Below are 144179 nucleotides of genomic sequence, written 5' to 3' on the forward strand. Positions count from 1 at the left end.
GATTGCACCACATGCAGGTGAACGACTGCGTCATCAGGACAACAAAGTAGAAATTATTAAAAGAGTAACTTTTATATATGTGCGTTTAAAGCAGGGTGTCAGTTTTTTTTGTTTTTTTCCACATATGTTGGATTATGTTTCTATATATATACTTTGTAAAGGGTATTTTAAATTAATGAAAATGAATAAATATGATTGTTTCTTTTACCTGTTTCGATGTCTGCCATATCATTAGTATGTTTCGTGGGAATTAAATGTTTATTTAACATGTACGCTATTACATTTACTCTACAAATAAAACCAAATTTAAAGGCTGTTGCATTTTATTGCCTTTTTTCTTTCCTTTTCTTAAAGTTATGAAGGCATCTTGGATGCCATTTCAGTGAGTGGGGGTTAATGCCCCACACTCTTTTCTGTCACTGCTTTGAATGCACAGACTGGTCTTAATGTTGATCTTTGTAATCTTCAGTGTTACGACCCGGCTCAAAAGCCGCAACATAAAAACAGAGATGAATAGCAGAGTGTGGGTGAGAAGAGGTTTCATCCTAAAATGGAAAACCAGGTTGGCTAAAATGGCTGGTGCCACCAAGGCAAAGACTAGTGCACTGCCGGGAAGCTTGCCTCAGGTATGCTTTTATCCACACCTGACTAGGTGTGGCCAATTAGCACCAGCTGAAAACACTGAGACGATTAGAAGCTGCAGAGGGACGTAACACCTCCTCCCTTAAAAGGGTTCCTCTAGGACCCCTAAACAAATTAAAAGTCCCTCTGAAGCAAGTTGGCATCTTTAAGCATGGATGCCCCTACATGAGGATCTGAAGTTGCCACACTGAACACACAAAAAGTAACATGTGACCAACACAAAAGAGCACAACAGTCAAACCCAAAATGATTACCTGACCTGCTACAACACAAAACCAAAAGTACACTAAAAACAACAAATCCCTTACTTTCCCTACCCTAGTCTTCAGTGGTGTACCAGGCTCGAGGCAACTTTAAACGCGAACTCGAGAGCAGGCAGCAGACCAGAGATATAGTCTCCTACCAAACTCTGAAGCGTACCCCCACCCAGGATAGCCACCAAACACAAACTAAAACAATAAAGCAAAACAACAAACAAGTGCTTCGATGGAAGGGCAGCACAGTCACCCAGCTGAAACACACTAAAGGGAGTTTGCTCAATTACACTGAACACCATCACTCACCCACTTAAAAGCAAAACAAACTGACATTCAGTCTCCACTAAAATGTCCAAAGATCCCGGACGAGCCACCACTTATGTTATGTATAGTGTGATTTGGCCATCTGAACATGCTACCTATATAAATCCCAGCAGGAAGCATGTTTTAATAGTGTGATTGGGTCATCTGAACATGCTACCTATATAAATCCCAGCAGGAAGCATGTTTTAATAGTGTGATTGGGTCATCTGAACACCCTACCTATATAAATCCCAGCAGGAAGCATGTTTTAATAGTGTGATTGGGTCATCTGAACACCCTACCTATATAAATCCCAGCAGGAAGCATGTTTTAATAGTGTGATTGGGTCATCTGAACACGCTACCTATATAAATCCCAGCAGGAAGCATGTTTTAATAGTGTGATTGGGTCATCCGAACACCCTACCTATATAAATCCCAGCAGGAAGCATGTTTTAATAGTGTGATTGGGTCATCTGAACATGCTACCTATATAAATCCCAGCAGGAAGCATGTTTTAATAGTGTGATTGGGTCATCTGAACACCCTACCTATATAAATCCCAGCAGGAAGCATGTTTTAATAGTGTGATTGGGTCATCTGAACATGCTACCTATATAAATCCCAGCAGGAAGCATGTTTTAATAGTGTGATTGGGTCATCTGAACACGCTACCTATACAACGGAGCCATTAACCACGTAAGGTAGCATATTCTGATAAGTTAGCACGGATTGATAGACAAGACTATAAATTTACGCTACGGTAGGATGTTTTGACAGAACACCTTTTCTCGTCGCCAACATTTTTCTTTTGTTAAGCTTACTGTTATCAAGGCATGGTAAATGAACAGTAAACCTTGCCTGATGACTAATCTTCCCGTTTCCCTCTCATTGATTTATTTGGGTTGTCATGGCAGAAGTATTAAACAATGCCTTTTATTAGAACATAAGCATTTAAATGGAGTAATTGTATTTGAATTAGTTAAATATGAGTGGGCAACTCTGACCATGACAAGACTGCATTTGCTCTAAAAACTTAATAAAAAATTTAGACATATTGTTGTCATTATTTTTACTCTTCAATTTTATGTGTTTTTTCTTTAAGATGGTATCAGAAGTTGCTCCTCCACCATGAAAAAAACCATCTGCATGTATTCTTTCACTACATCCACGATTCTCCTCTGTGGTCTTCCTCATTCATCCTGTTTGGAGCTTAATGTTCAACATCCTTTATCTGTTAAAATTACAGAAGGAGAAGAAAGTAATCATCAGAGCAGGAATCATGATAAATGATAAATAGATTACCAGTACATACAAACATAACACTTGCATAATTTCTCTGATAACGCTGCATTGGATGGGTTTATTAACTGTGGGCTGAAATTGTACTACAGTCTGCTGGTGAGGAACTTTTTTGAGTGTTGAATAAAATGTCCTCCACAATCTGTATATGAATTGTCATTAAAACCACAGAGATTCTTACTTATAAAGGAAAGAAAAGTGGGACAAAGCCCATCAACATATAGTGTATATTTTCTGAAACATTACAAAGATGCAGGTAATTCTGGGTTCACCTGAATTACAGATTAGACTGGTGGACAAACAGAGATGTTGTGTACAACTGGTGACAGCATCAGTGACAACAAATTAATCAGCGAGGCTGGAAGCAGAATTAGGAGGCGTCAGAGTCAGCGAGGGTCAGAGATCGACGAACAAATTGCCCACCTTCATGGATAATGCATCCCCCTCAGAAGGATTCAAAATTAGGCCACGAAGAACAGTTCAGGAAACCTATTTTGTTTCGTCTGTGAAACTGTATAAATGAAATGTAAATTATGTTAAAGGCAAACACATTTGTAAGCCATAAGAAACAAACATGCTTTGCAATATACCTTCAAACATCTGTATAGATTTGATATATTATTTATTAACTGAATTTGCTAACATGTCTTACATAGTGAGTGTGTCACGGCTGCCGAGGCGAGCCGTGCGGAATAAATGAGGATCCAATCACAGGCAGTCGTGGAGAAGTGAAGGTGATTTATTGAACACAAAAAGAATGTGGACAAACAGCAAACGGGGCTCGAACTAAACTAAACTGGGAAACAACTAAACTACAGAGCACAATCCTGATTGAAAACGAGCAGAGGAGAATGACGATGAAAAGCAAGGAGAAGGCACGGTGGATACACTGCGTAATACAGACGAACCGGCAACATGCAGGAGAACACACAGGGCTTAAATACACACACACCAGTAATCAGGGGATGAGAGACAGGAGGGCAACACAGCTGGGAGAAATCAGAGCTGATGGGACAGGGGAAATGTAAACTGAACATACTCACATCAGACAGAGACCTTCACAATAAAACAGGAAACTCAGACACGGGGAACCAAACAAGACACAGATCTAAACAGACAGCTTCACAAACAGATGGGGTGACACCATAGACAGACAGAGACACAGACTCAAAGGCAGACCGAATATCACACATAGAACTCAAACAATAATAATAATCATCATCATCATCATAAACTAGAAAATGATAACTAAAAGCACTGGGTCACTGACCCAGGACCATGACAGAGTGTTTCTTTTACTGATGATATTTCAGTGATATGTATTTTTTATGACTAAATAATGCTCTATCGAACACCTGGCAATAACAGCAGGTGTGGCAATTTTGTAATTTGTTGTTTAAATTTGATATTATTGTAGGCAGTATATTTTCTTAGCCTTTGTCATACTCATGCTTAACCCTCTCAGGCTCAAATTAAGTTTTTGTTGCTAATGCACAAAAGAATACCTGCAGTGGTACTTCTGAGTAAAAAACTCATGAAATATGTATGTGGGGTGATCAGGTTGTTAGCTTTTAACTGTTGCATATCTGCAATGCCTGCCTTGAGAGGGTTAACAAAGCAATCTCAGAAACCGTACAGTAATCTTGGGTGTGTGGGGGTCACCCAGAGTCAGAATCTAGTGAGATATCAGTGTCACCTCTTACAGTTTTCCTGTAATCTGAGCTCAAATATGAGAAAATATAGAGTACAGTACAGTAAATTGGGTAAATTTTACTGTTAATTTTCTCTGAATCGTACAGTAATTTGGGCTGTGGATCACAGGGTGGAGTGGAAAAAGTGGAAAAGTGGAGATGAACCAAAACTGGGAGTGGATTGTGAAGTACAATAGTGTCAGGACCAGAGTTGGTCAAGTTACTTGAAAAAAGTAATCAGTAACTAATTACTGATTACTTCCCCCAAAAAGTAATCCTGTTACTTTACTGATTACTTATTTTCAAAAGTAATTAATTACTTAGTTACTTTTTAAAAACACGATTTACAACCTGAATAGGTGATAAAGCGATAGATCTTTCAGCCCAATTCTACTTTTTCTGCATAATTCATCATATAAAATGTAATCAAATGGAAAAGTCTCTCTTTTTAAAACTTGTTTAATTAGTTTTAATCTTTTAACTTTATGCATCAAGCAAAAATTTAATTATATGTAACATTCTCTGACTGGAAGAAATTTGTTTAATATTTAAACTTATTTTCTGCCCATTCCAGCACATAAAATAAAATATTTTTTGTGTTTACACTCACTCTTTCAAATAGATGCAAGTAAAACACAGCAGAAAATAAATAAAATCAAAGACTAGCGGTCCTTTGGCTCTATTTTCACCTGTAAAGCAGGAGTAGGGTAGGCGGAGGTTTACCCTGGTGCAGGTGTGCCGCGGTCAGTTGAAGAATCCGCGAGTTTCTCTGTGACTTTCCCATTACGTCGTAGCGCACTCGGTGCTTGCTTGGAAGTTTAGGGGTTTTTTCGCCGTAAAAAGAAGTTTTCTTCCCACGCACAACGGACACTAATGTTTTTGTCACTTTTTATGGAATCAAACTCAAAGTAAGGTCAGTACTTCCACGCTTTAAACGCTGCACGCTCATACTCTCTCCCGCACTCGATATATTATCCATTGTTGATCTGCACACAGCTGTTGTCACGGACGTTGCACTTGCTTACGTCACTGTCATGAGACATTCTCGCAAAAAAATCACTGTTTTAGTAACGCAGCGTTCCTACGGGAAAGTAACGGTAATCTAATTATCGTTTTTGCAATAGTAATCCCTTACTTTACTTGTTACTTGAAAAAAGTAATCGGATTACAAGTAACGCGTTACTGCCCATCTCTGGTCAGGACACAAAAGACTGCATTTCTAAGCCAGTCGGCACCCGTACCGTAATATGCATAAGAATAGTGCAACAACATTTTAGGTGCGGCTGGCTTGACTGTGTCGTCGTAAGTGAGGGCTCACTTGACCACGGTCAAATATGGTGCTGGAGAAACAAACTACAGAGAACTTCGTAAAGAGAGTATTGAGTGCTTTGGCGATGTAAATGGACTGGTTCTTATATAGTACTCAAAGCACTTTAAAGAACTTGCCTCATTCAGGTGTACGCAAGCACTTTTCTCTGTAAGCACTTTCTGTGTAATGTTCACACACATTCGGAGAGCAACTCTGGGTTGGTATCTTGCCCAGGGATATTTGGCATGCAGACGGGGATTGAAGCACCTTCCTCTACTACCTGAGCAAAGCCACCCCATGTTCGTCTGTGCACAGATTTCTTTCAATACAGTATTATCACAATTGTGCAAAAGTACAGGCATGAAAGCTTAAAGTGCGCGATCACAATAAAGGTGACGCTCAGAGACTGACTGAGTGATCTGAGAACTCATCAGCCCTCATCACTGCCTTCACTTACTTGCTGCTATGGGTGCAGGAATAACACAGTTATGCAGTTATCTGGGACTCTCCACCATTTGACCTTAGAACTGAAGAAGCTTCTCGGATGAGAGGTGAAACGTCTTCAAGTAACTTAAAGAAGTCCAGACGCTTTTCTTTACAAGCTCCTTTGACCAGTTATGCAGTTACTTTCTCAGTCTGCTAGAGCCTCCACTTGAACGCAAGAACCTTCATTTATCTTCTCAAACGGAATTCAAAATGTTTTTTACAAATTGAAGGATTAAGATATAAATCGCAGAAGCATCGATCCACACATTCAAAGAAGAACAACCCAACAAACTCTTCATAAAACTCCAAGAGTATGAAAATCTTTATTTCTGTCTATTCTGTGTTGTTAATAACATCACATCTTCACATAGTAGCAAAAACATATTAAACAAACATTAATCTCAACATGCATACTGTACTTCAAGTTTCTCTCATGGAAAGGCCAGTGTTACTTTTATAGTATCCTTTCCATAAATATCATAAATATCTTTACCCATGTAGTGGAATTATTTTATTTTTTCATTTTAGTTAACAAGTATAATGTGACCACATTCACTTTTTATCAGGACAAGCTACACCACCACGGTGGTTAGCATACAATAACACTGCCTTGTTCTCAAAGCTTCTTGCTAACTGTACTTTTTTCTGAGATGTTCTCTTTAAGTAAGGATACTGAAAGTGTAAGCAGTGTATACGGTCACATCACGTGCTTAAGGTTGTGTTAGCACTGATAATTCCTTCACAGTTCTTTAAAGATGCTGAAGTCATCATATCAGCTGTAAATGCAGTGCTGCTGCTGTCCTTACGCTATACTTTCAAGCATCACACTTTCTTACTGACCAGTTTATTTCCACTTTTTATGCTCTAGTATGGTGTGACTGAATGAAGTCAGCAAACCAAATTCTGTCCATCTGAGGATGAGAAGAAACTTGCATGAAATGGGAAGAATGAGATGAAGATGGCTCCTATGCTTTAGACGTGGCACTGTTTCTGCCATTGTAAGTACGCTAATGCTTGAAAGATCCATTAAAAGTCTGACACTTCACTCTTCAGCTGGAGCGTCCATCAAGTTTTACATTCCAGGTTTCCTCGTTGGGATTACGACTCAGACGATGATGTGAAAAATTAGTTATTACATTAAACCCATAAGATCAACACTGGCAAAAAAGCCGTGCACTTCACAGAGCAGCTTTCTATGGCCGAGCAGCTCCTGCAGGTGTAAGGTGTAGGTGTCACAGCACTCTGGTCCAAAGAGGTTATGTGCAGCATGCAGACAGAAAATGGCTTTACAGAATATGACTGAATGTTGAGGCACCAAAACACACTCAGTCTGCCCCTCAGTCTGATCAAGAAGAAAACCTGACTGAGCGCTTCATAACATCAGTACGATGATGTCCCAGAGGCCATGTTCAGGTTATTCTCCCGTCCACACTGAGCGGGCGGATCAGTGGAGTCTGCATTAGCTTTAACAGAAAGGTCTGATTTAAGCAGGTAAGCTGAATAGACAAGAAAAGCTAGAAAGCTTTATCAACTATAACCCCAGCGAGGACCTTGACAGGTGTCTTGTGTACAGGTGAAGGCTGGACAGTCAGCAGGATACCTTCCTAACATTTGTCATTCCCAGCATTGAACCGTTTCCTGGCACAGCCTCAGTGAAACAGAGCATCGTTTCCACCCCACAGTTACAGACAGGCTGTGCTTTTCTTTGGTAACACCGTCGAATGAGCCCCGTGTCCTCTCTCAGTAGCTGCTTTCGTGTCCTGTCAGGATGTACAGGCTGCTCAGTGCTGACGGGTCATCAGTCGGTGTGCTCTGAAGGATGATGGCTCTGCACATTGTCAGCAAATGAGAAGGAGATGAGTTGTAAAGGAGAACCAGAGAAAGGCAGTACTAACCTAAAGCCAGTGCCTCCACCTGCTTCTACTCCTCCCACCTCTAGTACTAACACTACTCTACTGATACTACAACCACTGTAGTTTGACTTTAATGCTACACACTGGTACAGTACTGGTACACTTACTGGAGTTTTACTCCTGTTCCTGCTCATCACCACGCCTACTACTTTTTTAAACTTTATGATAAGTGTGAACATTTACACACCAGCATACAAACAAGTTTAAAGTAAAGGAAGCAAAGAGCTGAGAAATACATAAAACATAACACAGAAGAAAAAGAAACCTTTGCAGGGATTCCTTCTACACCCAGTTTGAGTAAAAACTAACTGAAACACAAGGAAAGAAGATAAGATCAACTAAAATAAGGGTTGTATAATAATACTTAGTACTGGCAGCCAGCAGCGCTAAGCCTCAGCCTCCCAGTAGACACACCTATGGTACTGTTAGATTATAATATTATTTTATGCCATGTTATACCCCTAATTAAAGATTGTGAATTATTATGTAGTTTTAGTTTGCATTATTCTCCTGAATTAGAAGAAGCTGACAACTATTGCATTAGTTAAACTGATTTGCATTAAAGTAGACTGCTGATTTATTGTGGATGAATGATATTGTTTTATGATGCATAATACTGCTGCAGAAAGTCATCGCCTTATTTGTCTGATTAGAAGAGAACAGAGCATGCTGGAGTTTTCTGCCCCAACTCAGCAGGAGCAGATAAACGGGGAGCCAAGGTCGTAGCTTAGGCGCCGTGTGAGAGAAAGGATGTGAATGTTTAGGCTTTTATGATAAGGTGGAGGCACCAGAGGCTATAAGAGTTTGAGCAATGTGTAAAGGATACTGGCAAGTGGCTTTGGCACCAGAAGCGAGAGAGCTGACAGCCTTCAAAACTCCTTTTGGTATGTACCAATTTAAAGTCATGCCATTTGGGCTTCAAGGTGCACCAGCGACATTCCAACGATTAATGGACCATGTACTGAGAGATGTGTCAGCATTTTCTGCAGCATATCTGGATGACGTGGTGGTGAACAGCCAGTCCTGGGAAGAGCATGTCATTCACCTACAGAAGGTGCTACACTCCATCAGAATGGCTGGACTGACTATCAATCCCAAGAAGTGCTCCATAGCCAAGAGAGAAGTGGAGTACTTGGGCTTTGTAGTTGGCTCTGGGAAGATAAAGCCGCAGGTTGGAAAGATTGAAGCAATTCAGTTCTTCCCAGTTCCGACAACAAAAAGGAAGGTGAGAGGTTTTCTGGGTCTAGTAGGCTGGTACCGGAAATTCATACCTTCTTTTGCAGAGTGATCCACTGTACTGAATGACCTCACAAAAGGCTCAGCCCCCAACAAAGTGCGTTGGACAGAAGACTGTGAGCAAGCATTCAGAGACCTCAAGGAAGCAGTTTGCACACATCCAGTTCTACACAGTCCAGACTTCAACAAGCCATTCATCTTGCAAACTGATGCTTCAGGAGTTGGCCTTGGTGCTGTCCTTCAGCAAGAGGTGGATGGTGAAAGAAGGCCTGTGGTGTTTCTGAGTCGGAAACTACTCGACAGGAAGACGAGGTATTCGACGGTGGAGAAAGAGTGCTTGGCCATGAAATGGGCTATTGAGGCCTTGAGGTATTATCTTCTGGGACGTCACTTCACTCTGGAGACTGATCATCGTCCCCTCTAGTGGTTGAACCGCATGAGGGATGCAAATGCCCGCATTGCAGGATGGTACTTGTCTTTGCAGCTTTATGACTTTACGGTCCAGTATAGGCCAGGGAAGTCAAATGTGGTTGCTGATTGTTTATCTAGGATGACAGAGGACTGAAGCACTTCGCGCTCAAGAGAGGGAGGAGGAAATGTAAGGAAGAGGACTCCCTTACTGTATTTTTTTTTTTTTTTTTTGTGCCTGTCCCGTTTGGCTCTTTTGCCATCAGAATTATTGTCTAAAGGCAAAGAAAGATGCCCAACGGATTTACTTTACCAAATTGACCATCCCAGCCTTGCCGTAATGGTCCATTTGATTCACCTTTTATTGTTCATTTCATTTTCACTTACTGAATACGGGACAGACTTGACTGTATTTATTTATATTATATGTATAGCACTTTAGAGCACACCTTTCACTTTATTAAAAGCACCTTATCAAGCAATTTATGAGCATTGCACTTTAAGCATGGATTTGCACACAAGAAGTTTAAATATTTATTGACTATTTATTGGGAATTTTAAAATCAGTTGGTAGCCTTATTTCAGATCCTGCACAGCTGCTCCTCATCAAGGAATGTGGTGGTTGTCTGTCAGGAGAGAAGAATGGTGATTGAGATTGTGATTAAGGTTTACCAGTAAGGAAAACTAATGCAAACGTGTGTGTGAAATCTAGGGATAAAAGTGGTGCAAATAAGTGTTTGTAAGTTAATGATTACTCACCTTTCTTGCCTGTGTCCTCTTCAAGGTGTTTGGGCAAATGTTTCCCCTGGGGTCCAGACACCATTTAAAGGTTCCGGGAGAGACCATTGGTAAAGAGAGTGTGGTGAATCTTTTTGTGCTTGGGTTTCTGGGTTTTTATAATATTGGGTTTGGTGTAACATTAAGTGTGAAATATTTGTTAATATGTAAATGTGGAAATGTATTTATGTATTTATTTATTCTAATTAATATATTGTATACTGTGGTGGAAGGTTGGGATTTAAGAATTTACCTGAGAGTGGAATAATGGTTAAGTCTGTGACAGCTGAACATATTTAAGGCTGCCAGTTGTCATTAGAGGTGGATTTTTTGTGCTGTGAAGAAGCTCGACAAGTTAATTGTTGTAAGGAGAGCCATATAGCAAATAAATACTTTGTTCCACTACACTTGCCTTGGTCTGTCTCACTGTGTTTCCAGCCGCTAAGGGCCGCCCTGTTACAAGGACAAACAGCAGCACATGTTCTCTAAATGTTTGCAGTCATTTTTAAATGACGCTGATACTACATGAGACATTTTCCACATTTATTGTCTTTGAACAGAGAATAATAAAGCCATCAAACATACACAGGCTTCTGCAAATACAAACTTCTGTGGTGCATTTGATGACCTGCAGAGGAGAACAAGTTGGGCTTTTCAGCCCTAACACAACAAGAACAGCTGTGGAACCATTGGCCATTTGCCATAGTGTAGCTGAGTCAAAACAGCCCAAGTGCTGAGAGGGAAAACATGATGATTTATGTAAAGTCATAACTGGCTGCAGCAGCTGAGCTTTGACCTGTGAGCTGCAGCTTAAGCTTCTTTTATGGTTCAGTGTTTAATGTTTAAACTGTTTATGGCTTCACACACACCTACAGTCAGGTTGTATACATATTGAAATATTATATACAGTGTGGCAGCTGACCTTTGACCTTTGACCTGCGAGCTTCAGACTCATTGCTGGTGTGAGGTGTTTACTATTGAAGCTTGCAGACACACCCACATCCTCTAATTTGTTCTCAGGGTTGTTCAGTGTGTTGGAGTTGGAGCAGAAACCTGCTGCAGGTTAATTATTGATCAAACAATATCACACAAGGTGCAGCAGCTGACCTTTGACCTTTGAGCTTCAGACTCATTGCTGGTGTGAGGTGTTTAATACTATTGAAGCTTGCAGACACACCCACATCCTCTGATTTGTTCTCAGGGTTGTTCAGTGTGTCGGAGTTGGAGCAGAAACCTGCTGCAGGTTAATTATTGATCAAACAATATCACACAAGGTGCAGCAGCTGACCTTTGACCTTTGAGCTTCAGACTCTTTGCTGGTGTGAAGTGTTTAATGTGACTTCAGCCTGCAGAAACAGAGGACTGATGAAGCAGAAGATTGTCTCTGTTTCTACACAGACCTGGTCCAGACAGCAGAGCTGCAGAGGGAAGACGTTCATGGGAAGAAGCTGAGTAAGTGCAACGTCCTCTTTGAATCCTGGATCAGGAAGTGAAGCCGGGGAATATTTGGTGTTTCAATAAGGTTTCTGTCTTTGACTCAGTCTGCTGTCACTTTGTTTCAGAGAGAAAAAGAGATTTCAGATTAACTGCATTATATGCTGAGTAACTAAATGCTGCTAGTCTGTGGTGTCACTCCCAGCAGCATCACGTCATTTCTTTACTCTGACCTTTAACATCAGTTAACTTAGCTAGCAGAGCAGCTAGAGTTAGAGTATGAACTCTGTGTCAGCAGTCAGCTTGGTCCTGGTGGTCACCTGGTTTCATGTTTGCTGATGATCCAGATGTGTCCACATAATTATTTATTTCTGAAATTGTAAAGACTTTACAGATAAACAACAGCAGCCCTCTGGCTGGACTCTAACCTGTGAGTTGCCTGTGACTGAAACCACAAGCTGACATTTTCCTTCTGAAGCAGCTGAATGGATGTTTAAGTTTACCTGCATACATGGTGCAAATAAACCCGCTTTGGATGGTTTGGAGGCGGAGCCCAAAGCAGGACAGGATTCTAATGTGATTGGTCACTTTGATGAGGTGGCTGGAACTCAGGTGGTCGAGCAGGTCACCTGCTAACCAGAAGGTTGGTGGTTTAATGCCAGTCTGCATGGTGTCCTGGTGAATGTTCGACAGGAAACACTTAGACACATGGAAAAAGTGCTTGTGTGAACGTACAAGTTGTGTAAAGCTTGGTTTGAAAAATAAAGTTTATTTCTTATTATTTATTTTATAATAAAGTTTTTTCCTGTGCAGCAGTGGAAATACTGACAACTATAGCTGGATTATTTATTTGAACTCTTTTAAACCAGAGGCTTCAGACGCAGGCTCTGCAGCCTTTAATGGTAATAGTCAAAGTGTGATCGGTGAATTGTGAGCAGCAGAAAGGAGGAAAGCACTAATGCTGGCACAAGGGGCCACAAGCCAGTGTACTCCAAGTGCCAGCCTGGGTAAATGGGGAGTGTTGCATTAGTAAGGGCCTTCTGAACTAAAGCTTTACCAAATAAAATGCGTGGATCATAATGAATAAGACTGTCATGCTACTGATGGCTGAAAGAAAAGGAAGAGGAGGAAGGAGGCATGTTAGGAGTAGGGATGGGTATCGTTTAGGTTTTATCCGATACCGGTGCCAAACCGGTACTTTTGAAACAGTGCCTGTGCTTAATCGGTGCTCGAATCAGTGATTAAAGAATGGAGAACACAAACTTTGTCCAAAAACCTCTCGTGTTTTTATTTTTAGCAGTCTCTTTTTTTCTGCAAAATGATAACCAAGTTAGCCTTTTCTGTTGATACAAGATACCTCCTTTGGTTGGAACCGGTGCTTAAAGAATGGAGAACACAAACTTTGTCCTGAAACCGCTCATGTTTTGTTGTTTTTTTTGTAAAAAGATAACAATGTTAGCCTTTTGTGCAGCTATAGGGCATATATGGTATCACTCTATCAAACAAGAAGACAGCAGCATGTAACTACAACGGTGTTTGCTTGTTCACCTTACATTAATGTAATAACGTGGTTAGCCTACTCAACGTAAATTACACACAAACAACATTAAGCTACACACGCAGAGAAGAACGGCTGCTGCTGCCGTCATCATCCTCATCATTTCTGCTCCTCTGGCAGGGCTAGGGGCCAGGACTCTCCTCTTCAGGTTCTTGGGGGATGTTGCTAACTCCGTGTCCGATAACAGGCACCACACCCGCAGTAGTTGTGCTCGGTGTGAGGTCTTGCAGGAAGCTATCAAATACGGTGCATTTCTCGGCTTTAAAAAAAAAACACTATGCGTCGCCGGGTGTTTCATGGTAAACAGACTGATTCTTATATAGCGCTTTTCTACTCTCCCAGAGTACTCAACATGCCACATTCACCCAGTCACACCAGCACTTTATCTGTACTCAGTGCTTTCTAAGTACATTCACACTCCGAATGTGGAGAGCAAGTTGGGGTTAGTATCTTGCCCAAGGATACTTGGCACGAGGAGCCTGGGATCGAACCATCAGCCTTCCGACCAGTAGGTGACCAGCTCTACCTCCTGAGCTACAGCCTCCCTGTTTCACCAGATTCAAGGTGTTACCTCCTTTGCACAGTATCAGCTTAAAGCACTTGTTGCAGGCTGCTGAGTTTGCATCTTTTGCTGTGAAGTACAGCCAGACTTTGACCGCTTAGCCTTGGGCATTTTTAATCTGTCGCTCTGCTCTAAAAGAACATACGTACCGGGGCCCGCCTACTATCCTTGGAAAGGTAAAATGATTGGCTAGAATCCAAAGTGTATGACATCTCAGGAAAAAAAGCACCAAAATGTGCACTGCTTTTCAGTCTGGTTACTACCGTTTATGTCAGACCCGGTGCCATAATGACATCAGATACCGGTGCCCATCCGCAGTTAGGAGGCAATGGTAGAGAAGGAAAGACAGGAGATGGTAAATGGCCTGCATTTGTATAGCGCTTTTCTAGTCCATAGGACCCCAAAGCGCTTTACACTACATTCAGTCATCCACCCATTCACACACACATTCACACACTGGCGATAGCAAGCTACATTGTAGCCACAGCTGCCCTGGGGCGCACTGACAGAGGCGAGGCTGCCGGACACAGGCGCCACCGGGCCCTCTGACCACCACCAGTAGGCAAACACGGGGTTAGTATCTTGCCCAAGGATATTTGGCATGCAGCCAGGGTGCAGCCTGGGATCGAACCACCGACCTTCTGATTAGTGGCTGACCTGCTCTGCCACCTGAGCTACAGCCACCCAGAGTGGAGGTGATGTATCTAAATGCATCTGAACAAAGCAGAAGTGCACACCAAACTCAACGGATAGTCAAATGTAGAATCACAGAACAGAACTGCAGGCTGAGTTTGGATGTTTGTCTTTCACACCTCTCTGTGTCTCACACACACAGTGACGTCAGACACAGTCACACTCACTGTTCCATCTGCTTTGTGCACAAATTCATTACTTTCTTCCTTCAATGATCTACATACTACGTGCTGCCCAGTGAATACTTTGCAATGTATTCCATCCCCTTTCAAGGCAGAATTACCCAGTTTATTCCCCATTACAAGACAACAATCAGTCACACTCACACAGACCACGTCTGGCCCGCACTCGCTCACACGTGCGTTTACCCACCAATGAGAGCTCTATCCTCCTTACATATTGGTGGATAAACCAAACACTCAACGCCCTCAGCGGCAGAGGAAAAACCTCCTTTCGGTGGAGCAACCATCCTTAACCCTCCTTAAAAACTGGCGAAGAAACCAGACCTCCTTAGAATAATTAAAAAACTGGTGGGGAAACCAGACCTCCTTAAAAAAAATAAAGAAAAACCGGTGGAGAAACCAGGTAGCTTCTAAAACACCATCTGTTTTAGAAAACAAAACAGATGGTGAATTCTTTAGAGAATTTTCTAGAAATCTTTTTCTTTCAAAACAGAATTCAGAATATTGATCTTTGACATGGAAGCTGTTTCTACAGGATCCTGATGGACACTCAAAGCTTTCATAAAATGTTCTCATTAGTTGTTTGCAGCAGAATATCACCTGATGTGAACCAAAACAACAAAAGTGCTCTGCACATGTGTGTGAGACTACAAATTCTAGAATCAGAACTGCTGATTTCATTACTCTGAACTTTTAAAGGCAGGTTTTGTATCTGAGAGCAGGGACACTTGCTGTGTTCAGTGTGACTCGTCTCTGCAGAAGGTCAGGGCTCTGATAGTTGCAGTTAGCGGGTGACTTACTGGGCAGGTGGATCCTGAGTGTCTGTTGGAGTCAGGGTTCATTATGGTCCTGGTTGCTACTGGAAATAAAGAAACAAAAGGAGGGTGTGATGTTCAGGAAGTACAGACTGTAGCTCAGCAGGTAGAATTACTAACTGGAAGGTTGGAGGTTTGATCCCTGGCTGCTCCAGTCTGCACGCCACGGTATCCTTGGGCAAGATGTGGAACCCCGACTTGCTCTCCGATGCATCCATCATAGTGTCATTGTTAGAAAAAGAAGTGCTTGTGTGAATGAAGCACGTTGTATAAAATGCTTTGACTGCTCATATTGAAAAGCAGCTCATAAGAACTGGTTCATTTTCCAGATAATTCCACTATTAAGACAACAGACATTTGGGAGGCTTTCTCTGAGAGTAACACTGAAAGTCTTGCTGCTCCTCCACAAAATGAACTTCAGATTAAAGACACAGCTCAGCTAAACACAACTCAAACTAATCTACACTATTTTTCTTTATTACGCAGCGTTTTTATAACTATTTCCAGATGTTTCTAAAGATGAAAACAGAATTAAACTCCAGCCTGATGCGTTTCTGAGGTTCCTGACTCTGACCGTCCCTCAAACGCCTCTCTGGGCGTTTCCTTCCGTCGCTTTTACTTTCGCTTTCGTGAATGTTGTGGCGCAGTTGATCGTCTTATTAAATTCAGTTCTTTGCATTCTTTTGGCGGCGAAGAAAAACTGGGCTCAAAGTGGTCAAACTCAAAAAATGATCTTTATTTTACATTCCCGGGAACGGAGAACTGTTAGGCGCTATCATGCACCCACAGCTCTGAAAAAAAAATCACAAGCTGCATGTGTATATATATTTCTGCTACGTCACATATAGTTTCGATCAAAACAACTCCTTACATAGTAGCAGTTGATGACAATGACAGCTGCAGAGTTTGTGTCTGATGTATTAAGTATGAAACACTGTTGGGCTAAAATCTGGTCAGAATGAATCCAGGTGCAGGTGTGTCAGTTTAGGACCACTGGACTAACATCCAAGTGCTCACAATATAAAGTGTATTCTGTAGTAACATCCTGGTGTTGCAGCAACAGTCCCACATGGAAACGTCAACACTCAAACTCAAAATCTCTTTTTGTCAACAATAAAATGACAGCAGACCAATTTGATCAAAGTTGGTAAAAAGCTTCAGAAATTAGTAAAATATTAAAAAGTGTCTTGATGCTCAATCATCCAGTAAATCCCCAAAGAGTTGATTCTGTTCATCTGGACGTTTTCAGCAGCATGGATCAGTGTGAGGACAGAGAGGAGGGAGTCCCTCCCTCTAAAAGCACTCTGTGTGGGGAACATGAGAGCCAGACCAAAGCTCAGAGGTGAGATGACCATCTCTAACTGTCCATGACTCTTCTCCATGTCACAGCTCAGCACTCACATCACTGCTCCATCATTATTCACACTCATACCTCTGTGTGTGTTGTTTTAAAGCCCAGAGCTGTGGGGCGTACCAGGCTCAGCTGGACATAACCCTAAAACTAATCCAGAACCTGGACCTGAACCCAGCTGTGTTTCCTTAAAGAGCAACAGGTCGAAGGATGTTGTTGTAAAATTTAACAAAAGACTGTTATGTGACAAAGAGTAAGTACATTATTTTTATGAGATTGTTCATCATGTCTTTAATTTAATATTTCCAGTTTTTCCTTCCTGTCTCATGAAGCTGTGACATTTATTGTTTTTCTTTTAGGATCAATAAGAGGCCAGAATCTCCTGGACCTGAACCCAGCTGTGTTTCCTTAAAGAGCAACGTGTCGATGGGTGCTGGTATAAACTTTAAAGGCTGTTCTTCTGCTGCTGAGAGGTAATGTGTGTCTAGATGTTGTTCCTGACTCTGTATTTTTGAATAAATCCTCATGTTTAATATCAGCTCAGCTCTTTTTCACACACATTTCTATGTTGGTATGTGAAGCGGTGTGTGTTGGAGTGTTTCCACAAACACAGCAGTCAGAGTGGAAAGAGTGGATGTTGTAGGAGGTGTTTGTGTAGTGAAGAGGCTGAGTGTCTGTAGGACTCCAGCTGCTCCAGCAGGTGTCTCCTTTGTGCTTTGCTTCAAACACAGTGTAGGGAGGAGCTTCCACTCAGGTCTTTCAGGTGTTGCTGGATGGAGGAGGACAAATAGTTTTTCCCTTCAGTGACACTTCAGCAGCTCAATGTTCTGGGAGATGTTTGTCTTTATGAAGGTTTATGGATTCTTGTTCTTACTTTGGTTAAACTGAGCAATACATTTTCCATCTAACATTTAAAGTAAATTTCCAGGTGAATAAAAGATCTGCAGCTGCAGCCTCTGTGATGTTTCACAGTCTGAAAGTAACAAATTCAACCAGAGTTCAAACAAAGGCTTAATATACGTGTGTGTTTGATATAATGCCAACAAGTACAAATAGGTGTTCTTACAGGTCTTAATCACAGAGGTCTGATAAGTCTGGTGACTTTCACACTCAGCAGTTTTGCTGCCTTTTATTTTATATTGGCCTTTTTAAAGCCCTTCAAAGTCTCCCACATTCATACAGAGCTTTTAACACCAAACTCCTTTACAGTCCTTCTCCTCTCACACACGATCACATGACTGATTTGTCTGCAGCAGCTGTGTTACTGCTAGTATTTTATTATGTGTGTAATCTCCTCATATTGTTCCTGTGGTTTAGTTTGACTTCCTTCTGCAAACTCAGCTGCTCTGTTGCTGATACACGTCTCCATGAATATGATTGATCAGATGCTGCCAACACCATGTGTTTCATGTGAGCGCTCAGCTGAAACCCTGGGTTGACTTATCGAGTTAATAACAAGCTTCACGTGACTGTGAATGCTAAAGTGAATCCAGATAAAGGAAAGAGACCCTGCTAATGTTGGACTCACTTCTTAGTGTAGATCCCAGGAGGAAGTTCAACATAGCCATTCTTTGTGCTAGCTCGACCAAACCTGAGACCACAGTGCAGGATAATGATCATCATCTGTCTCTGTCAAGGACATTTAAACTCCACAAATAACAAACATAATTATATTTGATCATTAAAAATATGTTTTCACTTAAAAAAGCATGAGCACACTGGTGGATTACAGAAACATGAAAACTGGTTAACAGTAAAGTTAATTTAGGTGTAAACAAAGTGTCAAACATACTGAAGTAGAAGGACTGATGTTTGTGTTAAAATACCCTCTTAAAGCTGAAATACTGATTCAACTTCTTTCTCCAAAAGTTGATTCAGTTCATCTGGACGTAGCGTTTTGTGGGAGAAACATTTCGTCTCTCATCCAGGTGACTCCTTCAGTCTCAGCTGACTGCAGGATTCAATCTTATAAACAGGACATTTGCATGATGACTGAAACCTGCCCACTGAAGGAACAATGGGCTGTGAGGTCAGTTCCTTAATCTTAATTATGCAATTCTCATGACCACTGATCAACAACCACTGATCAATGGTCATGAGTACCATTCACAGAGAGTTGGGGAACGGCTGCAATCACAGCATGTAAGATGGTGACAGATGTACCCTTAGGCCCCCTCCTCAATTCAGAGATGGTCTTTCCCTTTTCACGTAAATGGCCTCCTTGACTCCGCCTTCAAACCAGCGTTCCTCCCTGTCCGGGATGTTACATCCTCATCATTGAAAGAGTGTCCACTGGCCTGTAGGTGTAAATAGACTGCAGAGTCCTGGCCTGACGAGGTGGCTCTTCTGTGTTGTAGCCAGAGGTTGTTTGGTTTCCCCGATGTATAAATCCTGCCAATCGTCCTGCACTTAACAGCGTACACTATGTTACTCTGTTTGTGTCGGGGGACCCGATCCTTGGGGTGGACCAGTTTTTGGCGCAGCGTGTTTTGGGGTTTAAAAGCCACAGAGACCCAGTGTTTAGAAAAAATGCGACTCAGCTGCTCCGACACTCCTGACACATATGGGATAGCTACAGGTTTTCTCTTAGGCAGCGGTTGTCCTTCTCTCCTGGATCGACTGGAACTTTCTTTAGGAGCCTTTCCAGCTTTGACAAAAGTCCAGCTGGGACACATTTACGCTACGTCCAGATGAAGAGAATCAACTTTTGGAGATTTACTTTCCTGGATGATTGAGAATGCATCAAGACGTTCCTCCTAAAGTGTTATTCAGAAAAATGACAAAAAAAGTTTTAAAAATAAGGATTAAAATATTAAAAACTATGTTTTTGAGTTTCCTGATGTAGCACAAAAATATATGAACATAACTGTATATAGGACAGATATTTTACGGTTCTTTTAGGCAGCACCAAAAAACAAAAAGACTATTTTTAAGCTGTCTGAGGTAGTGAGTCAACATGTCACACTGGGTCAAAGGTCAGGGAGTAAAAGTGTGTTTTAAAGGAGGTTTAAAAGCAGCGAGTGAAGGAGCCTGTCGAGGTAAATCGTTCCATAACTGATCAAATTCAGTTGGTGGACCTCTGTGTGAAATCAAGCATCTGGTTCGCAGAGAGGATAACCCTCACATGGGCTGTACAACATTATATAGGGAGACATTGTATTTTTATTTTATTTTTTATTCCTATTTATTCTATTTATCCCCTTTGTATATTTTATTTATATTTGTCTCTGTATTTATATATGTGTGTGTGTGTGTGTATATATATATATATATATATATATATATATATATATATATATATATATATATATATGTATATATATATATAACAATTCTGTAACTGTAACTTCGGTCGTTGCTGTGCTTTTTGGAAGTCGAATTTCCCAGAGGAACCCACCCGAGGGATTAATAAAGTTCTATCTTATCTTATCTCTTATCTTATCTTAAAAACAGAGATTATCGTAGCCATCGCTCTCTCGCATGGACGTGGCAGTCTTGCTGTCTGCTGCGAATCCTCCCCGTACCTCCGTGACCTCGTCTGGTATCTGCTCCCTCCTCTGCAAGAGACAGTAAAGGAAAACACGTCTCTGCCTAGTCTTGAAAATCTAATCTTATCATCCATTGTTCTTCTAGGGCCTCTTCTTCTTGTGGCCTCAGCTAACTGCTAATATTTACATGGCTAACATTAACATGTGTGCCAGCCAGGTTAACATTTATGATGAACTATGATTAATTAACTGATGTTGAAACTGGAGCTTTACTGACCTCTGAAATTCCTCCTAAAGTGTTATTCAGTGTTGTGACAGTCAGCTGCTTCAGCTGCTGCTGGGATGGGCTGTGGCAAAGAGAACAGAGAAAATCCAAATCAGAGTTTTTCTCTGAATTAAAAGGAAACAACAATATATTCTACATGGTGAAACTGATGGTTTCTGGTGTTTGGCTCTGTTTTTCTGTATTTATGCAGATAAAGTGTAAACTCAGATGAATTATACCATCAAATGTTAAAGGAAAATATCAGGATGAGTGTCTGTGAGCTGAGAAGGACGTGAAGCGAGCAGTTTATCCCAGAGCTGAAGCTGCTCTGTGTGCAGAGATGAGCTCAGATTCCTGCTGTGATTGATCAACAGTCACAGAAATGTAGACTTGTAGTTATTACTGCAGTATGGTCACAGCAGATACTGATAAACATGTATTATGAGGATGGATGATCAAGTTTCTCACTCTCTCCTTTAAATCTCAGTTTTTTCTTCTTCACAGTTTATCTGTTCATTTATTAATGAATAACACTGAAAGAGTTTCTGTTATATTTCCCCTTGAACATCAGCTTATTAGGGCGGCATTAGGAAATAGCCCCCCTCCAAAGAATGAATAAATGAATGATGATAATAATAAAATGATTCAAAAGCAGAGCTCAGAGTGGTAGAATGGTCAAACATGGATCCACGGGTGGTTCAACTGCATTTGGTGACGTGACTAAAGCAAATCTTTCAAATAATCCCACCATCAACGGGATGTTGTCTCCTTTACTACGGTTACTTTACTTGGTCACCGTGTGAATTTCTTTGAAATGAACCAAATTCTTTTATTTGTTGGTTGTTGCATATTTAACCTCTACAGTCAGGAAAGGAGGAGATGAGGCCTCAACAATGTTGGGTTGTAGCTGTGCTTCAGGTTAGAGTGAGTGTCCATGGAATAAATGTAAGTCAGTGAACAGGAAACATGACTGTGTTCAAACTTTGTTTCCTTTTTATAATGAGTCTAATCAAAGGTGGACAGAAGTATCTCCACTTTGACATTTCTGTGTCACCATCAGAGCTTCTGCACAGTGTGGAGAAAGATCCAGAAGCAGAGCTGGACTGCAGACAGCCAGTCAGAGCAGCTGTGTACAAAGTAAGACTGAACATCTGTCTGCTGATGGACTCATTTCTGAAAACTGGACTTCTTGTGTTGTTCAGACATTGAAGAGTTTTCTTTCTCTTTAGTCTCGTTGTTTTTCTTTCTTTCAGCAGATGTTGGTCTGCAGGAGGTTTTAGATGAACATAAGATCAGTCTGAGGAGGAGATGTGAACGTGTGACTGAAGGAAGTGATGAAACAGGAAGTAGAACCCTCCTCAACAGGATCTACACTGAGCTCTACATCACAGAGGGACAGAGTGAAGAGGTTCATACCCAACATGAGGTGAGGCAGCTGGAGACAGCTTCCAAGATGGACGCCCTCCATGACGCTCCAATCAGGTGCCAGGACATCTTTAAAGCCTTACCTGACCAACAGAGACCCGTCAGAGTGGTTCTGACCAACGGCGTGGCTGGTGTTGGAAAAACCTTCTCAGTGCAGAAGTTCACTCTGGACTGGGCAGAGGGCTTGGAGAACCAACATGTCAGTGTGGTGGTTCTGCTTTCATTCAGGGAGCTGAACCTGATCAGAGATGAGCAGTACAGTCTTCTGGAGCTGCTCCATGTTTTCCATCCAACATTACAGAAGGTCACAGCAGAGAAGCTGGCTGTCTCTCAGCTTTTGTTCATCTTTGACGGCCTGGATGAAAGCAGACTTTCATTGGATTTCACCAACAGGAAGCTGCTGTCTGATGTCACACAAAAGTCATCAGTCAGCCAGCTGCTGACAAACCTCATCCAGGGGAATCTGCTTCCCTCGGCTCTCGTCTGGATAACTTCCCGACCCGCAGCAGCCAATCAGATCCCTCCTACATGTGTTGACAGGCTAACAGAAGTACGAGGCTTCACTGACGCCCAGAAGGAGGAGTACTTCAGGAGGAGATTCAGTGATGAAGAGCTGTCCAGCAGAATCATCTCCCACATGAAGACATCCAGGAGCCTCCACATCATGTGTAGTATCCCAGTCTTCTGCTGGATCACTGCTACAGTTCTGGAGCACATGTTGACTACAGAGCAGAGAGGAGAGCTGCCCAAGACCCTGACTGACATGTACTCACACTTCCTGCTGGTTCAGACAAAGAGGAAGAAGAACAAGTACCATGAGGGACGTGAGACGAGTCCACAGGAGCTGACGGAGGCTGACAGGGAAGTTCTTCTGAAGCTGGGGAGGCTGGCGTTTGAACACCTGGAGAAAGGAAACATCATGTTCTACCAAGAAGACCTGGAGCAGTGTGGTCTGGATGTGACAGAGGCCTCGGTGTACTCAGGAGTTTGTACAGAGATCTTCAAAAGAGAGTGTGTGATCTTCCAGAAACCAGTCTACTGCTTTGTTCATCTGAGCATTCAGGAGTTTCTGGCTGCTGTCTACAAGTTCCACTGTCACACCAACAGGAAGACAGAGGTGCTGAAGAACTTTTTGGGAAAAAAATACAACGAGTCCTCTCTGGATGATTTCCTGAGCAGAGCCATGTATAAATCCCTCCAGAGTAAAAATGGCCACCTGGACCTGTTTGTTCGCTTCCTTCATGGCCTCTGTCTGGAGTCCAACCAGAGACTCTTAGTAGGTCTGCTGGGTCAGACAGAGATCAGTCCAGGAACCATCCAGAGAGTCATCAACAACCTGAAGGAGATGAACAGTGATAAAATCTCTCCTGACAGAAGCATCAACATCTTCCACTGTCTGATGGAGATGAACCACCTCTCATTATTTCAGGAGATCCAAGAGTTCCTGAAGTCAGAGAACAGATCAGAGAAGAAACTCTCTGAGATCCAGTGCTCAGCTCTGGCCTTCATGCTGCAGATGTCAGAGGAGGTTCTGGATCAGTTTGACCTGCAGAAGTACAACACATCAGAGCGGGGACGACTGAGACTGATTCCAGCTGTGAGGAACTGCAGAAAGGCTGGGTGAGTCCAGATGTGATCATTAACATCATTGATCAGTGTAGGTTAGTAGTTTAATTTTGAAAATAAAATCAGATTGTAAGCACAAAGTGTTTGTGTCCGTACGCTGCAACCTTCCACACCATTCCTTTATTGTACAGACTCAGCAGCAGCTCCATGGATCCCAAATCCAAGAGTGGAGAACAGATTTGAAGTGTGTCACATCCATGCAGTCACAGCTGTTTCCACCATGTTTCCACTGATATTAATCCTGTTCAATGACACGTTTCATATCAGTGAATATGTTCTTTAGGACGTCCACTGACATGTTTAAGTGTCCTGCTGGAAATCACTCAAATCATCCATGAAATCCATGAAAAATCCTTTTAGTGTTTCTAACTTCTCCCTCTGTCCTCTCTCTCTCTCCATCCTCCTCACTGCTTCTTTCACTGATAATCACACAAACATCGTATTCAGCTACAAAATAACACAATAATATCATCTGATGATCATTATTATAAGAGCAGGATCCATATTTGATATCAGAGTAACACACTGCTTGGTTATGTGCAGTCATCATCAGTGACTGTGGGTCAAACAGAAGCTCTCTGATTGGTTGCTGACCTTGGTCACCTGTCCACTCTCACCTGTTTGTGTTTGCTCTCTCTTTGCTGTCTCCATCCTCTCTCTCCTTTCTCTCCCTCTCTGTCTTTGTACGTCACTCAGGTCCAATGGAAACAGTGACATTTACAAACCAATCAAAGACAAACTGATCCATGTCAGGTTATAACAATATTCAAAGTGAATACAGGCTGCTGCTGGACACAGACAGGTAACATCATTTTGACTTGCTGTCACCTGGATCTGGACTCATAAACACTGAAGTCCTGAACAGGAATACAAATCATTTTCTGCCAACTAGCGACACACCAGCAGATAATGGCTCAGAAAGCTCAAATGAGCCAATCATTTCTGTGTTTAGTTCCCCTGAAATCAGATCTGATGTCAGCAGCTCTGAGTTCATTCATCATTATTGTCCAGTGATGAGATTTCTGCTCCGTTTGGTAACAGTCAGCAGGTTTTTCCTGCGTGTGGACGTGAACAGTCGTACCTGACAGCAGGTAGCAAACAGAGATCATCTTTCCAGCTGGAACTCTTCACTGAGCTGAACTCATTCAAAATGTTCTGGAGTCAAAACAGGAAACAGTCCAAATGTGTGTCTTCACTCTGACTCTGGATCAGATCTCAGTGACAGACTGTGGACATTATGGAAGCCTAAATGTGACACCATCTTCCTCCTTCATCTGCAGATTAAAGCCAAACAAAGATTCTCATTAAAAGTCTGCAGGTCTGAGAGAGACTCAATCGTTGTGTCATGTCAAACACAGTAAGAGGAGCTGAAGCACAGATGTGAAGAGCAGATTCATCAGATTATGACCTCACTCTGTTTTGTCTTCATATACATTCAGTCTGTGTTTATAATGCAGATTTTCTGCTTTTATAATAACACATTTTATATTTTCTATCATCACAGACTGACTCACTGTCTACTCTCAGAGTCTCACTGTGAAGTTGTGGCCTCAGCTCTGAAGTCCAACCCCTCCCATCTGACAGAGCTGGACATGAGTAGAAACTACAACCTGCAGGATTCAGGTGTGAAGCTTCTGTGTGCTGGACTGGAGAGTCCAAACTGTCGACTGGAGACTCTGAGGTGAGTTCACTGACTGCGGCTGTTGTAGTTGTTTTTCTATATTTCAGGTCTTTGATTGATGTTTGAAACTTTCTTCAGTTCCTAAATGTTCAGGATGTGTCTGAAGACAAATGTGAAGAAGTTTGAGTGCTTTCAGAAATGTTGTCTTTCCAAACGACTGAACAACAGTTTTTCCTTTTGGCTCCAAACAGAAGTGACAGACTTGAGCAGGGTTCATTTAAAGGCTGACAGAAGTGGAGTGGTGACGGGGAGATGTTTGACAGGACAGTGTTTCAGCCTCCACAGGTTCATGTTGTGCTCCATCAGTCAGTGAAGATGAAGTCAGTGCTGATGAGGCTGTAGAGTGTGTGAGGGATGTGAATGAGGATGATGAAGATCTGATGATAGCAGATAAAAACAGGCTGCAGAGACTTTGAGCCATACAGGGCACACAGTGTGTGTACAGAACAGCTGAAATCATTATGGAGGCCTCACTGGAATATGGAAGCATCACAGTACAGCTTCAGTGAAGCTTTAAAGTCTCTGATATGAGATGAGAAATGAAGCAGCCAGAGCTTTTTCATGAGTGGAAACCCACTGTGACTGTGAGCTGCTGCTACAGCCTCCAGATTAGCCAGCAGCTCATCCTGCTCAACATTTCCTCACCAACTTTAATGGAAGTGTGATGTTTTCAGCTGGAGTGATGGTCAGGGTGGCCTCCCTCTCCTCTTCTTCTCCTCTTCCTCTTTCATTTGTAAAGCCACTTCTGCTGCTTTCATTCATTTGGAAGTCCTGTAGCTGAGTTTGGGAGAGACTAACAGCCTCGGCAGCAGAGGGGAGAAAGGCTGTAACACCACCACTTTACTCTGTTCTACCTGTCACATCATTTTATCAGGAAACAAATATGCTCATGTTTTTACTATGTTTGTCTTGAAGATGTAAGAAGATCACATGGTGCTTTTTATTATTGTGTTGGTTTGTTTCCTGTCTCTTGGATGGAGCCCAGCTGTGCGTGGCCCCTGGGCCTGTGGTCAGAGTGTGTGCTGGATAATCCGGCCCAGGATGAGGCCAAACTGACATGGGATGAAATGTCTGTCACATAATTGAGCTTAGTGTAGTTTCATTTCTGCACAATTTAAAACAACCAAAACTTTGTTCTGTCTTTTCTATGTTATACTGTAGACTTTCTTTGATACTGTGTCCAAAAGGAGCAGCTTTTACTTTGAAGGGGAGGCGTCTCTGTTTCCTCTTCAGGTTGGATGATGGAAGCAAATGAGTGTGTGATGTTCTTTCAGTGTTGCACTTTGTAGACGCTCCCTGAGCACTGGTCTCACAGCCAGCTGCACATAGAGACCAGTGTTGTTAGTCCAGGTCAGAAGATGACTTGTTGGAATGAAAATGAGCTTGTAGTTTGTCTGCTTTAATAATGTGACTGGAAAAAGGTGTTGGACTTCAAATATGTCCATTTCTTTCACACTTCACCTTTAAAAGTGAAGCCTTGTGGTTCCTGGAAGGAAAAACACGACTTTTTCAAGTCTTTGTCCTGTTTTTATGATAAATGTACGACTTTAATGTGAAACATTCAGAGTTTTTTCTCTTGTTGTGTTTGTTTGAAGCTGCTTCCTGTTGGCTTCAGCTGTTTGGAGTTTCCATTTTCTAAACTTCTACATTCTGAACCTTCTTCAGCTCTGAACAGATGATGAAACACTGAATGATTTCAAGCTCACACTTTGTCTAATAAACTTACATCTTTCATTCTTTATACAGATTGGGGGACTGTGGTTTGTCAGAGATCAGCTGTGATTATCTGGCAGCAGCACTGAAGTCCAACCCCTCCCATCTGAGAGAGCTGCACCTGAGTAATGACTCCTGGTCTTCGACCAACAACAAGCTGCAGGATTCAGGAGTGAAGCATCTGTGTGGTTTCCTGGAGAGTCCAGGATGTGGACTTGAAACTCTGGGGTCAGTCAGCATGTTTTAGTTGTGCTGAGATGAATATGATGTGAAAGTTGTGCTGACACTAAACTGCAGACATCAGGCTGATATTATAATGATCCACACTGAGGATCTTCATGGTAAAGTCTGTTTTCTTCTTCTCTGGTTTAGTCCATTGACTGCAGCAGAACAATGTTCACATTTCAAACAGTGAGACTCAACGTATGGCCCGCGGCCCACACGCGGCCTGCCCACCTTTCCTGATTCAGAGAGAGGGGACCCTGATTAACTGTGTAGTGTTCTTCCTCACAGTTCTAAGTATCAGACACAACAATGAATAATCCACAGCTGACTGTCTTTAGCAGGTCAAAGGTCACGGCACACAGCAGACAGTGGGAAATATTATAACTCTGATCATTTATCAGCACATATCCATATGTATAAAAACAAAGCTGACACTGTGAGACTTGATCAGAGGTGTGATCATCACAGCAGAGGCCTTTGTGTCAAAGTCACTGAGGATCAAACAGAAACACATGAAGCAGATTTTCCTGTTCTGGCTTTTTATAGCAGATAACCTTCAAAATATTCTGCAGTCCATCAAAAACTGAAGCAAACCATGAATCAACATGTGAACATGAGCTGATGCTGCTGAAGTGAAGCAAAGTTACAGAGGTTTGATTACAGACACAGCTGAGAGTTTGTAATCTGTCATCATTTTAAAAGGTTTACATTTCTTCAGTATATCCACATTTGCAGCTGGTACCTCAACCTCCACTTGTCCAACACAACTGCTGTCCACTGCCTCCATGACATTGTGATTTTGCTGTTGGTCTTCTGTCAGATCTTCATCAATCACTTCTGCACGGGGCACACCTTCAGACTCTGCAGCTGCATAACGAAAGCCTGTAAGATAAAATTAGACATAAGGTAAATGTACACCAATATTCCAATGACAGGTGTGTGATTCATCTGGAAGTTATGTGCGGATTAGTGTACAGTGATAGCAATTTAGTATGTTTTTAGAGGGGGGGGGGTTGTTTACCTCCGATGGGTGCTCTTTTTCGCTTCCGTTGCGTACGCCTTGAGTGCCGGTCCGAGTCTGATACAGGTATGTCGTCATGCCCCATGTGCAGTGTTGGTTCCCAGTCTGGATTTGTTACATCCATTTCATATGCTGGTTTGCCTGCAATAATGCCAAATCATAAGCTACTCAGTCGACATGATGTGGTTCTGCAGCATCACACATTAGCATGTTTTATCTCATTATCTATGACCGCAGCACGTTGAAAATAACACTAAAAGCCTTTCAAGAGTGATATGAATTAATTTAGAACTCACCGGAAAGAAAATGCCGTGAGCAAACCAACAAAAAGCTGGGGATTGCAGAGAACTCGATATCCGCTCGTCTCACCGCTGCAATCCAAGCCTGACGTCTTTGTTTAGTAATATCGGATACATGGGATCCCTCACGTTGCCTCCAGGATGGAAAACGATGAAAAGAGAGCCCGTTATCCAGCTTCTTGCCTTCACGATCGTGTGATCTAACGTTGCAACCGACAACACAACACGTACGATCCATAGCTGAAATGGTATCCTTTGGCTGGCCTACTGTCATGGCGGAAGGGGGCGTGGCCCATCTCCCGTGACATCACGCTCCAAAGCCCTATAGGTGGGAAAATGTACCATGTCGACCAATCAAAAATGATATGGAAACATGACATTTGGTTGTTTAGCAAAAGGGGGAAGTTTTAGGAGTGACCGGCAAGAGAGAGCGAGTGAGCGAAAGAGAGAGAGAGTTTTGATACGTGAGAGATTTGTGACGTTTACCGTGTTTGGTCTCAAGTTAGTTTGTTGTCTTGTGTATTTAGTGTGTAGCTGTTGTTTTGTTTTGTGTGTCAGTTCTACTAGTGATCGTCACAGTTGCTGCCTTAAAGCCAACAAAGGCAGATTGCAGTGTAAACGCTGAGTGACACACCTGCTGTCAGACCTGCAGGTTTATCCCTGTGCTGTTCTCATATGTGTTAGAGTGACACAAACTATTGTTTGACACCTGATTGTTCTGTAAATAGTTTGAAATGATTATATGAAAAACGTCTGAGCCTTGGCTGCATTTTTTGGTAAATAGTACCATATAACTTTGTTGTTTGCAAAACGTGTGCGTATTTTTAAAAATGTACAATCTCTATTTGCATTTCAAGTTATGAAGATGATTCGTTAAACATGTGTGTGGTTTTTACAGTCAAAATATCACTTTCTACGTGTATTTTAAATTTTGTCTGAATTTAGATAAATTGTGCTGATACAGTTGGTCAAAATGAGAAAATAACAGATTGGCAAGATGAACTGTTTTTAAAGGTAAAATATAGAGGCCACATCAAAAGTAGTCAAGAAGGGTTAAAGGCTAAAAGCAAAGTTGTCACCAAGTACTGTTTATATTTGTGTGTATTGCTGCAGCTTTTTTGAGTATTAATTTGGTGCCTTTGTGTGAAATAATGGTATTGTGAGTGATCCATATAGTCACAAAGAATAGCCACTTGTTTCTGTGCTACCAAAGTTCCCCGGCTTTCATTCAAAATGTGTTTATCGTCAGCACCTGCACATTAAACTACTTAAACATTATAAATGTCTTCAAGCTCACACTGAGGCCTGTGGGGTACTATCAGCCACTGAGACAGTACACACATTTATATGTGTTTGTATATGAATATTTCATACTTTAAGACTGCCTGTTTATTTAAGGGAGATGAACAAAATACATTGGAATTGTACAAAATAATATCATGGATGATAAATTAAATAGATTTTAAGTAGATGCTTGTGCATTCTTAAAGTCTTATATGTTGAACTGAACTATGTGATCTGTTCAAAGCCTTAATCTTAATTTGAAGTGAAATGTGCATTTTGAGTTTATACACTATGTATATAAGGCGACCGTTTCCTTTTGCAGTATTTTTGTGTGGTGTACTTTTCTATGTCTTAACAAAAGGGGAACAAAGGTGTTTAAGTTCACCTAGGATGATGTGTTTTAATTTTCACATGGTCTTGCTTGAATTTGACCCTGACAAAGGCGTATGAACTCTGTCAGCTGTTTGGAGTTTCCATTTTCTAAACTTCTACATTCTGAACCTTCTTCAGCTCTGAACAGATGATGAAACACTGAATGATTTCAAGCTCACACTTTGTCTAATAAACTTACATCTTTCATTCTTCATACAGATTGATCAACTGTGGTTTGTCAGAGATCAGCTGTGATTATCTGGCAGCAGCACTGAAGTCCAACCCCTCCCATCTGAGACAGCTGGACCTGACCAGGAACTACAAGCTGCAGGATTCAGGAGTGAAGCATCTGTGTGGTTTCCTGGAGAGTCCAGGATGTGGACTTGAAACTCTGAGGTCAGTCAGCATGTTTTAGTTGTGCTGAGATGAATATGATGTGAAAGTTGTGCTGACACTAAACTGCAGACATCAGGCTGATATTATACTGATCCACACTGAGGATCTTCATGGTAAAGTCTGTTTTCTTCTTCTCTGGTTTAGTCCATTGACTGCAGCAGAACAATGTTCACATTTCAAACCTTCAAAGAAGAAGAAAAATCCTCCACTGGATAATTCACTGTGAAACTCTCCAACTCTTCATTCCACCTTAAAGTCTGTCTGACACTGAAATCCAAAGCAAAATGTGCGTTTGCTTTACAGACAGCAGTCCAACACAAACATACACACATCATCCAAAACACAGTCCAACATCCAAATCTCCTCCACTGCCAGCATGAATGATGGGAAAGAGAAGGAGGAACACTCTGACATTCAGGGTTAGAATGAGTTTCATGAAGCAGACTGTGAAGATCAAAGCTGCATTAGAAAGCTTACATGAATGAATGAGTGGACAGAAGTGGACAGAGATCATCTGAAGCACTTCAAAGGCTTTAAATCAGCACATTTCTCTTCTTACTTGGCTCTCGGCGAAGGCGGTCGCACTTTTCTCCTCTCCTCCTTCCCCTTATCTTCCCTGCTTAGCCTCTTGTGTCCTGTCTTGTCTCGTGTGCACTACTTTTCCCTGGAACAGTCTCTCACTGTCGTTCTCTAAAACCTAATAGAGAATTATGGATTTGATCAACTGGTCTCTGAACGCTATTGACACCCTCTTCTCAACGAGAAGTCTGGGCTCGGGAGAGCCCGAGTGCCCTGGAGGGACTTTCCCTGCCGGATACACGATGGATGGGTGGCAAACCTGGAGGATCTTGTGCCTGGCGGGACTGTCTATCGAGGACGCTGAGGATATTTACCTATTCGGAACCATGATAACGGGGTTCTTGCTGATCGGAGCTGGCTTGGCCCTGACTTATCGGAGAAATAAGAGAGCGGAACCGGCTGTTCAAACTCCCCCTAAGCTGACCGCTGGAATTGAAGCGATGGGGCGAGGCGCGGCCTCCCACACCGAACGCAGCATGGTTAACACCTTGGAGACGCTTACAGCTGCCGTGAAGACTCAAACTAACACCATTGAGCGTATGATGGGATACATCAGAGAGGGGCCTGCTCACAATAACACCCTTGAGCGAAAGTTGGATAACATCGCAGAACGGCTCACTGCAGCTGTGGGGTCTCAGAACCAAAAGAATGACAACACCACGGAACAGAAGCTTGATACCATCATGGGGAGGCTCGCAGCGCTCCAACGGGAAATCGAGGCCCCAGTGTCAGAGTGCTAAATTCGCTGCTCGCATAAAGGAGAAATCAACAATATTCTACATTTGGACACCACGGCGCCAGCTGCTAGGCCCAAGGCTGGAGCCCACCAAAACAACTCCCTGATAACGACTGTGTGATGACTATTCTTCCCATCCCATGAAGGACACCTGGATCGGCTGGAGGACTGTTTACTTAGCCTGATACGGCGAAGGACACTGTCTCAGCTGAACTATGGACACGCACACACATACACTTACACTGATAAGCACGCACTCATCCCCCTCCCTTCCAAACGCCTTCGATGCTTGTTCCTGCGGGGGAAGGCAGCGGGTCTGCGTGCCGCGCTGAAATGATAGCATGGTGCAGGACGACTGCTGTGTTCCTTCGAATCACCCCCCACCCCCTATCCATCCCCTGTGGCTTGTCATGTGCTCTGATGTTGTGATGTGGACATTAATGTGCTCTCTGTGCAGAGGAGTTTTTTTGTTTCCTGTTCTCATGCTGTCCTCCCATAGGTTGCCCAGCGTGTGAAGAGGTCTCTTTTTTTCCTCTTGTACTTTTCCCAATGTTGTGTAATTTTTTCAGTGTTATTCTCTCAACGCTGCCGGTCTCTGACTGTATTCCCATGTGATGTCTTGTTGTTGTGTGTGTAAGTCGGGGGGGGTCCTATTCCTCTGTGGGGCAACCTGCATATGGCCAATAAAGCATTCATTCATTCATTCATTCATTCATTCATTCATTATTCTTTATCAACTCTGTTAGTTTCTCTCAGTTTTCTGTGGAATGAAGCTAACAGCAGGCTAATAAGATGCTGACCAATAGGTTTCTATTAAAGGTTGTAATTTGTATATGAAAAAGTGCTTTGGCTCAGCAGGGATCAGCTTACAGGTAGAATACAGCTGCTGGATGGGATTAGCATGTCATAGCTATCTACCAAACTGCTAACTGGGGGATTTCAGGCCATCTATGGATCATTTTTGCTAACTGTTTATTCAGCTTAGGCTCACAGGGCTGCAGCCTGTGCCCTAGCTGTCATAGGGCAAGAGGCGTGGTCCACCTGCACAGGTGAGCAGTCCATCACAGGGCCAACAGAGAGAGACAGAGAAGCACTCTCTCACATCCACACCTACAGCCAATTTAGAAGCACCAATGAACCTAAGCAGCATTTCATTGGACTGTGGGAGAACATCCAACCTCCACAGAAAGGCCAACAAGCTTCAACCTACAACCTTCTTGCTTTAAGGCACTAGTGCGAACCACTTTTCCCCATTTCAGCCCAAATCCTGCATCTTCCTGTTTCTGACTCCAGGCCAGCTCCACTAACACTTTCTCATCAGACACTGCCACCTAGTGGAGGAAGTCTTAGTCCCATTTGAAGCTTCAGATGACAGTTAGTTCCTTTACAAAGAGGTGGAGGTGGTGGGGCCACAGCACCATCATCACTGAGTGCCATAGGACACTTAACCTTTGTTTCCATATGCTGGGAACTTCCTGTTGTTCCAAGGAGGACTGGAAAATGTGTGAAAATCTCTCAGTCAGTTCCTCACAGCACACTTCAATCATTTCCCTCCCACAGCATCAGGACCAGGGCTTTTTCTCTCTTTGCTCCCACTAAGAGATTTCCACACAAACACCTCATCAGTGGGACTCTCAGAGCTACCAGCCCTTTGCTACAATCACAAAGCTCTTCATTGAAATCAATGATATCAAAGCTGGAATCAAATGAGTCCAAGTCTTCTGCTGATTCAGCATCACATTCATCTTTGCTCCTTGTTCTGCATCCCCACCATGGACTTCATTCCTTTCCAAGCCAGCCTTGAGTGTCCTTTATTCAGCTCATCCTCTGCTTTACTTTTACACCTGATTTTAGCTGCTTTATCTCTCTTTCAACAAGTTTCTGTGCCTCAATCTTTTTCTTCTCTCCCTCATAACAAGACAGCTTCTTCTGCCTGAGAACATGTTGGAGTGATTTACTAATCCAGGGCTGCTTATTGGGGAAAATACTTCCTGTTTCCAAAGTAATCCCCATTTTTCCCAGAAAGAGATGTAAGTAGAAATCGATGATCTAAGTGAGAACATGAGCCGTTAAAACGTCCCAGTGGGTGCAGTCAAAGCAGTCCCTCAGTCCCAGTATAGAGTCTTTGGTCCAGACTGGAACAAGTGTGTGCCCAGTTTGAGCTCTCTCCAGTGCTGTGACCTGACAGACCCAGAGGGGCCATCACATCACATTTAGAAGCTCCCCTAATGGAGCCACAACACATGTCCAATACTTAGTCTGTCTTGTTGGACCAACTGGAAGAAATGATTCAAGGACTTAGTCACAGAACAGAGATTCAAATCTCCAAAATCCAACTGGCTGCATCAGGACATATAGTCTGAAACTCTGCACAGTTTCCTGTTTGAAGCTGCTTCCTGTTGGCTTCAGCTGTTTGGAGTTTCCATTTTCTAAACTTCTACATTCTGAACCTTCTTCAGCTCTGAACAGATGATGAAACACTGAATGATTTCAAGCTCACACTTTGTCTAATAAACTTACATCTTTCATTCTTTATACAGATTGAGGAGCTGTGGTTTGTCAAAGATCAGCTGTGATTATCTGGCAGCAGCTCTGAAGTCCAACCCCTCCCATCTGAGAGAGCTGGACCTGTGGGGAAACAACCTGAAGGATCCAGATGTGAAGCAGCTGTCTGATCTTCAGCAGAGTCCAGACTACAGACTGGAGACTCTGGGGTCAGTAGAGTGATGGAGTGAGTGGGTGGTGCTGTCAGCAGTATTGTACTAAACACAGTCAGTATGAAACAAAGATCCAGTGTTTCCTGTAAAGCTGCAGCTTCTCAGTGAAGCTGTGAGAGGAGAATGGTGACAGGCTTCAGGATTGGACACAAACACTTCCTGTTTCTGACCTTTATGGTCACCATGGTAACGGCTGACACGCTCTGATCAAACGCTGTCAACAGCCAATCAGCTCTCTGAACAAAGCAGCACGCAGACCAATGACTGCATTCGTTTCCAAGTTTAAAGCAGTGAAGAACACAGTCTGTAGGTGAGGAAGAATTTAGTGAGAGCAGATGTTTGGATGGAATTCCTCCAGTTAACAGCTGGAACCGTCCATCTGGATTGTTGGGCTTGTTGTTGGGGTTCCTACAGAGCTCAGAGTGGACACACTAAGGTTCTTCTAATGAATGAAAGTCCAAACTCAAACTAGGAGGGAAAAACATTTTCATCAACTTCAATAAAAATCCAAAGATTAGAAAAAGTGAAGCAACAATGAGTCCTAGTACAGTCCCAGCACTGAAGTCCCTGCTGCTCTTTATACTGGATGTGCTGCATCACTGACTGACAGCTGATGAAGAGTCTCTGGAAACACTCGTTTATCTCCTCTGCTCTTCCTTCTTCTCTCTGCAGGTGGAGCTGATGATGGTAAACAGGACGGTGTGTGTGCTGAGAGAGGAGGAGCTGTGTCCTGATGATCCAGAGAGGTTGAAGCAGCAGCAGCTTGTGTGTAGAGACGCTCTGACTGGGCCATGTTACTGGGAGGTGGAGAGGAGAGCTTCATCCAGCAGTGACTGACAGAGGAATGAGAAGAAGTGCAGATGACTGTCAGTGCTGCAGAGTGAACTGCTCTGAGAACAGCTCCACTGTCAGACACAATGTAGAGTCCAGCATCATCCCTGTGTGTCCCTCTGGATCTGACAGAGGATCATCAGTGTATCTGGACTGCTCTGCTGCTGCTCTGTCCTTCTACAGTCTCTGCACAGTCTCTGTCTGACTCTGGCTACATTTTTGGCATTTATATTCTTGGTTGCTCTCTTTATATTTTTCACATGCAAAATGTGCCCATCTTTGGCAAGATTCATACTGCACCTGGAAAGGAAAAATAAATGGCTCATATTCTGTTTGGTGAATACTATTACTCAACATTTTAATTATGATTGGCAAGTAATGATACTAAGACTTATGTGTTTCTTTTGTTTTGTTTTGTTTTACCATTTCAATCATGCTGCGGTCAGCGTTAGCATCTAACATGGAGCAAACAATGCAGTAGTCCTCAGCGTTCCCTGAAACACAATCATAGTTAGGTTTTAATCAAACATTATTTATTGAATAATTAAAAAATAATAGTACATTTTTTCCAAATATACTTCCTGGAAAATTAGTCTAAATTAGACTTTGAGAAGGGTCTTATCTGAAAGTGTTTGAAGAGCACTATTTGTACTGTGCTGTTTGAAAAGCACTATTTAAATTGGAAGTACGCACTAACGTGATAAGGACTTTACTGGACTTACCTCGATTTTCAAGTAGGGTGCAAGCTATCTGCATTCGCTCCAGCACAACTGGCTCTGTAGTGGTTGACACCTCACTGACCTCTCCAAAATCAAGGTAGTGTTCTGCAAACTGTGAGATTGATCATAATTAGAATGTAAAGTCTTAATTAGGTAAAGGATAGGATAATTATAAGCCACAAGGCTTCAGCCTATTCCTTTTTCAGTTACTGTATGATTAAGTACTTCTATGTAAAATGATCATCTTTGTTGTTGTTGACCGAAATAACTTTCACTTCACTTAAATTCACTTAAAGTCTTAATTCTAGCTAACAAGAAACTGAATCATTTGAATAAGGGTTACCTTTAACAGTAAAACTCCACAACTGCTGGAATCCTGTTGCTTGTTGTGTTGCATAGTCTGTAACTGCCACTCCATGGTGTCTTCATGCCCTCTCATCCTCAGAAAATTCCTAGTTGAACAAAAGTGTTTGTAATGAAACAAGATTTTTTTTTTTTAATCTAAGAATAACACCTCAGTATCATACATACCTCCAGTTGCGCAGAATTTTCCTGTCATAAACACCTTCATTCCCATGGGGTCTATGAGCAGTATTTTCTGTGCAGAAATGTTGACAATCTAAAGAAAAAGTTAAATTAAAAATTACAATTGTTTGTGCCACTGAAAACTTATTTAAAAATAACACTTTGTGCAAGAAACTGCTTCACAACAAATTATGCAAATTAATAACAAAATGAACACATACCACAAGAATCCAGTGTGTACCAAAGTTCACAGGGCACAGCCACGTCTTCAACTGGGAACTTCATCTGTGGGATTGGAAGTGCAGAGTAATTTGGATTTACTTAGGTACCATGCGTCTCAGGGTGTTTTCAAATATAGTCTTCTTTAAAGGAACCAAACTCTTTCCTCAGCAACAGAAAGGAGTCAACTGTTTGGACCACTTCTGAGCTTTCAACATACCAGTTGAGGCATCTGAACTGCCCAGAAAACAACGAGCTTGCAACTACTGAACAGAGCAGGTGTGCAGCATTCTGCACAAGTATACAAAAATGTTATAGAACAGTAAATAGGGGTTTTTTTTAATTTCAAAATTAGTAGGTAAATGACATTTCTTACTTACCTTTCGTCTGTCAATAACACGGTGCAGATATGCATCAATGACCTGTTTTGAAAAATCTGAGTTTATACAACAACAGCAACAATTTTTGAAGTAACTGCTTGAGTGCTGTACACAAAAACATCTAAAGGAATAGAATTGCTGATAAAGGTTCTTTCTGCATATACTGAAACTGGGTATTATGATGTCACAGATGTCACAACATCTGTGTTGTGGTTGATAACATTTTTTCCTGTTGAAGTGAATGGGTGAAACCTTATCAGAGTTTTGCAATATAAACCCCCCCCCCCCCACCTACCCGCACATTTTAAACTATTAATGGTCTCTGCACTGCAAATGCTTCAGAAGGAGCAGAACCTCGAAATCAGAATCAATAATGATAAGTTCTCTTACCTCATCAGAAAGCCACCGTGACCCCTGCAGTGTTCGAAAAATAACTTGTATGGTCCAACAGCTGCCTCCAAGCGCCCAGTATCCTTTGCACGCCATAGCCTCTTTACTAAAAGAAAAATATGATAAGTTAGCTCAGGCATGCATGAGATTTGTAGTGGATAAGCTTGGTAAAGGCCGACGGGCCACAACAGGAAAAAAGTCAATACAATAGGCATGCATTTACACGCAGAGAAATAGGAAAGGTACAGCGGGTGGGCAAAATAGAAAATTACTGACAGGCAGATCCATTTCCAGACTTCCACAAGCTCAGTGCACGTTGCATGTTTCTTTATATCCAATATGAGTTGAAGACTTCAAAATGCAAACAAAGTCATGCAACAGTCAATTAAGTTGCAACGCCAAACTGGCAACAAATGACCAACTGGTCAAAAAGAGTTGTTCACTATGTCACCTTCATTTTCTAAGCTTTGTTTCCGGGAGGGAAGTTCTTGTTCACGCGTTTCTGGTCCTGGAACACAAACTCCTTGTGTCAGCCGTTTTGGGTGCATAATGAATCCTCTGGACTTTGCTGGCACTGAGGGTTAGCAGTAGGATGGCAGGGAGGCATCTTCAGGTCTGTGCTGCTGTTCACCGTCTGACTGCGAGTTGGGTATTTTTAATTAGAGATGGACCGATCCGATATTACGTATCGGTATCGGTCCGATACTGACCTAAATTACTGGATCGGATATCGGAGAAAAATAAAAAATGTAATCCGATCCATTAAATATCACGAAAGCACCTCACAAAACTTGCAACACGCCGTAACTCACCTCAGAACGTTAGCACGTCGGAGCAGTATGCATCACGTGATAGAGCGGCTGTGGCATGCAGGACCTGTCGGTGGTCTGGATAGCATTTGGAGCTTCGCTAGCTACCAGGCATTTCATCTCCGATAAAGTTATCCCGAGAGAAGTAAAGCAAGTGTGTAAGTCCATCTCTGAATGTTTGTAAAGCATTCCTGCGTTAAGCTTAACAAGCGATATATGGAGCGACTGCCTCTTCTTGCTGCTACTTCAATCATGAAACTGATCAATGATCAGCTGATCGGCTTTTCTGTCGCGAGTCCGTGTCTCTTGTTTGCTTTTGGCCCACTTTGCACCAGAAAGAGGAAACCAGCGGCTGAACAACAGCAGCACGTTTAAGCTTGATCAGCTGTTGTTAGAATGTATTTAATATTACTTTCTACTCGAGGATCTTTTTCTACGTAGCTGACGGCTGGTAACTGTGCAGGGGCGGATCTAGCAAAGTTTAGCCAGGGGGGCCGATAGGGCATTAACAGGGAAAAGGGGGCACAAAGACATACTTTTCTTTCTTATTCTCATTTAAAATGTCTTGTTTTTAATAATTAATTATCTGACACCCAAAGTTTTAATTTGATGTAAAATGAATAGAAGTCAATTACTGTATATAGTAACTATTAAGTCTAATATACCCTAGTAAGCTATAGTACTTTTTCCTTTGGGAAGGTACCATCTGTGCAGTCTGCAATTTTGTTGAAGAAAGCTGTTGAATCTATTTAATATTTCTTGAAAAATAATTGATTTCTGTGCATTTTTTTTCACACTGCATCAAATTAAGGTTGATTACGTCGATTAAGCATCATGAGGTGGCGCGTGAGGGGTGGTTCCCTATTTTTTATTTATTTATTTTTGTTGTTGCTGGGAGTTGGAACCCTATTAGTTAGGTTGCTTAATATTTATGCTAAGTACTCTTTAAAATACCAGAATAGGGAGGATGGTGTAGGTTTAAGTTTATTAGATTGATCAGTATTGCTGAACTATGAAATATTCTCTTTTGCATACAGGTATAACAGAATAGCTTTAGTGTAGTTGTTGTTTTAAACTTGAGTATGAACTTATACAAAATGCAGCAAGATATTTAAAAAACAGTTTTGTTGATTAAAAAACACTATATCGGATTCATATCGGTATCGACAGATATCCAAATTTATGATATCGGTATCGGTATCGGACATAAAAAAGTGGTATCGTGCCATCTCTATTTTTAATTGTCACTGATATTTACATGGTGGCTTCTTCTGTATGGCTTGATATGGTCAATGCTGTAGTGATTTCTTAAAGTTGCTCCTTCCGTGTTTTTTTAATCTCACACATTTGCCAGCGATGTCTTGAATGGTGTAGGGTCCTGAAAAATCTGGATCAAGTCTTCCTCCCTTCCTTCCACGTTTCATGTTCAAGAGAAGAACTTCATCTCCAACGCTGTACACAAGGTTTCTGTACTCCTGGACTCGTCTAGCATAAGCTTATGCATAAGCATAAGATTGTACTTAAACTGAAATATGACACCTACTCAGTGATTTACAACATAGAGGTAGGTTGTTTCCTCTTAAACATTTTAACTGCTTTCCTTACAAAATGAACTGGAAACCTATAAGTTCAGTCTCTGAGGTGCTCTGCGATTTCTCTCAGGGTAACGTCTGCCTGTTTGGTCAGAGTCCATAGTGCTCTGTGTGGAAAGTTCAGGTGTTTGAACATTGGTGGTTTCACGTAAACCCTGAACCTCAGGTGGTGAAGCGAGGGCAAACTCTTCTGAATCTTGAGGTGTAGATGTGTCCTCTCAGGTTGCTCTGGAACCACGTGACATTCTGCATCTAGAATCTGATCAACATGTCTACGCCAGACTAAGTTGGCTCCAACATTTATGGTGTATATCAGCGGTCCGGTCCGTGAACGAATCGTGCCAGAATGCCATTTCTGACTTGGGTCTCTGTAGTCTCTGGCGAGAACTCTTTGTCCAACATTGAAGAACCTGGTTTTGTTTCTTGTTGCTTCCACCATGGAAGACTGTTTATCTTGGACATCCTTGCGAATGTCTGGTTTCAGCAAATCTAGATGTGATCTCAGATCTCATCCCATGAAGAGCATTGCAGGTGTGTGTCCAGTTGTTGCATGAGTGGTAAGACAGTAAAAAAATTGTCAATTTTCTGTTGTAGCGGTTTCCCCTCTGTGCGACTGGCTGGTTCAGCTTTGTTGCAGGATGATGGTGAGCTGAAGTGATATGTCGTATGCCGTTACTCCCAAGGAAACACTGGAACTCCTCTCCAGTAAACTGATGACCATTGTCACTTACGAGCTGTTGTGGCAGACCTGTGCGTGCAAACGGTGACCAAAGACTATTGATCGTGCTGGCAGCTGTTGCTTGCTTTACGGGGAAGATTTCTGGCCACTTTGAGTGGGCATCAACCACAACCTGGAACATTTAGTCCATAAATGGGCCAGCATAGTCTATATGAATGCGTTGCCATGGAGCAGATGGCCACTCCCACGCGTGTACAGGTGCTGTTTGAGGCTGTCGCAGCGTCTGCTGGCAAACAATGCAGGATTTAGCCATATTCTCCATTTCACAATCAGTGCCTGGCCACCAAACATAGCTTCTAGCAAGACCTTTCATCTTAACACCCAAATGTCCATCGTGCAGTGAGTCCAGTACCTTTGTATGTAGTTTGGGTGGCAGGATGACACGAGTTCCCCACATGACACATCCTTGGCAAACGGATAGTTGGTCTTTGTGGGTGGAGTACGCAGAGAACTGAGTGTCACTACAGGACGGCCAACCATTCACAGTAAGATCGTTTGACAAGATTGTGTTTTGGCTCGTTTCTCTTTTCACCTGAGCACTTGTGACAGGTAGGGGTTCCATTTGTGTAACATGAAACACAGTAGCTGGATCAGTCATTTCTTCGGTGGGTTGCATGTGTGGAAGACGTGAAAGTCCATCTGCATTTCCATGTAGCTTTGTCCCTTTGAACTCAATGGTGTAGGTGTGTGCACCCAGGAACAAAGCCCAAGCAAGCGTACGCAAGCCATGGTTGGAATACCTTTCTGAGGGTTAAAGATGGACACCAGCGGTCGGTGGTCTGTGATCAGGGTGAAGTGTCGTCCATATAAATACTGATTAAACTTCTTCACTCCCCACACTAGACTGAGTGTTTCTCTGTCTATCTGCGTATAGTTGTGCTCGGCTGCATTTAGGGACCTTGAGGCAAAGGCAAGTAGTCGTTCGGATCTATCAGGCATTTTGTGAGATAGCACGGCACCAATGCCATATGGTGAGGCATCACAGGCGAGGCGAAGTGGTAGATTGGGGTCAAAGTGTGTCAGAACCTCCTCTGATGTAATGAGCTGCTTAACTTAACTAAATTAAATGCCTCTTCATAGTTTTTTGTCCATTTCCATTTGACATTTTGTTGCAGCAGAGAGTTCAGCGGGTGCAGGACTGTTGAAAGGTTTGGTAGAAACTTGTGGTAATAATTAATTAAGCCCAAGAATGAACGTAGCTGACTCACATTTTTAGTGTCTGGTGCCTTCAGGACTGCTTCAACTTTGTCCTTGGTTTTGTGGAGCCCATGTCTGTCGATCTTGTGTCCACAATACTCAATGGCATCCTTGAAGAACTCACATTTGTTTTTGTTTGCTCTCAATCCATATTTTTCTAGCCTGGCCAGGACTGCTGTTAGGTTAGCCAGATGAGTCTCCTCATCAACACCAGTGACTATTATGTCATCCAGAAAACACTGTTCCTGGAATGCCTTGTAGGACCTGATCCATGGCACGTTGCCATACTGCTGGGACACTGGCGATACCAAATACCAGCCTGTTGTACTGATATAGGCCTTTGTGAGTGTTTATCACCAGATATTTCCTGGATGTCTCTTCTACTTCCAACTGGAGATAAGCCTGGGCAAGGTCAGTTTTTGAAAAGTGTTTGCCACCTGCGACTGCTGTGAATATGTCTTCTATCTGCGGAAGTGGGTACTGATCTATGTGGAGAACTGGGTTCACTGAAACCTTAAAATCACCACAGATCTGCACTCTGTCACTTGCTTTCTTGCTTACTGACACTATTGGTGTAGCCCAATCTGACCATTCCACCTTGGTGAGTATTCCTTGCTCTTCCAAGCGCTGGAGCTCTGCTTCGACTTTGGGGCATAAAGCATAAGGTACAGGACGTGCCTTGTGAAATCTTGGTTTTGCATTGTCCTCCAGTATGATCTGTGCTTTAATATTTTTCAGGGTGCTGATTCCATCTTTGATCACCTGGGCACGGTTATTAAGTTTCTGTTTCAGTCTTTCATCCACAGAATGTGCACTCGGGCCTCGTTCCAGTCTCATTGACATAAAGTTCCAGGTTGCGTTTCTTTTTCTCATATTCCACTTTCACTTTTCCCAGAGGAGTTATTCTTTCACCTGTGTATGTTTTCAGTTTCACCGAGGTGTGTTTCAGTTTCAGATTGGGGAATTTGTCTCTGTAATCTTCATATAAGATCAGTGAGAGGGCAGACCCAGTGTCCAGTTCCATCTGTAACTCAACCTCTTGTATTTTTGGTGTGAGCCATATTGCATCATTGTCTTTCTCTTGCATTGTGTACAGCTCCAGGCATGCCAAATCCTCCTGAGAATCATTTGAGTCTTTCTCAGTTACTTCATGCAGCTTTCGGTCTCTTTTGCACATTTAGTTTTTGTTTGATGCTGCGCAACAAGTTGTATGTTTTTCCTCCCATGACACTCAGGAACACAGCAACTTTCCTCTCATCCTCTATTTTGTTAGCCAGACAATATTGTTCATCTCTCACCACATATGTTGTTCAATCCTCTTTGCCATTATCAAAAATGTCCATTTGTCCAACGCCTCCTGACATTTTCTCAGTATTTTCAAAAACATCCTTCACTTAAAAGAACTGATGTTACTCACGTCCTCTCTGCAGCGCACTAGCCAGGCGAGTGAGTTAGTATCCACACGGATGATTAGTTGTTTTTGCCGTAACCTTTTTCGTGTCTTTTGGCCACTTTCACAAGGATTTCCCCCTCCTGTCGTCCAGTGCACATTGGAGATCCGTTTTAATGCCATTTTTCGGCTAAATTATCCACACCCACCGCCGCGCTATGCATTCTGGGATATGTTGGGCCACGAAGTCTACACTGCCACAGCCTTAAAATTCAGGGAAATGAAGGACGCATTTCACGGCCGCATTTGGAGCAGCCTTTGAATTGGGACAGCCTTCGGCGCGCCGCTGTGACGTAATCGGCCTTGAAATGCGTACTTTAAGGCTGCAGACCCTGAATTGGGATACAGCCACTGACATGAGACAACCCTTCACAATAAAACAGGAAACAAGAAACAGACGCAGACTTGACACTGAACCTATACTAAACATGAGACACAACCTAAGAACTAATCCCTCACTAAGAATAACAGAAACATGGAATACCAATAAACAAAAGCATCGGGATACAAACCATAATACAAAGTAATATAAGAACTGAAAATGCTGGGTCAAAATGACCCAGAACCGTGACAAAAGCCCAGAGTTCAGTTTGGTCTTGAATTCTTTTAGTTTCTTCTCCACGTTCAACGACCGATTTACTTTTTGGTCCTTTGTGAGATGAATTTCCAAATATCTTATTTCTGATTTAACAGGAATCTTACAGTTTATCATTTATGGCAAAGAGTTCACAGTTATTAGGATTTAACGTTAATCCAGATGTCTTGGAGAGTTTTTACATTTTTCACTAGTTATTGGAGCTTGATTTGTTTTATCTTGAAGATGGCTGTTAGAAAGTGTGTGTGTGTGTGTGTGTGTGTGTGTGTGTGTGTGTGTGTGTGTGTGTGTGTGTGTGTGTGTGTGTGTGAGTGAGTGAGAGAGAGAGAGAGAGCGCGAGAGGTTGCGTCTTGATTTAAATCGAGTAGTTAATAGTCAGTAAGTGTCCGGCTGCTCCTGTATGGGATTAGAATGATGCCACCTTATCCCATAGTCCAGCCAATGATGCGATTCACATTCGTATATACGCAGCTAATCAACATGGTTGACAGGCTATGACAGCGTCCTTATGTGTTTTAGCTAGCAAAGCGGCGTGGCTGATGTGGAGTGATACATCTGCTGTTGTCAGGCCTGCAGGTATCAGGCTGTTGTTCTCCTTTATCTCATAGTGGACAGAAATTATTTTTTGCAGTGGCACAAATAATTTGTGTGGCATCAGATTTGATGCCGAACAGCTGATTGTTCTGTAAATAGTTTGAAATGTTTATTTTAAAAACGTCTTGGCTGCATTTTTAGGTGAACAGCTGCAAAAAACTTTGTTGTTTGCATAACTCACATAACTCATAACTCAAACATTACAAAATCCAAACGCTGAACTGCACCTATGCCACAGAGCTTCATTCCAACACATCAAATTAATGACGTTCCTTTCAATAAACCTTGGACACAAACAATTAACAGGAGTAACATCCCCACTAATCTGCCTGTTAAACCTAACTAACTCAGCCTAGTCTTCCGTACATACTGGCGATGGGTATTTATGTACCTCCATACCGTCAGCTGTGAGGAAGACAAACTGTCTTAAACACAAACTGCGGCGGTACTCCCAAGCCAATGGCTTCAGCCGCCTGATGCACAATAGAAAGCAAATCAGTACAACGCCTAATGCAGGTGAAACTGCTGAAACCTAACAGGGGAATAAGACTCCTGATTGAAACAGCTGTGTGAAGCCACAGGCTTACTCTAAAAGGCAACAGCGAACCATAAAACTCTCACCAATAAAACTATATATAAATAATCTAATAAAACCTACAAACTCTTCTGTTGACAAGTTGTTGTGGCTCCTCCAGCAAATGGCCGCAGCAGGCTAAACATGAGGACGCTGATGACGACAACAACAAACACATGAGATGCACTTCTGCACTATTTGCTCCTTTAATTCCACGTGTTACTGTCCACTATACAAATCAGCACATCGAACTATTAAACAAATGCACAGACTGCACAAACACAATGACTGCAACTCACAACGAATTACACCAATTACTACACCAAACTACAACATCGGCCTATGGCATCAATTAGTGCATAAAACATACATCAAGTTACAGCCAAAAATGCATCACAATGACTCAAGCTGGGGTCAACAGGTTTCCCCTCATGCTCACCCGACCTTTCTGCTCATCAGGTGAGTGCAACCACATTTATCACCTAACACGCCCACGAGTCACGCCCCACACCCGTGCACCAATACAAGGTGTGCATTTAAACCAACACTCTTAATCCAAAACAAAAAGGAACAACTCATATGGCTCCTACACTTGTGCTCAAGAACTCAGTCCTATATTTTAGGTTATTCTGAATAAATCGTTCATGCCCTCTCTTGGGAAAGAAGCTGTCGTGGTTCCTGGTCCTAAATCTAGTCGTCCAAAAGTTCTAAACCAAATCAAATCAAATCAAATCACTTTTTATTGTCACATCACATGTGCAGGCACACTGGCGAGTGAAATTCTTGTGTGCGAGCCCCACAAGCAACAGAGATGTGCAAACACAACAACACAAACGAGCAAAATACAAGAATGGCCAACCTGAAACTAATAAATATATGTACAATATATAATAGTGTATGCATTTCTGGATGTGTATACTAAATATTTTCCTACGTGTGTGTGTGTGTGTGTGTGTGTGTATGTATACACATTTTTACAAATTAAATAGTAAAAAAATAAAATAAAATAATAATAATAATAATAAAATATATAAAATAAAATATACAGAGTTGAATATGTGCAAAACAAGTGGCATTTATATACAGTGTGGAGTGCATAATGTTGAAGTTCCAGTAGTGAAGCTGAGGTGTCTATGACGTGTTCAGCAGTCTGATGGCCTGATGGAAAAAGCTGTCTCTCAGTCTGCTGGTTCGGGACCGGATGCTGTAGAACCTCCTTCCTGATGGAAGCAGTCTGAACAGTTTATGGCTGGGGTGACTGGAGTCCTTGATGATCCTCCCCGCTTTCCTCAGGCAGCGCTTCCTGTAGATGTCTTGGAGGGAGGGAAGCTCACCTCCAATTATCCGTTCAGAGCACCGCACTACTCGCTGGAGAGCTTTGCAGTTGTAGGCGGTGCTGTTGCCATACCAGGTGGTGATGCATCCAGTGAGGATGCTCTCAATGGCACAGTGATAGAAGGCCCTGAGGATGCGGGGGTTCATGCCGAATCTTTTCAGTCTCCTGAGAAAGAAGAGGCGCTGCTGTGCCTTCTTCACTGTTTTGTTTGTGTGTACTGACCACGTAAGATCCTCAGCCAGGTGTACGCCAAGGAACCGGAAGCTGCTCACTCTCTCCACAGCAGCGCCGTTGATGGTGATGGGGGTGTGTACTTCTCTGCACCTCCGGAAGTCCACTATCAACTCCTTTGTCTTTGCGACGTTGAGGGTGAGATGGTTGTCTTGACACCAGTGGGTCAGGGCGCTGACCTCCTCCCTGTAAGCCGTCTCATCACCGTTGGTGATAAGACCCACCACTGTAGTGTCGTCCGCAAACTTCACAATGATGTTGGAGTTGTTAGTGGCCGTGCAGTCGTAGGTGTAGAGTGAGTACAGGAGAGGGCTCAGTACACACCCCTGTGGAGCACCAGTGTTCAGTGTGATGGGGGATGAGGTGATGCTGCCCAGTCTGACCACCTGGCGTCTGTCAGACAGGAAGCTAAGGATCCAGCTGCAGAGGGAGCTGCTCAGTCCTAGATCCTGCAGTTTCCTGTCCAGCTTCGAGGGAACGATGGTATTGAATGCTGAGCTGTAATCTACAAACAGCATCCTCACATACGTGTCTCTCTTCTCCAGGTGTGACAGGGCAGTGTGTAGTGTCAGGGCTATGGCATCATCAGTGGACCTGTTGTGGCGGTATGCAAACTGTAGAGGGTCCAGTGAGTCGGGTAGTGCAGAGCAGATGAAGTCCCTGACCAGCTTCTCGAAGCATTTGCTTACGATGGGGGTCAGGGCTACAGGTCGCCAGTCGTTCAATGAGGAGATGGTGGAGGATTTGGGTACAGGGACGATGGTGGCCATTTTGAAGCAGGCTGGGACTACAGACAGAGAGAGGGAAAGGTTGAAGATGTGCGTGAACACTCCAGCCAGCTGAGCCGCGCATGACCTGAGGACGCGGCCGGGAATCCTGTCCGGACCAGTAGCTTTGCGTGCGTTCACCTTCCTGAAGCACTTCCGCACATCCTCCTCAGACACAGTGTGCGCACTGACGTCATCCGCGGTGCGCACACTGTCCGGTCTCATGGTGTTCGCTGTGTCGAATCTAGCGTAGAATACGTTTAGATCCTCACACAGAGAGGCCGTGGTCTGCGGTGTGCTGGTTTTCCCTCTAAAGTCTGTGATCGTGTTTAGTCCCTGCCACATACGCCGAGGGTTGTCAAACTGTTGCTCCACCCTGTCCCTGTACTCACGTTTGGCTGCTTTGATCGTCTTCCGGAGTTGGTAATGTGCGTGTTTGTAGTCCGATGTGTTCGCGGAGGCAAAGGCGGTGTTCCGTGCCGCGCGAACATCTCCGTTAATCCAGGGTTTTTGATTTGGGAAGGATTTGACTGTTCTGGATGGGACGACATCTTCCACGCATTTCCTGATAAATCCACAGACTGAGTCTGTGTATTCATCAATGTCTCTGGCGGCCACGTGAAACATTTCCCAGTCCGCGTGATCAAAACAGTCCCGCAGCGCAGACTCCGATTGGTCCGTCCAACAGTGCACCGCCCTCCGGGTTGGAGCTTCCTGTTTCAGCTTCTGCCTGTAGGCGGGCAGGAGCAGGATGGAGCAGTGATCTGATTGGCCGAATGGGGCGCGGGGGAGGGCTTTGTACGCATCCCGGAAAGAGGTGTAACAGTGGTCGAGTAGCCGGTTTCCACGTGTGTTAAAAAGGATGTGTTGATGGAGTTTTGGTGAGACTTTCTTCAGGTTTCCCTTATTAAAGTCTCCGGCTGTGATAAACGCTGCCTCTGGGTGTGCGGTTTCCTCGCTGCTGATCGCGCTGTACAGTTCCCTGAGTGCACGGTCAGTGTCGGCTTGTGGGGGAATGTAAACAGCCGTAATAATCACTGCTGTAAATTCCCTCGGTAGCCAGAATGGCCGGCACTTAATCATCAGGTACTCCAGGTCCGGTGAGCAGAAGGATTTGACCGGGTGCACGTTCGCATAATCACACCAGCTGTTGTTGATCATGAAACACACACCACCGCCTCTGCTTTTCCCAGTAAGATCCTGTGACCTGTCCGCGCGGTGCACAGAGAACCCCGGCAGTTGTATTGCGGAGTCCGGTACTTTGTCCGATAGCCAGGTTTCTGTGAGGCAGATCACGCAGCAGTCCCGCATCTCTCGCTGGAATGAGATCCGTGCCCGAAGCTCGCACAGCTTGTTCTCCAGAGACTGCATATTAGCCAGTAATAAACTGGGTAACGGTGGTCTGTAAGTGCGCCGTCTCAGTCGAACCAGAACGCCAGATCTTCTCCCTCTGCGTCGGCGTTTGCGGCCTCCAGGGCCAGAGAACAAAGGCGTCTCAGGTGAGATGAATGGGGGGTCTGCAAACGGAGCGTCCGTGTTGCAAAACTTGAACTCCGGAAAGTTTTAAGAAAGACCGTCTTTTATGTCCAGTAAGGTTTGTCGGTCGTACACAAGGAGACAAGTGCTGCTCGTGAAAAAATAAAGGAAAAGTAAAATTAAACACAGAAGAAAGCCGTTGCTTGGGGGAGCTCGCGACGAGGCTGCCATACTCGGCGCCATCTTGATTTTTAACTTAACACTGTATGAATATCAGTCACTTGAACAGCAGAAATGTAAACAATGAGAAGGAAAGAAAAAAGAAGAAATATTCCAGTCCTTTGTTCATTTATAAAAGGAAACTTATCTTAATTATTTTTACAGTCCTTTTCCTTTTTATTTCTCTTTCTTGTGGTTAATTATATTGAGTCCTTTAACTGAGGCAACACCTGACTTTCCTGCGGGGCTGCGTCCTTCATCTACCCGTGCAGAGCGGAGTTCTCACTGTAGCACCCTCAAAGATTGACGTACGCACGATGTAGTTATAAAACAGGGTTTATTCTGGTCTTGGCAACCCGTGAGAACTGCTCACGGACAAAACAATAAAACAAAAACATCACATCAAAATGCGCTCTTGTACGTAGTGTCAATCAATCAAAAAATCCTTAATTACAGAAAATAAACCATTTAAAATACACAAACCTCGTGAGCTGACATCCAGGAGGTGCTAAATACTCCTTTATGGCCTTATTGCCTTATCTTCCATCTTCTTCGTCAATTATTTCCACTCTTTAAACGATATTTTCTCCATGTGTGGAGCTAACTGTGAGTTGCAGCATGCAGACACCATGTGAGCTAGCAAAAGAAAAGTGGCTGGGTGGAGACCCAAACAGCAAAGCTGTACCCTACACAGTTCACCACCAGAGGGCGCAAAGGAACAAAATCCAGACATACAGCTTAACAAATATCAAATGCAACAAACATCAAATGCAACAAACATCAAATGCAAAAGACCGTTACACGCATGGTCAGGCTCCCTCTGCTTCAGGCACGTGCAGAGGGGGGGGGGGCTAGAGGGGCTTGAGCACCCGCCCCTTTCCTGATGCGTGCCCAAAGTGCCCTTTTGTTGAGGCAACTTTTTAAAAAAAAATTATTATTATTATTTTTTTAATGTGTGTGTGCGTGCGTGCGGAGTCCTGTCTGTGCCCCTCAACAATAATATTTAACTATTAATCACAGTTTTGCTAAATAAAAGGATCTGGCTTGCATCAGTCACATGATCACTATTAACCAATGATCGCCCTTGACGGCAGAACGCGCTGGTTACGAGCCGGTGTTGTGCCAAAAAGTGACTGTCTGCCAGAAACTGATTGCCGTCCGCGGGAGCGCGCGCAGCTTCTTAAAGCCGCAGCGCCCGGATTACTTGCGTTGCCAGCTACTTCCGTGCAACTGATATAACGTGGGGGGAAAAAACCCAAACACATTTATGCCTTTGTTATTAGGCAAAGGTATGCATTTATGGAGCTTTAACGTTTCTTGTAACCGAATTATGACGCTTATCAGAAGGTTGCTTTCAGTGTGTAGCGCAGTCACGAATGACTACACGCATCACGATGGAATAATTAATGCCTACAGGTTTAGTATGTCTACTCTCGTTGTTCATATTTGTTATAAGACTGTCGAATAGTAGTTAAAAAAATAAAGACCTATTGTGCCAGTATCACCATGACTCTTTCTTGTTTGTTCAGAATAACGACTAAGAACATGGCATTTTAGCGCTACCAAAAAGTGATTGTGGCCTATAACTTGTCACTGAAACAATATTTCGGCTTCAAACTTGTTGGATATATTCCAGAAGGGTTACATGTGATATATTATATCCCAAACACTCTCCAAGAACTGCTGAATAACTTGTACAGGAACAATAAAACTGATAATATGCCATTTTCAAGCTGCCAAAAGGTGATTATGGACTATAACTTGTCACTGAAACAATATTTCTGCTTCAAACTTGGCGGATGTCATTTAGAAGGGTCATATGTCAAATATTACATCTCAAACAGTCCCTTAGAACTGCTGGATAACCTGTAAAGGAACATTAATACCGATAATATGTCATTTTCAACCTGCCAAAAAGTGATTGTGGACTATATCTTGTCACTGAAACAATATTTCTGCATCAACTTGTTGGGTATCATCCAAAAGGGTTACATGTGACACATTATATCTCAAACAGTCTCTAAGGACTGTTGAATAACTATTAAAGGACCATTAATACCCATAATATGCCATTTTCAAGCTGCCAAAAGGTGATTATGGACTATAACTTGTCACTGAAACAATATTTCTGCTTCAAACTTGGTGGATGTCATTCAGAAGGGTCATATGTCAAATATTATATCTCAAACAGTCCCTCAGAACTGCTAAATTACCATTAAGGGAACAATAAAACTGACAATATGCAATTTTCAACCTGCCAAAAAGTGATTGTGGCCTATATCTTGTCACTGAAACAATATTTCTGCTTCAAACTTGTTGGGTATCATCCAAAAGGATGATATGTGGCACATCATATCCCAAACAGTCTCTAAGAAATGCTGAATAACTTTTAAAGGAACATTAATACTGATAATATGCCATTTTCAGCCTGCCAAAAAGTGATTGCCGCCTATATCTTGTCACTGAAATACTATTTCTGCTTCAAACTTGGTGGATGTCATTCAGATGGGTCATATGTCAAATATTATATCTCAAACAGTCCCTTAGAACTGCTGAATAACTTGTACAAGAACAATAACACTGATAATATGCCATTTTCAAGCTGCCAAAAAGTGATTGTGGACTATAACTTGTCACTGAAACAATATTTCTGCTTCAAACTTGTTGGCTATCATCCAGAAGGGTTACATGTGACACATTAGTGGTACAATGGTTAAGTTATGTTTTTTCAATGTTTTTGAAATGTTTCTTGTTTTGTATCGTTGTCTCCTATAATATTTATTGGTTGTTTATTTGTTTATTAATTCATTAATTTATCTTCGTGTTGCTGTGTGTGTTTCTGTGTTGTTCACAAGTTCAGCTTTGATTGCAATTTGTTTGTAGGATGATTCAATTATTTTGTGTTTCCTAACATGTTAGCATAGTTACTGTATGCAAAGAATTAATATATATGTTGTTCCATGGTTTACTGGTGTTGAGCTTCCGCTATACCCTCTGTTTCTGGTCTATTTGTTAGTTTATTTTAACTGGTGGTTTCTTCTTTAATTGGATGTAATTGTTATTTGTTTTTGGTTTTCATTTCAATTAATAAGTGCTGTATTGGAATGACATTTTTATTACCGTTTGTTTTGTCTTTCCTATTACTTGGTGTTCCTAATGTGTTTAAGCAGATCTCCTCCCACCTGTTTCCATTTGGCCATTATCCTTTTTTTGTATTATTTTTGAATTACAACACTTTTGAAATTTGACGTTTTATGCACAGGTTGAAAATGACATATTATCGGGATTAATGTTATTTTAAAAGTTATTCAGCAGTTCTTGGAGAGTGTTTGGGATATAATATGTCACATGTAACCCTTCTGGATGACATCCGCCAAGTTTGAAGCAGAAATATTGTTTCAGTGACAAGTTATAGTCCATAATCACCTTTTGGCAGCTTGAAAATGGCATATTATCAGTTTTATTGTTCCTGTACAAGTTATTCAGCAGTTCTTGGAGAGTGTTTGGGATATAATATATCACATATAACCCTTCTGGAATATATCCAACAAGTTTGAAGCCGAAATATTGTTTCAGTGACAAGTTATAGGCCACAATCACTTTTTGGTAGCGCTAAAATGCCATGTTCTCAGTCGTTATTCTGAACAAACAAGAAAGAGTCATGGTGATACTGGCACAATAGGTCTTTATTTTTTTAACTACTATTCGACAGTCTTATAACAAATATGAACAACGAGAGTAGACATACTAAACCTGTAGGCATTAATTATTCCATCGTGATGCGTGTAGTCATTCGTGACTGCGCTACACACTGAAAGCAACCTTCTGATAAGCGTCATAATTCGGTTACAAGAAACGTTAAAGCTCCATAAATGCATACCTTTGCCTAATAACAAAGGCATAAATGTGTTTGGTAGTGATGTGCGGATCGATCCTGAAATATCGATTCCTTCGATACCAATCATTTATGTTCTAGAATCGATTCTCACATTAAAATATCGATATTTTAGTAATTTAGAGTAAATTTGTAGTTTATCATTAACAGGAACACAGTGGAAAGAAACTATAACATTCAGATTGCCTACATTCAAAGGAACTACTTCCTCTTCCGCCTTTCATAGTCATGTGCGAAATACAGCTGTATAAATGTCTCGCAGCCCCTTGGCGTGCGCACTCACAACAATGGCTGAGCGTAATTGTGCGGATGTATTTTACCTCCACAAACAGCTGAGCCGTGGTTTGCAATAAATGTGGCAAAAAAAGTGAGGTGTTGTGGCCATACTTGCCAACCTTGAGACCTCAGAATTAGGGAGACATTCAAAAGGGCTGTTTGGGCGGATAAATATATTTTACAGGGTTTATTTATCGGATAAAATACGTTAAATGTCACCGTTATTATTGGCCGGCCCGGAAACAGCGGGGGTGTCCAAATTCAGAGGCTGCTTCCACCTGAGGACCGGCCTTCGCGGTCTAAAGAAAGCTGGGTAGTACGTCACGAGCTCCCTCGGTGGAGTGAAACTCTGCCGTCTGCTCCTTGCTGTCTAAAATATAACCGGACACTGACGTAAACTCTTCTGTTTAATCAGTTTTCTGTTTGACGTTTATTCAGCTGTGTGAAAACCCCGGAGGAACCCTCCCGAGGGAATAATAAAGTTTAATTTAATTTAATCTAATCTAATAACTTTAATCTCAGCCAAACCGATTTACTCACGAACAAATAAAACACTGAAAAAGCCAAACAAGAACATTTTTAAGTTATCAAAGTGACTTGTACATCATGTTTAACCCGAGTGGTGAAAGACCACGGGGGTTTGAAGACGATGTGTCGGTCGGCTCAGATATTTGAAGTTTACACATTCTCACCTGAAAATATGTTAAAAGTTTTTTTGCGACCCAGAAAGAGAAATAAGAGTGATATTAAAACTAAGTCGCTGCCGTCATTGTTGGAAACTGGAATTGGCTGGGCCGTGCTATGAATTCTGCGATATGGTTTTTCAACTTTGTTGTCCGGGTGGAAAATCTGGAGAAAGGTGGGATTCTCCCGGAAAAATCGGGAGGGTTGGCATGTATGGTTGTGGCAACATCACTAACCTTGTCAAACACCTCAGAGTAAATCATATCACAAAATATGACGAGCGTATGTTGAGGCGAACTGAAGAGGAGGAGAGGGACAGGTGCTGCTAGGGTGAGAGTCTCTCACGGAGTCCTTTAGTCCTCCAGGCAGGCAAGGTGTTCAAATAGCACACAACTTTAGTTTTTTTATTTCTATATGATGAACTCTGCATTATTAAGTGATAAGAAGAAGGTATTCTGATGTCCTGTAATCATTATGACGCTATAATTTGAGATACAATAAATAAAATCCGTTTTGTACAAAGTATCGGTATCGGATCAGTATCGTCGATACCACCCTGAATATTACTTGGTATCGGATCGGAAAGGAAATCAGTGGTATCGCACATCACTAGTGTTTGGGTTTTTTCCCCCCACGTTATATCAGTTGCACGGAAGTAGCTGGCAACGCAAGTAATCCGGGCGCTGCAGCTTTAAGAAGCTGCGCGCGCTCCCGCGGACGGCAATCAGTTTCTGGCAGACAATCACTTTTTGGCACAACACCGGGAACGAGCTCACAAAGAGCACGCGCATTTGTTGCGGTCCGGAGCTGTAGGAGAAACACAAGTTAACTCAGAGACACAGACTGATGCAACACAACCAGTAAGTAGGTGTACAGCGCACACTGTAGTGTGTAGCACACAGGAGTATTAGCTTATTACGTACACGTTGGTAAGCTGTCTTGTTGCTACTGACGAACTGAAACAAACGAGCGTGCTGTGTGTGCAACAGCGCGACAAACATTACCTGTCCTTTTATTAACTGCACAAGTAGTGCTGGTCATAGCTGCTGGCTACCTGGGTAAGGCTGTCATGGGTCTGTAGCTCTGTCACCGTTTTAGAACATATTTAGTTTTAAAGTAAGTTTCCGGGCTTTTCCTGCCTTTCTGGAGGGATTATATTTCACTAAAAAACGATCTAATATGCATGTCCACATAATTATGCATTATTATAATATTTTAAAAAACACACGCTGTATTTTAAAAACATACATTAAGAAGCAGATTATATTAGATTTATATTTTAAATAAGACAACATTTGGATTTTACAGCAGTAAAATGATTGTATCTCTACAGTTTAAAAATGTAATAAGCTTTGCCCCTGCACAGAGTGGATAGTGAAACAAATGGAATCATCATAAATACATTGTTTCATATTTATTACTTCCCCCTCCTCTTTGCTTTATTATTGTAGCTCTAGTAATAAATAATAATGTAAGGATTCTGAATCAGCACCATGATGCCCATAGTATATACAGTATTCTGAAGAAGGTCTAAAATGTCACTGTGTGTGCGTGCATGTGTGTGTTTTATTTAGATGGATTTTTTAAAAATATTACTCATGATATAACATTGTCCAGACATGCCTGGTAAGGACATGAGGAGGAAACAGCAGGAGCTGTGTGAGGCTACTAAAGGCAGGGCTATAACATTTTTCTGTCATCATTTTATTATAGATTAAGTGCTGGAGTTGTTAGGTGTGGATAATTAGATTATAGTTTATTGCAATAGCAAGTTGTGCCTTGTTCTCACATAGACAGCAAGTGGAGAGTGATATATGAAATGATGGGAAGGAAGGAAGAAGAGAAGCAAAGAGTGATTCACAGGCAGAGCCTAAATTATTTCTCACAGTTTTTGTTGCCTTATGGTTCCAAGCGCTGTCACCAATCTTTGCATTTTGTTATTTTCTCATGACACTTGTTTAATCTGCTACCATCTCTCCTATGGACTTTTTAATGTCTACAATCTCAGATCAACACAGCCCTGCCCTTCCCATAGTAGACTCTTGATGAATGTGTGTTGTTGTTATTCAGCCTGGTTCAATGTGCCCCTTTTTAACTTTGAGCACCCGCCCCTTTAAACCTCTCTGCACGGCCCTGCAATTCAACTTATATACAGGACATAAAAACGTAAGCATGACTGTGTGACATGACAGCGTGGAAAAGTGTGAAAACATCCACGATCACCAACGGATTTCGAAGGGCTGGACTGCTGCCTGATGGAGAGGAGGCTCTTCAACTCTGACACTGACAACAAGGATTTGTTTGGTTTTGCAAGTGACAACGAAGGAGAGAAGCTGAGAGTGGATGACGAAGCCACCCTGAGCCTGTTCGTATCCGACACTGGAGGAGAGGACTTTGGTGGTTTTAGTGCGCAGGAAGAAGAGAAAGATGGTGAATGACTGACTTTTCTTCTTGTTAAAGCCGTGTCACTGCACCTGAGCCTAAAAGGTAGTCTGAATCTATTTTTCTGGTGTGCTGTAGGTTATTGTTATGTACTACATTTGTTACTCATTTATGAAGCACAGTACATGTTTTGTACTTGTAATTACCGCTACTTGTACATATACCCTAAAAGGTTATGCAAATATGTACCCATAACTTGTTTTTCAAAATATTAATAAAAGTGGTGTGTCTCCAAACAGCCATCTCTTTCCTGACAATTCGATTTGTGCATATTCTCTTACATATGATAAGTCAACATTGAAACACCTGCGGCTTTTAGTCAGGTGCGGCTAATGTATGTACAAAACAGGATTTTCGCCTGATTTTAGCTTGTGCAGCTAATATTCAGGTGCGCTCTGTAGTCCGGGAAATACGGTATTTAAATTTACTTGAGTAGGGTAGAGTCATGCTAATGACCTAATAATTTTATTCAGGTGTGTTGCAGCAGAGATACATTTAAAAGCTTCAGGACGCTGGCTCTCACAGCCTGGAGTTTGACACCCCTGCTTTACACAAAGATGGGTTAAATCACAGTGCAAAGAATGAATGAATAAATGAAATATAAACAATAAATAATTATTAAATAGTCTTACACATCAATGTCATTGGTTGACTTTTGAAGTATTTGAATCCTTATTGGGTTCCCTGAGTGACAGAAGGATTAAAACACTTTAAAATCAGTACTGAAAATATGTGCAGACATTACTGGATAGATTTAGGGTTAGAATCAATAAATCACTATCATGTTAATAAGATAAGACACATTACAAAACGACATACTAGAAAGTGAAAAGGTAACTTTTCTTCAAGCAGCATAGTGGAGCAACAGAAAAAGACAAACCCCAACACCAGCACTGCTGCAGCTATTACAGTGATTGAGGGAAAATCTGTGAAAAAAACAGAAAAACGTGACGCTGACCAACAATAATACATCACTCATGAAGTACTGAAGTCATTGTTATTAGATCCCAGTCAAATTTACCCAAGTATCATCCGTCTCTAGTCTAGTCTGTGGTATACAGAAAGAGTTTCTCACCACCAACAGATGTTTTTTGGACCTCAGGAATCGTCTCCATCACCTCTCTGTGAGGAGCAGAGAGCACTCGTGCTGCACATCCCACCTGTGTGCTGTGTTTACGTGAACCTGAGAGCACAGCTGTAGTGGTGACAGTGAATGTAGCGTTGGTGTTGGACACACTGACAGTGTTGTACTGTGAGAAGTTGAGGTCTTGTTGTGAGAGTGTTACAGTGGGAGCAGGTCGACCAGTGGCTGAACAGGAAACAACCCACTCTTCAGCAGAGTTTGACTCTCTGACATCAACAACAGGTTCATGCAGCTCTGTGAAGGATCAGGAGATATTGCAAGGAATATGTTGTTGAAAGGAAATCAGTTTCTAGCACATTTAAACACATTAATGCAAAAGTTCTTACCATAGACTTGGAAGCAGGTTCTACCAGTGAAGGAGCCTTCAGGATAAGTGTTAAACAGACAGTGATAGCATCCTTCATCCTGCTCCGTCACATTCCTGATGACTATGGAGCAGTTCTGTAGTCCAGTGTATTTAAACTTGACTTTATCGTTAAAGCCATCATTCACTCTCTGACCATAGTACTTGCTGTAGGTGGCAACATTTGTCTCCACATCACGTGAGATTTTCTGCCATGTGACCTGAAGGACGTCTTTAGTGTCCAAGAGCTGACAGCTGAATTCAGCATCTTCTCCCACTGCTGCCAGCACAGTCTGCTGTGTTTGGACCACTGCTGTTAGAGCTGCATGGAGAATAACACGAGTTAGAGATGTGGAACTGAGAGGTATTGATGGGAAGGATTAAACAATCATTCGGGTCATGGAGTAGTCTGTGTTTTAGGCTCAAACAAATTGACATATGGGTACCACTTAAATGTGATGTAGACTATAAATATAAACCTGACACTCATTGTTTCATACTGTATGTTTCAGGGACATTTTCTTTCATCTATAAAAAAAAGTAAGACAATTCAGTTAGCTACCAACTAAACAAAGAAAGTCAGATAGATGTACAGATCGAGTCTATATTGGTTCTGTTGGTCCATGACCAATTCTGGAGGTCTGTACTGCATTTGAACTTTTCCAACAATTTGGAGGTCCAACCATGATTTAAGCTGGACATCAATATGGCGTTCAACATTAGAACCTTGGACTTGATGTATATTTGTTGGACATCATGTAGATATCTATGACAAGTGCAGGGAATTTAAAGGTTTAATTGAGGTCATATTTTTTATTTACAAAATATCAATATTGGGGTTACAAAACAATCCCTTCAGTGGACCAAAAATGAATTATAAAACCCATCACTTCAACATAACCAATACCAGGACTGGTATTGACTGGTAACTCGTGCTACTGTAGAAATTCCCATTGATTTTCTACATTTTCCCAGAGGCCTCCCCTTCTGTGGATTACTAGTATGTCATTTATTAATTTGTGCCTCAGTTATTTCAGATCAGTTATTTCACTGGGGAAGCCCTATATTGCCCACTTCCTAATTTCAGCAGTTTGATCTTTCTCTTTAGCATGTATGTAACTTTGGCTTGTTGAGATTTTGGCATTACTTCTGTCATAAACATTCTCTCTCAGACATAACTGACTAAGATTTCTGTGGTTACCCAGAACATTTTAATAGACTTTTTGTAATCAATCAGGTCTTCAACCCCTTCTTTTTAAAATAGTGTATAAACCGTATGTATGTGTGAAAGACTGTTAATGTTTTGATAAATTGTTTATTTTAGAACAATTGGTGAGTGTGTTTAGCCACTTCACACTACTACACTTTGCTCTAAACTACATTCCTTCTCTGAACAGTATATATGTGAATGGACTGACGGATCTTTTCATTTCAAATGTTAAATAATTGTCAGTAAACTACTTATGACCTGAACTCCATCTCTGTCTAATGGAAATGAGTGCCTTCTTGTTTTTAACTACATTGGGGTTGTGAAACGTCTTTTACATTGTAGGCCACATACAACCCAATTTTTGTTAATTTACCAACCATACATACATAACACACAAACATGTGGTTTATCTATTGCTTTCATCGTAATATGAATGGGCATGGGGCAACCTTTAACAAAACAGTCTAAAGCTGTTTTCACACAGCTCTCAAAACAGTCTCATTAATCTGAATGATGAACAACTCATGACACAGAAAGTTGATTTTGTTCTTTTTTATTAGGCTGAGTGTTCAGTGGGAGAAACGTTTTGTCACTCATTCAAACAAAATCTAAACTCTTCAGTAATTGTATCTCCCTCTAATTCTGTCTAAAGACAATCTCTTTGTCACTTCAGAGAAAAGTTCTCACATTTTAGGATCAATTTTTAATTATTACGAGTGAAGGTTCTTGTTTTCTTTTTTTTTTCTCTTGTCACAATAAATAACTTTAAAAAACAAAAACAACAATACGGAATAAAACTTACCTTTTGAAAAGGCCATAAAAAGAAAAAACAAACACAGAATCCCACAGTCTGACATGGTGCACGTCTCTGTGTCCCCACTGGCTATTGTACCACGTATTGAAACAACGTCGTACAATAGCCAAATTATTGAAAACTCAAATGTCCCCGAAGGAAGGAAGAATCTCCCTTCCTTGTGGGACATTCCAAGGCATGTTAGAATGATCAACTGTACCAAGTAAAGTACAAAAACTTCCCAGTGCAGAGTTTCATCAGTGTTTTAATCAGCAAACTCAATCATTTTTTTCTGCATTTTGAAAATTCAGTAAAGCTGTAGGTGTCAACATTTGTCTCCACATCTTGTAAGATTTTCTGTCATGTGACCTGAAGGATGTATTTAGTCTCCGAGAGCTGACAGCTGAATTCAGCATCTTCTCCCACTGCAGCCAGCACAGTCTGCTGTGCTTGTATCACTGTCGTTAGAGCTGCACAAACAAAATAAGAGGCTTTCATAGTCCGTGTTTTATGTTTCATTTAAAAAAAAACCAACAACAACTACATAACAGAATTCACTGAGGTACATACTGAACTTACAGGACAGAAACAAAGTACCAATCCTATTGCAGTAGTATATCTCCAGTAACAATACCAGCATTGGTATCAATACTATTGATAACTGCATCAATCTGCCCACATCTAACTCGTGCTATTGTAGAAATTCCCTGTGAACTTATACATTTTCTCAGAAGCCTTCCCTCCGCGCATTACTGGTATGTTATTTATTATTTTGTGCTCCAAGTTCAGTTATTTCACTGGGGAAGCCCCGTAATGCCCACTTCTTCATTTCAGTACTGTTTGATCTTTCTCTTTAGCATGTATGTAACTTTGGCTTGTTGAGATTTTAGCATTACTTCTGTCACCAACATTTTAATGCTATCTTTACTCTGTTATAATCATCTCTCTATCTCAGGCATAACTGACTGTGTCCATCTCCCACGCGTGTGATCATTAAAATCATCGTTTGACTCAACCCGGCCGGACCAGTGTTGTTATTGTGGTTTTTTTCTCTTGTCTCCATCCCCAATTTTGAACTCGTAACACTCTGTAACTGTTAGCTAGGCAATTTCACATTTTTGTCTTTTTGTGGAACCAGTGTGTTTGAACAACACAAATTCTGCCTTTTCTAATTTTGAAAGACTGAACATGATATAAACAAAATAAATCTGATCTGTTCCTCTATAAATCTGGACAAATCTCAGATTCTGAAGTTCTCAGCGCTTACATTTTGTCCTCTCCTACACTTCTGCTGAAAACTGACATGTGATGTGTTTGTACAGCTTCCTCTGTCGGTTTTTAACAAACCAACAAATTATCCAACAGAAGAGTATACCTTTGAGACAATGGTGTAGGTCTACTTTCCAAACTGAGAGGATGGATGAGATGATGGTGCAGGTTTCCAGTCTTAATTCAGTCTTGTTGCCACATTGTGGTCACCTGTCACCTTACTTTTGCTGTGGGAATTATGAAATGATAGCTAGACTTTAGCTTGCCTGTAGTGGCATTAAATGATCCTTTAGAAAATAGTTATAAATGTATTAGTTCCCAACATTGTACATTGCTGAATCATTATTTTTACTGAAAGTCTGTTCAGTTTCCAAACTAAAAGTAAAATTGAGTGTGACTCGCCGGCACATTACAGTGAGACTCTCCAGTTTGATCAGCAGAGAAAAAAGATATCTCAAACAAAATATGACGGAATTTCAAAAACCTTAGTGGATCCCAAAGAGCTTACTAAAATTTAATGTTTGCTTTGATTCCTGCTTTGCTCACTCTTGGCGTTCTCTCCATGAGCTTCATGAGGTCATCACCTGAAATGGTTTCCAACAGTCTTGAAGGAGTTCCCAGAGATGCTGAGCACTTGTTGGTCCTTTGCCTTCACTCTGAGCTCCATCTCAACCCAAACCATCTCCACTGGGTTTAGGTCAGGTGACTGTGGAGGCCAGACCATCTGGTCAGCACTCCATCACGCTCCTTCTTGGTCAAACAGCCCTCACACAGCCTGGAGGTGTGTTTGGTGTCATTGTCTTGCAGCAGGAGGAGCAACCACTGCACCAGCGTAGAGTTTGGTAATCAGTCCAGATGTCCAGAAACTTCATCCTGATGCCTAATTGCAGTCAGGGTGATGCTGCCAGCCCATAGATGTCTGTGCCTCCCTCCACTGATATGCCTCTTGGGTCATTACTGGCCCACTATCAAACTGGCCACGCAGAACGATGTTACAACTTCTCTGGACCCTTTCATATCTGTCATATGTGTTCAGGGTGAAAAACACAGTCTGCCAGTGGTGGCCTGATAATTCTGGTATTCTATGGCAAATGTCAATCATGCATGGTTCCAGTCAGTGAGTACAGGGCCTGCTAGAGGACATCAGGCCCTCAGGCCACCCTTATAAAATCTGTTTCTGATTGTTTTGTCAGATACAAGTACAGGTTACTGGTCTCTTCTCATACCAGTAGTGACACTGGTATGAGGAGGAAAAATATCAGTGTCCCCCACCTGTAAAACCATCCCATAATGACTGTAAAGAGTCTGTAGGATCTGGTCATGAAACAATCACAAATTAATATTTTTTAGAATAATTTCCAGAGTCATAACACACAGCCAGCAAAACATGGGAAGTAAATTCCAGGAAAATAATGAAACCTTGCATAAAATGCCAGTTAAAGTCCAAAACTCTGTGACCTGACCCCAACCACAGTGTGGGCTGTGGACTATGTGGAGGTTGAAGTGTGGACCCAGAAGCAGACGCGTGGAAACAAAAGTTTAACCAAAAGCGAACCGTTTATTCAAGGCTGGTGAGCAAAACAAAACAAAAGGCAGGAGCAAACTAAAGGAAAACTAACCAAGACTAAAGTGGGGAAACTAAACACTGGGAACATGGAAAACTTGGACATAACTGTCATGGTGGGGTACACCAGTGTTATGATGAAGTGGACCCAAGTGCAGACAGGGAAGGAGGCAGAACTAAGTTTTGAAAAAAAAGGCAAGCTGTTTATTTAGGCTATAAACGTGAATACAAAATGAAAGCATCATGAGCAGTGGCAAAAACTAAACTGAAACCAAACTAGGAAAACTAACTGACTGTGACAAAACTGTGATAACTTTGAATCAACTGTGATAAGACCTGAAGGGAGGCAACGCAGACGACCTGACACTGAATAAAGAAAGACAGAGGACTTAAATACAGACAGGAGGTGATCAGGGGAAGTGGAAACACACGGGGGAACAGCTGACTGAAATGAACATAATGATGCCATGGCTAACGTGAAACTAAACAATGTAGGGACAATGAACAAAAGGAAAGTCACACAATATATACACAGAGGGATGATAAGGGAAGTGGAAACACATGAGGACACAGCAGGGACAAATTAGATGTGATGAGACAGGAGAAAGCAAAACTGAACACACTGAACACAGGACACGAGACTTTCCAAATAAAACAGGATACAAACTAAGAGACACGGCTCGACACACAGGGACCGACATGGGGACACTGAATGAATCACAAGGAGGGGAAACATCAACAAAACACAATGATGTGACTATGGCGACTATGGAGGAAGACCAAATACAGACGGGAAATTATTTTTGATAAAAGTAATATTAATTTGACTAATGGACAGGCAGTGATAAACAGCAAACAAGCTGCTTCGCTTTACAGTCTTTGTTTTATCATCTGCAACTCCTGCAGTGTGAAACAGTCTTGGTATGTCAAACATAAAAACATTTTAGATACCGCTTCATCAGGTTACATATATATACCGTATTTCTTCATCAGAGAATCTATAATGTATTAAACTAAAAGTGTACACCTGGTTTAAAGAGTATTAACTAAATAAGAACGTGACAACTTTCAGTCATTAATGTAGCAGAGACAGAGTCTGACTAAAGGGACATCACAGTGAGACCTGTTTGATCTGCAGACACAGTCTCTCTCTACTAAGAGTGTGTTTGACTTTAACTTTCACACAAATGATTCAGCTCCTCTAAACCCTCCAACAAACATTTACAAATGCTTAGAAACATTTTGTGTTTCTAATTACTAATGTTCCCCAGCCCCAGCATTCCCACAAATCTGTCTGTTTCCTTTTTTAAGTTTCACTGTCTGTCTTCTAAACTTCGCTGATGCAGCTGGTCGTCTTTGTGTGAATCTGCGTGTGAAGGTAATCGAATCAGTATGTATTTTTTTCTGATAATATCAGCTGTGTGCAGCTTCGCTCCAGCACAAACCATAGCATTGTTCATGATGACAGATATGAACGAGGTTGACTTGTAACACCGCAGTTATGTGAGCCGTCATTTGTAAGCCTCTTAAACTTTCTTGCACTTTTACACAAAGTTTTATGGTAGTGCTTCTTCTTCTTTGGGGATTTTTGTTCAACAGACTGAAAAAAGCTGTAATATATTTTTGAAATATATTTAAATTGGTATTTAAAGGACTATAGCATATTCTAATTAGATTTATGATACTGTGTTAAGACAGTAAAATTGTGCATGTGTGTGTTTGTGTGTCTGTCTGAATTTTGCTGGTACTGCACTGATTGATGATTGTTGATGATCCACCTGACTAGTATAAATTAGAGTTTTATATAACAGAACAAATTTGATATCTGTAAAAATATTTTTTAAATTCTTGCTTACTAGCTGACACTAAATTTCTAACTGATTCCTCTTCTGGGACACCCACACTGTGTGCAGTTTCATCTCAGCCCACTGTGTGATTGCACATTAAAGGACATTTCTCCCCAAATTCAATAAGCTCAGTGGATTATCATAACAGCGTATCAACAATTCATTTAAGAAATCCTTCTTAGTTATTGTCATGAAAATCTCAGTGGATTCTTGATTTTGCTCGTCTACTCTACAGCCTGGATAGTTTCATTTCAAACTGCTGCCGTGTTTCTGCCAAATTAAAAAACAGTTCTACTCAAATTCAACAAGGTTCAGTTAATAAACAATGATTAACAAAAGATTTTGTTCATATTTCATTATATAATTCTGATCCATCAAAAATATTCCTTCTTAGAATCCTTTCTCTTATTGAAGATCGATTTATTTTTCTCATTTTGGTCATTCCTATTAACCCAACCATTTCCTTAATCAATCCCACACCACCGCCCCCAAAACCATGGGAACACAGAGCAAGGAAAGCACAAAGTACACAAGAAGACGGGGACAATAAATACACACTGGATAATGAGACGAGAGGCAACGGGTGAGAGACATGATGCAGGAGAAAACTACAATAGTCACAGGAAGCAACAGTTAAAACAATAAAACAGGAAAACATGGAGAACAAGGCTTAAATTACATAGAGGAGAACAGACTGGACAGGGGAACATGAGCTAGATAAATGCAGACGAGACTTAGACACTGATGGGAACAAATCATTAACCAAATGGGGGAAGTAAAACTCAAAGCTAAGTTCACAAGACACGAGACGATAAAAAAGAGGAAATGATACACAGAGACATACGCAGACATGTAGAAAACAGAAAGGAAAATATAAGTGAATGGGAAACATGACAGATGGGGAAATCAGACAATGACAAACAGAGAGACAAGACAGACAAAGGGACATAACTGAAGTACAGAAAGGGATCACAAAAGCAGATATTTAGTGTTACAAAACCAAGAAGACAAACTACAATATGAAAACAGGGTACATGGGATATAGTAAATCCTAAAGCAAACTATTAACCATCCTTATATACAAAGAGCCAAACTAAAACACAAAAGACTCTCAAAAACAAAAAGGCATCACAAAACCCTGAGGAAAAAAACAGCGATCCTCCATCAGCTTCCGCTTCTCCTTTTCAGGGTCGCGGGGGCGCTGGAGCCTATCCCAGCTGTCATAGGGCGAGAGGCGGGGTACACCCTGGACAGGTCGCCAGTCTGTCGCAGGGCCAACACACAGGGATAGACAACGATTCGCACTCACATTCACTCGCACATTCACACCTAGTGGCAATTTGGATTATCCAACTAAATATCCCCACAAGCTGCATGTCTTTGGACGGTGGGAGGAAGCCGGAGTACCTGGAGGGAACAGCGATCCTAACAAATAGTATTGCAGTGGTTGGAGATGAAACTTTGCGGACATGTAGTAAATGGACTGATTCTTATATAGTGCTTTTCTACTCTCCTGGAGTTCTCAAAGTGCTCTATACAACAGGCCTCATTCACACAAGCACTTCTAAACACAAGTGCAAACTAATCATCAGAGGGCAACTTGGGGTTAGTATCTTGCCCAAGGATATTTGGCATGCAGGCTGGGGAAGCCAAGGTTCGAGCCACCAACCTTCCAATCAGCAGCTGATCTGCTCTACCACCTGAGCCACAGCCACCCACCCATCACAAGTGGGTGAGGCTGGTTCTGATATGGTGCTTTTCTACTCTGAGCATTCAAAGTGCTTCATACAAATGACTCATTCAAGGACTTTTCCTGTGCAGAAGAGTTTTCTATCTTGGGGTTAGTATCTCGTATCAAACAACCAACCTTCCAGTTACTTCGTGACTTGCTCTAACTCCTGAGCTACAAACAGAAGAGGAGTTTGTTAAGAATTTTATGACAACTGTCAAAGTTTTTTTTCTATTGTTTATTAAATTAATCTTATTAAATTTGAGTAGAAAGTTCCTTTTATTTCTCTGAAACCTTGCAGCTTTTGGTGGTTAAACTGCAAATATATAGAGAAGGTAACCCAGAGGAAGAATGCACAGAGACTTTAAGGTCAGCTATCAAGAATCATTTTTACGCATTTTGATGCAATGTTATGATATTTGATGTTGAAATTGATTAGAAATGACTAATTTCATTTCTACAGAATTATGCAGTGTGGATGTCCAAGAAGATGAATTCAGAATTTCATGTCAACTATCATATATGATTGAATACAGAACCTTCATACACCTACCTGAAACCATTTAAATGACATTATTGAGTTCCTTCAAAGTTTCTCCGTTTGAACAGAGTTGTTCTTTAATTTCTCGTGTCTCAAGCAGCAGTTTGAGGTGAAACTATGGATGCATGAAAGAGCAGCTGAGCCAAATGACAACTGAATTTCAACTATAAAAGATGATTTTCAGAAATATTTTACATTTTTTGAAGTTATTTTAGATTTGAATGAATCATGAATGAAGAAGCATTACCAGAAAAATTAAGAAGAAAAGACAACTTGAGTGAAAAACAAATGACACTGTGGCTTTATTTCTGTTAACTTCCTGAAAATCATGTGTGTTGTTATGTGTGTGATCAGCAAAAAGGGATAAGAAGCAGCACTACTGTAAAACTTAGCGTTGAAGCTCAAGTTTGGCAGATAACGGGTGGCAGGCGTGGCTCACACTTGACCACGGTGTTGGAGAAACTCTGAGCTCCGGGTCTTTATAATCACTCTGCGGAGCTCACAGAGACTGCAGGGAGGACAGGAGGACAGAGCAGACTTTGTGAATTATTTTTTATCTTAGATGTAATATAAATCCAACACAGGCCTCTGAGGAAAAGGATCGTGCTACAAACTTTTGTCTCTTCCAACAGAAAGCAGAGGAGTGGAGTTACTCAGAGACTGACTGGATTAAACACACCAACGGTTTATATTCCAGTTGGACCGTATCTCTTACCAAGGTCTGCACTACGTATCAGGATTTGATCTTATTCAGGTAATATCAGGGTTCGTATAGGGGTTTGTTCACAATAGTAACTCATGCAGCCATTTTTCAGTCTCACTGACCAAACTTTTTATAACATGCTGCATTTTTAATAGTAAACTTCTGTTCAGTGCTTTTCCTGTCACACACTCATACATGTGTTTTGTCTGCAGCAGCAGCTGTGTTGTTGTTGTTAGATTGTATTATCTGTTTAATCTCTTCAACATGGTTTTAGTTTTCTTTGTAAAGTCAGCAGCTCTGTCACTTTTCTCTGATTCCTCTTCTGCTCGACACTCAGCTGACACTCAGTTTCATTTCCACATTCATGAAGTTGTTGTCAAAGCGAATCATAGGCTCCATGATCGGTCAGCAAACTGTGTCCAGGCAGACAGGTTGGATAAGAACAGGGGTGTCAAACTCAAATACACAGTGGGCCAAAATTCAAAACTGGAACAAGGTCGCGGGCTAACGTTAATATTTACTGAAAAAAAAAATCTTCCTCCAGATTTAAGAATGAATCTTTTCTTATGGACTCAAACAAGTTTTGCTGAAAAACTGAATATGGAACAAGCAAAGCTTAATACTAAACAATATATATATTAGCTGTATAATACCAGTAGGCCAGCTCTAATAATAATTTAGTATTGGCTTCGCGGGCCAAATGTAATTAGGCTGCGGGCCAAATTTGGCCCGCGGGCCAGAGTTTAACACCTATGGATAAGAATAACAGATTTATGTTTGATTACGCCCGTTTCCAATTCAGTTCCAGTCATTCCTGGCCCCAGGAGGTTGATGGGGGTGGGAGATGGGGGGCAGTGGGTTGTAAGCACAATGTAGATGAGTGGAGGCTTAATGTACTTAAACTTCCAGTCACAGTGAATCAGTGTGTGTCAGTGAATGCATCATGTGTGCTTCATGGCTCCATCTAGTGGACTGAGAGTAGAAGTAGAGCAGCTGATGGCAGCTTCCTGTGCCTCACACTGCTGTCTGACTGCATTCAGCTGATATTTGGACAGCACACATGATGGAAAGGAGGATTTTGGTTTATGTGCACATGAATGATTTGTGTTTCCTCTGCAGGTGAAGGTAGAAAGTGTGTGTGAGCTGATGTGAATTGAGCAGCATGGATCAGTGTGAGGACAGAGAGGAGGGAGTCCCTCCCTCTAAAAGCACTCTGTGTGGGGAACATGAGAGCCAGACCAAAGCTCAGAGGTGAGATGACCATCTCTAACTGTCCATGACTCTTCTCCATGTCACAGCTCAGCACTCACATCACTGCTCCATCATTATTCACACTCATACCTCTGTGTGTGTTGTTTTAAAGCCCAGAGCTGTGGGGCGTACCAGGCTCAGCTGGACAAAACCCTGAAACTAATCCAGAGCCTGGACCTGAACCCAGCTGTGTTTCCTTAAAGAGCAACAGGTCGAAGGTTTTTGATATAAACTTTAAAGGCTGTTCTTCTGCTGCTGAGAGGTAATGTGTGTCTAGATGTTGTTCCTGACTCTGTATTTCTGAATAAATCCTCATGTTTGATATCAGCTCAGCTCTTTTTCACACATTTCTATGTTGGTGTGAAGCGGTGTGTGTTGGAGTGTTTCCACAAACACAGCAGTCAGAGTGGAAAGAGTGGATGTTGTAGGAGGTGTTTGTGTAGTGAAGAGGCTGAGTGTCTGTAGGACTCCAGCTGCTCCAGCAGGTGTCTCCTTTGTGCTTTGCTTCAAACACAGTGTAGGGAGGAGCTTCCACTCAGGTCTTTCAGGTGTTGCTGGATGGAGGAGGACAAATAGTTTTTCCCTTCAGTGACACTTCAGCAGCTCAATGTTCTGGGAGATGTTTGTCTTTATGAAGGTTTATGGATTCTTGTTCTTACTTTGGTTAAACTGAGCAATACATTTTCCATCTAACATTTAAAGTAAATTTCCAGGTGAATAAAAGATCTGCAGCTGCAGCCTCTGTGATGTTTCACAGTCTGAAAGTAACAAATTCAACCAGAGTTCAAACAAAGGCTTAATATACGTGTGTGTTTGATATAATGCCAAATAGGTGTTCTTACAGGTCTTAATCACAGAGCTCTGATAAGTCTGGTGACTTTCACACTCAGCAATTTTGCTGCCTTTTATTTTATATTGGCCTTTTTAAAGCCCTTCAAAGTCTCCCACATTCATACAGAGCTTTTAACACCAAACTCCTTTACAGTCCTTCTCCTCTCACACACGATCACACGACTGATTTGTCTGCAGCAGCTGTGTTACTGCTAGTACTTTATTATGTGTGTAATCTCCTCATATTGTTCCTGTGGTTTAGTTTGACTTCCTTCTGCAAACTCAGCTGCTCTGTTGCTGATACACGTCTCCATGAATATGATTGATCAGATGCTGCCAACACCATGTGTTTCATGTGAGCGCTCAGCTGAAACCCTGGGTTGACTTATCGAGTTAATAACAAGCTTCACGTGACTGTGAATGCTAAAGTGAATCCAGATAAAGGAAAGAGACCCTGCTAATGTTGGACTCACTTCTTAGTGTAGATCCCAGGAGGAAGTTCAACATAGCCATTCTTTGTGCTAGCTCGACCAAACCTGAGACCACAGTGCAGGATAATGATCATCATCTGTCTCTGTCAAGGACATTTAAAATCCACAAATAACAAACATAATTATATTTGATCATTAAAAATGATGATTAAACAAAGTGTCAAACATACTTAAGTAGAAGGACTGATGTTTGTGTTAAAATACCCTCTTAAAGCTGAAATAATGATTCAACTTCTTTACTCAAGTAAAGGTAAAAGAGTCCAGGCTCTGAAATGTACTCACAGTATTAAAGTAAAAACTCCATCTTTGAAGGAAATTTCTGCCAGTTTTTGTGCAAAGTTACCTGAATTTCTACCTCCAACATTAATATGAGAAAATTATCTGAACTTTTATTCTAATGAATTTAATCAGCTTGAACATTTTGTAGCACAAAAGTAGAAAAAACTCAAAGGGAATCAAAAATAGCTCCGTTTGCTGTTGCCTGCATTGTAGATGGGCGGCTTTGCCTCAACACCTAAACAGGAAAATGAGTTTAGTCAAGTATTAAAGTGGGATTGAAGAGGTGAGGAAACCAGAGATCAGGTGTTGTGGTGCAGCATTAAGATAAGATGGGGCCTGATTATTTAAGACCTTGTATGTGAGGAGCAGCCAATGAAGGGAAGCCAAAACAGGAGAAATCTGCTCTCTTTCTAGTCCCTGTCAGGACTCTTGCTGCAGCATTTTGGACTAACTGAAGGCTTTTCAGGGAGTTTTTAGGACTTCCTGATAATAATGAATTACAGTCGTCCAGTCTGGAAGTAATAAATGCATGAACTAGTTTTTCAGCGTCACTCTTTTTAGCATTTTTTAACAACAAGCTTCTATCTATTAGGGCTCTTGTCTCGCCGACTGCTGCCTCAGATCCGAGTCTTTCTCCTGTGTGCTCAGCTGTCTTAGAGCAGTTTGATCCCGTCTCCCTTAATGACTTGACTGCGGTAGTTTGTAACCTAAGATCATCACACTGCCCCTCTGATTGTCGCCCCCCAACTACTCTTTCAAGGATTGTCAGGTTGGAGATTGGCCTATAATTAGCTAAGACAGCTGGGTCTAGGGATGCTTTTTAAGTAAAGGTTTAACTACAGCCAGCTAGGGATGGGTACCGTTTAGATTTGAAAACCTGCTAAATCAGAATCAGTTGCTGATGACGGCTTTTTTCTTTTACATCAATCACGTATAATCTTAACTCAAAGTGAACATAGACTTGATTGCTCAGATCAGCCAATTCAAAATGCTAATTCAATCAACTCTGAGTTCATGGCTAGACTCAGTTTGTTGGCCCTGCACCTTAAAACTATTTCCTGTTTGTCTCTCGTGTTTTTTGGATATTGTTTTTTCACATCTTATGTCACGGCTAGCGGGGCGAGCCATGTTGAATTTAATAAAGGACCCAAGATGCCGACACTGCTGTGAAGTGAGTGAGCTTTATTGAAACGGTGAAGTGCAGTGGAGATGGCCTGTGCAGAAGCTAAGATAACCTCTACTGAAAAAACTACAAAACTAACCTGAAACCTTAAACGGAGACACGGGGAGACAACACAGACGAACCAGCAACAAGCAGGAGAAAACAAAGGGCTCATATACACAAAAGAGCCATCAGGGAATGAGAAAAGGGAGACACAGCAGGATTCATTGGACATAACCAGACAAGGGGAAGCAAAAGTAGACACACTAACATAGGACATGGCACTGTCAAAATAAAACAGGAAGTGAACACAGAGACACAATACTAACACAGTACAGAGGGAACACAGAAACCAAAACCTCAGAACTAGAAAATCTTAATCAGAATGAAATTGTAACAAAAGACAATAACAATCAAAACAAAACCACTGAGTCCACAGACTCGGGACATACATCGGCTCAAACTGTGGTCATAAATATTTTGTACTTGTAAATCAGACTGTGTAGTTGTGAACTGAGTTTTGTAACATTGTAAAACAAAATATCTGGAAAGTTCATGTTTTTGCGTTCATTGATTTGTGTGTGTAAAAATGTAAAAATGTAATAAATGTAAGAAACATTAGAACTACTTTTGCTGACACAAAGTTTGGCGAGCACTGCAAGTTGTCCCTTTAAACCAGTCACTGATATAAAGAGAGCACCTTCTTCCAGGGCATCTGAGCATGGAGGGAAAGCTTTATGCAGGAGATGGTAAGAGCTGTTGGGACTAAAGAAACTGAGCAGAAAACTACAGACATCTGGAAACTGAGTTGTTAATTCTCAGTGGGATCAGCAGGACTAGCAAAGCTTCACCATGACAGTCATCTGATTGACTGAACCCATCCAAACATCACTTCATGGACCTTTAGCTTGTGTCTGTGTGTGGACAGACATAACATGAGCTAATTATACATTACTCCTCCACAGAGTGGACCAGCAGAGAGCAGAGGTTTCCACTGGTCAGTCTGCACAGCAACATCAAACACACCTGGACTCTGTGGTTATGGTTTGTAGTACTACGTTTACATTTGTTCTTTTCAGTCACCTCTATGCTGCACTTTGTGGACCAGAGGATTGTCAGTGTGTCCAACATACATCAGAGTTTGGGCTCCATGATTTCAGTCAGATTGGGGTGACTGTAGCTCAGGAGGTGAGCAGGTCAGCTACTAGTTAGGTTTGTGAATCAAACCCTGGCTGGCAAATGTACTGGGTAACGTACTAAACCCAAGCTGCCCTCTGATGCATCCATCAGAGTGTGAAAGAAAGTATTTAAGCATAGAACAATGTGCTTGGTTGAATGAGGCATATTGTATAAATGCTTTGTGTGCACAGAGTATCAAAGAGAGCTATATAAGAACCAGTCCATTTACCACTGGGTAATTCATATAGTCTTCTTTTCCAGCGGCTGGAGGACAACATCACCATGTTTGTGAAGAACGAGCTGAAGAAGATCCAGAAGCTTCTGAGTCCAGATCACCCAGAAACTTTAAAGAGCCAGATGGAGGATGAGGAGATGTTTGAAGGAGAGGATGAAGATGAAAGAAAGAGCTGCAGAGAAGCATTTCTGAAGATCACACTCCACTTCTTGAGGAGACTTAAGCAGCATGAGATGGCTGACCATCTGCAGAGCAGTAAGAGAATTTCTCTAAAGACTGAATATTGATCTTTCCTAATAGCTCAAGAAATGGACCAATAGACATTCATCCTTTCAGGGTACTGAAAGGCTATGATATTTATTATATAATATTTGTTTCTGAATTTCTTACCTTCAGAAATATTTGCTCCACTCTGTAAACGAGAACTTAAAGCCCAACTGAAGAAGAAGTTCGAGTGTGTGTTTGAGGGCATCGCTAAAGCAGGAAGCCCAACCCTCCTGAACCAGATCTACACAGAGCTCTACATCACAGAGGGAGGGACTGCAGAGGTCAATGATGAACATGAGGTCAGACAGATTGAAACAGCATCCAGGAAACCAGACAGACCAGAAACAACAATCAGACAAGAAGACATCTTTAAAGCCTCACCTGGAAGAGACGAACCAATCAGAACAGTGCTGACAAAGGGAGTGGCTGGCATTGGGAAAACAGTCTTAACACAGAAATACAGCCTGGACTGGGCTGAAGACAAAGCCAACCAGGACATCCAGTTCATATTTCCATTCACTTTCAGAGAGCTGAATGTGCTGAAAGAGGAAAAGTTCAGCTTGGTGGAACTTGTTCATCACTTCTTTAATCAAACTAACGAATCAGGAATCTGCAGGCTTGAAGACTTCCAGGTTGTGTTCATACTTGATGGTCTGGATGAGTGTCGACTTAATTTGGACTTCAACAAAACTAAAATCCTGACTGAAACAAGAAAGTCCACCTCATTGGATGAGCTGCTGACAAACCTCATCAGAGGGAATCTGCTCCCTTCTGCTCGCCTTTGGATAACAACACGACCTGCAGCAGCCAATCAGATCCCTCCTCAGTGTGTTGACATGGTGACAGAGGTCAGAGGGTTCACTGACCCACAGAAGGAGGAGTACTTCAGGAAGAGATTCAGAGATGAGGAGCAGGCCAGCAGGATCATCTCCCACATCAAGAAAGCTCGAAGCCTCCACATCATGTGTCACATCCCAGTCTTCTGCTGGATCACTGCTACAGTTCTGGAGGATGTGCTGGAAACCAGAGAGGGAGGAGAGCTGCCCAACACCCTGACTGAGATGTACATCCACTTCCTGGTGGTTCAGGCCAAAGTCAAGAGGATCAAATATGATGGAGGAGCTGAGACAGATCCACACTGGAGTCCAGAGAGCAGGAAGATGATTGAGTCACTGGGAAAACTGGCTTTTGATCAGCTGCAGAAAGGAAACCTGATCTTCTATGAACCAGACCTGACAGAGTGTGGCATCGATATCAGAGCAGCCTCAGTGTACTCAGGAGTGTTCACACAGATCTTTAAAGAGGAGAAACAACTGTACCAGAACAAGGTGTTCTGCTTTGTTCATCTCAGTGTTCAGGAGTTTCTGGCTGCTCTTCATGTCCACCTGACCTTCATCAACTCTGGACTCAATCTGCTGGAAGAGCAACAAACAAGCTCTCAGACAGAGAAATACTTCTACCAGTGTGCTGTGGACAAGGCCTTACAGAGCCCCAATGGACACCTGGACTTGTTCCTTCGTTTTCTCTTGGGTCTGAAGACTAATCAAACTCGTTTGCAAGGCCTCATGACACAAACAGGAAGTAGCTCAAAGACCAATCAAGAAGCAGTTCAGTACATCAAGGAGAAGCTCAGTGAGAATCTGTCTGCAGAGAAAAGCATCAATCTGTTCCACTGTCTGAATGAACTGAATGATCGTTCTCTACTGGAGGAGATCCAACAGTCCCTGAGTTCAGGACGTCTCTCCACAGATAAACTGTCTCCTGCTCAGTGGTCAGCTCTGGTCTTCATCTTACTGTCATCAGAAAAAGATCTGGACGTGTTTGACCTGAATAAATACTCTGCTTCAGAGGAGGCTCTTCTGAGGCTGCTGCCAGTGGTCAAAGGCTCTAAAAAAGTTCTGTAAGTTATAAAGTTTTTATTATTTAATTTGGTTGGTATGTTATGAAAAACACACTGCCATGAACTTCTGTTTTGTTTTTGTCAAAATCACTGTAATATAATCACTGTACCTTTATATACACGTGACTTGTATTAATGCTGCTGCCCTCTTGTGGCTAAAGTGTAATTATGTTCTTGTTATTAGGGAGGATTTGAGAGTAAGGCTACGTTCACACTGCAGGCGAAAGCGCATCAAATCCGATTTTTTTTGACCCTATGCGACCCATATCCGATCATGCTATGACAGTGTGAACGGCGTAAATCCGATATTTTCAAATCCGATCTGGGTCACTTTCGTATGTGGTACTGAATCCGATACATATCCGATGTTTTAGAAAGCGACTGCTGTTTGAACGGTCAAGTCGCATTAAATCCGTCTTTTACGTCACCAACACAAGACAGACGCCAATTATCAGCGCCCGATAAGACATCGCAAACGCTTCCTGGCCATCCCGTGTAGATGTCAGTGAAACTGTTGGGAAGACAGCGTTGGAGAAACGTGAACTTTTTATTTGTACTGTATAATCTGCAGATTCTGACAGAAATCTGCAGCTATCCTTTGAAGCACCGCTCCTCTAAAACAGCAATAAGGATCATTATTAGGTTATCTACATTATTATGTAAATAACAAAATAACTTAAAGCAAAAATTGGGAAACGTAAAGTCCGAAGTCTTTATATTAAGGGCCATCTGTCAAACAATATTGTTTGCTCTGGGTCTAAACAGAGCACGTTGTGTGTGACATCTTCTTTTGCGCATGCGGGCCGCTTTGAGCGTTCACACTAGAGCGCGTTTGCTGTCGCATTTTATTTGTAGTGTGAACGAGCAGATAAAAAAATCGGATTTGATCAAAAAATCGGAATTGAGCATTAAGACCTGCAGAGTGAACGTAGCCTAACATGCCAAGTGAGTCAGCACCTTCGCTTTAGCTTAAAAAATCCAAATTCTTACGTCATCAGTTATAGTTGCATGTATTCATTATCATAATTTAACCTTTAATATTGATGTCTTAAATTTATTTTGATTAAACTAGCAATAATTTTATGGTTGCAGGGCTCGCAAAATCGCTAGCCCGACGTCCCGGGGCTAGCGATTTTTCCAGTCGGGCTACCAAAATCTATCTCTGCCCTGCCCGTCGGGCTATTGTAGGAAGGAAAAATATATGCCAATGCTTTTGCATTCTTTCAGAAATGTAGCTGGGTAATTATGTCATTGGCATCGGTGAGCCACTGTCAATATGTGACATATTGAAATCGCGTTTGAATTTGCGCTTGTTTTTTGCTTTCACTTTGCAATCGCGCGAACTGTGTATAGAGAGCGACAGTACTGATTGGTGAGTGATGATAATTTGCGCACCAATTCCTCTGACATCGTCTTATCAATCGTTAGCTTACTATGCAAACATGACAAGTGAAATCTCCCGCAGCAAGCTTAAACATGTGAGAGGTTGATTGAGCAGAGAATCGCTGACCGTTATGTGTGTGTATGTAAAAGCAGCAGGATATATATTTTAGTTCTGCTGAGCCAAATAAGAGAGGTCAGGGTGAAGAAGTGACAGCCAAAGAAAAGCTTACCACAAAACGGAAAAGTTATGACAAATCAGACTATAAGGCAAAAAGAAAGTGCAGCTTTCTGGTTTCATGGACAAAAGAATTTCTGTGGCTGCAATATGATGAGCTAAATAACCAGGGCTGCACATAAGTGGTCCGCAGGTGCGCATTCGCTGTCAAAATAAAAAACGCGCACAAGATATGAAGTTGCAACGCGTGTTTGCATACATAAGATTTTCTGGAGGAGGACAGACATTTGTTTAGAACTCTTAAAGATGTCGAAGAAGCTCCTTTAAGCAATTACTTTGGTGTTCCTCCACCTCCAAAGAAATGTCAGAAGGAGTCCGAACCACAAAAGAAGCGCGTATTCTCAGAAAAGTGGTTGCAGGAGGTGAGCTGGCTTCAAACAAATGATGAACGCACAGAGATGTGGTGCGGAATGTGCTGTGAAAATCCCACTCTAGCGGACAAAAACAGTGCTTTTTATATGGACGCAAACGCGCCTTGCAACTTCTTATCTGGTGCGCGTCTTTTATTTTGACAGCGAATGCGCACATGCGGAGCACTTATGTGCACCCGTGTAAATAACATAATGTTCTGCCGGGTGTGTTGTTGGTTTTCTCTCGATTTCTGAGTCGACAAGCGCCTTTGTTACTGGGACCAGTCATTTTAAGAAAGGCCCCCATTAGAACCCATGAGAAATGCAAGAAATGCATTATTGCTCAGTCTGCAATATCTTTCCCAGAACAAACACCAATTGCAAATAACATACTAAAAATAAACCTGAAAAATCTGTTTAGAACAGCTACTATGTTGCAAAGAGTGAACTACCACTGGCAAAATTTTGCAGTCTTTGCAAACTTCAAAAAGCAAATGGCCTAGATCTTGGTTCCACTTGTCTCTTACCCGTGACTTCAGTGGAAATTTCAAAGTCAGGATCTGACACAGACTGATTCATGTCCTACAGTTCTTACAAGTTCATAGAAATTTCTGTTCAATTAGAGCCAAGTATTTGAGTTGATGATTGTAATTTTTATACAATGTTGTAATTTGTTTTTCAACAATTTTTTGATTAATGTTTTGTTTCCTTTACAATATTATACTTTAATGTATAATATTGTAAAGGAAACAAAACAGGAAACAAAACATCAATCAAAAAATTGCTCTCTTTTTTTATTCGGGCTACTTACATTTATTTTGGGCTACCAAAAACTGAAGAGTCCCTGCCCGAAGGGCTACCAGGGATTTTGAAATTTTGAGAGCCCTGGGTTGTATTAAATAAATACATCACTAATGAATTATTTATTTCAGTGATTAATTAAAAATGTATATAATTAATTTAAAAAAATATATTGATAATTAATTATCAGTTAATTTCATTTAAAATAATTCATTATGTATTTATGTACAATTCAAATTAGTTAATTACATATTTTGTTGGTTTGTTTTCTATTTTAATTATTTTACTGACACATTTAATGAATTATTTAATGATGTATTTATTTAATTCACGTTGCTACTCCTGGCCCTGCATCGTTGTTCATAAATACATTTTATTTGTCAGCTTCACCCATCAAAGTCAGGGGGCGGGGTTAATGCTGATCAAGTCAACACCATTGCTTTGGTCTGGTGGGCGTTCTTTTAGTGGGCTTTTCTCAATACTAAGTAGGCCTACACACCAGGGTTTGGACATGTGTGGACCCAAACTATACTTTTACCCTTTTTTGTGTGTCACCAAATACACTTTAATATTTTCTAGACAAGAATGTAGTGGCATAATCTTTAAGCTCTTTTGGCTCCAAACAGAAGTGACAGACTTGAGCAGGGTTCATTTAAAGGCTGACAGAAGTGGAGTGGTGACGGGGAGATGTTTGACAGGACAGTGTTTCAGCCTCCACAGGTTCATGTTGTGCTCCATCAGTCAGTGAAGATGAAGTCAGTGCTGATGAGGCTGTAGAGTGTGTGAGGGATGTGAATGAGGATGATGAAGATCTGATGATAGCAGATAAAAACAGGCTGCAGAGACTTTGAGCCATACAGGGCACACAGTGTGTGTACAGAACAGCTGAAATCATTATGGAGGCCTCACTGGAATATGGAAGCATCACAGTACAGCTTCAGTGAAGCATTAAAGTCTCTGATATGAGACGAGAAATGAAGCAGCCAGAGCTTTTTCATGAGTGGAAATCCACTGTGACTGTGAGCTGCTGCTACAGCCTCCAGATTAGCCAGCAGCTCATCCTGCTCAACATTTCCTCACCAACTTTAATGGAAGTGTGATGTTTTCAGCTGGAGTGATGGTCAGGGTGGCCTCCCTCTCCTCTTCTTCTCCTCTTCCTCTTTCATTTGTAAAGCCACTTCTGCTGCTTTCATTCATTTGGAAGTCCTGTAGCTGAGTTTGGGAGAGACTAACAGCCTCGGCAGCAGAGGGGAGAAAGGCTGTAACACCACCACTTTACTCTGTTCTACCTGTCACATCATTTTATCAGGAAACAAATATGCTCATGTTTTTACTATGTTTGTCTTGAAGATGTAAGAAGATCACATGGTGCTTTTTATTATTGTGTTGGTTTGTTTCCTGTCTCTTGGATGGAGCCCAGCTGTGCGTGGCCCCTGGGCCTGTGGTCAGAGTGTGTGCTGGATAATCCGGCCCAGGATGAGGCCAAACTGACATGGGATGAAATGTCTGTCACATAATTGAGCTTAGTGTAGTTTCATTTCTGCACAATTTAAAACAACCAAAACTTTGTTCTGTCTTTTCTATGTTATACTGTAGACTTTCTTTGATACTGTGTCCAAAAGGAGCAGCTTTTACTTTGAAGGGGAGGCGTCTCTGTTTCCTCTTCAGGTTGGATGATGGAAGCAAATGAGTGTGTGATGTTCTTTCAGTGTTGCACTTTGTAGACGCTCCCTGAGCACTGGTCTCACAGCCAGCTGCACATAGAGACCAGTGTTGTTAGTCCAGGTCAGAAGATGACTTGTTGGAATGAAAATGAGCTTGTAGTTTGTCTGCTTTAATAATGTGACTGGAAAAAGGTGTTGGACTTCAAATATGTCCATTTCTTTCACACTTCACCTTTAAAAGTGAAGCCTTGTGGTTCCTGGAAGGAAAAACACGACTTTTTCAAGTCTTTGTCCTGTTTTTATGATAAATGTACGACTTTAATGTGAAACATTCAAAGTTTTTTCTCTTGTTGTGTTTGTTTGAAGCTGCTTCCTGTTGGCTTCAGCTGTTTGGAGTTTCCATTTTCTAAACTTCTACATTCTGAACCTTCTTCAGCTCTGAACAGATGATGAAACACTGAATGATTTCAAGCTCACACTTTGTCTAATAAACTTACATCTTTCATTCTTTATACAGATTGATGGACTGTGGTTTGTCAGAGATCAGCTGTGATTATCTGGCAGCAGCACTGAAGTCCAACCCCTCCCATCTGAGACAGCTGGACCTGAGCTCCAACAACAAGCTGCAGGATTCAGGAGTGAAGCATCTGTGTGGTTTCCTGGAGAGTCCAGGATGTGGACTTGAAACTCTGAGGTCAGTCAGCATGTTTTAGTTGTGCTGAGATGAATATGATGTGAAAGTTGTGCTGACACTAAACTGCAGACATCAGGCTGATATTATACTGATCCACACTGAGGATCTTCATGGTAAAGTCTGTTTTCTTCTTCTCTGGTTTAGTCCATTGACTGCAGCAGAACAATGTTCACATTTCAAACAGTGAGACTCAACGTATGGCCCGCGGCCCACACGCGGCCTGCCCACCTTCCCTGATTCAGAGAGAGGGGACCCTGATTAACTGTGTAGTGTTCTTCCTCACAGTTCTAAGTATCAGACACAACAATGAATAATCCACAGCTGACTGTCTTTAGCAGGTCAAAGGTCACGGCACACAGCAGACAGTGGGAAATATTATAACTCTGATCATTTATCAGCACATATCCATATGTATAAAAACAAAGCTGACACTGTGAGACTTGATCAGAGGTGTGATCATCACAGCAGAGGCCTTTGTGTCAAAGTCACTGAGGATCAAACAGAAACACATGAAGCAGATTTTCCTGTTCTGGCTTTTTATAGCAGATAACCTTCAAAATATTCTGCAGTCCATCAAAAACTGAAGCAAACCATGAATCAACATGTGAACATGAGCTGATGCTGCTGAAGTGAAGCAAAGTTACAGAGGTTTGATTACAGACACAGCTGAGAGTTTGTAATCTGTCATCATTTTAAAAGGTTTACATTTCTTCAGTATATCCACATTTGCAGCTGCTACCTCAACCTCCACTTGTCCAACACAACTGCTGTCCACTGCCTCCATGACATTGTGATTTTGCTGTTGGTCTTCTGTCAGATCTTCATCAATCACTTCTGCACGGGGCACACCTTCAGACTCTGCAGCTGCATAACGAAAGCCTGTAAGATAAAATTAGACATAAGGTAAATGTACACCAATATTCCAATGACAGGTGTGTGATTCATCTGGAAGTTATGTGCGGATTAGTGTACAGTGATAGCAATTTAGTATGTTTTTAGAGGGGGGGGGGGTTGTTTACCTCCGATGGATGCTCTTTTTCGCTTCCGTTGCGTACGCCTTGAGTGCCGGTCCGAGTCTGATACAGGTATGTCGTCATGCCCCATGTGCAGTGTTGGTGCCCAGTCTGGATTTGTTACATCCATTTCATATGCTGGTTTGCCTGCAATAATGCCAAATCATAAGCTACTCAGTCGACATGATGTGGTTCTGCAGCATCACACATTAGCATGTTTTATCTCATTATCTATGACCTCAGCACGTTGAAAATAACACTAAAAGCCTTTCAAGAGTGATATGAATTAATTTAGAACTCACCGGAAAGAAAATGCCGTGAGCAAACCAACAAAAAGCTGGGGATTGCAGAGAACTCGATATCCGCTCGTCTCACCGCTGCAATCCAAGCCTGACGTCTTTGTTTAGTAATATCGGATACATGGGATCCCTCACGTTGCCTCCAGGATGGAAAACGATGAAAAGAGAGCCCGTTATCCAGCTTCTTGCCTTCACGATCGTGTGATCTAACGTTGCAACCGACAACACAACACGTACGATCCATAGCTGAAATGGTATCCTTTGGCTGGCCTACTGTCATGGCGGAAGGGGGCGTGGCCCATCTCCCGTGACATCACGCTCCAAAGCCCTATAGGTGGGAAAATGTACCATGTCGACCAATCAAAAATGATATGGAAACATGACATTTGGTTGTTTAGCAAAAGGGGGAAGTTTTAGGAGTGACCGGCAAGAGAGAGCGAGTGAGCGAAAGAGAGAGAGAGTTTTGATACGTGAGAGATTTGTGACGTTTACCGTGTTTGGTCTCAAGTTAGTTTGTTGTCTTGTGTATTTAGTGTGTAGCTGTTGTTTTGTTTTGTGTGTCAGTTCTACTAGTGATCGTCACAGTTGCTGCCTTAAAGCCAACAAAGGCAGATTGCAGTGTAAACGCTGAGTGACACACCTGCTGTCAGACCTGCAGGTTTATCCCTGTGCTGTTCTCATATGTGTTAGAGTGACACAAACTATTGTTTGACACCTGATTGTTCTGTAAATAGTTTGAAATGATTATATGAAAAACGTCTGAGCCTTGGCTGCATTTTTTGGTAAATAGTACCATATAACTTTGTTGTTTGCAAAACGTGTGCGTATTTTTAAAAATGTACAATCTCTATTTGCATTTCAAGTTATGAAGATGATTCGTTAAACATGTGTGTGGTTTTTACAGTCAAAATATCACTTTCTACTTGTATTTTAAATTTTGTCTGAATTTAGATAAATTGTGCTGATACAGTTGGTCAAAATGAGAAAATAACAGATTGGCAAGATAAACTGTTTTTAAAGGTAAAATATAGAGGCCACATCAAAAGTAGTCAAGAAGGGTTAAAGGCTAAAAGCAAAGTTGTCACCAAGTACTGTTTATATTTGTGTGTATTGCTGCAGCTTTTTTGAGTATTAATTTGGTGCCTTTGTGTGAAATAATGGTATTGTGAGTGATCCATATAGTCACAAAGAATAGCCACTTGTTTCTGTGCTACCAAAGTTCCCCGGCTTTCATTCAAAATGTGTTTATCGTCAGCACCTGCACATTAAACTACTTAAACATTATAAATGTCTTCAAGCTCACACTGAGGCCTGTGGGGTACTATCAGCCACTGAGACAGTACACACATTTATATGTGTTTGTATATGAATATTTCATACTTTAAGACTGCCTGTTTATTTAAGGGAGATGAACAAAATACATTGGAATTGTACAAAATAATATCATGGATGATAAATTAAATAGATTTTAAGTAGATGCTTGTGCATTCTTAAAGTCTTATATGTTGAACTGAACTATGTGATCTGTTCAAAGCCTTAATCTTAATTTGAAGTGAAATGTGCATTTTGAGTTTATACACTATGTATATAAGGCGACCGTTTCCTTTTGCAGTATTTTTGTGTGGTGTACTTTTCTATGTCTTAACAAAAGGGGAACAAAGGTGTTTAAGTTCACCTAGGATGATGTGTTTTAATTTTCACATGGTCTTGCTTGAATTTGACCCTGACAAAGGCGTATGAACTCTGTCAGCTGTTTGGAGTTTCCATTTTCTAAACTTCTACATTCTGAACCTTCTTCAGCTCTGAACAGATGATGAAACACTGAATGATTTCAAGCTCACACTTTGTCTAATAAACTTACATCTTTCATTCTTTATACAGATTGATGGACTGTGGTTTGTCAGAGATCAGCTGTGATTATCTGGCAGCAGCACTGAAGTCCAACCCCTCCCATCTGAGAGAGCTGGACCTGAGCTACAACAACAAGCTGCAGGATTCAGGAGTGAAGCATCTGTGTGGTTTCCTGGAGAGTCCAGGATGTGGACTTGAAACTCTGAGGTCAGTCAGCATGTTTTAGTTGTGCTGAGATGAATATGATGTGAAAGTTGTGCTGACACTAAACTGCAGACATCAGGCTGATATTATACTGATCCACACTGAGGATCTTCATGGTAAAGTCTGTTTTCTTCTTCTCTGGTTTAGTCCATTGACTGCAGCAGAACAATGTTCACATTTCAAACCTTCAAAGAAGAAGAAAAATCCTCCACTGGATAATTCACTGTGAAACTCTCCAACTCTTCATTCCACCTTAAAGTCTGTCTGACACTGAAATCCAAAGCAAAATGTGCGTTTGCTTTACAGACAGCAGTCCAACACAAACATACACACATCATCCAAAACACAGTCCAACATCCAAATCTCCTCCACTGCCAGCATGAATGATGGGAAAGAGAAGGAGGAACACTCTGACATTCAGGGTTAGAATGAGTTTCATGAAGCAGACTGTGAAGATCAAAGCTGCATTAGAAAGCTTACATGAATGAATGAGTGGACAGAAGTGGACAGAGATCATCTGAAGCACTTCAAAGGCTTTAAATCAGCACATTTCTCTTTATTCTTTATCAACTCTGTTAGTTTCTCTCAGTTTTCTGTGGAATGAAGCTAACAGCAGGCTAATAAGATGCTGACCAATAGGTTTCTATTAAAGGTTGTAATTTGTATATGAAAAAGTGCTTTGGCTCAGCAGGGATCAGCTTACAGGTAGAATACAGCTGCTGGATGGGATTAGCATGTCATACCTATCTACCAAACTGCTAACTGGGGGATTTCAGGCCATCTATGGATCATTTTTGCTAACTGTTTATTCAGCTTAGGCTCACAGGGCTGCAGCCTGTGCCCTAGCTGTCATAGGGCAAGAGGCGTGGTCCACCTGCACAGGTGAGCAGTCCATCACAGGGCCAACAGAGAGAGACAGAGAAGCACTCTCTCACATCCACACCTACAGCCAATTTAGAAGCACCAATGAACCTAAGCAGCATTTCATTGGACTGTGGGAGAACATCCAACCTCCACAGAAAGGCCAACAAGCTTCAACCTACAACCTTCTTGCTTTAAGGCACTAGTGCGAACCACTTTTCCCCATTTCAGCCCAAATCCTGCATCTTCCTGTTTCTGACTCCAGGCCAGCTCCACTAACACTTTCTCATCAGACACTGCCACCTAGTGGAGGAAGTCTTAGTTCCATTTGAAGCTTCAGATTACAGTTAGTTCCTTTACAAAGAGGTGGAGGTGGTGGGGCCACAGCACCATCATCACTGAGTGCCATAGGACACTTAACCTTTGTTTCCATATGCTGGGAACTTCCTGTTGTTCCAAGGAGGACTGGAAAATGTGTGAAAATCTCCCAGTCAGTTCCTCACAGCACACTTCAATCATTTCCCTCCCAAAGCATCAGGACCAGGGCTTTTTCTCTCTTTGGTCCCACTAAGAGATTTCCACACAAACACCTCATCAGTGGGACTCTCAGAGCTACCAGCCCTTTGCTACAATCACAAAGCTCTTCATTGAAATCAATGATATCAAAGCTGGAATCAAATGAGTCCAAGTCTTCTGCTGATTCAGCATCACATTCATCTTTGCTCCTTGTCCTGCATCCCCACCATGGACTTCATTCCTTTCCAAGCCAGCCTTGAGTGTCCTTTATTCAGCTCATCCTCTGCTTTACTTTTACACCTGATTTTAGCTGCTTTATCTCTCTTTCAACAAGTTTCTGTGCCTCAATCTTTTTCTTCTCTCCCTCATAACAAGACAGCTTCTTCTGCCTGAGAACATGTTGGAGTGATTTACTAATCCAGGGCTGCTTATTGGGGAAAATGCTTCCTGTTTCCAAAGTAATCCCCATTTTTCCCAGAAAGAAATACAAGTAGAAATTAGAGATGGACCGATCCGATATTACGTATCGGTATCGGTCCGATACTGACCTAAATGACTGGATCGGATATCGGAGAAAAATAAAAAATGTAATCCGATCCATTAAATATCACGAAAGCACCTCGCAAAACTTGCAACACGCCGTAACTCACCTCAGAACGTTAGCATGTCGGAGCAGTATGCATCACGTGATAGAGCGGCTGTGGCATGCGGGACCTGTCGGTGGTCTGGATAGCATGTGGAGCTTCGCTAGCAACCTGGCATTTCATCTCCGACAAAGTTATCCCCGAGAGAAGTAAAGCAAGTGTGTAAGTCCATCTCTGAATGTTTGTAAAGCATTCCTGCGTTAAGCTTAACGAGCAACTGCCTCTCGCTCTCCGGCTGCTACTTCAATCGTGAAACTGCTTAAATGATCAGCTGATCGGCTTTTCTGTCGCGAGTCCGTCTTTGTTTTTGGCCCACTTTGCACCAGAAAGAGGAAACCAGCGGCTGAACAACAGCAGCACGTTTAAGCTTGATCAGCTGTTGTTAGAATTTATTTATTATTACTTTCTACACCAGGATCTTTTTCTACGTAGCTGACGCTGGTAACTGTGCAGGGGCGGATCTAGCAAAGTTTAGCCAGGGGGGCCGATAGGGCATTAACTGGGAAAAGGGGGCACAAAGACATACTTTTCTTTCTTATTCTCATTTAAAATGTCTAGCTTTTAATAAATAATTATCTGACACACAAAGTTTTAATTTGATGTAAAATGAATAGAAGTCAATTACTGTATATAGTGACTATTAAGTCTAATATATATACCCTAGTAAGCTATAGTACTTTTTCCTTTGGGAAGGTACCATCTGTGCAGTCTGCAATTTTGTTGAAGAAAGATATTGAATCTATTTAATATTTCTTGAAAAATAATTGATTTCTGTGCATTTTTTTTTCACACTGCATCAAATTAAGGTTGATTACGTCGATTAAGCATCATGAGGTGGCGCGTGAGGGGTGGTTCCCTATTTTTTATTTATTTATTTTTGTTGTTGCTGGGAGTTGGAACCCTATTAGTTAGGTTGCTTAATATTTACGCTAAGTACTCTTTAAAATACCAGAATAGTGAGGATGGTGTAGGTCTAAGTTTATTAGATTGATCAGTATTGCTGAACTATGAAATATTTTTTTGTATACAGGTATAACAGAATAGCTTTAGTGTAGTTGTTGTTTTAAACTTGAGTATGAACTTGCAGACTTGCAAAATGCAGCAAGATATTTTAAAAAACAGTTTTGTTGATTAAAAAACACTATATCGGATTCATATCGGTATCGGCAGATATCCAAATTTATGATATCGGTATCGGACATAAAAAAGTGGTATCGTGCCATCTCTAGTAGAAATCGATGATCTAAGTGAGAACATGAGCCTTTAACAATAGCAGCAAAATATCTCTCCAATCTCAATACTCCCTCTCTCGACCTCTGGAACACCAGAGGTCACAATACATTGTGTTGGGTCACTCCTCGGCCCACTCAGCTGCTTCCATGTCCATCCATGGCATCGTGGACATCGGGGTCACCACTCCCGCTCTGACCCTCTCTAGCCGTCCTCTGGCTCAGCAAATCAGACAACCTCATGTCCTCTAAGTGGCCCAGTAATAAACACCAGCTCCCCCTCGAGAACACTCCATGCGTAAGATTAGGTTTTTTCTGCGTCCCTCTCTTGTGGTCCATCATGCCTCGGGCCTCCAGGATCCTCACCCCCCTGTGGTCGCCGAGATCTTCTGTAAAGCAAACCAAACACCTTTTCCTGCACCTCCCTAACTTATCATCTTTGGGACTCTTTAATCAAAAGCCTGATCCTAATTATCTTCTTGACTTATTGAATTGTATTTATATATATTCTTCAACGTTACTCATCATTTTAAAACTCTTAAAACGCTGCTTTCACGTCCCTGCATGCGTTTCCTGTCGCTTGCCTTATCTAATCATCAACGTCCTGTACACAGAAGTCTCGCTGCTGCAAGGCCTCCACTCTGACCTAGAATCTCCTTTCACAAGAAAATCATTATAAGCGCCTATTCTACTAAAAGATCCCAAAAAAAACAACCACTTTAATCAATTAAGTTTAAACATATAAGCAATTACTCCTGCATACATTTTATCACAGCTAAACGCTGCCTTGAAACAACTCCTGTGTGTTAACACTAACTTCATTTTAAAACTCACATTTCCTATGTTATAGCCTGTTTTTGGTACAGCCTTTTTATTTCATCTTGCTCCTTTGATGTAACAATACCTTCTCATTCTAGTTTATCAGACTTAACCAAAATATATGCTTTCCTTCCTTTGGTCCTTCTCTAAAGCAAGAAACTCCTATTCAGTTCCTCTTTTCTGTCACTTGTTACAGGGCCAGCTCAAGTTCAGTTAAACGCTAAATTAATTTGAGGCCTTTTGCCTGGAATCAATACTGTCATGTGTGTTTATGGACTCTATATGTCTGTAAGCGTGTGCAATCCTTCAATAACTCATATCATCCTCACAGTAGATTGGCTAATCATAGCGCTAGCCAAAGGCCCGTGACCCACAAGAGACGAATTGAGCCACAACTCCCTTAAAGGCACAAAATGCAATATGTATAAAAAGTCATTTCTACGTATAAGCTCTCCCCTTTATCCTAAAAATAAATCTATGTAATATCTGTATGTGTGTCTTCTATTCATTAATGTAATTGTCAGTTATTTTCTCTCTTTATTTTACCTTCTTTTTGTTTACCTCTTTGTTTGTGACGTGGACATCCCTAAACCATCCTGAGTTCCGGCTTCAATTTCAACCCAATTGTACCCTCTATTCTCGCAGTCGAACTCGTCTGGGCTTCACCTTCCCACTGGCCCCTGTGCCCTTCTCTTAGTGTCCTTTGTTGTCTTGTGATCCCCAGCAAACACAGTCTGTTTCTTCTCTGTTTCCGTTGCTCTTTTCAGTATTTTCCTTTTAGATTAAATCCCAGCCTGGCAAAATATCCCATTCAGTGTCTTTAAACAGTTATGTCACACTGTTCTTACCAGCCTGCAGTTCACCGTGCATTTTCCATCACGTGCTTTTCTTCCATGCTGCTGCTGGTATCGTCAGTGTAGTTTCAGTTGCACTGTCTTTTGCCTGCTGTTAATTCTTGAAGTCCACGATGTTCTGTCGGTCTTCATCAGGAGATTAACTGTCCTATGAGCTTCTTCTCAGGATCGGGACAAGTGGAGGTCAAGCTGTAAAATTTTAAGCCAAAATCTGGCCTGTTTTCCTCCCAATTCTGTTAATCAATGGTTTTGTACTCAAGATTCTAGGTTGAAAGAAGTCCACCTGTATTGACACACTAAAGCATACAATTAATATCCTTTTCATTTCTTTTCTTAAAACCTCCATTTGCTTCATCTGCCTGGAGTTTACCTCGTATGTTTCTCTCTCTGTGTGCTCACTTGTCACAGTCAGTTCCTTTTATGGGCATGCAAAGTTCCTGTCACACACACCATTTCCTGTCAACCTTGCAGCTGCTCAGAACCATATTTTCTGTTTCTATCTCTCCTGTTTTGTTTTTTTTACAGACTAATAAAACTCTTGTTTTACTAAGTCTTGATCTAAAACAATTCACCCTTATTTCACGCACACACTTCTAAATATACTAAATTCTTTGCGTTTGTCAGATCGTCTCACACACACACCGCCTTTTCTCTCACACTTCCACTTCTGCACTCACTCTACTATCAACTTTCATAGTGTTATTATTATTTATTATTTTGTACAAATCACACCCAATCACTCAAAACCTGCTACTCACAGCATTCACACACTTAAACTGTGACAAGAGTTGAGGAATATACTCACAACACGCTTTCCTAAGAGTATTTCAGACATGCCTTTCATAATCAGAAAGAGCAAGTCAAAGAAAACAATTGAAACCTCTATTAATTCTCACAGCACACACATAGAATAGAAAAAATAAAACACACCAGCATTTATTGCTGATGAGAGGTTACTCCTAAAAGTAATATGTTAGTCTTAAATATATACAGTGCACTCACTATATATATATATCAAAACTCAGTCAATTACTATACATCCACTACGGCAACTCAAAACTTTATTTATAGCCCTCTAATGAACATAAATGGCGTCTTAAACACACACTCAACAATGTTTGCAGCAGTATTTGTAAAACCAACTGTGGTTTAAACAGTTCACTGCTGACTAATTTGCATTTTCACACTCACACACACACAGTCTAAAAATAGCTCCAGCACTGCCTCAGACTCCTTTCACACAGAGATCTCTTATTTTATATTACAAAGACGTCTTATATTTACAACCACTGTCACATCTGTCAGCTTTAGCGCCTAAACAATTTCGACAAATTTAAGTTAACGGTCCAACCGATAAAGTCCAACTTTTTTGTGATCAATTAACCAGTATCTGTCCAACAGTTTCTGGCCTCATCTCTAAAATCCCTAACTCAATTTAAAAGCGTCAACCAACCCAAACTTTGCCTGAAGCTCTATTTTTGGCATTTCACAGCCAAGGCTTACCCCGAAGTTTTAAGTTAAAGTTACACGCCCGAAGTCCAACTTCTGCTGGCCAAAAAAGCGCAGACTACCGTTCCAAACGGTAAGGAGACTCTAACTCCTAGTTATTCTGGAGTGCCCCAAGCTCCACAGTGACCAACTGACTATCCCTCTTCGAGGACAATGCCTAAGCGTCCTTGGCATTGGCAAGCGTTACCTCTGAGCACTGCGCTTCCTATCAGCCCAACTGACGTTCTTGAATAATTTATAATACTTTGGAACAACAGTAAAACAGCCAAAAAAGTGTAAGACTGAAGCAGGTCCAACCTTATAACCAATACGGGCTCCACCCCAAACAATAACCAAATTCCCTAATATACTAAAATCACTCAGCAGTCCAACTGCTTTCCACGGTCCAACCGTATTAAATCCTTTAGCGGTCCAACCGCATTCAATCATTTTTAGCAGTCCAACCGCATTAAATCCTCAGTACTGTCATGAGATTCTCATCAAAATCAAAGCAGACATTCCCCAGTAATTTCAGTGAGTAGACTTTAATTTGTAATGTCCAATTTGGCACACTTTGGAAATAATTCAACAGGTAGTGCCTTACCTTTGGATAAGCGGCTTAGAACAACAATGAGAAAAAGAGAGCTGATTATTAGCTCATCAAAACACAAAACAAAATCACAATGAATTATCGGTTAATTTCATTTAAAATAATTCATTAAGTATTTATGTACAATTCAAATTAGTTAATTACATATTTTGTTGGTTTGTTTTCTATTTTAATTATTTTACTGACACATTTAATGAATTATTTAATGATGTATTTATTTAATTCACGTTGCTACTCCTGGCCCTGCATCGCTGTTCATAAATACATTTTATTTGTCAGCTTCACCCATCAAAGTCAGGGGGCGGGGTTAATGCTGACCAAGTCAAAACCATTGCTTTGGTCTGGTGGGCGTTCTTTTAGTGGGCTTTTCTCAATACTAAGTAGGCCTACACACCAGGGTTTGGACATGTGTGGACCCAAACTATACTTTTACCCTTTTTTGTGTGTCACCAAATACACTTTAATATTTTCTAGACTAGAATGTAGTGGCATAATCTTTAACCTCTTTTGGCTCCAAACAGAAGTGACAGACTTGAGCAGGGTTCATTTAAAGGCTGACAGAAGTGGAGTGGTGACGGGGAGATGTTTGACAGGACAGTGTTTCAGCCTCCACAGGTTCATGTTGTGCTCCATCAGTCAGTGAAGATGAAGTCAGTGCTGATGAGGCTGTAGAGTGTGTGAGGGATGTGAATGAGGATGATGAAGATCTGATGATAGCAGATAAAAACAGGCTGCAGAGACTTTGAGCCATACAGGGCACACAGTGTGTGTACAGAACAGCTGAAATCATTATGGAGGCCTCACTGGGATATGGAAGCATCACAGTACAGCTTCAGTGAAGCATTAAAGTCTCTGATATGAGATGAGAAATGAAGCAGCCAGAGCTTTTTCATGAGTGGAAACCCACTGTGACTGTGAGCTGCTGCTACAGCCTCCAGATTAGCCAGCAGCTCATCCTGCTCAACATGGACCTGTGGTCAGAGTGTGTGCTGGATAATCCGGCCCAGGATGAGGCCAAACTGACATGGGATGAAATGTCTGTCACATAATTGAGCTTAGTGTAGTTTCATTTCTGCACAATTTAAAAACAACCAAAACTTTGTTCTGTCTTTTCTATGTTATACTGTAGACTTTCTTTGATACTGTGTCCAAAAGGAGCAGCTTTTACTTTGAAGGGGAGGCGTCTCTGTTTCCTCTTCAGGTTGGATGATGGAAGCAAATTAGTAGCTGTGTCCCAAAACGTCGGCTGCATCCTCCAGAGGCTGCATTTGAAGGCCGATTACGTCACAGCCAGGCGATGAAGGCTGTCCGTATTTGTCGACTCCTTCAAATGTGCCCGACAAATGCGTCCTTCATTTCCCTGAATTTGAAGGATTCGTCGGGTGTGTCCTTCGTGGCCCACCATATCCCAGAATTCATATCCCAGCCAAATTTCAGCTGCCAACAATGGCGGCTGCTACTAAGTTTTCAAATTACTCTTATTAATCTTTCTGGGTCACAAAATAAACTTTTAGCATATTTTCAGGCGAGAAAGTAGCTGTGTAAACTTCAAATATCTGCTTGGTTTATCAAGACATCACATATTTGCAAAAGTGTGCAGACGTTTTCGGAGACGTCTGTTACCCACCCGCTCGCTAGCAAGCCGGGGGGTTCAATGGTCACTCCAGCCGGCGAGAGCAGCGGACGCCCGGCTTCATCGTTTTCAGACCCCGCTCTTTCGCTACTCAGGTTAAACATGATATATAAGTCACTCGGATAACTTAAAAATGTAATTGTTTGCCTTTTTTCTGTGTTTTATTTGTTCCGGAGTAAATCGGTTTGGCTGAGATCAAAGTTCCTCCGGGATTTTCACACAGCTGAATAAACGTTAAACAGCAAACTGATTAAACAGAAGTGTGAGACGGTCGAGAATTTACGCCAGTGTCCTGTTATATTTTAGATAGCAAGGAGCAGACGGCCGAGTTTATTAAACTCCACCGACACAGCGGTGACGCAAATCTGAAGGCTAGACCGTCCCATTTCACAGCCTCGCACTTCAAGCCTTTTCAGTCTTTGAAGGACCCGGCCCACGTAAACCGCGAATACCGGGTCCTCCGAAGGATGCAGCCGACGTTTTGGGACACAGCTAGTGTGTGATGTTCTTTCAGTGTTGCACTTTGTAGACGCTCCCTGAGCACTGGTCTCACAGCCAGCTGCACATAGAGACCAGTGTTGTTAGTCCAGGTCAGAAGATGACTTGTTGGAATGAAAATGAGCTTGTAGTTTGTCTGCTTTAATAATGTGACTGGAAAAAGGTGTTGGACTTCAAATATGTCCATTTCTTTCACACTTCACCTTTAAAAGTGAAGCCTTGTGGTTCCTGGAAGGAAAAACACGACTTTTTCAAGTCTTTGTCCTGTTTTTATGATAAATGTACGACTTTAATGTGAAACATTCAGAGTTTTTTCTCTTGTTGTGTTTATTTGAAGCTGCTTCCTGTTGGCTTCAGCTGTTTGGAGTTTCCATTTTCTAAACTTCTACATTCTGAACCTTCTTCAGCTCTGAACAGATGATGAAACACTGAATGATTTCAAGCTCACACTTTGTCTAATAAACTTACATCTTTCATTCTTTATACAGATTGTGGAGCTGTGGTTTGTCAGAAATCAGCTGTGATTATCTGGCAGCAGCACTGAAGTCCAACCCCTCCCATCTGAGACAGCTGGACCTGAGCAGGAACAACAAGCTGCAGGATTCAGGAGTGAAGCATCTGTGTGGTTTCCTGGAGAGTCCAGGATGTGGACTTGAAACTCTGGGGTCAGTCAGCATGTTTTAGTTGTGCTGAGATGAATATGATGTGAAAGTTGTGCTGACACTAAACTGCAGACATCAGGCTGATATTATACTGATCCACACTGAGGATCTTCATGGTAAAGTCTGTTTTCTTCTTCTCTGGTTTAGTCCATTGACTGCAGCAGAACAATGTTCACATTTCAAACAGTGAGACTCAACGTATGGCCCGCGGCCCACACGCGGCCTGCCCACCTTTCCTGATTCAGAGAGAGGGGACCCTGATTAACTGTGTAGTGTTCTTCCTCACAGTTCTAAGTATCAGACACAACAATGAATAATCCACAGCTGACTGTCTTTAGCAGGTCAAAGGTCACGGCACACAGCAGACAGTGGGAAATATTATAACTCTGATCATTTATCAGCACATATCCATATGTATAAAAACAAAGCTGACACTGTGAGACTTGATCAGAGGTGTGATCATCACAGCAGAGGCCTTTGTGTCAAAGTCACTGAGGATCAAACAGAAACACATGAAGCAGATTTTCCTGTTCTGGCTTTTTATAGCAGATAACCTTCAAAATATTCTGCAGTCCATCAAAAACTGAAGCAAACCATGAATCAACATGTGAACATGAGCTGATGCTGCTGAAGTGAAGCAAAGTTACAGAGGTTTGATTACAGACACAGCTGAGAGTTTGTAATCTGTCATCATTTTAAAAGGTTTACATTTCTTCAGTATATCCACATTTGCAGCTGGTACCTCAACCTCCACTTGTCCAACACAACTGCTGTCCACTGCCTCCATGACATTGTGATTTTGCTGTTGGTCTTCTGTCAGATCTTCATCAATCACTTCTGCACGGGGCACACCTTCAGACTCTGCAGCTGCATAACGAAAGCCTGTAAGATAAAATTAGACATAAGGTAAATGTACACCAATATTCCAATGACAGGTGTGTGATTCATCTGGAAGTTATGTGCGGATTAGTGTACAGTGATAGCAATTTAGTATGTTTTTAGAGGGGGGGGGGGTTGTTTACCTCCGATGGGTGCTCTTTTTCGCTTCCGTTGCGTACGCCTTGAGTGCCGGTCCGAGTCTGATACAGGTATGTCGTCATGCCCCATGTGCAGTGTTGGTTCCCAGTCTGGATTTGTTACATCCATTTCATATGCTGGTTTGCCTGCAATAATGCCAAATCATAAGCTACTCAGTCGACATGATGTGGTTCTGCAGCATCACACATTAGCATGTTTTATCTCATTATCTATGACCTCAGCACATTGAAAATAACACTAAAAGCCTTTCAAGAGTGATATGAATTAATTTAGAACTCACTGGAAAGAAAATGCCGTGAGCAAACCAACAAAAAGCTGGGGATTGCAGAGAACTCGATATCCGCTCGTCTCACCGCTGCAATCCAAGCCTGACGTCTTTGTTTAGTAATATCGGATACATGGGATCCCTCACGTTGCCTCCAGGACGGAAAACGATGAAAAGAGAGCCCGTTATCCAGCTTCTTGCCTTCACGATCGTGTGATCTAACGTTGCAACCGACAACACAACACGTACGATCCATAGCTGAAATGGTATCCTTTGGCTGGCCTACTGTCATGGCGGAAGGGGGCGTGGCCCATCTCCCGTGACATCACGCTCCAAAGCCCTATAGGTGGGAAAATGTACCATGTCGACCAATCAAAAATGATATGGAAACATGACATTTGGTTGTTTAGCAAAAGGGGGAAGTTTTAGGAGTGACCGGCAAGAGAGAGCGAGTGAGCGAAAGAGAGAGAGAGTTTTGATACGTGAGAGATTTGTGACGTTTACCGTGTTTGGTCTCAAGTTAGTTTGTTGTCTTGTGTATTTAGTGTGTAGCTGTTGTTTTGTTTTGTGTGTCAGTTCTACTAGTGATCGTCACAGTTGCTGCCTTAAAGCCAACAAAGGCAGATTGCAGTGTAAACGCTGAGTGACACACCTGCTGTCAGACCTGCAGGTTTATCCCTGTGCTGTTCTCATATGTGTTAGAGTGACACAAACTATTGTTTGACACCTGATTGTTCTGTAAATAGTTTGAAATGATTATATGAAAAACGTCTGAGCCTTGGCTGCATTTTTTGGTAAATAGTACCATATAACTTTGTTGTTTGCAAAACGTGTGCGTATTTTTAAAAATGTACAATCTCTATTTGCATTTCAAGTTATGAAGATGATTCGTTAAACATGTGTGTGGTTTTTACAGTCAAAATATCACTTTCTACGTGTATTTTAAATTTTGTCTGAATTTAGATAAATTGTGCTGATACAGTTGGTCAAAATGAGAAAATAACAGATTGGCAAGATAAACTGTTTTTAAAGGTAAAATATAGAGGCCACATCAAAAGTAGTCAAGAAGGGTTAAAGGCTAAAAGCAAAGTTGTCACCAAGTACTGTTTATATTTGTGTGTATTGCTGCAGCTTTTTTGAGTATTAATTTGGTGCCTTTGTGTGAAATAATGGTATTGTGAGTGATCCATATAGTCACAAAGAATAGCCACTTGTTTCTGTGCTACCAAAGTTCCCCGGCTTTCATTCAAAATGTGTTTATCGTCAGCACCTGCACATTAAACTACTTAAACATTATAAATGTCTTCAAGCTCACACTGAGGCCTGTGGGGTACTATCAGCCACTGAGACAGTACACACATTTATATGTGTTTGTATATGAATATTTCATACTTTAAGACTGCCTGTTTATTTAAGGGAGATGAACAAAATACATTGGAATTGTACAAAATAATATCATGGATGATAAATTAAATAGATTTTAAGTAGATGCTTGTGCATTCTTAAAGTCTTATATGTTGAACTGAACTATGTGATCTGTTCAAAGCCTTAATCTTAATTTGAAGTGAAATGTGCATTTTGAGTTTATACACTATGTATATAAGGCGACCGTTTCCTTTTGCAGTATTTTTGTGTGGTGTACTTTTCTATGTCTTAACAAAAGGGGAACAAAGGTGTTTAAGTTCACCTAGGATGATGTGTTTTAATTTTCACATGGTCTTGCTTGAATTTGACCCTGACAAAGGCGTATGAACTCTGTCAGCTGTTTGGAGTTTCCATTTTCTAAACTTCTACATTCTGAACCTTCTTCAGCTCTGAACAGATGATGAAACACTGAATGATTTCAAGCTCACACTTTGTCTAATAAACTTACATCTTTCATTCTTTATACAGATTGAGGGACTGTGGTTTGTCAGAGATCAGCTGTGATTATCTGGCAGCAGCACTGAAGTCCAACCCCTCCCATCTGAGACAGCTGGACCTGAGCTGGAACAACAAGCTGCAGGATTCAGGAGTGAAGCATCTGTGTGGTTTCCTGGAGAGTCCAGGATGTGGACTTGAAACTCTGGGGTCAGTCAGCATGTTTTAGTTGTGCTGAGATGAATATGATGTGAAAGTTGTGCTGACACTAAACTGCAGACATCAGGCTGATATTATACTGATCCACACTGAGGATCTTCATGGTAAAGTCTGTTTTCTTCTTCTCTGGTTTAGTCCATTGACTGCAGCAGAACAATGTTCACATTTCAAACCTTCAAAGAAGAAGAAAAATCCTCCACTGGATAATTCACTGTGAAACTCTCCAACTCTTCATTCCACCTTAAAGTCTGTCTGACACTGAAATCCAAAGCAAAATGTGCGTTTGCTTTACAGACAGCAGTCCAACACAAACATACACACATCATCCAAAACACAGTCCAACATCCAAATCTCCTCCACTGCCAGCATGAATGATGGGAAAGAGAAGGAGGAACACTCTGACATTCAGGGTTAGAATGAGTTTCATGAAGCAGACTGTGAAGATCAAAGCTGCATTAGAAAGCTTACATGAATGAATGAGTGGACAGAAGTGGACAGAGATCATCTGAAGCACTTCAAAGGCTTTAAATCAGCACATTTCTCTTTATTCTTTATCAACTCTGTTAGTTTCTCTCAGTTTTCTGTGGAATGAAGCTAACAGCAGGCTAATAAGATGCTGACCAATAGGTTTCTATTAAAGGTTGTAATTTGTATATGAAAAAGTGCTTTGGCTCAGCAGGGATCAGCTTACAGGTAGAATACAGCTGCTGGATGGGATTAGCATGTCATAGCTATCTACCAAACTGCTAACTGGGGGATTTCAGGCCATCTATGGATCATTTTTGCTAACTGTTTATTCAGCTTAGGCTCACAGGGCTGCAGCCTGTGCCCTAGCTGTCATAGGGCAAGAGGCGTGGTCCACCTGCACAGGTGAGCAGTCCATCACAGGGCCAACAGAGAGAGACAGAGAAGCACTCTCTCACATCCACACCTACAGCCAATTTAGAAGCACCAATGAACCTAAGCAGCATTTCATTGGACTGTGGGAGAACATCCAACCTCCACAGAAAGGCCAACAAGCTTCAACCTACAACCTTCTTGCTTTAAGGCACTAGTGCGAACCACTTTTCCCCATTTCAGCCCAAATCCTGCATCTTCCTGTTTCTGACTCCAGGCCAGCTCCACTAACACTTTCTCATCAGACACTGCCACCTAGTGGAGGAAGTCTTAGTTCCATTTGAAGCTTCAGATTACAGTTAGTTCCTTTACAAAGAGGTGGAGGTGGTGGGGCCACAGCACCATCATCACTGAGTGCCATAGGACACTTAACCTTTGTTTCCATATGCTGGGAACTTCCTGTTGTTCCAAGGAGGACTGGAAAATGTGTGAAAATCTCCCAGTCAGTTCCTCACAGCACACTTCAATCATTTCCCTCCCACAGCATCAGGACCAGGGCTTTTTCTCTCTTTGGTCCCACTAAGAGATTTCCACACAAACACCTCATCAGTGGGACTCTCAGAGCTACCAGCCCTTTGCTACAATCACAAAGCTCTTCATTGAAATCAATGATATCAAAGCTGGAATCAAATGAGTCCAAGTCTTCTGCTGATTCAGCATCACATTCATCTTTGCTCCTTGTTCTGCATCCCCACCATGGACTTCATTCCTTTCCAAGCCAGCCTTGAGTGTCCTTTATTCAGCTCATCCTCTGCTTTACTTTTACACCTGATTTTAGCTGCTTTATCTCTCTTTCAACAAGTTTCTGTGCCTCAATCTTTTTCTTCTCTCCCTCATAACAAGACAGCTTCTTCTGCCTGAGAACATGTTGGAGTGATTTACTAATCCAGGGCTGCTTATTGGGGAAAATACTTCCTGTTTCCAAAGTAATCCCCATTTTTCCCAGAAAGAAATGTAAGTAGAAATCGATGATCTAAGTGAGAACATGAGCCTTTAAAAAGTCCCAGTGGGTGCAGTCAAAGCAGTCCCTCAGTCCCAGTATAGAGTCTTTGGTCCAGACTGGAACAAATGTGTGCCCAGTTTGAGCTCTCTCCAGTGCTGTGACCTGACAGACCCAGAGGGGCCATCACATCACATTTAGAAGCTCCCCTAATGGAGCCACAACACATGTCCAACACTTAGTCTGTCTTGTTGGACCAACTGGAAGAAATGATTCAAGGACTTAGTCACAGAACAGAGATTCAAATCTCCAAAATCCAACTGGCTGCATCAGGACATATAGTCTGAAACTCTGCACAGTTTCCTGTTTGAAGCTGCTTCCTGTTGGCTTCAGCTGTTTGGAGTTTCCATTTTCTAAACTTCTACATTCTGAACCTTCTTCAGCTCTGAACAGATGATGAAACACTGAATGATTTCAAGCTCACACTTTGTCTAATAAACTTACATCTTTCATTCTTTATACAGATTGAGGAGCTGTGGTTTGTCAGAAATCAGCTGTGATTATCTGGCAGCAGCACTGAAGTCCAACCCCTCCCATCTGAGACAGCTGGAGCTGAGAGGAAACTACCTGAAGGATCCAGATGTGAAGCAGCTGTCTGATCTTCAGCAGAGTCCAGACTACAGACTGGAGACTCTGGTGTAAGTAGAGTGATGGAGTGAGTGGGTGGTGCTGTCAGCAGTATTGTACTAAACACAGTCAGTATGAAACAAAGATCCAGTGTTTCCTGTAAAGCTGCAGCTTCTCAGTGAAGCTGTGAGAGGAGAATGGTGACAGGCTTCAGGATTGGACACAAACACTTCCTGTTTCTGACCTTTATGGTCACCATGGTAACGGCTGACACGCTCTGATCAAATACTGTCAACAGCCAATCAGCTCTCTGAACAAAGCAGCACGCAGACCAATGACTGCATTCATTTCCAAGTTTAAAGCAGTGAAGAACACAGTCTGTTAGATTTGTATTGTTGATTGTCATTTATGCTTAGAAATATTTACTTATATATGCTTAGAGTTTTATAATTAGTTGTAGATTGGTAGAGGGTTTGATCCTTGATAGTCTGCAAACTTTGTGTGTATTAGACAGCACTCTGGGAGCATGAGAGGTCGTACCGTGTCTTATTGTTTTATGGTAGGATTAACGTAGTTGCGTCGGTTCTAGTCTAAGTGCAGGACTTCCTCACCGTGTTATCTAGGGTGAACCATCTAGGGTGAGGGGCAGGCTACCCTCTTCCTGACCAAGGATGTTTTACCCTTTGATCAGCAGTACACACACACACACACACACACACACACACACACACACACACACACACACACACACACACACACACACACACACACACACACACACACACAGGCAAGGTACTCTTTGTGTGTATGTAGACGTCATATGTTAATGAACCTATGCATATTCATGTAACCACAATAAAAGGAGTGCTATGGGGAGCCTGGCTGAGAGTCTGATGGAGGTCAAGTGGTGGGACGACGCTTGGCTCCAGCCAGATCTCCCTCATGCATGAGTAAACATGAAGAACTTTGCCTACTTGTGTCTTGCTTTGCAGTGTAATTATATTGTCTTCAACGTTCCAGCGGATGGGTTCAAGCTACAAACCTATCACAGTCTGTAGGTGAGGAAGAATTTAGTGAGAGCAGATGTTTGGATGGAATTCCTCCAGTTAACAGCTGGAACCGTCCATCTGGATTGTTGGGCTTGTTGTTGGGGTTCCTACAGAGCTCAGAGTGGACACACCAAGGTTCTTCTAATGAATGAAAGTCCAAACTCAAACTAGGAGGGAAAAACATTTTCATCAACTTCAATAAAAATCCAAAGATTAGAAAAAGTGAAGCAACAATGAGTCCTAGTACAGTCCCAGCACTGAAGTCCCTGCTGCTCTTTATACTGGATGTGCTGCATCACTGACTGACAGCTGATGAAGAGTCTCTGGAAACACTCGTTTATCTCCTCTGCTCTTCCTTCTTCTCTCTGCAGGTGGAGCTGGTGATGGTAAACAGGACGGTGTGTGTGCTGAGAGAGGAGGAGCTGTGTCCTGATGATCCAGAGAGGTTGAAGCAGCAGCAGCTTGTGTGTAGAGACGCTCTGACTGGGCCATGTTACTGGGAGGTGGAGAGGAGAGCTTCATCCAGCAGTGACTGACAGAGGAATGAGAAGAAGTGCAGATGACTGTCAGTGCTGCAGAGTGAACTGCTCTGAGAACAGCTCCACTGTCAGACACAATGTAGAGTCCAGCATCATCCCTGTGTGTCCCTCTGGATCTGACAGAGGATCATCAGTGTATCTGGACTGCTCTGCTGCTGCTCTGTCCTTCTACAGTCTCTGCACAGTCTCTGTCTGACTCTGGCTTCAGACCCTCCTGGATCAAACTCACCTGGAAAGACTTTCAAACATCACTCAATAGATTTGGATACAGAACATATTTGATATATACTGTAGATGTACTGTAGAGTTGCAGTTTGTCACTTGTAAATACAGTCTGTGAGCAGCTGTGAGCTGAAAGATCTTTCTAGAAACACGAAATGTTTTCACTCTTCTGTTGCTTTTTCATATATTTCCACAACATTAATATTGATCCCACCTGTCTCACCTGTTTCATGCTTTTATACATAATAACAGGACACGTGTGATCTGAGCGCTGCTGTGGTTGCTGTGCTGCACGTCTTCATTTAGATAACAGAGACATCTAGTGGTTCAGAGGGAGAACTGCAGGAGGTGGAGCTGTGTTTTAGCATGGAAAACTTTTTATCTTTTAGGCGCAAATACAAATATGACAAGTATCAGTGTGAGATACAAAAGGTCACATCAGTCAGCAGAGGGAACAGTGATCACACAGCAATGTAAGAATAGAAACATAACAGTGAATCTGGACATTTATACAGATGGAAGCAAACAAACAGGATGTAACACTACATTAAAGCCACAAATGTGAAGAAAACAAACACAAAGGAAAATATATTTGATCTCAGGAATCCAAATCAGATGCTTTAGAGCAGGGGTCGGCAACCCTGGGCACGCGTGTCGCAAAAGTATTCGGCCCCCTTGAACTTTCCCACATTTTGTCACATTACAGCCACAAACATGAATCAATTTTATTGGAATTCCACGTGAAAGACCAACACAAAGTGGAACAAAAATCATACATGATTCCAAACATTTTTTACAAATAAATAACTGCAAAGTGGGGTGTGCGTAATTATTCTGTCATGGAAAAACACACTGCCATCAACTTCTGTTTTGTTTTTGTCAAAATCACTGTAATATAATCACTGTACCTTTATATACATGTGACTTATATTAATGCTGCTGCCCTCTTGTGGCTAAAGTGTAATTATGTTCTTGTTATTAGGGAAAACATTTGAGAGTAACATGAAAAATGAGTCAGCACTTTGGCTTCAGCTTAAGAAATCCTCATTTTTATGTCATCAGTTATAGTTGCATGTATTCATTATCATAATTTAACCTTTAATATTGATGTTTTAAATAGATTTTGAGTAAATTAGCAATTTTATGGTATTTTATGGTTGTATTAAGTTAATACATCACTAATGAATTAATTATTTCAGTAATTAATTAAAAATGTACATAATCAATTAAAGAAATATATTAATAATGAATTATCCATTATTTTCATTTAAAATGTTTCATTATTTGTTCATGTACAATTTAAATTAGTTAATTACATATTTAATCAATTATTGGTTTGTTTTCTATTTTAATTATTTTACTGACACATTTAATGAATTATTTAATGATGTATTTATTTAATTCACGTTGCTACTCCTGGCCCTGCATCGCTGTTCATAAATACATTTTATTTGTCAGCTTCACCCATCAAAGTCAGGGGGCGGGGTTAATGCTGATCAAGTCAAAACCATTGCTTTGGTCTGGTGGGCGTACTTTTAGTGGGCTTTTCTGTCACGGCCTGCGTGGCAGACTATGATGAGGGGAAGGACGACCCAAATGCTGGACTCTTTGATGAGGTCAGTGCGTTTATTTACAGTGATGCAAAATAATCCAAACAACAATAAATCCCCGGTGCGTTCCCGACTCTGACATGTCCTCTTGCCAGTGTTAGTGTTCTTTGTCTCCGCTCCTCAGTGTCTGAGCACCCCGTGCTCGCTGCCCTCTCGTCTCCACACTCCTCCTGGGGAATAACAAAGAGGCAGCCGTCAGCAACGCCACAATGCAGCAGACTAACCTTAACTAACTCGCCAAGAGACTAACGTGAAGTTACGCAATGATCCAGCATCGGAGAGAGCTCCACCACACTCCTAAGTAGCTCCTCTGACGAGGCTTGATCAGCTGCAGGTGTGAGTAATTCTCCTCCGCAGGTGTGGCCAGGCTCCTGGCTGACACACACACACACACACCTAGATACACAAACATGGAAACAGGAGACAGCAGCACCAAAAACACACATGTCCATAACTTCTTACAGGCCCTGGGTCACCCAGACCCCGGTCCCATGACAATTCCTCAAAACTAAGTAGGCCTACACACCAGGGTTTGGACATGTGTGGACCCAAACTATACTTTAACTTTACCCTTTTTTGTGTGTCACCAAATACACTTTAATATCTTCTAGACAAGAATGTAGTGGCACAATCTTTAACCTCCTAAGACCCAAACTCCTCCGTGGCATTCATTTTTAATTTCTCTTTGATATTTGGGCTGATTGGGACCTGATGAATGTAAAAACAAAGAATTACCACATTTTTTGTTTCTGAGAAAAATGAGAGCCACATATGAGGATATTTGTCTAAAATTTTGATAGCACAGTGGCAGTATAACGTCCTTGTGAGTGGATATCAGGCTCTTGTAGAGCAAAATGTAGTATTTTGGTCTAAACAACCCAAAATGTGATGTCCACATATGTGGACGCCAGGTCCTAGGAGGTTAAATATCTGCTCACTTTGTCAAAATGAACCTAATCATCTCTGATGAGTTCAGTGATGTCTGCCAGCTCACCTTGCAAGTGGTCGAGCTTATACCGCCGACAACGCGGCCACAACTTGTAAACCCCCTGCTGACTATCAGCTCTGGAGTTATTTGTTTATGTTAGTTTCAACTGTTCCTGCAGAAAGTAAGCACGTGTTACTGATAAAAAGTCCAATAGAAGCAAAGTCTAAACTTTGAAAACAGAAACCTGTCTGATTAAGATCTGATCTTTGGGGGGTTTCAATAAGCAGTGTGACCCGTGTATATGCATCAGGGGTGGTTTTGATTATCGATTTATCGATTAAAATCGATTCTGGCTTGGATAACGTGATATCGATTCATTAAAATCCTGAATCGATTTTTAATATAAATTTATTTTGGCCAAAACGCCAGAATCTCAGGTTAAACCTCCCAAAGTTTCAACAACCACCAAACAGCTAAAACAGTAAATGAGAGCAGGAACACGGATTCTGCACAAAGACGTAAACACAAAGCGCGGAGCCGCCGACGCATCAGAATCAGTGAGATGTGACTTTCTCACCTGACTGCACGGACACGAGCTGAAAGCCGACAGCTCGCTGATTCTGATGTTTCCGCGCTTTGTGTTTACGCCCTTTTTGCGCTGATTCTGAAGCTGCAGGTTTGATCTCTCCAAACAATATTGAGTAAACCAGCAGCAAAAGAAGCTCCAAACTACGCTTCACATAAACATCGTCATGAATTCCCTCTGATTGTTTTGCTGCCACCAGGATAAAATCACACTTCATGCACAGCTCTCTCTCTCTCTCTCTCTCTCTGTACTTCAAGAACAGTTTCCTGTTTTCTGCATTATTCGCTTGCTTGTTATGCACAAGTCTACCGTTCTTACAGCCTGTCGGCCGCTGTTTTTTTTTCTTTTACTTACTTCTGAAAACAAAGCCTCGTTTCTGCCGTTCAATACTGAACAAATTTAAACTTTTTAAAATGATGCAAAATTGCAAAACGCTCAGCTGTGTCTGTAATCAAACCTCTGTAACTTTGCTCTGCTTCACATCAGCAGCATCAGGTCATGTTCATATGTTCATTAATGGTTTTCTTTTGTTTTTGATGTACTGCAGAATATTTGTATAAAATCCCAGACCAGGAAAACCTTCATGTTTTTCTGTTTGATCCTCAGCTACTTTGACACAAAGGCCTCTGCTGTGATGCTCACAGCTTTGATAAAGTCTGGCAAGTGTCAGATTTATTTTATAGATATAAAAATATAGAAATGTACTGATGCATGTAGTAACTGTTAGCTTTAACTGTACAAGGCTTGTTAGACATAATGAAACACATCGTGCAGATTTCTGGATGTTAGACTATAATTTTTATAATGATTATTAATCTTGAGTCTAAAAAGTCAGTCAAGTATATCCAGGATGTCTTTCTGTTAACTGGATTCACTGACACTAACACTGGGACCAGGATAAGCGGTCGCATGAAGCTGGTTATCAGCTGACAATCTTATGATTTAATTAATTTAATTAAGTTATTTAATTTTTCTAATTTTTCCTCTACATTTCCCCTGAAATGAAGGGATTGTGTTAAACATGTTTTAGTTCCTCACATTTTTCTGCATCTCTTTGTTCAACCCCCTGAATTAAAGCTGAAAGTCTGCACTTCAAACACATCTGAGTTGTTGCATTTAAAATAGATTTTAGTGTATGTACAGAACCAAAATCAGAAACTAAGTTCTCTCTGTCCAGATATTTATGGACCTAACTGTATAATCTATACAGCACGTAAAAAATGCTGTAAATAAAGAAGTCTGTGAAAATGTGGCGCTTAAGGTCAATTTAAACTGAAGTGATATAATCTTCTCCCCACAGTTTGAGTTTGTATTGTCTCAGCTGCAGACAGACTATGATATTAATATTATTAGTTATTAATATTATTAGTTATAAAGGACACCTTCCTGCCTTTAGTCTTATTCATGATGATTATTAGTCGTCTTCTAATGTCCACAAGTCTGTATGATGTGTTTCATAGGTTCTAACAAGCCTTTTAAACTTAAGTTACTGCATTGCTGAAACACCAACATCTGCTTATTGAACAAAACAAAAACAACCAAAAGTCCACACATCTGATTTCATTTTTATTTTAATAGACTTCCAAAGATTATACCAGATAACTGGCCTCAGAATATAATTGAATAAACATGTTTAAAAACGATAACCTAATCCTGCCTTGACAGGCTGAGCTCTTCAGTATCCACCAACAGCATCGTCATGCTGAGTCAGACGTTTCTGCTCCTGCTGGAAATACTCTTCCTCTTTCCACATTGTACCAAATGTTTTTAAATGTTAGTTTCAATTTAAAATTAAAGATTAGAAAAGTGTAACACATGATGCAAATGTAAACAAAAGCCCCTCTGCAGTATCAAGTCTGCATGGCACAGTGACACACTTTAGGTGATCTCCATCCTTGGGAAAAGTGCTGTCAGCTGTTTCCCAGTCCCCTGGCGTCTGTGCTGTTCACAGAATCACAATTCCATCGCTGAACTTCCTCTCTGCACCGTCGATTAGAGCTTGGCACGCTCCCTTCATCCTTCTGCTTCTGTTCCAACGCCGCTGAAGAATTAGGGCAGAGCACATCGTACACCCTAGTTGTCTTCCTCGACGTCAACGTTGAATCTCTTTCACTCCTTCTGGTTGTTTGCTGTTCAAAGTCTCCTCTCGACGATCTTCTGGAAGCTCAGTAGCACAGCTCACTGTGGGATGTCTGCTGTGCTGAAGGTGATCTCTACTCCTCTATGATCCTCCTGAAGCCTCTCTCCAGGCCTCAGCTTCCATCTTGTGGATGATCTCCTTCAGTCACTCCTTCTCAGGGCACGTCACAACATCTGCAAGTTAAAATATTGACACTCCTCTTTTGCCACACGGCTCTCGCCATGTGTCAACTCCACACAATGAGACACGCACAAGAATGTTGCACATTCTCTCTGAAAGATTCTCCAGGGTTTCTCTTGGAGCAGCTCCACTCCAAACCTGTAACCCTGTGTCAAAGAAACATTAGTCAGTGGTTAAATGTTAAGATTGTTCAACTCCCAGCTCCACCCGGAGCCTGTATCCTTGCCTGTAGACAAAACCCTGTAAGTTAAAACAAACTTCACATTTGCAAACAACTGTAGCTCATAAGAGTAATAAAGTATTCAGCATCACAGAGACAAGTATCATTGCAGGTTTATTCTAAATCATTAAACTCCTGCTTTTGTGCCATAATTTGCTCTAAATCATCGATCATCTCAACTTCATCCCACATTGTAATCAGTGACTTTCCTTAAGTTCGTCACTGACTTGTTTCATCACTATGAGCTCAATAGTGGTCAGATAATGAGCCCCATTTTAACTATTCTATAACCCTGCACATCTGCTCAGTTGTCACTTGTCTGTCTGTGCTGAATCCTTTACATGCACATTAGAGAAACATTAGCAGTAGCATCCTAGGTCAGGCCTGGGTCACCAGACTCCAGAGGTGCTGTAAAAGGTCATAAAGTTAACACTCTGCTGTAAAAGAAGTAACACTGGCTTCAACACAGTATGTCTCTCACACTGTATTCACATCTCCACTGTAATTTTCACATTCCTCAACAACACAGTGTAATTTCATCACCAACATGCAGCCTGTCAACACAGTTTCCTTCACACAAAAACTCAGTAATCCTGTGGTAGAAAAACATTATTAAGTTGTGTCCTGCTGTAAATCACATGATCAAATCACATGATTAACCCTCTGCTGTAGAAAAGTAATGTAAATGTTAGCGCTGCGCAGGTGTGTACACACTTTCTCACAGTGACGTCTGCATTGTGAGTAATACAGGATCATGAATAACACACTGCTGTTAAATTCACAGACACACAGAAAAATTACAGCTAAAAGCTTCAATTTGCAGAGTTCACACAGTCATGTGACCCAACGTTTCCTCCTCTGGTCTCCTCCTGCTCCTGCAACAAAAGACACACACAGAGATACATCTGCCCTTTGTCACATCTGGGTGGGGGTTAACCTTTGCATAGTGGTGTTAAGTCAGTCAACTCTTGTCAGCTTTCAGCAGTCCAGTCAGTTCCCCATTTTCACTCATTTTTTATTCATTTATTCATTCAGTGCTGATAGTGGAATCTATCGTCGCATTTCGTTTCCACCCTCAGCAATATGACGCCATTTCAAAAAAAGAAAAAGAATTTAGACTGGATCACCGCTGAATCCTTTCAGACAGGGACTCGCTTCCTAATTGCCCCAATAAGTGGCTTTCTCCTGAACCCATTTTAATTTTGGAGAAACTCACTTTGCAACCGTTCCCAACAACATGTTGTGTAGTTCTTCCTGTTCAAATGTTCAGATGTGCTTTAAATGACAGAGATTTAGCAACAAACTTTCAGTGCACTGTGAAAGTAACACAATAAAAAGGAAAAAAGAAAGAAAGGCCTTGTTAAGTCATGACACGTGTTCTTCATCCCAGGAGGGGAAATCATACCAAACCTAACTGGCAGGTTCAACTTTGCAACAAAAGACAAATCATCAGCCAGATTAATCTCAAACATTCATCCACTCAGCCACACACCTCACACCACACAACATAACCCTGTTGTCTCATCACATAACGACTTTCTTCTCATGTAACCAAATGTGTGCCATGTTAAAACTTCTTCACACATCAGAAACTCAACAATCAGCTCACTCATTCAAGACCCCTCATCAGCGTCCTGTTTTCTCCTCTATGATGCAACCATCTGTCCTCCAAAATAATATTCGTCCACTAGTCTATGTATCACTTTCATCTTACTAGTGACTTGGACAAGATGACAAACAGAATCTCATGCTTCATGAGTCAAATTGTTGTCGTGTTGAACAGATTCATGTACTGATCGTCTCCAGAATGTTAGAAGAGCTTCAATGAATCATTAGAAACAACTTACAGCTGCACAGTTGTGTCAAACCAATCTTTGTGTCATTGTGGGATTTTTGTGTTTCTACATGTGACACACGTCTAAAACATGCACACAATTTGAACACAAAACAGGGACATTTGTTACCACAGCCAGATGCTGAGAGCCATTTACTTGTAGTCCTGTGTCTATATATATGAACCATTAGATGTTATTGGAATGAAATGATTGTCAGCTTTGATAGTTTCATGTATGTATGACGGTGAAAAAGCCGTCGGCCTCTGGAAGGAAACAGAAGACATTTCAGAGGCTGCAGGCAGATTTCTTTGATTTGGGGCCTTTTTCAGCTTTATTGGACAGAGCAGTGAAGATAAGTGACAGCAAAGCAGAGGGAGAGAGAAAGGGGGCGTGGCCCGGGTCAGAATCAAACCAGGCCAGCTGCTCTCCACCTCGTGGCACATGGTCACCTGCTCATCCTAGTGAGCTCCACCAGCAGCCCTTTCACACACTTTACACTGTCAAACACTGTGTGTGGACCTCAGCTAACAACAGGCTACATTTAAGTCTGGACTACATGCTTTTATATTGAGGAGATTTTTCACTGTTTTTATTCCATCAGCAGCTCAACATCATGAGCAGCTTTGACATAAAGACATCAAACTCAAGCTGACTTTAAACTACTTTTAATACAGGGCCTCAAAAACAACAACATCTTTATTATATATCAGGACAGAAAGTCATTTCATCTCAAATGGAAACAGCTTTATTTGGAATAATCAGCACTATCAACTGGTTTGGGATCTCCACCAGTTTCATGTCTTTACAGCTTCTCCAACAAAGTTCCTGTAAAATCAGCATTTTTGTCTTTATTGGTTTGATAGTGATTGATTATTCAGTCCCAATCTGCTGTCATCTAAAGAACAAAATGATGTTTCTATGAGTCAAAAAGCTCCAGATGTTGTCGGCTTCACAAAGAAAACAAAGAACTTAAACACAAAGTGTTTGGAGCCAAAATGTTCCCAAGCTGCTCTTTTTGAAATGGCAGAGGTACAGTGGTGTCTAACAGCACACTGTGGAAGGCAAACATGTTATTGTTGGATGAAACTTCATGAATCCTTTGTAGATTTGAGCTGTTGGAGCCTTTCTTCTCTCTTCAGGTGTACAGATGCTGAGGAGGCAGGTGAAGCAGGTGGAGCTGTTGTGATGCTGGCAGAGGGTGTGTCTTAGTAACTCTGTGAGGCAGAACTGGATCCAACATTGTGGATGTGTTGATGTTGGAGCCATTAAGAGTCTCTGGCCACACTGTAGGATTTCCCTTTGATCCACTGTGGGGGCATTTTGGAGTCTGTCAGTGAAACTCTTCATGTTTGTGTTTGACTCCAGTTTATAGAAACAGAGAAATGTGTCATGCTTTTGTTCGGCCTCCACAAATACACACATTTGTTCATTGGTTGGACTTTTTGTAAGGAGACACATTGCAAACCATGTTAATAAGATCTTGTTGTTTCCTGTGGATCCGACACAGAGAGTGGACTTCAGACAGAAACCGTGGAAGAGATTTTAGAGGCCGTGTGTGGCAACAGGAAGTTTCTGTATGTTTGCTGATCTTACATGTGGAAAACAACACGTGATGTTTGTGGAGTTCTACAATGATTGCAGCTGCCCAGCCAGGCAAGATAAACTTTACTTGTCACAATGAGACTTCTTCCCCACCTCTGTCAGTCCCTGCATCCCTAAATGCCTCCAGTTGTCCCGAGTTCTCTCTGACTGTCTCCTTGGTGCATTTAAACCCCTGTTCCTCCCTGTCCTCATCGTCTGTTGTCTTCGTCTCCGTTATCAGTCATCATAATTTTACCATCTCTGTGCAAGTCTGCAAATTTCTTTATTAAATCATAAGATTCTTAAATTCATCAAGTCTCTCTGTGCCTGGGTCCTCGTCACAAAACATGACATCACTGTTTTGTACATTTTAACACAATTTAATCCCAACATTTGTGAAAGAAAAGCAAAACACTATTTTTGAAAAGTCTGTAACAAAACCATCAAATCTGATAAAGGTTATTTAAATGCTGCAAAAGAAGAATGGATTAGAATAAAAGAAATACATATCCTAACCTTAATTACTGGAGGAGAATAATGAATGATGCTCACAGTGAGTAAAAAGTAAACTGAGTGCATTTTTTGGACAGAGATTCACTTTTAATGTGTGTGTATAATATAATACAGATGCATAAAAAACACTCCCGAAACAGAATAAATTATTACAAATAAATTATTACAAAATATTTAAAAAATATATATAAAAATGGAGGCAACTTTGCCTGTGGTAGAATGTATACAATGTATGAAAAAATCTTTACTGCAGATGCTAATTTTACTAATTTAATAATACTAATTTTGTGTTGTAAGATTTATGAGTTTCATGCTTTCATAGTGGTCCTTAGGAGAGCTTGACATTTTTATCAGGTGGTCCACACTGTAAAAAGTGTGAGAAACACTGATAAGTGTCTGTGTGCTTTTGGAAAACATTTAAAGCTGCAGTACAGAATCTTTGAAACAAGCTTAAAACATTTTTAGAAACAGAGCTTCTGCTTCTCTTTACAGCTCCTCACTCCACCAGGGCTGTTTGGCGCTTTCTGATAGTGTGCAAATGTGGTGCACGTACTGCGGCAGTCATACAGACAACTGGACGGTCCAAAAGTTAGCCTACCTATTACTGGCTGAGGTTTTAGTAGAGTTGTGGCTGAACCACATAAAAATATATCATTAATTTTAATCTCCCCGATCAATGATCATGTTATGTTGGAATGTTGTTAAAGAGGGTCAAAAATGTTTCAACCCAGTTTGTTTTGCAGATTCTGTACAGCAGCTTTAATATAGGGAGGACACAACTTCCAGATTGTGAGTAAAATCAGGTTTTTTTTCTTTGTCAGTTTAACAGTTTCTGTTGTGCCTGTCACTGCTCCCTGTCTGTTTGCTTACCTGCTTCTTCCTGACCTTGTGCTTCTCCTCACGTTCCTCTCTTTCCTCTCTCCCTCTTTGACTGACAATCATACACAAATAGATTGTATTCAATTAGATGAAAAATTACATTAACATGAAAAAAATACTATAGGGCTTTGGAGCGTGATGTCACGGGGGTGGGCGTGGAAAGGATTTTGGCCCGATCTGCCATTTTGGGGGTCTAGCGCAAGTGAAAAGGGAGCGAAGGCACACACAACAGCCATGGTTCGTATTTGCTGTGTGGTCAGCTGCAATGTTCGATCACACGACCGGCAAGAGAATAAGCTTGAAAATGGTTTATCTTTTCATTCTTTCCCAACCTGGAAGCAACATGAGGCAGCTCGTGTATCGATGTTACCAAACGAAGGCGTCCAGCCTGGAGAGCAGCTGTGAGACGAGCTGACGTGCAGCTCTCTTCCATCTCCAAATATCTGTTGGTGCTCCAGACATTTTCATTCCGGTAAGTTCTAAATATGTTCATATCTCTCTTTATAGCCTATTAGTTTTATTTTCTATGCGCTCTGAGCTCATAGCAAATTAGAACAAACATCCTACTGAGTGATTTTGCAGAACTACCTTCTATTTATAGAGTTGCTAATTATTTGGCATTATTGCAGCAAACCAGCCGATGAAATGGATGAAACACATCGTGACTCAGTTCCAGCGCTACACAAGGGACCTGCTTCAAACATACCACCATGCCAATCTAATTACTACTTCCATGTGAGGGTGAAGAGGTGACCCTTCTGGATAAGATGGTGAAGGTTTGCTGCGTTTTGGTGAACAGTGTGGTAGTAAAACCAGGGAAAAATGAAACTTGCTCCTGTTAAATATTCTTAAGTCTTGTGCTGTATAAATAGCGGTAATTTTTCATAAGATAAATTGAAGTAATTGATAGTAAATAAAGTAATGTTAGTAGTGGGTGATATCATGTAAACACTCATGATTTTGTGTAAACATTTTGTCATTTGTAAACTATAAATGACATGGATTCTACATTGGAACTGATGTGATGTTCTATAAGGTGGTTTTAATAAAATAAAAAAAGAGGCAAAAATTAGTTTGTTTCTTTATTCAACTTTTGAACAGTGGGACTCAGTCAGTATATATTCAGTAAATGCAAATTATTTACACGGTAGTGCACTACAGGCATAAATCTAGACCCCTAGATAAAACATTGTGGGTCATTCCCACAACCCACAGCTTTACTGTGTTCCAGCAAAGTATCCAATAGCAGTGACAACTCCTCCACAGTAGCAGGTGGAATTTTTCTGTTTTGAGGACGGCTCCTTTTACCTGTCAATACAGATGGTCTGTTTATGTTTTGATCAAGAGCCTTTTTTTTGGGCAGCTGAAGAGGAGAAGTCTATCTTATGGCCAACCTCTGGCTGTATCTTGGTCACATTACCCAGCAAAACCCAGTATGCAGGTTCATCTGTAACAGTCCTTGTGCCACAGATCAACACTGTTGCTACTATATTAAACAGAAGAGCAGCGACATGGCTGCAGGTCTCTGCGACTCCGGCCATACAGGTGCAGTGGGCGGCTTCAACCTTCCCTGTGATGCTCACAGTGACCCATGGCTGCAATGCTGGTTCATTCAGTCTTTGAGAGTGCAGCACCTGAAACACACACAGACAAAGTTCATTTAAAGACAAGAACTATGAGCCAAGGCCGACGTAAATGTGTTTTATCTACTTTAACATAAATGTAACAAAGTGTTTAGAAAGTTAGCACATACATGTAATTTTTCATTTCTTTATGTGTCCATCTATAGAACGCTGCATGTTATAGTCTAAATCTGTCTGTTCTGTCAGAAACCTGCCTGCAGAAAATGAACCTAAAGCATGTAATGCAAGGATGTCATCACTTTAGAGATGGAGAAAGCATAAAGTGACAATTATGAATCACTTAATATGATAAGGAGATTATGCAGGTCATTAATCAATGTATAAAACTAAAATAAAATGTATTTTTAGTGACACAGGATACAAACATGGAAGCAAGATGTATAATTAGAATTATTTATAATAAATGTGAATTAATTAGTGCAATTTCTTTAACCATAAAGAATAACTAAATCCTTCAGGAGAATGTCTCATCAATGCACTGAACTCACTATGTTATCCCTCTAACAGCCTCCACATGTGCTCACTGTAATTTCCCCTCATGAATGAATTTATGCTGCACTAATGTGAATGTTTGCAGGGAAATCAAACGCATTTCACACGCAGTACTCGAGCTGACTTACCTTTGTTTGAATGACGACTTGTACGCGTTGACTCCACAGACAAGGTACGAAAATATGTCAGGCTACGTCAGGCTACGTCAGTAGCGCTTGGTCTTCAGGGTTTCTACTCCACGGCCGTATTTCATACGGGTGCGCATTTCCAATGCACGCTATTTTCTGCAAGTACCGCTGCTTCGCCTCTGGACGCAATCGGTCTCTATACAGTCCATTCTCTTTTGAGAGGCTCTTAAGCATCTTTCTTGTAGTCGTCGTTCCAACACAGTGTGTTTGTTTTGATTCGTAGACCCCGAAAATGGCGCTGCGCTCCCACAATGCATTGCGGCGTGACGTCAACTCCAATACTTCCAATATTTGTCACATCTGCGGCAGATTTACTGCAGACTCTGATCAGGAAAGTGAGACGCCGAAAGAGAGGAAAGCGAGCCGGCGCACTCGTGCGTCTGAGGAGACGCGGACTGCGAACTGCTCTTCCTGGGATCTTCCTTTCCAATGTACGCTCACTCAGGAATAAGATAGACGAGCTGGCCCTGATGAGAAGCATGAACAGAGACTTTGCCTCCTCCTGTGTCTTATGTTTTACGGAGTCGTGGCTCTGTGAGGACATCCCGGACTGCGCGCTCAAGCTGGAGGGCTTTCATCTGCTGCGCGCGGACCGGCAGGCCTCTCTCTCTGGACTCCCCAGGAACCTACGCCAGGATCCTGTTTGTGGACTTCAGCTCTGCCTTCAACACCATCCTTCCAGACCAATTCCAAGGCAAGCTTTCCCAGATGAATGTGCCTGATCCCATCTGCCGGTGGATCACTGACTTCCTGTCGGAAAGGAAGCAGCATGTGAGGCTGGGAAAGAATGTCTGGGACTCCCGGACCATCAGCACCGGCTCCCCTCAGGGCTGTGTTCTTTCTCCTCTGCTCTTCTCCCTGTACACCAACTGCTGCACCTCCACCCACCAGTCTGTCAAGCTAATCAAGTTTGCAGATGACACCACCGTTATTGGACTCATCTCGGACGGGGACGAGTCTGCCTACAGGAGGGAGGTTGAACGTCTGGTGTCCTGGTGCAGCCACAACAACCTGGTGCTGAATGCCCAAAAGACAGTGGAGATTATTGTGGACTTCAGGAAGCACACAGCTCCACTCCCCCCCATCATCCTGACTGACACCCCCATCACCTCTGTGGACTCATTCCGCTTCCTGGGTACCACCATCACCCAGGACCTGAAGTGGGAGCCCACCATCACCTCCGTCATTAAGAAAGCCCAGCAGAGGATGTACTTCCTGAGGCAGCTGAAGAAATTCAACCTGCCAACACGGACAATGATGCAATTCTACACTGCAATCATCGAGTCCATCCTCACCTCCTCCATCACCGTGTGGTACGCTGGAGCCACTATCAGGGACAAACAGAGACTGCAGCGTGTTGTGCGCTCTGCTGAGAAGGTGATTGGCTGCAGACTCCCATCTCTGCAGGACCTGTACACCTCCAGGACACTGGGGCGTGCAGCTCGGATCTCAGCTGACCCTTCTCACCCTGGACACAGTCTGTTTGACCTGCTCCCCTCAGGCAGGAGGCTCCGGTCCATTCGCACCAGAACCTCTCGCCATAAGAACAGTTTCTTCCCCTCTGCTGTTGGACACATGAACAATAACCACATGATTGTCCCCGCCACTAACACATGACCCTACGCTGTGTTCACTGCATCATTCCATGTTTGCACTGATCACCACCTGCACTCATGTATATATCTTTCTCCGTAGCACTTTTAATTCTTATTCTTATTTTTTCATGTCTATTTAAGCGTAATTTATGACAGTATGTTTGCACTGAAGCACCGCAGCAATTTCCTAATGTTGTAAACCTGCTCAACATTTGGCAATAAAACCCTTTCTGATTCTGATTCTGATCCAGTCAGTTAGCTCGTAAGTATCCATTTCAAACAGGACAGTGGTAACAACAGCAGGCTACGGACAATTTTAAGTTTTAGATTTTAAATAGGCTGTATGCATTTCAATGGGAGCAACAGGACGGTCAAATCTCGCTGATTTTACTACAGAGCAGGACGGATTGTTGGGTAGCAAACATCGTCGGAAAACACATTTTCAACACTGCAGGTTACCTGGTGTAATGTTTTTCAGCTAAAAAGAAACATGGCCTGACTCCTACCTAACTATATAAAGAGTAACTGAAGGTTAAATGTAGCTAATATGTCCTGTTTTAAGCCAGGCACTTACACCTCCGCTCCGCTGCGTCTCAGCCACCATCGCTCTGGCAGAAAGGGCGCTAGAGCCAGAGTAGAGGAGAGGCGAGCTGGAACAAACCATTATGGGAGGGGGGGTATCTATACTTTTGTTGTTAAAATGTTACGTCTCAACCAAATACTGTATGCTTTTTATATTTTTAGTAGTGTGTCACACAAACAGCAAATATTGTCAAAAAAGTAAGAAATCTTTGGGGGTGCTTTGATTCATTTCAGCACCCCCAAAAATGGGCTAAAATCGCCCCTGAGTTGAAATATTAAGAAATAAATAGTAATTCATGTTTGTTGATTAGATTTATATGTTTAAATGTGTTATTTGTGCTAATTGTGCAATTAGATAGGAACCTTTTCTAAAGTTGTGTTGTGGCTAAGAGGGCATTTTTTGGCTGTCACACTCAGCAAGCTAATTAAGAGACGAGCCACGAGGTTTGCACGTGTGCAGAAAGATAAATAAAGAGTGCCTTTTTTTGGACCTCCCCACCACGTAAAAATGAAAGTTTATTCCCTTTGAGTGAGGCCAATGAGGTAAATGTTTTATTTATTATCATTGTATGTAAATGCGCGACTGTTGCGTGGTATTCAAGTGCAATAGCCGCAGTGTGAGGTGTAATGTGTACTTTATTGATCATTTTGTTGGAATGTTTCGTTGTATATAATGCTTAAGGACTTTAGTAAGACTATTCATTTAAGTTTGTATTTCCTTTTAGTTCTGACGGCATTGTATCGGCTGTGGTTGGACATCATTACATGTTAAGACATGTGGAAGAATCCTCCTGTCCGAAATAAATGTCAGTTTAAACACAAAGAACAAGTTGAGCTTTATTAAGACTCGAGGGGAGTAACAATGATCATTGTTCTGACAGCATTTTGAGTGGGAACAGTTCAAAGTTATTTACTGATTGAAACAAGCTGAATGTTTCTGTGCACGATGAAGAAGATCAGCAGCAGGAGCTCAGCTGATCAATGAATTGACATCTATCAGTCGTTTCATGAGATCAAGTCATCAGCAGACATTTGTTTTAACTGTGTGATAAATGTCAGAACGTCAGGGCTCTGCTTTAGTCACTACTTGATGATCATTGGCTCATTGTTGAATCCAGTGGCCCAGTCTGACCTCTGACCCTTTGCTGCATGTCTTCTGTGTTATTTCCACTTTCATGTCTGATCTTCTGCTGTATCGTCCAAAATAAACATCTGAATCATTTCCAACACTTCAGCAGATCTTTAGTTTGGGCAGTACAGCACAAAATAACACATATTGTACTATACTGCCCACTTCCTGATCTTATTGGATCTGTGTGTGAGGTTGGTGAAGGAAACACATGTTTACTGAGTGAATCGCTGCCATTAGGAACTAGTTTTTATATCACAGCCTAGAAATCACACAGGACCATTTCTGCAAGTGAAAATTGGAGGAAAATAATTGTATAGTTTGTGCGTGTGAAGTAGTCAGACTCGAACGTCAAGGAAGGTGGTAGGGAAGCAGACATTTCAGATTTCCAAGGTGAGCAACTTATTTACAGTGAAGTTAATTTAATGTAACTTAACAAAACTTCCTCCCCAAATAAACTCTATTAACAAAACTCAACATAACATGGATCTGGTGACACAGCTCACCTCTCCTCTCTCCTGCAGCTGATAGAGACTGGCTTTAAATAGGGCCACCAATTTCCCTCCAATTGCCCAGCCAGTACCACTCACTCAACTGAGGGATCTAAAACGCTACACAGATTATCCAAAAAACACAAAACCTCTACACACTTCTAACATGCACATTTACACAACTAAATGGCAGTATTAACGAAAGGAAAAACATTCAACAAATCCCTTTAAACCTTAACACAAACAAAAGGAAGCATCTCTATGGAAAAAGAAACCCCTCCACTTTGTTTGACCTGCTGATGTCATATGTGACATCATCAGGACTTTAAAATGAGGAAATCCCAGGCGGGCGTTTCCCCACACCTGACCCTTAGGACGACTGAAAAGACAAACAAAGTAAGTATGAACAACTTAATCTGTAACATAATAAAATATAAAGAAACATAACTTAGTATTTGTCTTAATTTGCAGAATGTTTGATTTGCTGGCAACAGAACGCTTACACAAACAAACCCGGGATAGTGAGTGAAGCAATGTTACTTGACAAATAGCAAATCATAGCAAATACATAGAAACAGAATAATGTGTACAATGTGCAAGAAAAGGTAAACACATATGGGACAAATGGAGAGCATTGCAACTGCTCCTCCACTTTGTCACAGTGCGACTGTTGTTTGTAAATGAAAACTTATCCCAACTACATGTGCTGCTGACCTTTGACCTTTTCTTTAGGTGCACAGAGGCCAGAGGAGTCTGTGGAAACATCCAGAACTGAGGCAGTGCTACAGATGTCTTCAAATAAAGTGGTGTATTATCCATGGATGCGTTCCATTCCTGTTTAGACCTGCTGGCTGTCAATGGGCTTCATTCCATTTCAGACTGCCGGTGGTCGGCTGGAATCTAAACTCAACATGGCTCCTGTGTTAGAAGAGCCTCTGATTTTAAAATATGCACATTGAATAGTTTCTTTCCAGCACTATGGAGCTACCAGCCCAGTATATGTAGCCCACAGTAGATGAAGTTTTCAAGCTGGACTGACAAACATCAGGACTCATGTGATCCCTACATGTGGACCTTTCACAGATGGATTCAAGTGCAGATTCAACTCTGCATTACATTTGACTTCAGCTGTTACACACTTTCATTTTCTGGCTGTGTCACTTCCTGCTTTTTGGATCAGATAGTTTATCCATGTCCACAAATGTTTGGCTGCATATTTTTATCATCTATATTTTCCAGTCTTCATGCAGCCGATATTTCATGTGAACTCCAATCTGACACCTGCCATCACGTTTTCAGGGTTAGTTCAGTGTTGGAAATGTAGGACAAACAGCAGCACATGTTCTCTAAATGTTTGCAGTCATTTTTAAATGACGCTGATACTACATGAGACATTTTCCACATTTATTGTCTTTGAACAGAGAATAATAAAGCCATCAAACATATACAGGCTTCTGCAAATACAAACTTCTGTGGTGCATTTGATGACCTGCAGAGGAGAACAAGTCGGGCTTTTCAGCCCTAACACAACAAGAATAGCTGTGGAACCATTGGCCATTTGCCATAGTGTAGCTGAGTCAAAACAGCCCAAGTGCTGAGAGGGAAAACATGATGATTTATGTAAAGTCATAACTGGCTGCAGCAGCTGAGCTTTGACCTGTGAGCTGCAGCTTAAGCTTCTTTTATGGTTCAGTGTTTAATGTTTAAACTGTTTATGGCTGCACACACACCCACAGTCAGGTTGTATACATATTGAAATATTATATACAGTGTGGCAGCTGACCTTTGACCTTTGACCTGCGAGCTTCAGACTCATTGCTGGTGTGAGGTGTTTACTATTGAAGCTTGCAGACACACCCACATCCTCTGATTTGTTCTCAGGGTTGTTCAGTGTGTTGGAGTTGGAGCAGAAACCTGCTGCAGGTTAATTATTGATCAAACAATATCACACAAGGTGCAGCAGCTGACCTTTGACCTGCGAGCTTCAGACTCATTGCTGGTGTGAAGTGTTTAATACTATTGAAGCTTGCAGACACACCCACATCCTCTAATTTGTTCTCAGGGTTGTTCAGTGTGTCGGAGTTGGAGCAGAAACCTGCTGCAGGTTAATTATTGATCAAACAATATCACACAAGGTGCAGCAGCTGACCTTTGACCTTTGAGCTTCAGACTCTTTGCTGGTGTGAAGTGTTTAATGTGACTTCAGCCTGCAGACACAGAGGACTGATGAAGCAGAAGATTGTCTCTGTTTCTACACAGACCTGGTCCAGACAGCAGAGCTGCAGAGGGAAGACGTTCATGGGAAGAAGCTGAGTAAGTGCAACGTCCTCTTTGAATCCTGGATCAGGAAGTGAAGCCGGGGAATATTTGGTGTTTCAATAAGGTTTCTGCCTTTGACTCAGTCTGCTGTCACTTTGTTTCAGAGAGAAAAAGAGATTTCAGATTAACTGCATTATATGCTGAGTAACTAAATGCTGCTAGTCTGTGGTGTCACTCCCAGCAGCATCACGTCATTTCTTTACTCTGACCTTTAACATCAGTTAACTTAGCTAGCAGAGCAGCTAGAGTTAGAGTATGAACTCTGTGTCAGCAGTCAGCTTGGTCCTGGTGGTCACCTGGTTTCATGTTTGCTGATGATCCAGATGTGTCCACATAATTATTTATTTCTGTAAATGTAAAGACTTTACAGATAAACAACAGCAGCCCTCTGGCTGGACTCTAACCTGTGAGTTTCCTGTGACTGAAACCACAAGCTGACATTTTCCTTCTGAAGCAGCTGAATGGATGTTTGAGTTTACCTGCATACATGGTGCACTCAACACCCTCAGCGGAGGAGGAAAAACCTCCTTTCGGTGGAGAAACCATCCTTAACCCTCCTTGAAACTGGCGGGGAAACCAGACCTCCTTATGTATATATGTGTGTATATGCATGTGCTTCAATGCGTGTGTGTGTGTGTGTGTGTGTGTGTGTGTGTGTGTGTGTGTGTGTGTGGGTGTGTGTGTGTGTGTGTGTGTGTGTGTGTGTGTGTTTGGGGGTGTGCTTGTGTGACCTCCTGCTCACCAAAAGGGTCATAAAAGTAGGAAGCTTATTAACCAAGAAAACAGAGCCTTCAGATAGGATGTCCCTATAATAAAACACTACAGCCTCCCCCACCAACAGACTGGTTGGAGAGGTGGTCAGAGACAAAGGAATGTCTTTGATCCTGCTGCTTGAACTAAGACTTACACATTTAAGTAACACAATGACAACATTTAACAATTTGACTCCAACAGCTGCCAGCTGGAATTTAAATGTAATATAAATGAAGGATTCAAGGTTATTGGGTTTTTGAACGTAGAGATCACATGAACGTATATGAATTGAATGATATGTCTCTTCTATGTTTCTATTATCATATTTTGATGTTGATTGTGATTGGTTTTATTTGTTTCTTCAGTGGTTGTAGTGTTTTAATATTTAGTAATTTTTTCCATTTTGTAATTGTGTATAAAGTTTAATTTGAATGAAAGTTACACTTAAATGCTTCAGGGTCTTCAGTCAGTGTGTGATCAGTTTTATACATGGCAATGGTCTTACGTATGCCGGTGTTGGATATGGCTGATAACGGTATGTTAAAATCTGAAACAGCCTTTAAAAACTCTGTCCAGCCAATAGGTCTGAAGGTGTGTGTGTGGTTGTGACGGCTTTAATCAGGTCGTAAATGTGTGAACCCGGGATGGTGCGTTTATCAACAACAATTTCACCTTTGTCATTGTAAGAAACCAAGTCTGGCCAACGAGAGAATGAGTTCTGCATTCCTCCTTCTCCTTTTAGGTATGTGTGTCAAAACATTCTCTGCAATAAAATCCTTCAGCATCACCATAAACAGGTTGGGTGTCCGCAGGCTGGGTTTGCACATCCATGTTAAATTGTTCCGGTAGGGATGAAGACAATATATTCTTTTCACGGGCACCTTGTCTCACAAGTGTGAGGTATCTTTGGAGAATAACACCATATTTTTTTAGCTTTCTCATACACATCTATGTCTGATTCTTGTAACACTTGAAGCATCTCCTTGTCCAAGTCTTTCTGAGCCTGTTGTCTGATGTTGCCTGTGTACTGCTGCGGTTGTTTCAATAAGTCCAACTGATGTTGGGGCACCAAAAACATCTTTTGCACATGTTCCATTTTCACCTGTTTGCTATCAGACTGGTTATGAAAGGGATTGCAGCCCCTAATCAGGCTAGTAAAAACCCACCAGATTGGTTGATTGTCTTTCTCTTTTTCAAAGTTTTGATCTTTTCTTCGGCAATCAGTCTGATTAGAGATTTTTTCTTTTTAGCTGTTTGTATTTCTGATTTGTCAGTGGAATGTTACCTTGCAATACGTTAAAGGCTATCTCACACAATGCATTGATGAAGTTTGCATTGCTAATAATAACTCTGCGTAGAGCCGGGGGAGACTTGTATATCAACTCCAACAGAGACAGATTCCTCCGCATGCGTGATGACATCCTTTCACCTCTTCACTGTTTTTTGTTTTGGGTTATAAACAACCGGACGGTCTGACAGTAAATTTCTTCGGGGTCTTAAATAGTCCGGGGTCTTACCTTTATAGTCTATTAAAACATACCCGTGTGTTGTGGATGTGGCATCATTAAACGCTTCTATAATATATTTAGTATTACCAGGAAAGATTTGCCTACCTAAAAGCATGACTTGATATTTATCTCTTGGATTTTTAAACAATATTAGTTGGTGCATTTCAAAAATAAAAATATGAAGACACTCAAAATAAATTTCCTGTGGTGGGAAACTATTTTGTGCAACTTTTTTGTATTTACAGTTTTGAGGGATAAGCCTCTTAAATTTCTCTAACTAGAAATATATGTTAAAAAAAATGATTTTCATTTTTTTGGTAGTTTATTGCATTTTTTTGCAATTTATGTAATTACTATGCACTTAATGCATACATATTATTTAAACTTGGGCTATAATGGTTGTATTGATGTATAGCAACTTCATATGTTTCATATGTTTCATATGTTGTTTGTTTAATTTAAGACAAAAAAAAATTAAATGAATGAGAGGTAAAACTTGAGGGGGTAGGGACAAATAAGTAAATACTTCAGCCTACTCCTTTTCAAACAAATAATTTTTGTAATAATTTTGTAATGATTGTGAAGGCACATATTTGAAATGTTTGAAATAAAAATGAACTGAACTGAAATGCTCCCAAAAATGTCACTAAAACATGAAAAAAATATAATATAAGCTCTGGTCACAGCAGATACTGATAAACATGTATTATGAGGATGGATGATCAAGTTTCTCACTCTCTCCTTTAAATCTCAGTTTTTTCTTCTTCACAGTTTATCTGTTAATTTATTAATGAATAACACTGAAAGAGTTTCTGTTATATTTCCCCTTGAACATCAGCTTATTAGGGCGGCATTAGGAAATAGCCCCCCTCCAAAGAATGAATAAATGAATGATGATAATAATAAAATGATTCAAAAGCAGAGCTCAGAGTGGTAGAATGGTCAAACATGGATCCACGGGTGGTTCAACTGCATTTGGTGACGTGACTAAAGCAAATCTTTCAAATAATCCCACCATCAACGGGATGTTGTCTCCTTTACTACGGTTACTTTACTTGGTCACCGTGTGAATTTCTTGGAAATGAACCAAATTCTTTTATTTGTTGGTTGTTGCATATTTAACCTCTACAGTCAGGAAAGGAGGAGATGAGGCCTCAACAATGTTGGGTTGTAGCCAGTGTTGGGAAGGTTACTTTTAAAATGTATTCCATTACAGAATACAGAATACATGCCCTAAAATGTATTCTGTAACGTATTCCGTTACGTTACTCAATGACAGTAACGTATTCTGAATACTTTGGATTACTTAAAGTATTATATTATCATGCTTTTTACAACAACGTGAATGTACTATTGCTGTGTGATTTATTACTATTACTGAAGGTCCGCGACTCCGAACTGTAGTAAAGGGACCTCTGACTAATACAGCGGGGTCCCTGTCGGCTTGTAGCCGAAAAATAGCTTTACTTTGTTGTGTGGGTCAACTTTTCTTGCCAGAGACAGAGAGAGGCGTTGAAAGGCTTCTCCAACGGAACTTATTGTTTTCGGAGGAAAACACGAACACGGTGTACAGTCGAGTTTTAATAGCTTACTTACAACTGGGCTCGTCAGGCTCTCTTGGCTCAAGTGGTTATTAGAAATCAGAAATCAGAATCAGAATCAGAAAGGGTTTTATTGCCAAATGTTGAGCAGGTTTACAACATTAGGAAATTGCTGCGGTGCTTCAGTGCAAACATACTGTCATAAATTGCGCTTAAATAGACATGAAAAAATAAAAGTAAGAATAAGAATTAAAAGTGCTACGTAGAAAGATATATACATGAGTGCAGGTGGTGATCAGTGCCAAACATGGAATGATGCAGTGAACACAGCGTAGGGTCATGTGTTAGTGGTGGGAACAGTCATATGGTTATTGTTCATGTGTCCAACAGCAGAGGGGAAGAAACTGTTCTTATGGCGAGAGGTTCTGGTGCGAATGGACCGGAGCCTCCTGCCTGAGGGGAGCAGGTCAAACAGACTGTGTCCAGGGTGAGAAGGGTCAGCTGAGATCCGAGCTGCACGCCCCAGTGTCCTGGAGGTGTACAGGTCCTGCAAAGATGGGAGTCTGCAGCCAATCACCTTCTCAGCAGAGCGCACAACACGCTGCAGTCTCTGTTTGTCCCTGATAGTGGCTCCAGCGTACCACACAGTGATGGAGGAGGTGAGGATGGACTCGATGATAGCGGTGTAGAATTTCATCATCGTCCGTGTTGGCAGGTTGAATTTCTTCAGCTGCCTCAGGAAGTACATCCTCTGCTGGGCTTTCTTAATGACGGAGGTGATGGTGGGCTCCCACTTCAGGTCCTGGGTGATGGTGGTACCCAGGAAGCGGAATGAGTCCACAGAGGTGATGGGGGTGTCAGTCAGGATGATGGGGGGGGGGGGGGGGGGGCTGTGTGCTTCCTGAAGTCCACAATAATCTCCACTGTCTTCTGGGCATTCAGCACCAGGTTGTTGTGGCTGCACCAAGACACCAGACGTTCAACCTCCCTCCTGTAGGCAGACTCATCCCCGTCCGAGATGAGTCCAATAACGGTGGTGTCATCTGCAAACTTGATTAGCTTGACAGACTGGTGGGTGGAGGTGCAGCAGTTGGTATACAGGGAGAAGAGCAGAGGAGAAAGAACACAGCCCTGAGGGGAGCCGGTGCTGATGGTCCGGGAGTCCGAGACATTCTTTCCCAGCCTCACGTGCTGCTTCCTGTCCGACAGGAAGTCAGTGATCCACCGGCAGATGGGATCAGGCACATTCATCTGGGAAAGCTTGCCTTGGAGATGGTCTGGAAGGATGGTGTTGAAGGCAGAGCTGAAGTCCACAAACAGGATCCTGGCGTAGGTTCCTGGGGAGTCCAGATGCTGCAGGATGAAGTGTAGGGCCATGTTGATGGCGTCATCTACAGACCTGTTGGCTCTGTATGCAAACTGCAGGGGGTCCAGGAGGGGGGCCGTGAGGGTCTTGAGATGGGAGAGAACTAGGCGCTCAAATGACTTCATGACCACAGATGTCAGAGCCACGGGTCTGTAGTCATTTAGTCCAGTGATCCTAGGTTTCTTGGGGACATAGATTATGGTAGAGGACTTGAAGCAGGCAGGCACATGACATGCCTGCAGTGAGGAGTTGAAGATGCCAGAAAACACTGGGGCCAGCTCGTTTGCACAGTGTCTGAGGGTGGCAGGAGACACACCGTCTGGGCCGGGAGCTTTCCGAGCATTCAGACTCTTAAACTGCTTCCTCACATCTGCTTCATGAATATGAAGAGTTGTGGTGGGAGGAGGTGGTGTGAAATCCTCTTTTGTGTGGGGTGAGGAGGCGGGTGTTGTAGGTGAACAGTTTGAAGGTGGTGATGTCTCTATGGAGGGGGGAGAGGTGGGGCAATTAGTGTCCAAAGTGCCTCTATTGTTGGGGCCGTTGGAGGTGTGAAGGCTGCCTGATGGCTCGTCAAAACGGCAGTAAAAGTTACATGCTTCCAGCTCCCGTTTTTCCTCGATGACAGCTGTACCTTTCCACTCCCCTTTTTTCCCTCCTCGCGCTCACAGACCCATAACGTGTATGGCAGTCCATTCTCCCTGCAGCACGGACTACACTGCCCATGATGCTACATTCTTTAGAGCATAGGTGTCAAACTCTGGCCCGCGGGCCAAATTTGGCCCACAGCCTAATTACATTTGGCCCGCGAGGCCATACCAAATTACTATTAGAGCTGGCCCGCCGGTCTTAAGCAGCGCATGTACTGCTAATACTACAACTCCCAGAATGCTCTGTTGGCGTTTTGGCGCGTCAGTCAGGAGAGGACCCATTAACGCCCTCTCCTCTGTTGACTGTAGTCATAGCAACCGCGCGAATACTGCCGCGCTACCTCTCCCAAAATGGCGAAAAGAAAGAACGAAAACAGGAGCTTCCTGGACAGGTGGGAGACAGAATATCTGTTTACTTATGTAAAAGACAGACCTGTTTGTCTTGTATGTGGAGCTCATGTGGCTTTAACCAAGGAGTACAACATTAGACGACACTATGAAACGAAACACCAAGAGAAGTACAAGGACCTGGACATGACTCAAAGGCGCCGGAAAGCAGAAGAGATGAAAAGAAGTTTTGTTTCACAACAGACTATGTTCAAAAAAAGCCATATCACAAAGTGAGGCTGCTGTAAAGGCTAGTTTTGTTGTGGCAGCAGAGATCGCAAAATCAGCCCGGCAAATGTTAGCCTGAGCAGAAACACAGTAGCTGATCGCACACGTGAACTTGCCAACAATCTAAATAACCAGCTGATGGAGAAGGGAAACAGTTTCGTTGCATTCTCCCTCGCTGTGGATGAGAGCAGCGACGCCTCTGATACTGCCCAGCTTTCAGTCTTCATCCGTGGTGTGGACTCAACTCTCTGTGTTACGGAAGAACTTTTAGGATTAAAATCAATGCATGGAACAACCACAGGGAAGGAAATATTTGAAGAGGTTTCCAAATGTCTAACTGAAATGAAGTTGCCATGGGAAAAACTTGTGGGGTTAACGACAGATGGTGCACCAGCGATGTGTGGTCAAAGGAGCGGACTGGTGGGCAGGGTACGGGAGAAGATGCGAGCGGAGAACTGTGCAGGTGAGCTGACTGTTTATCACTGCATCATACATCAAGAATCACTTTGTGGTAAAGCCCTAAAGATGGAACATGTTATGACCGCAGTAACACGAGTAGTTAACTTTATAAGAGCCAAAGGTCTGAATCACCGCCAATTCAAATCTTTTCTTGAGGAGTGTGGTTCGGAATACGGAGACGTGCCGTATCACACGGAGGTGAGGTGGTTAAGCCGAGGGAAAGTACTGAACAGATGTTTCGAGCTACGCGAGGAAATATTTCAGTTTCTGGAAAGCAAAGGGCAAGACACAGCTGAGCTCAGGGAGCAAGAGTTTCTGTGTGAGCTGGCCTTTATGTGTGATATCACGAGCCATCTCATTGCACTGAACCTGCAGCTTCAGGGACGGGGGCGTATCATCACAGATATGTACGCTGCAGTGAGGGCTTTTAAAACGAAATTGTGCCTGTGGCAGAATCAGATGCTACAAGGAAACCTGGGCCATTTTCCCTGCTGCCAAACGATGAACATGCAAATCTCTACTGCTGTGTTCCCATGCGTACAGTTTGCTGAAAAACTCTGTGTACTCAGTACTGAGTTTACCCGGCGGTTTGCCGACTTTGACGCCCAGAAATGTCGATTTGAACTGCTCAGTAATCCTTTTGCAGTTTACGTGGCAAAAGCACCAACAAACCTCCAAATGGAGCTGATTGAACTCCAGTGTAGTGACACGCTGAAATCAAAGTATGATGCTGTGGGCGCTTCACAATTTCCACATTTCAAAATGCCTGGGCTCCGCACCCACGCTGCTCAGATGCTCTCCATGTTCGGCAGCACTTACCTATGTGAGCAACTATTCTCCTCAATGAAGATGGCCAAAACATCTCAGAGGAGACGTCTGACCGATGAACACCTTCACTCGATCCTGAGGATTTCCTCAGCTCAGAGCCTGAGCCCAGACATTGAGGAACTAGCATCCAAGAAGAGATGCCAGGTATCTGGCTTGGACGCATCAGAGTAGATCAGTGTGTAGCAAACTGAGCTATAATTACCATTTTCTTTGTGCAATTTGTCTTGCTACTCCCAGACATGGGCTTGAATGGTTTCACGTTTAATGATATTTTTATTAGTTAAGTGGTTTATTATTGTTATTTTATTTTTACATTTATTATTAGCCTGGGGAAAAAGTTTACTGCTAAAATTTAAATTAGAAGGCTGCAAATACAATTTTTATTTAAGAAATGCATTCCAGTGATATGTTATTTAATTGGAATTTCAATTTTGCATGTGTGCAATATTAAGTTATATATGTTTATATAAGTTCTATATCGTTCAGTATTAAGCGTTGCTTATTCCATATTCAGTTTTTCAGCAAAACTTATTTGAGTCTGTAAGAAAAGGTTCCTTGTTATATCTGTAGGAAGATTTTTTTCAATAAATATTAACGTTGGCCCGCGACTTTGTTCCAGTTTTGAATTTTGGCCCACTGTGTATTTGAGTTTGACACCCCTGCTTTAGAGCTATGCTTGTAGCATTCTGCCTGTTAGCTTAGCACAACAACAACAACAACGAAAAGGCGCTCTCTCACCCCGGAAACACACAGTCGCAGAGAGAGAGAGAGAGCGTAGCCCTGTAACCATGGCAACCGTAACGCTGCCGCCTGGAACAACAGAACGTAGCTGTCAAACAAAACCCAAACAGTCCTGACCCGCGACAAAATGAAACAGGAAAGTACCGCAGTGTAATCCATTTATTTCAACAAAGTAACTGTATTCTGAATACCACCTTTTTAAACGGTAACTGTAACGGAATACAGTTACTCATATTTTGTATTTTAAATACGTAACGGCGGTACATGTATTCCGTTACTCCCCAACACTGGTTGTAGCTGTGGTTCAGGTTAGAGTGAGTGTCCATGGAATAAATGTAAGTCAGTGAACTGGAAACATGACTGTGTTCAAACTTTGTTTTCCTTTTTATAATGAGTCTAATCAAAGGTGGACAGAAGTATCTCCACTGTGACTTTTCTGTGTCACCATCAAAGCTTCTGCACAGTGTTTCTGGGGCAGATAACATTGCAGCATTATGGAGACATTATGGAGACAAAAAGAAAAGCGTCTGGATTTCTTTAAGTTAAACTTAAAGAAATCCAGACGCTTTTCTTGGACTGTTGGTTTCAGTGTTGAGTCTCATTCACACACTCCCTCAGACTCTTCACACACACTGATTTGCTGACATAAACACTCCTGTGTCTAAACACACTGAATGTGTCCTGAGCTCGGCCGCTGTTCCACAGTAACTGCTGTCAGAGTCACTGTTACTGAGTTAGCTTAGCTAGCAGAGCAGCTAGCAGTTAGAGTATGAACTCTGTAAGCAGTTAGCTCGGTCCTGGACATGGTTACTGACATAAAGCTGCTCTCTGCAGCCATGTTTGACCTGCTGCTTTGTAGGACTACAGTAATGGAGGATTTGGAGGCTGAACTGGGCTCTGTGACACTTTTTGTAGTGAACTGATGAAAGCTGTGTCTCAGATGGATGTTAGTCCAACACATCAGACACGACCTCTGCAGCTCTCAGTTGATGTACACATGAATGATTTGTGTTTCCTCTGCAGGTGAAGGTAGAAAGTGTGTGTGAGCTGATGTGAATTGAGCAGCATGGATCAGTGTGAGGACAGAGAGGAGGGAGTCCCTCCCCCTAAAAGCACTCTGTGTGGGGAACATGAGAGCCAGACCAAAGCTCAGAGGTGAGATGACCATCTCTAACTGTCCATGACTCTTCTCCATGTCACAGCTCAGCACTCACATCACTGCTCCATATTCACAGGAACCAGCCTGGACCTCCACCCAGCTCTGTGTCCTGTGAAAGTAACTCAGTCAAAGATGTCATTAAGAGATTTGAGCAAAGACAGTCAGCTGAGAAAAGGTAAGCTAACGCCAATAATATCAGCTGATATGTGATGAGAATTTTACTGAAGATTTATAACTTTTTCAGGATCCATCAGAGACTCAAACCTGGACCTCGACCCAGCTCTGTGTCCTTACAGAGTGACCGGTCAAATCATCGAGACATTGATTTTAAATCCCAGCCTGTGCCTGCTGCAGAGAGGTGAGCTGTTAGTTACAAGAACTCTCTGATTTAAATGATTTTGATGTTTCCTGGTTTCTAAAATGCATCTCTGTAGGAGAGCAGTGTCTCCAAGGACACACAGGCTCAGCTGTAACTGTCAGTTTATCTGGTTTAAGACACATTTGGACTCAATTGGCTGTTTTTAACTATGTATTTTAATCAGAGGTGTAAATCTAGACCTCACACATCTGGATCCTAAACTATGATAGAAACAGCTGCTAGCAGTGGGTAGTTTGACTTTGATACGCTGCTCTAGAAAGCAAACAAAGGTTTGTGCAGCTCCTCTTCAGAAAAGTGTTCAGAGAGCAGCTGCTGTATTAGACAAAGGCTCGTCGTGTGAGCCCAGATGTGTGTAACAGCTGGATGAAGGAGAACCATCACAGTCGCGTCTCCATCCCGCCTTTATTAATGAACTTCCTGTTGCTTGCAGATGACAGGAACACAAAGTGTTTGTGCCACGTGATGCTGCAGGATTTGTTAACGTGTCCATGATGGTAACATCTCCTCGTCTAACTGCAAACACATGAGCGCTCCTAACGGCAGCTATCACAGCCACACAGGCAGACTGTGTCTCACTGTTGCATTCAGGGACATTTGTTTTCCTGTAAAAAGCTGAACTCTAATCTAAGAGGACTGTTACTGACAGGAAACAGCTGCATTATCTGCAGTCTGTGTGATCACAGCTGCTTCAATCACTTTATCAGAGAATTGATCATTGAATAAAACATGTTTGTGTCTGCAGAGGTCAGAGGTCACAGTCTGCAGGATCCAGCTGTCCGTCTATAAGGAGTGATGGGTCCAAAGATTACCCTCCAGAGTTCAGTGCTGAACCTGGACCAACGAGGTCAGAGACCTGTGATGACTCCTTTACATGTTTGTGTTTTCCTGGATAAATATGACCAAAGATTCATTAAAAAGATAAAAATATTAGACTTTGTCCTGTAGCGCTGTGTGGCAGGCAGGATTGGACCCAAACACAACAGGATGAAGTCAAAGAGGCAGCTTTATTTCAGCTGTGAACATGCAAACAGCAGAAATAAGGAAACATAACTGTAGGTTTGCAGTGAATGAAGCCTCAGCTCGACGCTCCACTTTGTCCCTCTTTTCCTTCTCCAAACAGCCACATCAGGAGTCTCTGATGGAGTTTTAAAATATTTAATTACAAATGTCCAAAGATGGGTTCAGGATACCTGAATCCACAATTATTAAAGCTAAAATAGTTCACAGGGTTTGGACTTTGTTAGGTGACGAGAGAACATCAAAGTGTTTTTTATCTTTAAACAGTATTTTTATCACTTCAGTTGCTCTCACAGCCCTGTTTGTTATTTTACCAGATGTTTCACTCGGTGCTCCCACCAAACACCTTGGAGGACACATTAGTGTGATTTAGATTTCATTGGTGCAAACACCAGTCACACAAGCTAACCCATGGAGGCAGCAGCAGGCTTTGTGTTTGGTAAAGTCTGTTGGCTTAAACTAAGAGAGTTTAGTTTGTTAGCACAAAGAGCTGTCAGCTAAAGCCCCGAATGCACTTTGAATACAGACGAACTGAGAAAAACACTTTAAATACAGCAAACAGTCAAACTGACAACATCTTGTTCTGCTGATCATCCACAGCAGTACGTTTAGCATTCATGCTAGCAGCAGGCTGTGACTGTCCACTGAGCACCAACACAGGTAGGAGTGAGCAGTGATGAAGCAGGACTGTGGGCAGTTTGAGCTACAATCCTATTGGCTTCTCAGTTTCTCCAAAGAAAAGGAGAAAAATTCTTGGTGTTGTGAAGATGTGAGTTGGTCTTGTTGTCGTGGGGCTGGAAGGATGCTGGCAGTGAGAGGCTTTTCATACAGTGTTCAGTAACAGAATGAGAAGAAAGCCACTGCACATGAAACAAGGTGCTCGTAGTGTTTGTTTACTGTGTTTGTGCCACAATGTCAGATCAGTTGTAGATTCACATGCAGACTTCTCCAGTGAAACCAGTGCAAGTACTGCAGTACAGAGCAAAGACTAAGCAAGAGTGTTATTGTAAACTTTAACAAAAGACTGTTATGTGACAAAGAGTAAGTACATTATTTTTATGAGATTGTTCATCATGTCTTTAATTTAATATTTCCAGTTTTTCCTTCCTGTCTCATGAAGCTGTTACATTTATTGTTTTTCTCTTAGGATCAATAAGAGGCCAGAATCTCCTGGACCTGAACCCAGCTGTGTTTCCTTAAAGAGCAACATGTCGAAGGATGTTGTTATAGACTTTAATGGCTGTTCTTCTGCTGCTGAGAGGTAATGTGTGTCTAGATGTTGTTCCTGACTCTGTATTTTTGAATAAATCCTCATGTTTAATATCAACTCAGCTCTTTTTCACACACATTTCTATGTTGGTATGTGAAGCGGTGTGTGTTGGAGTGTTTCCACAAACACAGCAGTCAGAGTGGAAAGAGCGGATGTTGTAGGAGGTGTTTGTGTAGTGAAGAGGCTGAGTGTCTGTAGGACTCCAGCTGCTCCAGCAGGTGTCTCCTTTGTGCTTTGCTTCAAACACAGTGTAGGGAGGAGCTTCCACTCAGGTGTTTCAGGTGTTGCTGGATGGAGGAGGACAAATAGTTTTTCCCTTCAGTGACACTTCAGCAGCTCAATGTTCTGGGAGATGTTTGTCTTTATGAAGGTTTATGGATTATTGTTCTTACTTTGGTGAAACTGAGCAATACATTTTCCATCTAACATTTAAAGTAAATTTCCAGGTGAATAAAAGATCTGCAGCTGCAGCCTCTGTGATGTTTCACAGTCTGAAAGTAACAAATTCAACCAGAGTTCAAACAAAGGCTTAATATACGTGTGTGTTTGATATAATGCCAACAAGTACAAATAGGTGTTCTTACAGGTCTTAATCACAGAGGTCTGATAAGTCTGGTGACTTTCACACTCAGCAGTTTTGCTGCCTTTTATTTTATATTGGCCTTTTTAAAGCCCTTCAAAGTCTCCCACATTCATACAGAGCTTTTAACACCAAACTCCTTTACAGTCCTTCTCCTCTCACACACGATCACACGACTGATTTGTCTGCAGCAGCTGTGTTACTGCTAGTATTTTATTATGTGTGTAATCTCCTCATATTGTTCCTGTGGTTTAGTTTGACTTCCTTCTGCAAACTCAGCTGCTCTGTTGCTGATACACGTCTCCATGAATATGATTGATCAGATGCTGCCAACACCATGTGTTTCATGTGAGCGCTCAGCTGAAACCCTGGGTTGACTTATCGAGTTAATAACAAGCTTCACGTGACTGTGAATGCTAAAGTGAATCAGATAAAGGAAAGAGACCCTGCTAATGTTGGACTCACTTCTTAGTGTAGATCCCAGGAGGAAGTTCAACATAGCCATTCTTTGTGCTAGCTCGACCAAACCTGAGACCACAGTGCAGGATAATGATCATCATCTGTCTCTGTCAAGGACATTTAAAATCCACAAATAACAAACATAATTATATTTGATCATTAAAAATGATGATTAAACAAAGTGTCAAACATACTTAAGTAGAAGGACTGATGTTTGTGTTAAAATACCCTCTTAAAGCTGAAATACTGATTCAGCTTCTTTACTCAAGTAAAGGTAAAAGAGTCCAGGCTCTGAAATGTACTCACAGTATTAAAGTAAAAACGCCATCTTTGAAGGAAATTTCTGCCAGTTTTTGTGCAAAGTTACCTGAATTTCTACCTCCAACATTAATATGAGAGAATTATCTGAACTTTTATTCTAATGAATTTAATCAGCTTGAACATTTTGTAGCACAAAAGTAGAAAAAACCCAAAGGGAATCAAAAATAGCTCCGTTTGCTGTTGCCTGCATTGTAGATGGGCGGCTTTGCCTCAACACCTAAACAGGAAAATGAGTTTAGTCAAGTATTAAAGTGGGATTGAAGAGGTGAGGAAACCAGAGATCAGGTGTTGTGGTGCAGCATGGTCACAAGAATCATTTAGAAATGGGTCAAAATATTTTCTCTTCTAGATTTTTTGCACAGTCTGATGTGCTGCTGCTCTGAGGTTTACTGCTCTCTGTGTGCTTAGAAAACTGTGAGGTACAAGTAGATTTGACACAAGTTATAATGGTTGATTTCCATATAACGGTGGAATACAGGGACTTAATCGTTAAGTTAGAAGACAGTTTGAAGCCTAATCTTGAAAGTAGAGATAGTGTCTGTCTCCTGAATCCAAACTGGAAGCTGGTTCCACAGAAGAGGGACCTGAAAACTGAAGGCTCTGCCTCCCATTCTACTTTTAAATACTCGAGGAACAACAAGTAGGCCTGCAGAGCGAGAGCGAAGTGCTCTAATAGGGTGATATGGTACTACAAGAATCAGAATCAGAATCAGAATGGGGTTTATTGCCAAATGTTGAGCAGGTTTACAACATTAGGAAATTGCTGCGGTGCTTCAGTGCAAACATGGTGTCATAAATAACACTTAAATAGACATGGAAAAAATAAAAGTAGGGATAAGAATTAAAAGTGCTACGTGGAAAGATATGTGCATGAGATATACATGAGATATATACATGAGAGTAAGAATTAAGAGTGCTACGTTGAAAGATATATACATGATATATACATGAGTGCAGGTGGTGATCAGTGCCAAACATGGAATGATGCAGTGACACAGCGTAGGGTCATGTGTTAGTGGCGGGGACAGTCATATGGTTATTGTTCATGTGTCCAACAGCAGAGGGGAAGAAACTGTTCTTATGGCGAGAGGTTCTGGTGCGAATGGACCGGAGCCTCCTGCCTGAGGGGAGCAGGTCAAACAGACTGTGTCCAGGGTGAGAAGGGTCAGCTGAGATCCGAGCTGCACGCCGCAATGTCCTGGAGGTGTACAGGTCCTGCAAAGATGGGAGTCTGCAGCCAATCACCTTCTCAGCAGAGCGCACAACACGCTGCAGTCTCTGTTTGTCCCTGATAGTGGCTCCAGCGTACCACACGGTGATGGAGGAGGTGAGGATGGACTCGATGATAGCGGTGTAGAACTGCATCATCGTCCGTGTTGGCAGGTTGAATTTCTTCAGCTGCCTCAGGAAGTACATCCTCTGCTGGGCTTTCTTGATGACGGAGGTGATGGTGGGCTCCCACTTCAGGTCCTGGGTGATGGTGGTACCCAGGAAGCGGAATGAGTCCACAGAGGTGATGGGGGTGTCAGTCAGGATGATGGGGTGGAGTGGGGCTGTGTGCTTCCTGAAGTCCACAATAATCTCCACTGTCTTCTGGGCATTCAGCACCAGGTTGTTGTGGCTGCACCAGGACACCAGACGTTCAACCTCCCTCCTGTAGGCAGACTCGTCCCCGTCCGAGATGAGTCCAATAACGGTGGTGTCATCTGCAAACTTGATTAGCTTGACAGACTGGTGGGTGGAGGTGCAGCAGTTGGTGTACAGGGAGAAGAGCAGAGGAGAAAGAACACAGCCCTGACGGGAGCCGGTGCTGATGGTCCGGGAGTCCGAGACATTCTTTCCCAGCCTCACATGCTGCTTCCTGTCCGTCAGGAAGTCAGTGATCCACCGGCAGATGGGATCAGGCACATTCATCTGGGAAAGCTTGTCTCGGAGATGGTCTGGAAGGATGGTGTTGAAGGCAGAGCTGAAGTCCACAAACAGGATCCTGGCGTAGGTTCCTGGGGAGTCCAGATGCTGCAGGATGAAGTGTAGGGCCATGTTGATGGCGTCGTCTACAGACCTGTTGGCTCTATATGCAAACTGCAGGGGGTCCAGGAGGGGGGCCGTGAGGGTCCTGAGATGGGAGAGAACTAGGCGCTCAAAGGATTTCATGACCACAGATGTCAGAGCCACGGGTCTGTAGTCATTTAGTCCAGTGATCCTAGGTTTCTTGGGGACAGGGATTATGGTGGAGGACTTGAAGCAGGCAGGCACATGACATGCCTGCAGTGAGGAGTTGAAAATGCCAGAAAACACTGGGGCCAGCTCGTTTGCACAGTGTCTGAGGGTGGCAGGAGACACGCCGTCTGGGTCGGGAGCTTTCCGAGCATTCAGACTCTTAAACTGCTTCCTCACATCTGCTTCATGAATATGAAGAGTTGTGGTGGGAGGAGGTGGTGTGAAATCCTCTTTTGTGTGGGGTGAGGAGGGGGGTGTTGTAGGTGAACGGTTTGAAGGTGGTGATGGCTCTATGGAGGGGGGAGAGGTGGGGGAATTAGTGTCCAAAGTGTCTCTATTGTTGGGGCCGTTGGAGGTGTGAAGGCTGCCTGATGGCTCGTCAAAACGGCAATAGAAGTCGTTAAGGGTGTTGGCTAAGAGCAAGTCATCAGTGGAGTGGGGGGTTTTAGGCTTGTAGTTTGTGATATTCCTAAAACCTTTCCACACAGAGGCCGAGTCATTCTCTGAGATCTGCTGCTGCATCTTCTCAGAGTGCTGGTGTTTAGCAATGTCCACTTCCTTAGTGAACCTGTACTTGGCCTCTCTGTAGCAGTCCCTGTCTCCGCTTCTGAACGCCTTTCTCTTTTCCAGCCACAGCTTTTTGAGTTTAGGAGTAAACCAGGGTTTGTCATTGTTATAACTCACCCTGGTGCGTGATGGCATAATGCTGTCCTCACAGAAGTGGATATAGGAGGTGACAGTGTCCGTAAACTCGTCCAAGCTGTTAGAAGCAGCCTTCATTGTGTCCCAGTCTGTAGACTCCAAACACGTGCGAAGCTCCTCCACAGCCTCGTTGCTCCACAGTTTTTTAGTCCTCACGACAGGTTTGGAGAGCTTCAGCCTCTGTCTGTACGCGGGGATTAGGTGGATCATGACGTGGTCAGAAAGTCCGAGTGAAGCGCGGGGCACCGCGCGATAGGCCCCGCTGATCGTGCTGTAACAGTGGTCCAATGTCCTCTCCTCTCTGGTCGGGCATTTAATATACTGCTTGTATTTTGGAAGCTCATGGCTCAGATTGGCTTTGTTAAAGTCCCCAAGAGCAATGATGAGAGAGTCCGGGAATGTCCGCTCCGTGTGGAGAATCTGCTCCGCGAGTGCGCACTGAGCTGCCTGCGCATCTGCGTCTGGCGGGATGTAAACAGCGGCCAGGATGAATGAAGCAAACTCCCGCGGAGAATAAAACGGTTTGCAGTGGATAAAAAGATATTCCAGAGAGGAAGAGCAGTGCTGAGCAATCACTGTCACATCTGTGCACCAGCCACTATTGATGTAGAAGCAGAGACCTCCACCTTTGGACTTACCGGAGAGAGCGGCCTGCCGGTCCGCGCGCAGCAGATGGAAGCCCTCCAGTTTGAGCGCGCAGTCTGGGATGTTCTCACTGAGCCACGACTCCGTAAAACATAAGACACAGGAGGAGGCAAAGTCTCTGTTCATGCTTCTCATCAGGGCCAGCTCGTCTATTTTATTCCTGAGTGAGCGAACATTGGAAAGGAAGATCCCAGGAAGAGCGGTTCGCAGTCCGCGTCTCCTCAAACGCACGAGTGCGCCGGCTCGCTTCCCTCTCTTTCGGCGTCTCGCTTTCCTGGTCAGAGTCAGCAGTAAATCTGCCGCAGATGCGACAAATATTGGAAATAAATCCACAGGCGTTGTAGTCCTGTAGTTAAGGAGCTCTTCTCTGGTGTACGAATATCCAGAGGAGTGCCCAGACACAGAAGAAATGCACAAAAACAAAACAAAAGTAACGCACTGAAGCACCAGGGCGACCATCCGCGGCGCCATCTTGGTTGGTTGATTGGTACAAGTTGGTTGGTACAAGGTCATTAAGATAAGATGGGGCCTGATTATTTAAGACCTTGTATGTGAGGAGCAGGATTTTGAATTCTGGATTTAACAGGAAGCCAATGAAGGGAAGCCAAAACAGGAGAAATCTGCTCTCTCTTTCTAGTCCCTGTCAGCACTCTTGCTGCAGCATTTTGGATCAGCTGAAGGCTTTTCAGGGAGTTTTTAGGACTTCCTGATAATAATGAATTACAGTCGTCCAGCCTGGAAGTAATAAATGCATGAACTAGTTTTTCAGCGTCACTCTGAGACAGGATATTTCTAACTTTAGAGATGTTGCACAAATGGAAGAAAGCAGTCTTACATATTTGTTTAATATGTGCGTTGAAGGACATGTCCTGGTCAAAAATGACTCCAAGGTTCCTCACAGTGTTACTGGAGGCCAAGGTAATGCCATCCAGAGTAAGAATCTGGTTAGATACCATATTTCTAGGCTTTTCAGGGCCGAGTACAATAACCTCAGTTTTATCTGAATGAAGAAGCAGAAAGTTAGCGGCCATCCAGGTCTTTGTGTCTTTAAGACATTCCTGCAGTTTAACTCATTGGTGTGTGTTATCTGGCTTCATGGACAGATAGAGCTGGGTGTGCTATGTCTTCTGATGAGGCTGCCTTGGTGATTTCAACATCCATGTCTGCTGTGACTTTAAACTTCTGGTCAAGGACTTTTTAAATATTATTGACTCTTTTAACTTGACCCAGTGGGTTACTGGTCCCACTCATGAAAAAGGTCACACACTAGACTTGGAGCTTTCCCACGGGCGGGATGTGTGCGTCACTGAAATATCTGAGTTGGGCATCTCTGATCATTTTCCTGTGTTGTTCACTCTGACACTGCGCTGCTCAGTAGATAAGCCGTACGGCTGGGTCTAGGGATGCTTTTTAAGTAAAGGTTTAACTACAGCCAGCTAGGGATGGGTACCGTTTAGATTTGAAAACCTGCTAAATCAGAATCAGTTGCTGATGATGGCTTTTTTCTTTTACATCAATCACGTATAATCTTAACTCAAAGTGAACATAGACTTGATTGAAGTAACTCAGATCAGCCAATTCAAAATGCTAATTCAATCAACTCTGAGTTTATTTCTAGACTCAGTTTGTTGGCCCTGCACCTTAAAACTATTCCCTGTTTGTCCCTCATGTTTTTTGGATATTGTTTTCACATCTTTTGTCACAGCTAGCGGGGCGAGCCATGTTGAATTTAATAAAGGACCCAAGATGCCAACACTGCTGTGAAGTGAGTGAGCTTTATTGAAACGATGAAGTGCAGTGGAGATGGCCTGTGCAGAAGCTAAGATAACCTCTACTGAAAAAACTACAAAACTAACCTGAAACCTTAAACGGAGACACGGGGAGACAACACAGACGAACCAGCAACAAGCAGGAGAAAACAAAGGGCTCATATACACAAAAGAGCCATCAGGGAATGAGAAAAGGGAGACACAGCAGGATTCATTGGACATAACCAGACAAGGGGAAGCAAAAGTAGACACACTAACGTAGGACATGGCACTGTCAAAATAAAACAGGAAGTGAACACAGAGACACAATACTAACACAGTACAGAGGGAACACAGAAACCAAAACCTCAGAACTAGAAAATCTTAATCAGAAAGAAATTGTAACAAAAGACAATAACAATCAAAACAAAACTACTGAGTCCACAGACTCGGGACATACATCGGCTCAAACTGTGGTCATAAATATTTTGTACTTGTAAATCTGACTGTGGAGTTGTGAACTGAGTTTTGTAACATTGTGAAACAAAATATCTGGAAAGTTCATGTTTTTGCGTTCATTGATTTGTGTGTGTAAAAATGTAAAAATGTAATAAATGTAAGAAACATTAGAACTACTTTTGCTGACACAAAGTTTGGCGAGTTGTCACTTTAAACCAGTCACTGATATAAAGAGAGCACCTTGTTCCAGGGCATCTGAGCATGGAGGGAAAGCTTTATGCAGGAGATGGTAAGAGCTGTTGGGACTAAAGAAACTGAGCAGAAAACTACAGACATCTGGAAACTGAGTTGTTAATTCTCAGTGGGATCAGCAGGACTAGCAAAGCTTCACCATGACAGTCATTTGATTGACTGAACCCATCCAAACATCACTTCATGGACCTTTAGCTTGTGTCTGTGTGTGGACAGACATAACATGAGCTAATTATACATTACTCCTCCACAGAGTGGACCAGCAGAGAGCAGAGGTTTCCACTGGTCAGTCTGCACAGCAACATCAAACACACCTGGACTCTGTGGTTATGGTTTGTAGTACTACGTTTACATTTGTTCTTTTCAGTCACCTCTATGCTGCACTTTGTGGACCAGAGGATTGTCAGTGTGTCCAACATAAATCAGAGTTTGGGCTCCATGATTTCAGTCAGATTGGGGTGACTGTAGCTCAGGAGGGGAGCAGGTCAGCTACTAGTCAGAAGGTTTGTGAATCAAACCCTGGCTGGCAAATGTACTGGGTAACGTACTAAACCCAAGCTGCCCTCTGATGCATCCATCAGAGTGTGAAAGAAAGTATTTAAGCATAGAACAATGTGCTTGGTTGAATGAGGCATGTTGTATAAATGCTTTGTGTGCACAGAGTATCAAAGAGAGCTATATAAGAACCAGTCCATTTACCACTGGGTAATTCATATAGTCTTCTTTTCCAGCGGCTGGAGGACAACATCACCATGTTTGTGAAGAACGAGCTGAAGAAGATCCAGAAGCTTCTGAGTCCAGATCACCCAGAAACTTTAAAGAGCCAGATGGAGGATGAGGAGATGTTTGAAGGAGAGGATGAAGATGAAAGAAAGAGCTGCAGAGAAGCATTTCTGAAGATCACACTCCACTTCTTGAGGAGACTTAAGCAGCATGAGATGGCTGACCATCTGCAGAGCAGTAAGAGAATTTCTCTAAAGACTGAATATTGATCTTTCCTAATAGCTCAAGAAATGGACCAATAGACATTCATCCTTTCAGGGTACTGAAAGGCTATGATATTTATTATATAATATTTGTTTCTGAATTTCTTACCTTCAGAAATATTTGCTCCACTCTGTAAACGAGAACTTAAAGCCCAACTGAAGAAGAAGTTCCAGTGTGTGTTTGAGGGCATCGCTAAAGCAGGAAGCCCAACCCTCCTGAATCAGATCTACACAGAGCTCTACATCACAGAGGGAGGGACTGCAGAGGTCAATGAGGAACATGAGGTCAGACAGATTGAAACAGCATCCAGGAAACCAGACAGACCAGAAACAACAATCAGACAAGAAGACATCTTTAAAGCCTCACCAGGAAGAGACGAACCAATCAGAACAGTGCTGACAAAGGGAGTGGCTGGCATTGGGAAAACAGTCTTAACACAGAAATACAGCCTGGACTGGGCTGAAGACAAAGCCAACCAGGACATCCAGTTCATATTTCCATTCACTTTCAGAGAGCTGAATGTGCTGAAAGAGGAAAAGTTCAGCTTGGTGGAACTTGTTCATCACTTCTTTAATCAAACTAACAAATCAGGAATCTGCAGGCTTGAAGACTTCCAGGTTGTGTTCATACTTGATGGTCTGGATGAGTGTCAACTTAATTTGGACTTCCACAAAACTAAAATCCTGACTGAAACAAGAAAGTCCACCTCATTGGATGAGCTGCTGACAAACCTCATCAGAGGGAACCTGCTCCCTTCTGCTCGCCTTTGGATAACAACACGACCTGCAGCAGCCAATCAGATCCCTCCTCAGTGTGTCGACATGGTGACAGAGGTCAGAGGGTTCACTGACCCACAGAAGGAGGAGTACTTCAGGAAGAGATTCAGAGATGAGGAGCAGGCCAGCAGGATCATCTCCCACATCAAGAAAGCTCGAAGCCTCCACATCATGTGTCACATCCCAGTCTTCTGCTGGATCACTGCTACAGTTCTGGAGGATGTGCTGGAAACCAGAGAGGGAGGAGAGCTGCCCAACACCCTGACTGAGATGTACATCCACTTCCTGGTGGTTCAGGCCAAAGTCAAGAGGATCAAATATGATGGAGGAGCTGAGACAGATCCACACTGGAGTCCAGAGAGCAGGAAGATGATTGAGTCACTGGGAAAACTGGCTTTTGATCAGCTGCAGAAAGGAAACCTGATCTTCTATGAACCAGACCTGACAGAGTGTGGCATCGATATCAGAGCAGCCTCAGTGTACTCAGGAGTGTTCACACAGATCTTTAAAGAGGAGAAACAACTGTACCAGGACAAGGTGTTCTGCTTTGTTCATCTCAGTGTTCAGGAGTTTCTGGCTGCTCTTCATGTCCACCTGACCTTCATCAACTCTGGACTCAATCTGCTGGAAGAACAAGAAACAACTTGGAAGGTGTTTCAAACAAGAAAATCTTCAAAGAAATACTTCTACCAGTGTGCTGTGGACAAGGCCTTACAGAGCCCCAATGGACACCTGGACTTGTTCCTTCGTTTTCTCTTGGGTCTGAAGACTAATCAAACTCGTTTGCAAGGCCTCATGACACAAACAGGAAGTAGCTCAAAGAGCAACCAAGAAGCAGTTCAGTACATCAAGAAGAAGCTCAGTGAGAATCTGTCTGCAGAGAAAAGCATCAATCTGTTTCACTGTCTGAATGAACTGAATGATCGTTCTCTAGTGGAGGAGATCCAACAGTCCCTGAGATCAGGACGTCTCTCCACAGATAAACTGTCTCCTGCTCAGTGGTCAGCTCTGGTCTTCATCTTACTGTCATCAGAAAAAGATCTGGATGTGTTTGACCTGAAGAAATACTTTGCTTCAGAGGAGACTCTTCTGAGGCTGCTGCCAGTGGTCAAAGCCTCTAAAAAAGCTCTGTAAGTTATAAAGTTTTTATTATTTAATTTGGTTGGTATGTTATGGAAAACACACTGCCATGAACCTCTGTTTTGTTTTTGTCAAAATCACTGTAATATAATCACTGTACCTTTATATGCATGTGACTTGTATTAATGCTGCTGCCCTCTTGTGGCTAAAGTGTAATTATGTTCTTGTTATTAGGGAGGATTTGAGAGTAAGGCTACGTTCACACTGCAGGCGAAAGCGCATCAAATCCGATTTTTCTGACCTTTATAAATCTGACTTTTTTGACCCTATGCGACCCATATCCGATCATGCTATGACAGTGTGAACGTCGCGAATCCGATATTTTCAAATCCGACCTGGGTCACTTTCGTATGTGGTACTGAATCCGATACATATCCGATGTTTTAGAAAGCGACTGCTGTTTGAACGGTCATGTCGCATTAAATCCGTCTTTTACGTCACCAACACAAGACAGACGCCAATTATCAGCGCCCGATAAGACATCGCGAACGCTTCCTGGCCATCCCGTGTAGATGTCAGTGAAACTGTTGGGAAGACAGCGTTGGAGAAACGTGAACATTTTATTTGTACTGTATAATCTGCAGATTCTGACAGAAATCTGCAGCTATCCTTTGAAGCACCGCTCCTCTAAAACAGCAATAAGGATCATTATTAGGTTATCTACATTATTATGTAAATAACAAAATAACTTAAAGCAAAAATTGGGAAACGTAAAGTCCGAAGTCTTTATATTAAGGGTCATCTGTCAAACAATATTCTTTGCTCTGGGTCTAAACAGAGCGCGTTGTGTGTGAAGTCTTCTTTTGCGCATGCAAATGCACAAATGCGTCCTTCATTTCCCCGAATTTGAAGGATTCGTCGGGTGTGTCCTTCGTGGCCCACCATATCCCAGAATTCATAGCGCGGCCCAGCCAAATTTCAGCTGCCAACAATGGCGGCTGCTACTAAGTTTTCAAATTACTCTTATTAATCTTTCTGGGTCACAAAATAAACTTTTAACATATTTTCAGGCGAGAAAGTAGCTGTGTAAACTTCAAATATCTGCTCGGTTTATCAAGACATCACATATTTGCAAAAGTGTGCCGACGTTTTCGGAGACGTCTGTTCCCCACCCGCTCGCTAGCAAGCCGGGGGGTTCAATGGTCACTCCAGCCGGCGAGAGCAGCGGACGCCCGGCTTCATCGTTTTCAGACCCCGCTCTTTGGCTACTCAGGTTAAACATGATATATAAGTCACTCGGATAACTTAAAAATGTAATTGTTTGCCTTTTTTCTGTGTTTTATTTGTTCCGGAGTAAATCGGTTTGGCT

At 42.0% G+C, this 144179-nt stretch overlaps 5 protein-coding genes and 1 pseudogene across 5 annotated transcripts in view; 5 read left to right on the forward strand and 1 right to left on the reverse strand.

Moving 5' to 3' along the window:
- The first annotated feature begins 21987 nt into the window (after positions 1–21987).
- Positions 21988–25407, forward strand: LOC147336427 (protein NLRC3-like). The gene is made up of 2 exons (XM_086287054.1): positions 21988–23716; positions 25227–25407. Exons 1-2 carry the CDS (start codon positions 22125–22127, stop codon positions 25405–25407), a joined length of 1773 nt encoding a protein of 590 aa, XP_086143180.1. The 5' UTR covers positions 21988–22124.
- Positions 25408–31252: 5845 nt separating this feature from the next.
- Positions 31253–32736, forward strand: LOC147336428 (uncharacterized). The gene has a single exon (XM_086287083.1). It carries the CDS (start codon positions 31424–31426, stop codon positions 32030–32032), a length of 609 nt encoding a protein of 202 aa, XP_086143209.1. The 5' UTR covers positions 31253–31423; the 3' UTR covers positions 32033–32736.
- A 24992-nt stretch (positions 32737–57728) lies between these two features.
- Positions 57729–60239, reverse strand: LOC147336429 (OX-2 membrane glycoprotein-like). The gene is made up of 3 exons (XM_086287795.1): positions 60185–60239; positions 58156–58494; positions 57729–58063 (listed from the first exon to the last, which is right to left on the reverse strand). Exons 1-3 carry the CDS (start codon positions 60237–60239, stop codon positions 57729–57731), a joined length of 729 nt encoding a protein of 242 aa, XP_086143921.1.
- A 12988-nt stretch (positions 60240–73227) lies between these two features.
- On the forward strand, positions 73228–83939 carry LOC147336430 (protein NLRC3-like). The gene is made up of 4 exons (XM_086287097.1): positions 73228–73511; positions 73653–75423; positions 80374–80550; positions 83744–83939. The coding sequence occupies exons 1-4, from the start codon at positions 73304–73306 to the stop codon at positions 83937–83939; spliced, it is 2352 nt and encodes a 783-aa protein (XP_086143223.1). The 5' UTR covers positions 73228–73303.
- A 42525-nt stretch (positions 83940–126464) lies between these two features.
- Positions 126465–128356, forward strand: LOC147336431 (general transcription factor II-I repeat domain-containing protein 2 pseudogene; annotated as a pseudogene).
- A 12159-nt stretch (positions 128357–140515) lies between these two features.
- Positions 140516–144179, forward strand: part of LOC147336432 (protein NLRC3-like) — a 21223-nt gene continuing 17559 nt past the window's right edge. Inside the window, exons 1-2 of the mRNA XM_086287095.1 lie at positions 140516–140927; positions 141069–142860. Of these exons, the coding sequence (XP_086143221.1) occupies positions 140720–140927; positions 141069–142860 (2000 nt within the window). The 5' untranslated portion in view covers positions 140516–140719. The remainder of the gene's footprint in view (positions 140928–141068; positions 142861–144179) is intronic.

This window comes from Aulonocara sp. 'chitande type north' Nkhata Bay, linkage group LG3 (genome assembly GCF_057382095.1).
Source record: "Aulonocara sp. 'chitande type north' Nkhata Bay isolate Kocher_YH1m ecotype deep benthic linkage group LG3, A_spYH_male_GT1.1, whole genome shotgun sequence".
Taxonomy (NCBI): Eukaryota; Metazoa; Chordata; class Actinopteri; order Cichliformes; family Cichlidae; genus Aulonocara; species Aulonocara sp. 'chitande type north' Nkhata Bay.

What these genes read in the sequence shown, in the direction of transcription:
- LOC147336427 (XM_086287054.1), top strand. Translation starts at nt 22,125, where the DNA reads ATGGACGCCCTCCATGACGCTCCAATCAGGTGCCAGGACATCTTTAAA. An exon ending in AGGAACTGCAGAAAGGCTGG is followed by an intron (nt 23,717 to 25,226) that starts GTGAGTCCAGAT and finishes CTATCATCACAG; the next exon opens with ACTGACTCACTGTCTACTCT.
- LOC147336428 (XM_086287083.1), top strand. Translation starts at nt 31,424, where the DNA reads ATGGATTTGATCAACTGGTCTCTGAACGCTATTGACACCCTCTTCTCA.
- LOC147336429 (XM_086287795.1), bottom strand. Translation starts at nt 60,239, where the DNA reads ATGTCAGACTGTGGGATTCTGTGTTTGTTTTTTCTTTTTATGGCCTTT. An exon ending in TTTTATGGCCTTTTCAAAAG is followed by an intron (nt 58,495 to 60,184) that starts GTAAGTTTTATT and finishes TTCTCCATGCAG; the next exon opens with CTCTAACAGCAGTGGTCCAA. An exon ending in AACCTGCTTCCAAGTCTATG is followed by an intron (nt 58,064 to 58,155) that starts GTAAGAACTTTT and finishes GATCCTTCACAG; the next exon opens with AGCTGCATGAACCTGTTGTT.
- LOC147336430 (XM_086287097.1), top strand. Translation starts at nt 73,304, where the DNA reads ATGTTTGTGAAGAACGAGCTGAAGAAGATCCAGAAGCTTCTGAGTCCA. An exon ending in GGCTGACCATCTGCAGAGCA is followed by an intron (nt 73,512 to 73,652) that starts GTAAGAGAATTT and finishes TCTTACCTTCAG; the next exon opens with AAATATTTGCTCCACTCTGT. An exon ending in AAAGGCTCTAAAAAAGTTCT is followed by an intron (nt 75,424 to 80,373) that starts GTAAGTTATAAA and finishes TTCTTTATACAG; the next exon opens with ATTGATGGACTGTGGTTTGT.